This window comes from Juglans microcarpa x Juglans regia, chromosome 1S (genome assembly GCF_004785595.1).
Source record: "Juglans microcarpa x Juglans regia isolate MS1-56 chromosome 1S, Jm3101_v1.0, whole genome shotgun sequence".
Taxonomy (NCBI): Eukaryota; Viridiplantae; Streptophyta; class Magnoliopsida; order Fagales; family Juglandaceae; genus Juglans; species Juglans microcarpa x Juglans regia.
The window spans coordinates 19,267,175-19,411,021 of record NC_054595.1 but is presented as its reverse complement, the minus strand read 5'-3'; the positions used below and the strand labels follow the sequence as shown (position 1 = coordinate 19,411,021).

The 143,847-nt window shown below is 37.2% G+C and overlaps 9 protein-coding genes and 1 pseudogene across 23 annotated transcripts in view; 4 read left to right on the top strand and 6 right to left on the bottom strand.

Annotated features, from left to right (window-relative positions):
* The window catches only part of LOC121246754, a 4,956-nt gene extending 3,420 nt beyond the window's left edge, over window positions 1-1,536 (top strand). The window contains exons 6-8 of the mRNA XM_041145018.1: window positions 250-340; window positions 424-503; window positions 1,230-1,536. Of these exons, the coding sequence (XP_041000952.1) occupies window positions 250-340; window positions 424-503; window positions 1,230-1,361 (303 nt within the window). The 3' untranslated portion in view covers window positions 1,362-1,536. The remainder of the gene's footprint in view (window positions 1-249; window positions 341-423; window positions 504-1,229) is intronic.
* Window positions 1,537-2,012: 476 nt separating this feature from the next.
* On the bottom strand, window positions 2,013-8,715 carry LOC121246753. 2 transcript variants are annotated; one of them, XM_041145017.1, is made up of 10 exons: window positions 8,606-8,715; window positions 8,266-8,406; window positions 7,341-7,763; window positions 6,948-7,004; window positions 3,885-6,148; window positions 3,533-3,802; window positions 3,364-3,444; window positions 2,875-2,986; window positions 2,717-2,783; window positions 2,013-2,389 (listed from the first exon to the last, which is right to left on the bottom strand). In XM_041145017.1, exons 2-10 carry the CDS (start codon window positions 8,384-8,386, stop codon window positions 2,293-2,295), a joined length of 3,492 nt encoding a protein of 1,163 aa, XP_041000951.1. In that variant the 5' UTR covers window positions 8,387-8,406; window positions 8,606-8,715; the 3' UTR covers window positions 2,013-2,292. The 2 variants fall into 2 exon arrangements, with proteins under 2 accessions (XP_041000951.1, XP_041000950.1); XM_041145016.1 differs by having other exon boundaries at window positions 8,538-8,692.
* A 2,879-nt stretch (window positions 8,716-11,594) lies between these two features.
* LOC121246751 (bifunctional 3-dehydroquinate dehydratase/shikimate dehydrogenase, chloroplastic-like) lies at window positions 11,595-19,532 on the bottom strand. Of its 3 annotated transcripts, none has more exons than XM_041145013.1 (12): window positions 19,382-19,532; window positions 18,573-18,808; window positions 18,232-18,337; window positions 17,194-17,412; window positions 16,140-16,486; window positions 15,768-15,831; window positions 15,493-15,601; window positions 15,228-15,371; window positions 13,458-13,606; window positions 11,959-12,121; window positions 11,810-11,852; window positions 11,595-11,700 (listed from the first exon to the last, which is right to left on the bottom strand). In XM_041145013.1, exons 1-11 carry the CDS (start codon window positions 19,412-19,414, stop codon window positions 11,812-11,814), a joined length of 1,611 nt encoding a protein of 536 aa, XP_041000947.1. In that variant the 5' UTR covers window positions 19,415-19,532; the 3' UTR covers window positions 11,595-11,700; window positions 11,810-11,811. The 3 variants fall into 3 exon arrangements, with proteins under 3 accessions (XP_041000947.1, XP_041000948.1, XP_041000949.1); XM_041145014.1 differs by having other exon boundaries at window positions 19,394-19,532; XM_041145015.1 differs by lacking the exon at window positions 19,382-19,532 and adding an exon at window positions 19,259-19,379.
* A 4,991-nt stretch (window positions 19,533-24,523) lies between these two features.
* Window positions 24,524-59,030, bottom strand: LOC121246750 (chromatin structure-remodeling complex protein SYD). 6 transcript variants are annotated; one of them, XM_041145011.1, is made up of 38 exons: window positions 58,872-59,030; window positions 50,896-51,010; window positions 50,726-50,787; window positions 49,176-49,291; window positions 48,442-49,074; window positions 47,956-48,101; window positions 45,249-45,415; window positions 45,086-45,150; window positions 44,830-45,024; window positions 44,431-44,766; window positions 44,272-44,331; window positions 43,990-44,165; window positions 41,937-42,034; window positions 41,668-41,853; window positions 41,337-41,517; window positions 41,052-41,246; window positions 40,931-40,974; window positions 40,572-40,628; window positions 40,307-40,403; window positions 40,025-40,197; window positions 39,694-39,907; window positions 39,371-39,496; window positions 39,140-39,229; window positions 38,390-38,506; window positions 38,171-38,251; window positions 37,944-38,051; window positions 37,143-37,312; window positions 36,841-36,919; window positions 36,658-36,732; window positions 33,626-33,723; window positions 33,432-33,539; window positions 32,428-32,485; window positions 32,064-32,294; window positions 30,711-31,914; window positions 28,330-30,608; window positions 26,933-27,817; window positions 24,811-26,376; window positions 24,524-24,762 (listed from the first exon to the last, which is right to left on the bottom strand). In XM_041145011.1, exons 2-38 carry the CDS (start codon window positions 50,998-51,000, stop codon window positions 24,652-24,654), a joined length of 10,692 nt encoding a protein of 3,563 aa, XP_041000945.1. In that variant the 5' UTR covers window positions 51,001-51,010; window positions 58,872-59,030; the 3' UTR covers window positions 24,524-24,651. The 6 variants fall into 6 exon arrangements, with proteins under 6 accessions (XP_041000945.1, XP_041000941.1, XP_041000944.1 ...); XM_041145007.1 differs by having other exon boundaries at window positions 44,431-45,024; XM_041145010.1 differs by having other exon boundaries at window positions 24,524-24,714; window positions 44,431-45,024.
* A 9,217-nt stretch (window positions 59,031-68,247) lies between these two features.
* LOC121247379 lies at window positions 68,248-82,426 on the top strand (annotated as a pseudogene).
* A 1,034-nt stretch (window positions 82,427-83,460) lies between these two features.
* LOC121246749 (classical arabinogalactan protein 26-like) lies at window positions 83,461-84,087 on the top strand. The gene has a single exon (XM_041145006.1). It carries the CDS (start codon window positions 83,494-83,496, stop codon window positions 83,911-83,913), a length of 420 nt encoding a protein of 139 aa, XP_041000940.1. The 5' UTR covers window positions 83,461-83,493; the 3' UTR covers window positions 83,914-84,087.
* Window positions 84,088-89,407: 5,320 nt separating this feature from the next.
* LOC121246748 (acyl carrier protein 1, chloroplastic-like) lies at window positions 89,408-92,041 on the bottom strand. Of its 2 annotated transcripts, none has more exons than XM_041145005.1 (4): window positions 91,794-92,041; window positions 90,757-90,864; window positions 90,184-90,306; window positions 89,408-89,912 (listed from the first exon to the last, which is right to left on the bottom strand). In XM_041145005.1, the coding sequence occupies exons 1-4, from the start codon at window positions 91,848-91,850 to the stop codon at window positions 89,784-89,786; spliced, it is 417 nt and encodes a 138-aa protein (XP_041000939.1). In that variant the 5' UTR covers window positions 91,851-92,041; the 3' UTR covers window positions 89,408-89,783. The 2 variants fall into 2 exon arrangements, with proteins under 2 accessions (XP_041000939.1, XP_041000937.1); XM_041145003.1 differs by having other exon boundaries at window positions 90,757-90,867; window positions 91,794-92,010.
* A 14,102-nt stretch (window positions 92,042-106,143) lies between these two features.
* LOC121246746 lies at window positions 106,144-128,326 on the top strand. 6 transcript variants are annotated; one of them, XM_041144999.1, is made up of 12 exons: window positions 106,144-106,485; window positions 107,290-107,397; window positions 107,855-107,941; window positions 114,763-114,809; window positions 121,572-121,629; window positions 122,101-122,214; window positions 122,481-122,594; window positions 125,567-125,678; window positions 126,497-126,585; window positions 127,052-127,266; window positions 127,503-127,716; window positions 128,087-128,326. In XM_041144999.1, exons 2-12 carry the CDS (start codon window positions 107,316-107,318, stop codon window positions 128,140-128,142), a joined length of 1,188 nt encoding a protein of 395 aa, XP_041000933.1. In that variant the 5' UTR covers window positions 106,144-106,485; window positions 107,290-107,315; the 3' UTR covers window positions 128,143-128,326. The 6 variants fall into 6 exon arrangements, with proteins under 6 accessions (XP_041000933.1, XP_041000935.1, XP_041000936.1 ...); XM_041144997.1 differs by having other exon boundaries at window positions 106,145-106,485; window positions 107,297-107,397; XM_041145000.1 differs by having other exon boundaries at window positions 106,145-106,485; window positions 127,506-127,716.
* Window positions 128,327-129,110: 784 nt separating this feature from the next.
* On the bottom strand, window positions 129,111-131,001 carry LOC121246745 (basic proline-rich protein-like). The gene is made up of 2 exons (XM_041144996.1): window positions 130,853-131,001; window positions 129,111-129,534 (listed from the first exon to the last, which is right to left on the bottom strand). The coding sequence occupies exons 1-2, from the start codon at window positions 130,999-131,001 to the stop codon at window positions 129,285-129,287; spliced, it is 399 nt and encodes a 132-aa protein (XP_041000930.1). The 3' UTR covers window positions 129,111-129,284.
* Window positions 131,002-132,437: 1,436 nt separating this feature from the next.
* LOC121246743 (probable serine/threonine-protein kinase At1g54610) lies at window positions 132,438-138,921 on the bottom strand. The gene is made up of 7 exons (XM_041144994.1): window positions 138,042-138,921; window positions 137,459-137,743; window positions 137,006-137,323; window positions 136,597-136,824; window positions 135,388-135,488; window positions 134,656-134,773; window positions 132,438-133,026 (listed from the first exon to the last, which is right to left on the bottom strand). Exons 1-7 carry the CDS (start codon window positions 138,375-138,377, stop codon window positions 132,739-132,741), a joined length of 1,674 nt encoding a protein of 557 aa, XP_041000928.1. The 5' UTR covers window positions 138,378-138,921; the 3' UTR covers window positions 132,438-132,738.
* Window positions 138,922-143,847: the final 4,926 nt, after the last annotated feature.

Here is a 143,847-nt window from a genome sequence, read left to right as displayed (position 1 = left end):
TGAGATTTTGTTTACTTGATAAAGAAACATAATCAGCTCCAAAATTTTTCTAGCCTCTTTTTTTTTTTTTTTTTTTTTTTTTGGTGGGGGTGGCATTCAGAATTCAGACAAAATCAGATCCATGAAGATGTATACACAGATTGTAAAGAGGAATAGAAGTGGTTCTAGTCACCATTAGTATTATTTTTTTCCATGATATATTCTGTCATAATAGGCACGGTAATTTTAATCCTGTGCCTTATCTTGTAGATTCATGATTTGAAGACTGAAGCTATCGTGATTGCAGCACCATTTGCTTTTACCCTGGGCCTTTTATCGTCTATTTTTGCGGTCATCCTTGGTACAGTTCACCTCAGAAGTCATAAATTACTAGTTTCTTTTTGAGCTATGGTTTTCTTAGTATCTGCTTCTATTGACTTACAGCAATCAAGGAGTATATATGGACTTACACGGCCCTCGAGTTTGCACTTGTGGCCATCATCGTCCACCTTTTCTACACTTTGGTGAGCAACGCTTTCCAATTTAGATTTCAGCCATGATATGCGGTTACTATCTTTGTGAATGTGCTTCATGATTTTCTCCTGTATTCTTTCCTCTTCTTGGAAAGTACCAAACTTACTTGTGAATTCGCATATAAAGAAATAACTTGTGTTACCCTAATTGGAAAAACTATGAAATTGGGTGGAGTGTGGCATTGCTCTAAAATTTAGATGATGGTGGTGGTTATAGAACACCCTTGGCAAGTTATCAAATCCTCCATATAATTCTGCTTTTGAAGTTTAATCCGGTGAATTTAACGCTGGTGATCATTCTGTACAATCCCACTGCTAACTTTTCTTTATAAAATTCAGGCCGTCAATCGGGCCAAAGCAAACATATAAAATTGCCTGCTACTGCTCCAGTTATGCTACCTCTCTACTTCTAAACTTAAGGAAGGTGAAATAAACTGTTTCATATGGTTGTTGGAAAATATCTCTAAGATGCAAATGTGCTGCAAAGAAAGAATCAAAAGCTTCTTTGGGTGATCACAACATAAGAAAATGGGATTGACTCAGATGTTATATCCCTTTTCAGCGTGAATCTTTTTTTTATCCCTGAATAATTTGTCATTTTATCTTGAAATGAATACAGCCTATTACGTGCAAATAATAATAATAATAATAAATAAATAAAGAGTTAAGATAGGCCATGTTTTCTTGGTGACTAAACCTCTTAAAACTTTGTTGCAGCTCCATTTGAAGGCCATTTATGCGATCCTGGTTGCTTCAGTTTTAGGTTTTGCCATAGCCATGACTCTCAACTCCATGTATATTCACTACTTTTCTTGGCGAGCTCAGGTTGCTCCCAACACCCCAGTATGATCAGAAAAAGAGTTGGAAGACACTGCATCTTTTCTGCTGCTTGCTAGCTTCTACCAAACCATCGGTGTACGAATTTTTATTTATTTTTTGTTAAACCGTTACCCAAACACACGATTGTCTTGTTATTTTAGAATTATCCAGCACGTGCCTACGAAAATATCACATTTTCTTTTCTAGAATTCGAAAAATGCTATTTTTATTCAGAAATTGCCATCCCAACCACACTCCACGCGTTGATGAAACATATTTTAAGGGGTTACTGTTCCGATCCCACATTGACTAAGTATGAAATTGGTTGGTGATTTATAAACTTCTATGCACCATTCTCTTGCAAGCCGGTTTTCAAGGGTGAGTTCTACTTAGTGGGTTCATAACAAGTGGTATCAGAACTACCTCCCACGTATGTAGTCCATGTTGGCACAATTACAATCGTGCAGCACGGGCGGTGATGCTGGCATATCAGTGTTCGTCCGAAGTTAGAAAAGACCTAGCAAACAGCCAGCCAGTTATACAAAGCCAGTTGAAATATGCAATGAAATTACAAACCCAAACCCCCAACTCTACTGGCGTGGGACGTAGAGCATATATTGATATTTCAGCATAGAATGTTTAAAAGGAATAAGATGCTTATCGTAATTCCAATGCCCAATATTTGGTAAAACAAGCAGTAATTCCTCCAATTCCAACGGTATTATTAATTCCCATCAGAAATTCTTATACAACGAACACACCCTAAAAGAAACCAGACGAGATAAAAGACAAAATGTATAATAAATATATTACATGAGAGGCCCAGAGTTGGAACCATTCATAATACTATGTACAGATCATTGTGTGATGTAAAGATCAATCGGGCAGGCAGCTACAAAAATCGCTCAAACGCACAAGAGATCAGAAGGAAAATCATAGGAACAAATGAATAAAATGAATCTTATTTGTGTTTAGTCACAGGAAGGAACTGATTGTCGTCCTTTCTGATCCATATCGTAGAACGTGTTCTTTTAACCTTATCAGCAAAGAGGCGATGCCTGCTAACAGGAAATGAAGTGTGTTAGCCGTTAGGAAAAAAAAAAAAAAAACATTAAATAATCACATAAATATCATAATCAATGAAATAATACGATTTTATCATCCATTACTTGCATTCTTCAGCCAATAGAAAAGACATGCAGAATTTTGGTTCTTAATAGAAGATGCTAGAAATTATTTAGAAACCCCGGCATGCACCTTTTAGGCACAGACAAGTTCGTGGCTACACCATCTTTTTACCTTTGATAAAAAAAACATTCATTTATGCAGGAATCATTTACTTTATACATCATATAGGCAATGGCTTTAACAAAAATAGAACCAACCTTTCATACTCCAACCTCTGAGTGACTATACCATTCAATAACAACTCTGAACTGTAAACTGCTGCCCCTGCAAATATAAAGCAATGTCGTCCGATCTTAGTGAAGTTTGTGCATTAACTGGCTTATTTAGAGACTAATAATGCGAATTTGGTGCTTACCTTTTTCAAGGAAAGGTGCACAGATTGCATAATCTTCTTCACAAGATAGAACCAACAAATCCTCTGGAATGCAATCCTCTTTCAGAGTAGATCTGCCAGTTCTCTCCACCGCCTGAGGAGCATTTGACACAAAATCATTAACAAAACAATGATTTAAGAAAATAATATATATCTTATGCATCTGTGGACCCATTTAAAGTTGATGCAAGCACTGACAATTAGCTGCTCAAATTAAAATGGAGAAAATTGAAAAGATATACAGGATCTATATCTACGGGCAAGAGCTATTTAATTCCAGAAAAGGGAAAGAAATAAAGAGAAAGAACCCCATTTTGAAGACGAAACTATTCAATATCTTAATAATCAGCAAATGAACTAGTAGAATCTTTCCAGTCATGACCATGGAAGTGATCAAACCAAATACAACACATTACTGGTATTATGCGAAGACAAACATATGAATCATATTTAAACTGCAAAACTCCGTACCTGGCCCTGAACAGCTTTAACCAAGTTTGAAATGATTTCTTTACCAGGCTTTGTATTTGGGGTAATCAAAACTCTTCGATCCTATTGAGATGTTACCAATCAAGAATGGAGAAAAATGAATCAGTAGCCAATGCATCTTGTTAAACCAGCATAAACGGGAAAAAAATACCTTCAGAAGTGGATGCTGGGATGCACGTGCCAATGAAAGTGGCATGCTAAAGGCAAATTCCTTTTCCTTCTTGGCATCCCTCAATATGTAGTTTTTCTCATCAATGAAACAGCTAGCTTGTCCACAGCTCTCAAGCCATAAATGTGTCACTACTGGTTTTCCAGAAGCAATAGCCTCCAACATATTCCTTGTTCGCACAAATTGATCTGCTATGAAGTGTGTGGCATCTGTAATAGAAGATGCAATGGAAACTCCTAGTCGAGCCAGAATCTGTGAAACAAGGACACCGGACAATATATAGTTTAAATCAGTTTGCGTGTTGCTAAAAAAGAGTGATGAAATCACGAACTACCTTCTTCTGCTGCTTCATTATATCCTCATCCAAGTGGTGGCTGTACAAGACTCGAACAGCACTTATATCTCTCCTCTTCCTTGAATCTTTTGAGACAGCAGCAGGTTCAGGCCATGCAGCACTTAAGCTACGGATTTCTTTCAGAAGGCTAAGTCTTGATAGGTTCCCCTTGCATGACAGTTTGAAGTATTCATCACCCATACAAACAGGTGATGCAGCATTCTCAGATGTCTTACAGTTAACTGGAGTAGGAGTAGTACATGCTGAAGCAGATGGTTTACATTTCTCTCTTGGTGATTCTTCCAACCTAGCATTTGGCTTTCCAGTATATGGGGGGCAACTTGCATCAGTATTTCTGTCAAAGCGCTTATCGACCTTTGCCCCAATTAGATCTTTAGATGTAATCTTCCCATCCATATCACCAGACTTACCATAGATAGAGGCATTGCCTGATCGTGTTTTCCTCTTCATGTTTGAATTAAAAGGGCTTTTAGCATCACCCCTTGACCTTTTGTGCTTGGATACAGATTTCCCAATGTATTTTGGCCGAGCAGATGGTTGAAGTGCACCATCTAAGTTATCATATCCATTTTCCTGACCAGACAAATTTCGATGAGATCTCCTGGGATGGCTCAATGCATCAATTTTAGAATCATTGTTATTAGCTATCAACTTTGGAGCCAATTGCTTACGTTGACTTGTTTTTGTCCTGTTAACTTCTCCAGATTTATTAAAACCCATCATAGATGATTTTTCCTTCAACACTTTAGAAGACAGGATGGCTGTACTACTATTGCTTTTCTCTACTAGGGTATGTACCTCCATCAGAGAGTTCGTCTCTTCCCTATGGTTACCGGATGCATTCTCAGCCTTTTTCAATTGATTTACACTCAATGACTGTCTAGTTCGATGAGCAACAGGTGTACAAGTACCAGGGAAGCTAACTCCATTGGCTGTATGGAACTCTTCAGCAATCGAGTTTCCCCTCAATTTTGTTCTAGCTAGTTCAGTTCCACTCTGCTTCCTGACATTATCAAAATGTTTCTCCAACGAAATTGACAATTCTTTACTTAATTTGGCACTCATGCTCTTAGATTTCTTTTGTGAAGCAACCCCTATATCAGAAAGGCTTACCCTCTTACGACAAGAGGTTTCCTTTGAATGAATTACACTACCTGTTCCTACAAGAGAACCTCTGCAAGGATCCTTTGCGTCTTTCTCAATGCCTTGATGGGCATCATTAGCATCATGGTTAGCTATGCCCCCGATGCCCTCACCATGGAACAAGGCTTCCATAGCTTCAGCAGCCATTTGTGTATCAAAAGCTGCATCTAACATTTCTGGCACACCTGTCTTGGTGAAATTAGTATCCATCTGTTCTCCACAGGGATTGTCATTAGACAGTTCATCCAACTCACTAACAAGTTTTTTTTTCAATTTCATTTCTTGCACTGTATTTTCATTCACTTTTGGTCTCTGGGAGATTAATTTTGAATCCGAATGAGCTAAACCCATTCTTTTATTACTGAAATCTAAATGTTCTTCATGGCCTCTATAATCATCTAGTCTGCTTCCTTTAGGCTCCTGGGGTTGGGTAAAAGATCTTCTCCCCTGGCCTCCAGTATCAAAGAATTTTTCTTTCATTCTGCAGAAGATATCTCCCCCACCTTCATCCTCACGGCTATCATCCCAGTCAAAAATCCCTGCTTCTTCAAGCATGTTTCTATCATTGGCTTTCTTGGCAAAACTTTGTGGGCCCCTTGCAATTGGGACGGAATTTGATTTTCCCTTACTTTTCTTTCTATGGTCAGCTTGCTCAAAGTCCCTGAAATTGTCTTTCAGGAACCTGTCCACAAAATCCAGTGCATTGGCCTGCGAAAACTCTGCAGGTTCTTGAGAGTCCACATAACTTAATCCTGCCAATCCATCATCACAAGAAGGCAACTGAGGTAACCCTTCTCGTTCAACATCACTGCTGTTATGAGGAAGTCCTCTGTAATCATCATGTGAATCCTCAGTGAAAAGTTTTCTAGCGGTTCTACTACCAACCCTACACATCTTTTCATCATTTAATCCCTTTATTTTTCTGTAGCATTGTCCAACATCATGATCCTGAGCTACTTCTTCCCCAACTTCCCAAGACCGATTCTTACTCGTGACATAAAAGGATCCCTTGTTGATTCCCTCTAAAGCCGTGTGAATTTCCAGAGCAGATGCCCGCAATGACGCTACACGCACTGAAGTAAACCCCGAACGTAGAGGTCCTGAGAGAAATAGGGAAACGACTAAGAAACCAAACACTGGATTGACACTGCAGCTCGAATCAGATATCTATTTATCAGATCAAATAGCACATATTCCAAACTTCCCTCATGTGGCATGAGAAGACACACCATCTACAATTGTTGGCATAAGAAAACGATAAAAGGGTAGATTCCCTCTTTGAAAAATCAAGTTGTTTCCAGTTTTGAGAAAAGGGAGCATAGTAGTCTTAATAAATCAGCATTCATCTTCACATAACCAGTTGAAATGACGACAAAAGTAAATAAAAGTTAAAAGTAACATGAAGACCGGCAGTACATAAAACATGACAAGCAAACAATAGTAAACTAATCCGGCAACCAAAAAAATAAAACTCAGAAGCACAATTATTGTTATTGACGGCATAATGCCGATTTCTTTTGCAGAAACGCATAGCTTGATTACTTGTGAAACAAATAAGGAAATTAACATACACATAAAGATGATCATGATATTCCACTTATCCAAAAAAAAAAAGAGAGAAGATGATGACAAAATGATTGACGAGACTTGAAACAAAATTTCTTCAAAATTTGATAATCTTAATTCTTAAGGCATCAAATTCTGAGACATTGAAAGCAGTAAGAAGCACATGATGACAAAATGATTAACGAACACCAAAAACTGGCAATCCATTTGGATGTGATGAATCAATCTTGCCAGCCGTTTACTTAAAGTAGCAAAAAGTGCTATTTCTAGGAGTCTTGCATAAATATGAAAGTTTTTTAATATGCAGTGCAGTTTGCAGAAAAAAATACGTACCAGCTTTTGGTTTGTGGCTGCCTTCAACCACATGTGTTGCAGTTGGAAGATGGGTTTCTGATACACAATGAAACACAAATGTTTTTTTTATGTCACAACAAATGGCAAATATTAATTTTCAAGTCCAGTAGTAACTACATCACACAATTTGGAAGAGGCAAAGGAAAGTTTTACTTGAACTGCAGTGCTTTTGCACATTAATATGATTTGAAAACACACACACACGCAAAACATATAATCATACCAAAACTTTATTTGATGAATCTCATATAATCCTATAATCATACCAAAAGTGATCTTCAGGAAAATTATCAAAAGAAGGTATTCCAAAAATTGACTTAGAACCAGTCAAACACTCGCCCATACTTGTCAAATTTTCTAGTGAAGACTCACCTGTACTATGCTCTTTATATGGTAAAGGATCAAGTCGCTTCACGAATCCCTTATTAATATTATCGTGAAGAGAAGTGTAAATCTTCTCGCTGTCCACTGACTGACCATTGCCACTTCTTACTGATTCATCATCAGATTGCTCGTCATCGTTGCCAAGAACTTCAGTTTCTTCTGTTCCTTCACCTTCAATATCACTGGCAACTTGAGTATCGAAATCATCTAATATCTGGGTGCCCATATCTTCAATACAATCTGGATCATCCAACACTTGGGTTTCTCCACCAATATTCAATACTTGGGTTTCCCCCGCTAGATTCACTTCTTGGGTTTCGAATGCATCTTCAATGGGAACAGTATCGTCAAAAGACAAAGTGCTTTGGAGATATTTTAACTCATCAGCATCCTCAGCTTCGAACTTTTCATCTACTTTTCCATATAAAAAGGTTATCGCTAACAATGGTTTCCTTTCTAATTACAAATAATGAAGTTTTCATATTTATAAAAACAGGAATAGAGGGGGAAAAAAAAAAGACCAGGACAGGATATGATACCTCAATAGTAATCATATCATATTATAGATATGAAAACTCGAGTCTTTGAAAACTTTATAGGCATTGAATCATTATAAGAAAAATACTAAAGAAACAATGTATGTAGGTAACTTGGAAAAACAATCACCAGTAAAAAAAAGAAACCGTTGCCGTGTCACCTTGGTATTATTTTCTCTGATTAATCATAACCGGCTTGAAAATTTTCATGATAACAACTGTAGTCTGATAAGCCAATTGCTTTCCTAGATTATTCTTTCATATAATTAGATAAAATATTTCGACATCAAAATATAATTAGATAAAATATTTAAGTTTAACTCCTTATAAAAATCACCCTAACACATGTAACAGAAATAGAGATTAAAAGCCAGTACCAGAAAATGAAGGAGGTGAAAATTGGCTGTCAAGGACCTGGGTCTGGATATCGGGAGTATTGACATTTGGCTCCGTCTTGATTGGTTTAATTTCACCATCATTCTTCCCAAGCGAAACCATTTCTGAATCATTCAATTCACCTGGAAAAAAAAAAGCCAAATGTTGTTAAAACCCAAACAAAGAAACGAACCTTGTTTTTCCATAGGACGCCGTAATGCCGATAATAAAAATTAGAGACTAGAGTTGAAAAAACACAAAGTTCGGGAGTTACTGAAGATCATCGAGAACAAGGGAGATCAACGGAAAAAAGGAGAATGAAGATCGAATGGGAAAACATACTCGAGAGAGAGTTGCTAGGGTTTAGAAGTGGAGGGAAAGCAAGGGTAGTATTTTGGAGGGAAAATGGAGTCTATCTGCGCTGAGATTTCTGAGGAAATTGATAATGATACCTAAATTTCATTACGATTTATGATATATGCAGAACCAACAGCAAAGCGGCCATTTGGTATGGTGGTATGATACTTGGGAGCGAGAGGTCCGAGTTCGATTCTCGGGATGCCCCCTTTTTCTTACGTTTTATTTTAACTAATTTGTTTTCACTTTGAAACAAGATATTTGTTAGCTATTAGTTTAAAACCTTCGAAGAGATGATTGGAAAAAAAAAATTGCAAAAGAGAAATTCTATTTGCAGTCCCCACTTGGGATAAAACATCATTTCAGGAGGGATAATTTTGTAATTTTAAAAAAAATTAAAGATAAAATTACCTAAGCTTGTATTGCAGTCCTCATTTGAGGACTGCATCTAGCATTGCTCATTGCAAAATGATGAAGAGTTTGGGGGCATTCCGTGAATCGAAATCGGAACCTCTCATACCCAATGAGGGAGTGAGAAATCATACCACTACACCAAATGTCCATGATGGAACATATACATGTCTTACTTTTTTTTATACACTTGAAAATAGGATCCGAGAAGAAAATAAATTCACTAAAACTCGGACTGTTTATTAAAATTGCCAGCATGCGTTTTTTTAGATCATACCCATGAGTTCATTCTCATTAAAACCCCCTTCGAAGGTAAAGAAGAACCATCCCATAAATCCGATACATTTAATTAGGAAAATTCAGGGAATTCTCAATTATGGCTATCTAAAATTCACAAGGGAATGCTCGAGAGGAGAATATTTAAAAACCTAAGTACAAGACTACTCTTAATTAAAAGAAACCAAGCACCGTACCAATGTACCTTAAAAACTTATCCATGGTCACTTGTTTTCTATACATTTTTCATCCAAATCATCCATTCCATGTACCTCACCAGTACTCGGTGAATAAAGTCTCGGCCGGAGAGGTAGTGTATGGATTACGATTGCATAAGGTTTTAATCTTGCCGCTTCAATTTAAAGAGAAGTAATGAACTAACACGCCACATGATTGAGTTCCCAAAAGACCTTCAAATTGGCATCTCTTCTATCTCTGGAAACCCCAGAAAATATAATAAGCTTTCATATGCAATTTTTGCTGCATTTGGTCGATCTTGATTGCTATTTTAGTCTTAGGGTAAGAATGTAACAATCCCACTCTAGTCTGTTCAACTTTTCTAATTAAAAAATGTTATTTGTACTTATAATTTTTATTTACATAACAATATGTGCTGGCATGTCAGCTATTGATATGTTGAAGATTATGACATTTTTTAATTTCAAATGAAAACTGATAAAATGAATCTTATATGTAAAATTATAAATACATATAGTATTACTCTTTTTGATTAATTCCACTTGTGAAATGAGGACTCAGTTTTTGAATTCAAAATTTCCACTAGTTTTTCTATTTATAATGATAAGCAAATCCTAATCGGATCAGGTTTAGGAGAGTAAGTTGCCATGGGAGACAAAGGAAGTCCCACACCACCTAAGAGGCATTTGCATTTGGAAAATACTATAGACACATTTGGAAAATACTGTGAGTGTGCCACGTCTCTGCCCCCCACCCCCCTTTTTTCTCCCCCTCTCATGTGTCTCTCCTCTCACCTCCTCCCCCTTTCCCTCTCTATCTTTGCCCTCCACGTACCCCGCCATGGTGGTCAGGGACCAACTTAGGGCCGGCAGAAACCGTTGGTAGTCCAAACAACACTAACCGGCTAGGGCATGGGAGCTCACATCAACACCGTGAGCTTGCCGTGCACGCGACCAGGGGAGGGGAGAGGCATGGGAGAAACAAGAAAGAAAAAAAAAAGGGGGGAGGGGGGGGTGTTGGAGACATGGCATACAATGTGCCACATCAATGTGTTTGATCCTTTTGTATTTGTAGTAGCCCCCTTTGCGTTTTCAGAGTGTTTTTTTTTTTTTTGAGAGCTCAAATCTATCCCTTCTTTTTTCCTGAGCCAAATCTTATTTTTTTAAAAAAAAGAAAAAGAAAAGAAAAGGCAACGCAAAAGGTGTCTTTCTGAGTCAATCCATCCACTCTGTTGCAAACATGCTAGCTCGCTGAATGAGTTGTTAGGATGGGGTTCAAAAGCAGCAATACTCTTGCAGCAAGAACATAAATATGACTTCTGAGATTGCTGGCCTGGCGCTTTCATATATCTACAGATTCACATTTACCATGAGGACTGACTACAGCTTATGGGCAATTCCAAAAAACGGTCATTTTTCATTGAACCTTTGATAACCAGAACTCCTTATTTAGAGGAGAACAGAGTTCATTTGCAAAAACACCTTGAGATTCCTCAGGAAAGGTTATGCCATGTGTCCTTGTCATCAATATTTTTGTCAAACCTAATGACTTCCAAAAACGAATGTAACATTATGCTGGACGGCCGGATGGCTTGGAGGACAACCAGAAACATCATAAAACCAAAGCACACAAGGCATTTACCAGAGACAAGATGTCGATAAAAGTAAAAATTTTGAGGAAAAACCGTGCTTGCAGACCAATAGCTCAGTCATGAGACCAAGGAATTGCCGTGTCTATTCTAACAGAGCTTATGCTTCCACATCGACTTCCCCCATATCTAGTTTCCGGCAATAGATAATGCGTATGAGTGTGCTCCAGTTAGACTGACCATTCAACTTAGGGAGCAAGAGTGGCACAATGAGCTTAGTGCTAATGCATCAGCCTGTCAGAGAGATTTTACCGAAAGCAGATGGACAAGTGTAGGAAGATCACAATGCATAATAAACCAATGTCGATTATTTGCGAGCAGTACATGTCTGAGAGCCAATGCTACAGACCAATATTATGCGGCTTTTATATTGGAATTATAATTATATAGAATAAATGTACAACATAAATTCTTCTTAAAGAAGGTCATACACACATTTTATGATGCTTGAAGGCACACCTACCCATTAACTGGCGTGCAACAAAGCAATGCAGAATATCCTTGTTCACCGAGTTGAAGGAGAAAGCAAGCCGCACTCATGAATATCCTTGAAACATTTAACAGGCCAACATGAAGCAAAGAATCCAAGAAAAAAATGTTAGAAATGAGCAACATATGAAAATAGAATCAGCCACGTAAGAAGTAGACACACAAACCTCTAGTTATTGGCCATAACTTTTCTAAATAGCTCTTTTGGTGCTGCAAGTGAACAATTAAACAAGATGCCAAAAAGGGAAAATCAACTAAAAGGCTATAAAGTAGAGGCAGATGGAAAATTCAGGCTGAATATTTACAATCAACTTACCGGGCAACCCAGTGAACCTCTCAAACTGCTCATATGCCTGTCCTATGAACATCTCCAACCCTGTAACAATTTTGGCTCCCGATTCTTCTGCTTCCCTCAAAAGTCTAGTCATTTTGGGGGTGTAAACAGCATCAAAAACTAATGAGTATGATCTCAGAGCATGCTGCAAAGACAGAAAGCCAATTATTCTCTAGCTTCTGAATGCAATTACAAATTTATAGCATACAAAGCTTGGAATCTTTCTACAAAGTGCTAATGAACTTCTCAGATACAAAATGATATAGCATGGTGCAACTTGGTCTGGTGTATCCCACCGAATAAATCAACTCAATATCCCTTGATCCAATTTGGTTTGTTCATGAGGACATTTCAGATTGTTTCAGGCAGCTTTCTCTACCCCTAAGTGGCTGGCTGCCATTAAACTAGGGCCTTTCTTCTTTTCTTTTCTCCACTAACTAGTTCGTGAGCAGGTTACTTTCAGTTTCAATGTTACTGTTATACCTCAAAACTTCAGGACTGAACAGACCCAAGACAATCCAAATCTTTACAAGAATTGAAATTATGAATTTAGTTACAAATAGTTGACATGCTGGTTTCAAAGTAGGAAAATGAGAACCAGATAACTAAAGAATAGTCAGGGCCTTGAACCTTGAGAACATGATTAGCCAACTTCTGTGCCAGTGCATCAGATAAAACAACCTCAGCATATATCCTTACCCTAATTATGACCATAAACTCACTCAAAAAAAAAAATACGACCTTAGGCTGATTGGTGCTTTGCCTTCGTACAGTTATATGAGGAGCCTGGTCAATAATCTGGGCTTTTTTAGAATTCCCGGAAAGAAGATTTGAAAAAACAACCCCACCTGAATTCAAACCCAAAGTTTAACCTCATGTCGGGGGATTTTTTTTCTTTAAATTATTATAGTAGGAAATGTTTATATAATTGAACAATATTGCTGGCAATCCATCCCTTCTTCCAAAAACAAGGATGTTATCAACTAATATGTTTAAAGTAATTTACTTATAGAAAATATGTATAAAGTAATTCAAGCATTCATCATTATTTTTTTTCTTTCTTTTTTGTAAATATTCAAAATAACCCCAAACCACCAAGCATCAAAAGTTATTATTTTGGTTTCTCCACACCATAGTTCAGTTCTAAATTCAAATTGAAACATGTGGCCCCAGTCAGTTGCTGATTGCAAAACCAAAGTGACCCAAACCGAGTTTGACTGATGAATACAATCTTGTGCACAAAACTCCTGAAGGGTCAGGTACACCATCCCTTTTATGGTCTTCATCTCCACATGACCAAACAGATGCAGTTCTTCAGGTGAAGGGTCCAGGATATGTTACAATATAACCACAAGTGCATTCTTCTAATGAAACAGTAGATATTCTTAATATCTTTTGATAGGGTTATCAAGACAAAATCAGCATAAAAAATCTTAATGGATGATCATGCATAACAGAAACAGCATGGCAGAGAGGCAGACCTTAGGAATGGGCGTTTCATCAACTTTTGGTTGCATTCCAATGGATGTTGAGTTTGCAAGAATCATACCATCCTCCGGGTGGAAATTATCTAGATCGGCAAGAGATAAAGCATCTCCACCAATGGTATCGGCAAGTTCTCTGGCACGATCTTGAAGTCAAATAAATGGATAAATCAGAAATCACCATTGAAATCATTACACACCTCAGCAATGTTATTCTGGAGGTTGGGAGGAAAGGGTCATGTTGCTAACGTGTTATCAATCAGAAGCACAAATGTATAATGGCATGCAGGCATACTTGCTGTTTAGCATGCATTTAGGATGCCAGGGCCATAGAACGGAAGGAACATTTTAAAGCACAAATACAAGTTAATGAAAAATTATTGTACTAATAAAGCATTTCTGGTAGATAGTGACTTGTCAAAAAACATTTCTGGTAGATAGTGGAAACTTCGAACCTAAACAATTCCAAGAATTTAGCAAATACTGAAATGCTGTTAATTGAAATTCAATGCAAAGAAATCTTAAACAGATATATTCTGAAAATGCCCTATCACTGGTACTTGAGATTATGAGGCAGAATGAAACCTATAGCGGTGAGAAAAAATTAACTTACTACACAACGTCAAGAATCACAATGAAAACTTGAGAGAAAAGAACTGAGAAATAACATCTATACCAAGAATGGGATGGAATCATTTGTAAGAACAATAAAAGGGCCCCATGGGCTGAACCGATCAGGATAAACGAGAAAAGATGAAGATCAAATGTCATGAATGAGAAAGATTGCTTAGGTACAGCTTTAAGACTGGAAAAAAATATCATCAAAGGTAAACATGTAACAACCCAAGGAAAGTACGAGCCACATTTGGGCCTATACCCCAAAAGAACTAGTCAAGGTTACAGTTGGAGCTCTTAAGCATCATTATAAAGGGTTTGAGCTTCTCCCTCCAAGCAATATGAGATCTCATTCAACATCTTTTTATATCCAATCTGGGGTATTACAATCTTCCCACCCCTGTTCGGCCATAACATCATATTAGTGGCAGTGGCACAGCTCAAGTCCCACATTTCTGGTTAGGTATGGCTCTGATATACCATTTGTAACAGCCGACTGAGCTGAGGAAAGCCAAAATCACATATAGGCCTATACTCCAAAAGGTCTAGTCAAGGTTATAATTAGAACCCCTTGAAATCATAATAAAGGGCTTGAACTTCTACCTCCTAAGCAATGTGAGATCCCATTCACCACTTTCCTATATACAATCTGAGGTATTACAACACAAATCACAATACTACCAACACAGTTTTCTTTCACAACCATGAAGGAGTGCTACCCTTTTTTTAAGTAGGAAAAGATTAAAAGTATGCATTTCCTTTTTTTCATTTTTCCTGCTACAAGAAAAGTTCCAATCATTATAGTAACCTTTGCTTCCACCATGTCATCTTCACACTTCATTTGTTGTTTTATCAAGAAGGAAAAACATTGCTGTTAAATTCCTCAGTTATGTTTGAAGGCAAACCATGGTGAAAACATATAAAAGACCATGCTTTAGAAAATCATATTTGTAATGAATGCTAGACGCAGTCACAAGCCATTATAGAGAGCATGAAGGAGCTGATAGGACAGATTTTCCACCAAAAGGTTTTTGGATGGAAAAGAAACAGAGATGTGAAAGTGTTCATGACACTAATTATAGGATCAGATAACAAGGTTAATATAAAGCCATGAATATGACACTGAGCACTTAATCTAAAGCTGGACCTTACCATAAGTGCGATTGGCAATCACAACCCTGGCTCCCTTTTCTTTTGCACCATAAGCAAGCGCCTTGCCAGCACCTCCAGCACCAATGACCACAAACAGCTTACCAGCTAAGGGTGAATCAGCAGTATTGCTACTATTATGAGAACCTAAAATGAAGAGCACAGCATCCAGAGCACCTTGAAGTTAAACCAGAGGAGGATGCAGAAGAGGAGCTTATGTGACTGATAATATACACATATTCATCTGCACAAAAAACACGATAGATACCTCGCAGTCCATCTTCAATAGCAGAAATTGCACCAACATAATCAGTATTGTAACCAACTAACTTCCCATCGGTGGGTCTCCTTATAATGCAATTCACAGCTCCTATTGACTGTCAAATGTACTTAAGATGTGAACAACACATGTACTATTGCTTAAAGAAAAAAACAAACAAAAGATAAAGCTAAGGCATCCCCAAATACTCTATTAAATTCAGTGCTGCCAGAGATTGTAGGCTTGGAAGTCGGACAAGCCCTGCAGCATGAATATTTTAATACCTTCGCAACTGGATCAACCTCATCACAGCACTTTAGAGCGGCCTCCTTGTGAGGAATTGTACAACTGTGTTTAGAAAGAAGCTACATTATCTCATGCTTCAAGTATAGAATCACAATTTATTCTAAGTATTTCAGGCAGATTCATGTACCGATTTTCCAGTATATACAAACAAAACCATTGGATAAACTTCTAACCACAACAATCATACAAAATCCCAGTCACTCTAAAATGCAAACCAGCCCTCCCAAAACTCGTGGCCACCAAAACTCAAGAAATTGTGATCTTGAGGAATGCAGACCAATAACACATCATACTTAAAATGCAATAAGAAGCTACAGATCAACTCAAAGATTACTTAAAGAGGAATGAACCTAAATCCAGCAAAATCTGTGGATGAGTAAGTTTGAAGAAAATTTGCAATGTCATCCACCAAGAGAGGAATATAAACTCCATTGAAACAAACTGACTTGAATGCTTCATTGTATAAAATAGGTGATTTGCTGTGGTGAACAGGCTTCCCAATTATGCCAAACACTTTTGTATCTGGCCCTATCCGTCTGAGGTTGTATAGATGTAAAAGATCCTTCATTGTTGGTTGACCAGGGGCAGAAACTATTCCCGACTCAATGGTACCAAACGTGAGAAACCCACCAAATTTTGGGCATAGTATCCGCGACATAAAACCTCTCTCACCCATAACAATTCCTATAATTGGAACCTGAAAATTCCATAATTAAATAAATCAAAAGAGCTTTAAATATGCGAAGAATCTAGGAAGAGATAATGTTAAGAAGTTCGGCCATTTCCAGTCAAAATTAGTAGCATATGATAAGTTCAATAGAAAGAGAGAAAAAGGTCAAAAGGGGATAATTAGCTTCAATGTTTACACTAGTCATACTGACAAATGAATTACTTCCGGAGTAGGATGGAACAAGCCTTATACTATGAATCGAGATTTCCCTAATAACCAGGTCAACCAAAATAAGAGCCAATGAGTCAGTTATTGTAAACTTGTTGTAGGCTTAGACTGAAACTAGCCTAGCCCTGGTTAGGCGGAGATCAGGGATGCACGGATCACAATCCTTTTTGTTACAGTTTGGGAATCATACATCCCTTGTGTTTGGACCAGCCACTAAATAAGAAACCCAAGAATAGTGGAACTAAAACAATGGAAATATGCATGGGGAGCTTGCCTTAACCATAGATTGCCCTGTTAGTTTACGAACGTGTAGACACAAAGAATAAACAAAACCAGGTGGCTGAGATCTAAAAAGGGTTTTGTACAGGATACATATTAGTTTTTTAGTTAGGGACAGATAGTGGGACCTTTTATAGAGAGCAAAAAGAATCCAAATGAAAATGAAAAAAAATTATGGACTAAGATTATCATTTAAAAATTACTGCCATAATATATATGCTACTTACTTGAGAATGCACAGTTATTTGGAAAATGCGTGCCACATCAGCAATCTCCAATGCCGTTGTTGCAATCTTCACTATATCAGCACCAGTTGCTTGTATTATTGCCACAAGGTTGCCAAGGTCCTCCGCAGATGGAGTGTCTTGATAATTGTGAGAAGATACAATGACTTTGAAATTTTCAGGCTTCCTTCCATAAATGGAATCATTGAACTCACAGGCAACCTTCAAAAAGAAATAACGGAAGTGAAGATTATTTAAACTTTATAATCCTAGTAGAAATTCCAAAATGAAAGTAGGTTAGAGGAACTCTAATATTAAATATCTCATAAATAGCCCAGGTCATAGGTAGCCTCTTTGCAACAGAGCATCATGAGAAATTATCCGACAAGTTTATTGATAATTTGGTTCCTTACTTTGAGTTCATAACATAACATCCAGTACTCAACATAAGTTTCTCACAAAAAAATATACTAGTAGGAGTTCAAAAGCAAGACAATATCAGTTAAACCGTTCAAACTTTTTGTTCAAGATCAAAAGTTAACATGTCACCCTCATTTAGAACTCCCTAACCTTACACAATTTTTTCTTTTTGTCACTGAGCAATCCATCAAATGAAGGGTGCTAAATCTCTTATAAAGTACATTCTGTATTTAAAGAAAAAGAAATAAGAACTTAAGAAACAGACCAGTGTGTTAGAACAGTCAAATATGACAGAAGTGCAATGAAGTTTCCAGTACATAATGTAATGAAGCTCATCATACAAAATTTCATCGGAATGGAATGCAGACAGATTACTTTGGAAGTGACAAACTCATAAACATTAAAATGAAGGTAAAAAGTTTAAAGAAATCTTCAAGAAGTATCATGCTTGGGTTCTATGCAAACCATCTCAAGCCTTCAACCACCTAAGTTTTCCATACACAGCATAAAACCTTTGAATTCTGTTTTAACCAGAATAAATATTAGCTTAAATCACATACGCTAACTCCTTGCTAAAATAATCAGACCACCATTTGATTTGCATTTCAATGGGGAAGCAACCTGGAGCTCAACATCAATGTAATCAGCTCCAAACTCCATGGCTAATCGAAGGGCATCCAATCGCTTCTTTTCATCACCATCATACTGACCACCTTCCCATCTTGGTCTAGAAAAATACATAAAATCAGATAGGTCTATGCTGGAGACCGTTAAGGTTACGTAACAAGATCAAATTTATTGTCTCTGGATCATGCACAATCATTCCAACAAAATGAAAACGATCTTTTTAAAGAAAAATTGCATATCTCAGACTATCTAGACTAAGTTTATATTGTATGGATTTTGACATGCAAAAATAATGCATAAAGAGATCAATCTTAAAAGAATTCCCAGTCATAAACCTGTAAGTGAATAGAGTGGGCAACGGAGACGCTTTAATAATAGTTTTGAGATCATCAGAAGGATTGAAGCTCTTCAAACTATCCAATCGGATCTCTACAAGGTCAGCATCACCTTGTTTCGCCTTGTTCATATTAATCACCATCTTATCCACCGATTCCGCCATTATAGGAGCACATACTAGAGTTGGATTATTCCTCCCTCCACTTCCCATTTGCAGGGCAGCAGAAGAAGCAAGCTGAAATTAAATTAAATATAAACGACCAAAAGAAATTGATGAAAAATTCAGACATCAATATTAAATCGTTTTTATAAGCACATTGAAGATCATTTTGGTTACTGGGAATCGAGGGAAAGCAAAAATGCCCTCTTAAATATGAAAAGAAGTAACAAACAGGGGAAAGACCATCCAACCAATTAATTAATCGTAATCAACCAGCATTCAAAACTCAGCTCTTTGTTCAGTTGCAGAGAAAACAAGTGAAAAACTTGGAACCTCGTAACAAGTAAGAACTCCGTAGGAAGGTTCCAAATAATCCCTTTTCGTTCAGTTTCTAATAAACCAAACAGGAAAGAAAAAACTCAAAATGAACGAATCCGGAAAAAATTAAATAGTTATAAAAGATTCAATTTAGCTGCTAAGAAAAATTTACAATTGGAAATGAAAATATGCAGAGTAGTGACATGCCGGAAATGGACTGAGTTGTGAATTCGGATTTTTGTAATTTTTTTTTTCAGGCGCGTTTTCTTAGCAGCCAATCGGGAAAGGAAAAGGAAATACGGAGTGAACGAATGGAGGAGGAGGAGTTACAGTAAGTGGTACCAGAACGTTGCTAGACTCCATTGATTTTCTCGAGTTTGACTCGCCCAAAATGCACAACACTTTTCGTTCGTACGGGCGGTTTGGTTTGGTGAGTGAATCTATGTCTGTATGAGTTGAGTGGAGTTTGGTGGGAAGTTGTTTGCGTGTTAAGTTGGCATTTGAACTTGGGCTTTTGGATCGATTTGACTATCCGTGTTGCAGTTTTGGATTTCATTCTTTTCAAATCATATCATACGCGAATCAATTGTCCAAAATACTTTCAACAAACTTGTGTTAAAATTAAGGAAAATGATACCCTTGTTACGCTGTACTACCGGTCTACTGCCGGTTTATTTTTTGAATACTGCTGCGAGTTCCGAGTTCGGAATCTAAAGAGTATTCCGAATAGAATAATTTTGTTTTTTTTTTTTCTTTTTTTATGTATTTTTTTAATCATCATAAACATTTTAAAAAAATTAAAAATTTCACAACATCATTAAAAATTACTTTTTTAATCATTCGGTAAAAAAAAAAAAAAAATCCCATTCAGGATTTTTTTTTATCCGAATTCGAAATCCAAAGCATTTTTTTTTTTTTTTTTACTTTTGTGCTACATCAACACTTAAGTATAATTGGTCCTTTTTTTTTTGTTATTTTTTTTACATATGTTTTTTTACACTTTTGAATATATTTAAAAAAGATAAAAAAAAATTACAATATTATTAAAAAATACTTTATTAATAAATAAGTAAAAAAAAAAAATAGCAGTAACACCGAGTTATAAGAACTAGTGATGAGAGTATCATTTTCTTTAAATTTAGGGCGGTACTACAGCTACCGCTGATTTCTGTTAGTTATTTTGGTGTTTTTTTTCTTTTTTTTTTACATTTATTTTTTTAACACTTTAAATATATATTTTTTTAAAAAAATTCATAACATCATTAAAAAACACTTCCATAATCCTAAAGTAAAAAACAAAAAAATAAAAAAAATGCAAACGGTAGCTAGAGGACTAGTATTATCCTTTTTCTAATATAAATTTCACATTTCTAATATACGATTGAGTATGTTTACTAGTATAAATTTCACATTTTATTTTATTTTTATTTTTATTCATATTTTTAAAAAATAAAAAAATATATCAATACTCTAAAATTTATTTCCTTAATTATTAAATAAAATAAATTAATTAATTAATTAAAAATTAAAATTAAATAGATGAATGGTGAAAATAAGAGAGTAAACTCGTGGGCTACCACTTTGCTTTGAATATTGATATAAAGGAATTTTATATTATTTTTGTCAGAAACTGACACTTTCCTCTGAGTTTCGGTCAAATCTGCGTTGCCTGAGCAGTGAGCAGGATGAAATGGGCTTATGAAGTCCTGACCTGCAGAGGAAAAAAATTAAAAAAATAAATCAGTAGTAGACCGGTAGTATCGCGTGGTAAGGGTATCACTACCCTAAAATTAAAAGAGAGAATTGATCAACTTTTAATTTTGACTTTCAAGTGTAGAAGTTGTCAAAGTAATACAAAGATAAATCACAAGATCGAATTCACAAAGACAATGAGAATTTAGCAAACATTTCATTTTCCCAAGACCACATTTTACTGTTTGTAGTGACACGAGAGTTTAAAATGATAAGAAATGAGTAAACTAAATGAGCTAGCTATGAACAAAAATAATAATAAGAAAAGAAAAATAAATTGTAGAAATTAACCGCTAGCAATATTAACACCTAAATGGGACTATTTACTAAAGGAGCGTGGAATGAATTATGAGAGAAATTGTCGGGAAGCTCAAGCATAAGTAAAGCTGAAAATAAAAGTGAATCTATTTTTCTAAAATTGCTAAGAATCAAGAGATTTAAAGAAAATGTGCGGGAGTTGACTTAAACTTGTAAGAAGCAATTAAACAAACACTTGGGATGCAATTTTCGCCCACTAATTTGGTGATGGATTTACTTCTCTTTTCATTTTCTTTCAACCATTTTTTCATTCCTAGAAAATTATGGTCGGATGATATAGCAATAAACCACCATTTTTATTCTAACAAAACTACTTGACAAATTATATGACAATCATAGAAAAGTGAAAGAAAAACATCAAAGTCATGTTACTTGTTCAAGTATCAATTGTGCCTTTACGTCTACAATTGATCTAAACCAAGAACAAAGAACTCTAATCTTTTCTAGATGCACATTGAAATATAATCCATCAAGTTAATCATCAAAAGCACTAAATATTGAAGAGAATCCAACCCCAAATAGTCATGAGTTACTCATTGAATCCCAAGCTAAAAATCTAGCCTATCATCTCTAGATTAACAAAATGCTCAAGAAGATTAAAATCCAACATCACTAATTACTGCACTAAACAAAAATCGCAAAATGAAAATATTGTAATCTCCAAATGTGCTGAAAACCCAAAAGCTGAAGAAGAAGAACTAGCAGAAGGAAATAAAACCGAAAGAAAAATAATCTCAGAGTAAAAAAATTCTGAAGAAAAAACAACAGACGAAAAACGAAAATGAAAACTCCAAACGGAGAAGACGGCGCATGAAAAAATTCTTTTCTTTTTATACTCTGCGTTTTGACTCTCAGCCCGTGCGTTTCGCCCCTAAGCTTTGCGTCCCCAGCCGCATTTTACATTCCACTTCAGCCCAGTTCTGCGTTTCGCGTCTCGATTTCCTGCGTTTTGAGCGTGCGTGAGTCAGCCCAAGATCGCGTTCCAGCTCCCAGCGTTTCACGTCTGCAGTGCATGCGTTTTGCTCCAGCCTGCTGTGAGTTGCTCGATCCACTTCGTGCGTTTCTGTCCGCGTGAGTGCGTCCCTGCTGCTGTGCGTTTTGCTCAGCACCAAATTCTCTCCAGCCCTGCACCGTATGCGAGTTGCTCGCAGTGAGGCCACGATCGTGCGTTTTAAGCCAGGTCCTGTAGTGCATTTTATCTTCAGCCCAGCACCTCGCGTGAGTGGATTTGCTGTGAGGCCACACTGTGAAGCCATGATCGTGCCTCCCCTGCCCTCTTTCATTTCTTTTCTTTATTTTGTTTCTAATCCCTAGCTACTGTGCATTTCTTTTGTTGCTGCCATGCTAGTTGGGTACTTCCAATATTACCCATATAATTTTAATATCTTTCCCACAATGCCCTGCAACATAAGTAAATTATCAGAATAAAATTTGGGATATTAATCAGAATTTAACATTGAGTCAAGTATTAAAATTTACTATATAATTAAATGCTTACTTCATTTTTTTTTGTTAAACAAATCATTCATTTAGCAACTTAGTTATGTAATTTTTAACACTTTATCAATAATACAAGAGGTTACGACAGTATACTGACAAAAATTTGCTGCATACAATAAAAAATAAAAATAAATGAACAATGAGACCAATAAATTGGATCTGGCCCTTGTTCCTTAGCAAGGGGACATTATAATAGCGATTATAAAATACAACTAGTGGATTTGCTGAATGCAGTTGTGATCTACATTCATAAAAGAGGCATTGCAAATGTCTATTCTGGAGTTATTGACAAAGACATTCACACTTTTTCTTCTAGATTCTCGGTTAGGAAAAGTTAAAATATAGCATAATAGCTAGAATTGGACGGTCTGAGTCGCTAGAAGCGTATCAAAGAGACACGCGGCAAAGTAGATGTCCAAACTAAATGCACTAGCAGAGGCAGGGTAGAGGGACTAAGATCCAAAGGATCTGGAGGTGAGTCCAATTGTGTCTTGTGTATGGTGGTTAGAGGCTGAAAAATGCACCAGAGCGTAAAAAAGTCGCACGACTTGGGTGATGTGTGCAGGTCACGCGACCTGCACGCAACAATTTAGCAACTCCTCCATCGAGGTTTTAAAGATCAACAGCTGGCAAGCACAATAGCGAGGTGTGTGTGGTACTGACAGCAATCCGACGGCCGAAAAGTAATGGATCAGACATTCTCGATCTAGGGGAATAAAAGGAAAAAAAAAAAACAAATTGATGAAACAAACCAAAGAAACTAACTGGAAAAAGCTACTATGTAGCGACTAAGGAGGAGGAGAGGGAGGAGGTGCTCCTCCCTTCCCTCCAGCAAAGGTTTATGGTAGAAGTTTTGGTTATTGTTGGACAGGGCTATGGGTTATATAAGCAAAGGAAAAAGTTTGTATTCCTTTGAGTTAATAATTAACATTGTCAGATAAAAATAATTTTATGTTGAGAAGTACTACAGAGACAAAGAGATCCTACAAAAATAATCTCACAAACTAACGAGTCTACTTTACCATAAAAGTATTTTTGTTAAAAATTAAATTTAACGTATCATATCAAGACATGTTAATTTGTGGAATTACTTTTGTGGGATTTGCTTGTGATTGTAGCACTTTTTTAACTAAATAAAAATGAAGCAACTTTTATTGCATTTATGGATTCTAAATTGTTGTATGTTAAGTTTTCAGAAAGGAAAATGATTTATACACAACATTTTCTACAACACACATTTCACAACAATTTGTTAAATGTGAGATAATTTTGTAAAACACTTTATAAAAGTAACATTACTTTTACAAAAACACCATTATCTTACAACATTGTTGTGAAATGTGTTGTGTGTATATCTAGAATTGAACTCAAAAGCAATTTGAGCATGAAACTCAATAGTGACTGGTTTAAACATCATGGCTTAGAGAAAGTAAATATTGGGTGAGAAAATGTAATCATGCTTAGATCTCTTGTATTTACAAACAAATTTTTACAGTTTGCATTTCCTAATCGGATTCTTTTTGGGTTACCGTCATCTATAGTATGGATCACAGGGATTGAATTTCATAAAGATGATAACGATAATGATACAGAGGATATAATAGATAGTTAGATCGACTTCTTCCTCTTACTATGGAATTAATAAAGGATTTTTTGCTTTTGTGAGATCCTTTTTGTCGTATACTTTGACAACCTAATTAGCACAGTTCACATGGGATGGGCATGCAAACATCATTCAGAAATGAATTAGACCAACTTCAAGGCCAATTTAATGTTACATGCATGCAAATTCAGTTCCTTGCATCTGACAAAAGATAATTTTTACATACAGCGAAAACATGTAAATGCCCTGAAGAGTTTGGCTATAGATTGCTTTATATATAACAATGCTCGATCTACATATAACTGGAAAGCAGGTGATAACTTAGATATAGGGCAACAAAATTCTTAACTACGTATCGTCTAATTGAGCAGAATCAATTGATATCAGCAGGAAATGACAGCCAGAACTGTACAAGGAAATTCTACATTTATACCCCATCAGCTTTGGAAAATTTTGACTTATCCACTTCTTCTGAGCTATCGGCCGGAGCCTTCTCGGATGAGTTGAGATCCACTTCTTCTAAGCTATCGGCCGGAGCCTTCCCAGATGAGTTGAGATCCACTTCTTCTAAGCTATCGGCCAGAGCCTTCTCGGATGAGTTGAGAACCAGTTCTAAGCTATCGGCCGGAGCCTTTTCGGATGAGTTCTCAACTTTTTCACTTTCTGCAGCTGATGAACACACAGGCAAATCCATGTTCGCTGAAACATTGTCTGGCACAGTTTTATGAACCGGTGAAGCATCCATTTCATCAACTGCATCAGGTTTAGAATCATTTGTTTCCTCAGTTGCTACCAAGCTGCCAATTGGACCCTTCTCAGACAAGCCCTCGTTATTTTCACCCTCTGCTGCTGCGATACTTTGAGACAGACCCAAATTTTTTAAAACATTTCCTGACACAGTTTTATCAACCGGCGAAGCATCCATTTCATCGACCGCGTCAGGTTTAGAATCACTTGTTTCCTCAGTTGCTACCAAGCTGCCAATTGGACCCTTCTCAGACAAGCCCTCGTTATCTTCACCCTCTGCTGCTGCGATACTTTGAGACAGACCCAAATTTTTTGAAACATTTTCTGGCACAGTTTCATCAACCGGGGAAGCATCCATTTCATCGACTGCGTCAGGTTTAGAATCATTTGTTTCCTCAGTTGCTACCAAGCTGCCAATTGGACCCTTCTCAGACAAGCCCTCGTTATCTTCACCCTCTGCTGCTGCGATACTTTGAGGCAGACCCAAATTTTTTGAAACATTTTCTGGCACAGTTTCATCAACCGGTGAAGCATCCATTTCATCAACCATGTCAAGTTTAGAATCATTTTTTTCCCCAGTTGCTACTAAGCTGCCAATTGGACCCTTCTCAGATAAGTCCTCAGTATTTTCACCCTCTGCTGCTGAGATACTTTGAGGCAGATCCAAATTTCTTGAAACATTTTCTGGCACAAGCCCACAGACCACAGCCTCAGACAATTTTGATTCCTCCACTCCCACTGAGCGGGAAAATGGAGCTGTTTCTGAGTTCTCAATATTTTCTCTCTCACGCACCATGGAAGACGAAGGCAGATGAATGTCTTCTGACATATTTTCCCCTTGCACAATCTCACAAACCTGAGCTTCAGATCTGTTTGTTTCCTCCTGTGCCACTGAGCTGGCAACTGGAGCCATATCAGAGGAGTCCTCAACCTTTTCTTCCTCAGTCACTTTGGAAAATGAAGCCAGATTATTGTCTTCAGAAATATTTTCTCCATGCACAATCCCAGGAACCTGGGATACATTCATCCGGTCATTTGATTCCTCCCCTGCTACTAAGCTGCCAACTGGACCCTTCTCAGATAAGCCCTCAATATTTCCAACTTCTGTTGCAGAGGGACTATGAGGCAGATCCATGTTTTCTGAAGCTTTTCCTGGCACAATGCCACAATCCTGAGAAACCATAATTTGATCATCCATTTCGGCTTTGTATCCTTTTGATTCCTCCAGGGCTGCTGAACTACCAACTGAACACATATTGGAGTCCTCAACCTTTTTCTCCTCCAGGGCTGCTGATCTACCAACTGAACGCATATTGGAGTCCTCAACCTTTTTCTCCTCCACCATGGTTGATGAAGGCAGATCAATGTTTTCTGATATATTTTCTTGTGGCAAAGTCCCACAAACCTGACACGTACATATTAATCAGCACAAATCAGTGACAAAAAGGAACCCGAGCCTCAGCTCAAGATGTGACTGTAGTCATGGATGGGTGCAGTAACTAACAACAATAAATACCAAGATTATCAAAGAGAAGAATCATTAAAAAAAAATCACGTAGCAAAAGCCATTTTTGAAGCTAGAATACTGTAAGGCATTTTATCATAAATGGATATTTGTAGCTCAATAGATTCACTTGTAAATTTAAGAGACAGTTCGTACAAAAAAGAAATACGGTGTTGATTGTTTCTCAAAAAGGAAAATCATTACCAAATGCATAAAAACTGGAAGCAATACATAGTAAAATTACTGTAAGCATGATTTTCACACTCTAAAACGGTCTAGTCCTCCACTTTGATAAAAGTTAATGCTTTTTGTGGTCTGAGTTGGATTCCATAGAATAACTTTAATCCAGTAATTTAGACAGCCCTACTGGCTTTCAAGATCAAGGTTCGAAGTAAGGAAAATTTTTCAAGGATTTTTGGTTTTGATTTATATAAATATCTTGCAAAATCCCACAAACCTGAGATGCACCATCTCTACCACACATCTCAGCTTCAGGACAAAATGATTCTTCCAGGCTGCTAACTGGACCCTTCTCAGTCAAACCCTCAGTTTCCTCTTTCTCTGTTCTTAAAGAAGATGAAGGCAAATCCATGTTTTCTGACACAGTATTTTCTGGAACAATCAGACAAGCCTGTGATGCCTCCATTTGATCACCCATTTCAGCTTCAGAACCATCACTTTCCTCCAGTGGAACCGAGCTAGTAACTGGATCCTTGTCAAAGCTGATCTTTTTGTCCTCTTCCTCCAAGGGAACAGAAGGCAGAATCACATGTTCTGATATACTTGCAAGTAGAAGCCCACTGTGCTCAGAAACATCTATTTGTTGAGCCTCTTCAGCTTCCAACTCTTTTGATACATTCACTGTTTCTGAGCTGCCAACAGGACCCATCTCTGATAAACCATCAACATTTTCACTCTCGGCTGCTGATGGACATATAGGCAGATCCACACTTTCTAAAACGTTACCTGCCACAGGTTCATGATCCAAAAAAGCATCTGTTTGATCATCCCTTTCAGGTTTAGAAACAATTGATTCTTCCATTGCCATTATGCTACCAACTGGACCCTTCTCAGATGAGCTCTCAGTATTTTTACCCTCTGTAGCTGAGGAACATTGAGGCAGATCCATGTCTTCTAAAATGCTCACCGGTGCAGTCCCACAAACCAGAGGAACATTCATTTGATCATCCATTGTAGGTTTGGATCGTTTCGAATCCTCCACAGCAAATGAGCTGCCAAGTGGACTCATATAGGTGTCAACCTCCTTTCCCTCGGTCACCAAGAATGATGAAGGCAGATCACTGTTTCCTGATATGTTTCTTTCTGGAAAAATCTCACAAACCTGAGATGCACATATTGATCACAACAAATCTATCAAGTGGCAAAAACATACTTGAGCCTTTGCTCAGGAGGCAAGTGAGTGGATCACGGATGATATATTATTAATCTTTTTAAGTACAGTAAAGATATTGCAAGGCATATAATGTTTATTATAATCAATGTTCTTTGCTCTATTTATTCATTTGCAAATTAAATATATTTGTTAGTAAATAAGTACAAAGAGTAGCAATCATATTAGAGAAGATATTGAACTTTCTCTAACATACATACTTATGTATGTGTGGGCATAATTGTGAGTGTTGTGCGTGCGTGCATGTGTGTGTTTTGGAGGGTGTGTGGGTGTGTGCACACGCACTATCACCTATTTTCTTAAAAAACGAAAGCGTTTTGATAAATTTCTCTAATCGTAATGTCAATCCAGAAGTCCATTGGCTTTCAAAATCGACATATGATTAGACAGTTTTTTAAAGGGACTCAAACTGTTATATTGCTAAATTTGGCAGTCACACTAACCTGAGATGCGTCAGTTGCATCACTCATCTCAGCTTCAGGACATTCCGAATCCTCCGGTAGTGCTAAGGTGCTAATTGGATCCTGCTCAGACAAACCCTCAGTTAGGTCCACTTCCATATTGCAAATCCCAGCACAGTCAGCCCCAGAACTTTGAATTTCTGGCAGCAACGGAGCATCATTAGCATTAGCAGATGCAACCACTGAGTGCACAGTCTCCAACCTAACTTCCCCTTCTTCACCAACACCACATGGAACACCTGTTTGACCCTTGTCAGAGGGAGTCTGATCTGATTTTGGAGTACCATAACCTGATGCAGTGCCAACTGGTTCCTGAACATCTCCAGCATTAATATCTTTTTGGGGAAGTTCCAAGCCCTCTACAATAGCTCCACCAGAGCATTCGGTAGCTTTAGCTTCAACAGAAGGCAAGTTGAACTTATCAGAAACACTCACATTAAAATTATTAACGTCGGAATATTCTCGACTTAAAGGAAGTTGTGTGGAACCTTGAAGACTTTTAATGTCTAGAGGAGAAGATTTGGGAGACTCTTTTGGAGAAGGGTCTACATTGTTTTCAGAATTACCCTTGGTTACACCAGGATGCTCCACCACACTGGAATGATCACCAATATCATCAGCTGTTATGGGACTCGTGGTATACTCAATGCTTCTGACATCACAAGGAGAAGATTCTTCAACAGCACTCTCAGTTTTGTTCCCAGAATCAATCTCAGTCTCAACCACATCAGCAGCCACTACTAAGCCGGAGTTATCTGGAGTTTCCAAAATAGGTGAGGTGCCTCTAAGATGATCACCAACATCATCAGATTTTCCTAAAACTCCAAGACCTTCGGGGCAGTTAATATCATCAGAAGACCCTGGTTTTTCAGTAGAATCATTATCAAATGCAACAGGAGGCTCCACCTCTACTGGACATATCGAAGATGAATACACCTGATCGCTAGAGGCCCCAGTGCTAAATCCAGGAAGATCACTATCCTGAGGTGTTCTCGGGCAAGCATCAACATTCTTTTGGCCAGCATTGAGAGGAGCCGCACAAATGCTCTCTGTTTTATTTGGCGAAGTTGAGTTTTCATTAGAAAGCTGTCCTGAATCTTCCACCTCACCAATGGAGACAGAAGCATAATTGTTCTGAGGTTGGTCTCCATTGGTCATGGGAACAAGGCTCTCACTCACAACAGAAGCCTTGTCTTCGTCGACTTTCCCCTCACCTTTAGTCGCCAATTGCTCTTCAACAAAAGCTGGAGGTGTTTTTTCCATGGTTGGCAAAGCTGAACATGCTTTATCCTCCGACCTCTCAATTTTGGTTACCTCCACTGAGGTTTTACTTGATACAGCTAATTTTGGGGGATCCCTCCCTTCACTTCCAAATGACTCAACAATTCGAGTTTTTGGAGAGCAAGTTCCTGAAAAAACCTCCTTCATCACACGAGCAACATCATTCACATTAGCAGTCTGAATTCGACCTAAAGCAGACGTCTTATCTGAAGTCCCAGAACCACTGTCAAGCTTTGCTGATGAGCTGGTTGGCTGCTTATTTGGGGTAGCATTGGCTGATCGCTCTTTTCTTTTTGGATCATGAACAGTTAAACCTCCAGGTGAATGGACTTCACATGCTGGAGCTTGAATAACAACGCTTGGTTCCTGCACATCAGTTCCCTGCTTACCTCTCAGGGAAATGGCTTTAGTCCCCATCGAATCCCCAGATCTATTCTGTGATTGCAGACTTGATTTTTGATCCTGACTAAGCGAACCATCAGGAACAGCAGGTGCTGCTAGAGAATGTTTCTTTCCTCTACGCCGGGTTGCCTCTACTCTGGCTGGAGTCTTACGACCTTGCCTTTTGTTTTGCATAGGTTCAGAAGGGCAAGGAGGGATAGATTGAGAGGCTGGGGCAACATAAGCATAAGAAGCAGTTGACTCAGGATTAGGAGCAATCTTGGCAGCAACATTAGGCACTGTCATACTGAGGCCTTCCATGGAAGGAGAGCTAGAGAAGGAATCAGCTGGAAGACCAAAAACTGGAGCTGCAGCATTCGAAGCTGACACCACCGGATGGCTTTTATCCTCTGAACTATAGCTTTTTATCGTCTCAACAACAGTATTACTTGATAGAGTTACACTTGGAACAACCCCACCTGGGCTATTCCAAAGCTCACTAAGTTTCGGTTTTGACAAAACATTTTCAGACAAAACCTCAACTGGCACGGGTTGCTTCTCACACACACCAGTATTTTGAGTTTTCCCTGAGGCATTCCCTGCACAAATTTGACATCCTTCAATTTCTCTAGCCAATAAGTCATCCTTCACCATATGTGATGTAACAATTTCATCGACTTTTAAAAATGCATAGTACTTACCTGGCAATCTGGCAGCATTTTCTTGCATTGTTGATGAACCTGTTATCTGCTTGGCTTGGGCAAAATTATCCAGCTGTTCAATTAATTTTTTATCCTGACCAGAAACACCATCAGGTGGATGACATGTTTGCTCCTGGACAACAGTTGTCGTTTCATGAGCATTATTCTCTTTCTTAATAAGCTCTGAATAACCAGATTTATCCTGTGAATGTGCATTTGGTTTTGAATCCTGGCCAGCCAACACACCTGAAACTGCAGGTGAAACCATTGCCGGTTTCCTCCCCCTACGCCGAGGCACTCCTACTCCACTTGGCGTCTTTTGGCTTTGAGCTCTAATTTGCATGGGTACAGAAGGACAAGGTGGGGTGGATTGAGAAACCAAAGAAGCAGAAGGCAAAGGGGGGATTGCCTGAGAATTCAAAGCAATCCCCACATCAGAATGCTGATCAGTTCCAGCGGAACATGTTAAGGCAGCAGAACCAGGCAAAGAATCTGAAGTATGGTCAGATATATTTCCACTCATGGCAATGGCTTGACTCCCAGATGGATTTAGGGCTTGAATTTGTGATTGCTCATTTAGTCTTGGATCAGGACCAACTAAACCATCAGGCACAGCAGGTGTTACCAGCCCTGGTTTCTTTCCCCTACGCCGGGGGGTTTCGACTCCACTTTGAGTTTTCCGACCTTGTCCTTTTACTTGAATGGATACAGAAGGGGAAGCAACAGTTGGTTCAGAGCCAGGAGTAACAGGAGGTAAAACAGTGGCAGGCTGAGAGCTAGGTGTAATCCCTACACCAATATGATGCATGGTTCCACTTGTACCCTCCCCTATAGTAGAACCAGGTAACAAATCAGAACCAGATATTGTATTCGTCATTTCGACAGGCCCAGGAGGTGCTAAAGGAACCATGGCAACTGGCGACTTATCCAATGTTGCTCTTTTCGGCCTTCCTCGGCCCCGTTTTGAAGGCAGTGTTACCTCTTTGCTCTGCTGCAAAATGGGAGGCTCCCCAGATGGTGGTGGGGGGGGCAGTGGGGTTGGAGCATGAGGTTCAAAGCTAATAACAGCCCCCACAGACCTACTAGAATCTATTGCAAACTTTGTCTGCATCCCTTCTTCGTTTGGTTTGGGAGATTCAGGGGAGTCGACCTTACAAATCTTCTCAAATTCCTCTTCAGTCCATTGCTCTTCATAAGAACGCACCTACAAAAATACCAATTTCAGAAAAATGAAAATTCCCAATCCATTCAAAGGGACACAATAGTCTATATATACATGTACATACTAGCATATAGCAGGAAACTACAGAAAACGCATGCTCAAATTATGCTTATCAAACATGATCAACAAACCTCTCTAGCCCGTTTGCCCCGTCCATAATGTTGAGTATCAAGGCCTCCAAGATAACCACTCTTCCGCTTTACCCCGACGTTAGATACTACCCCAGCCTGTGGCACTTCAAATATCTTCATTGCTTCACAAAATTCTTTCAAGTCGTCATCTGTAACAAGGCGAGCAGGTGGGAGAGGTAAAGGATCAGAAGCATCCATCCCCTGTCCACATACCAATTTCTTCCATGTCGCCTGCAGAGATTTGAAGTTCTTGTAAGTCACTTCATTAAAGAAGCAGCAATTCAATTATTCACGGATATTTAAACAGCCAAAAATCAACAACAGAGACAGCCTTAGTAGTTAGTACATATGCATGCATGCATACCATCTCTTGCTCCCGCCTTTGTTTGTCAACTGATTCAAATACATCAATCTCTGATTCACTGCCAACACAAGATAGTCATGAATTGTAGGCTATAAAGTTAGGATTTCAATAATGCAGGGAAGGGGGGTTCTCAGGAAGGGAAGACATAGTGACAATTTAAACAAACCAAAATGTAAGGCCATTATAATCTCAAAAGCTGGAAAAGAAAGTCAGGGCATTATGCAAAAGCACAGCGATGGAGAACAATGACATAAATACAGCAAAACAGATTATTATTTAAGTCCATCAAATTTGAATCCAAAGCAATAATCCTTTCCAGTTGCAAAATTACCTAACCGATTTGATGTGCTACAAATTTCTATAATGGAACATGGTGGCTTGTGACTTAACAGTATATATGCCCTAACACAGTAGATGGTTAAATACCCTGGGTTATGCCAAAATCAGTGGTAGATTTACTCGCACGTTGGACTAGACTTCATTCTTGCTCTCAAGTGGCAGCTGCGTGGAAGATGATTCCTTTGTGCATTATGTGGTGCACTTGGTTGGAAAGGAATGAGAGGTGTTTTAATAATAGGGAACGCAATGTTGAAGAGCTCTGGAAATTTTGTGTTCCTTGTTTAGTTGGTTTTCAGCTATTGTACTTAATGGAGGGGCTGTCCATGAGTTTTTGTCCTCGTTTTTCTAGTATATTTAGGCGTTTCTTTTGTATACATCCTGTGTACATGGGCTTCGCCTATTGCATTTGAAGAATAAAATTTTTACTTATAAAAAAAAACCAGTCAGGAATTGTTGATAGCGTTTGTTTCTTTTATTAGGTAACCGAATAATGGGAATATGCACTCATCTATTCACATTAACTCCCTGACTGTTGTTTTTAACCATGGTGGACATGTTCCACAATAATGCTAAAACACAAATAACGGCTTCTGCAGTCTCATAAATATCCAGGCATTTGAAATGAGTGCAGATAGAACTATTGCATAACTAAAAATAAGATAAACCTGCGGGCTATGATATCATTTAGGGCATCATCATCTAGTACAGGTGCAGCTTCCTCTTTCTTACACTCCCGCAGGAGGGACTCCAAGTACTCTCTCCGATCTTCAGCACTGTGATAAAGAATTTGTCATGGAAACTACAGAACTAGTTGGAAATATATGCTGCAAACTTCAGCTAAACAAATATCCAAATTAACCTTGTATTATTGTCAAAGAAACCAGCAGTAATGCTTTGATTCGCAACTCCCAGTTTGTGCTCAGCTGCAGCTCTTACTTGTTCTTCAACGGTTTGGACCTTGTCACAAAAAAATGTGATATTTAAATATAAAACCAAAAAAAAAAAAAAAAGATTCTATTTGTAAGACTCTTTATTGATACACCCAAAACACTGCTGATGTGGAAGGCATCCACATTAGCTATCATAAAAAATATTGGCACTTTGACCTTTTTAAAATTGTAATAGGCCCCACAGCAAGTAGTGTGTTTACACACTGGCTTGTATGTAGCAAAACTCTTTAATATAATTTAGGAAAAACATAACATATACTACAAGGAACTTGAAAAACCATGGATCTAAATATTGAATAATTTAGTTAATTTAGTTCCACATTTATTAGTCCAATTATCCAAAAACCAAAACGAAAATGGAAATTATTAACACAGCAGAACAACCAGGAGAGGTGTAAAGGACCACAAACTAGAAGCCCAATTGTTAAGCAGAAAAACACCTTTTTTTTTAATCGGTAAATAAGATCTTATTCGTCATAAGAATAGGCAAGAGCCCAAGTACACGGGGACATATACACAAGCGTCGGCTATGCATGATGTTCTATTGAAAACAGAAAAACAACTCTCTCACTGATGGTTCTTCCCGGTGACTCTCACTAGCAAAACCAACTCATTCTCTAAGTCATTCTCCTTTGGTGTCATTGGCTGGGAGTTTGTATTCACATATCAAGCACTTGAAATGGGTTACCATCAAGTTGAAGGTATTCAATTATTTGGTAGGGCAAACAATTTTAGCATTGTGTATTAACGAGTGGACCATGGAGCAAATTCACTCGTTTTCAGAGCCTCGGAGGGGAATGTAGCGTTTTTGGTTACCATCAACCATGAATGCCCTTATCCTAATACAAGAGAAGAGTCTATGAAGTCTGCTAGAGTAGGAGACAGAATCTTTATTGCCCGAAGTTGTTCCAACAAATGAGGCAGGTATTTGGCTGTCACGGATTACGGAGGTGGTGGCAAGAGTGGCTTTATCGCCATACCAGATGGAAGAGATACAAGGGATGGAGAGAATTGGTGAGGCACCAAAAAAGGTAGCAGTCTTTTTCAACTTGTCCCTAGGCTCCATGTTAAGGTATTGAGTTGCCATGGAAGCTTCATGGTGGGTTGATGTGATACTCCATACTGATTACTGACTGATAAGTGTAGGTTGTGTATATCCCACATTGCTTGGGAATGAGAAGTTCTTGCTCTTTATAATGGTTACAAGAGGGCTCCAATTGTACCATCAACTAGTCCATTTGGAGTGTACGCCCATATGTGGCTCAGGCCTCCCTTGGGGTGTTACGGTTGACACTTTCAGCAGCAGAGTCTCGAAAAGGGCTGCGATAGCAACTCTATTCAGGATGGCTGGACAATAGATGTATGCCAATGCTCTGCTGGGGCACATGATGGCAACAGTCGTATGCCATGGCTGGGAAAGATTTTTAGAAGATTTCCTAGACTTGACTCAAACCACTTTCCCATCCTACTGGATAGCAAGCATTTTTAGAAGGGTAAAAGGTACTTCAAGTCTGAAAAAAGTTGACTAAAATCTTTGGGGGCTTTGTGGAGATGGCAAAAGAGGTAGCTTCATACCATGTTCAAGGTACACAAAGTTATGTCTTGAACCACCAACTCAAAGCTTTAAAAGCCGAGATTAAAGTTTGGAAAAAGCAAGTGTTAGGTAATGTGGAGACAGAAGAAGCTTTTTCTAGATGAACTTAGTACCCTTGAAGCAATTGAAGAGGGAAGGGCATTAAGGCAGGGGGCTTGCCCTTCTGGAGGACATTTGTTAGACCCGTGCCCTGTGGTTGAGGGATAGCGACAGGGGTACAAAGTTCTTGAACGCTGGCCAATTAACATAGACAAACTAAATCCATAGACATCTTGAGTGTGAATGGATAGATCTAGCCAATCACCAAGAGATAGTAATCACATAGTACAGTTCTACAAGAGATTAACCCCTAAGGGTTGGCTCAAGTGGTAAAGGCCTTAGTATGCTCCCTCCAGGTCTAAGGTTAAAAAAATCTTAGGTGCAAACAATTTCTAGTGCCATCGGACTGGAGGAACTTCCCTTGAATGACCCAAGGTGCACTTGCGGGAACTCCTAGTTGAGGGCTTGTGCACCCCTGGGATTAGTTAGGACTTTGCTCTCGGAGACCCGATGCCAATCAAAAAAAAAAGTTCAAGAGATTGCACACAAAACTAGAGACATAAGTTTTATGGCTTGGCTTCTTTTTTACCCTATCAAAAAGTTGTATGGCTTGGCTTCCAAAGCATTGGGAAGCAAGGAGGCAAGTCCGTTGGAAAGGCCCTTTAAAAAAGTAAAGCTATGGAGATAGGCAAATAAATGAATGGGGACAAAGCTCAAGGCCCATATGGCTACTCCATGTCTATTTTCCAAGCTTGTCCGGTTTTGGTGAAGAAAGACCTAACAAGGGTTTTTGTGATTTGAAGTAATCTCAAGTTTTAAGGTCGGCTTGGCTGTAAAACAAGTTTGGAATGGCTAAAGGTTTTCAAAATCAGTATCATTATCAAGATTTAAACATACTTAAGCCAATGCAATTAGTTAAGAATAGAAGTTTGGGCAATTAAGAATAGAAAGTTCATGATATTAGATAATTTGAGCAGAAAAAATGTTCAGAATTTTGGCAATGAAGCAATCAGCAAGCATACATGAGAACAAAATCGATATTTGTCAAGAAAAATTATCCACCTTGGCCAAGTTAATGCAGAGAATAAAGCAGCACAGCATTACTCATCTAGATTAGGAAAAGAGTACAACTATGTGGCATCACCAGTGTCTGAGAGAGCTCATCAACAATTTTTACAATACTATCAACGGGTTGTGCCAAATATTGTGTACTACCAATATAAAATAAACCACAAACCTCTAAAACAATGAGCAAACTTATAATCCAAAAGGTAATGTGACAACATAACCGAAAGCAAAATTACTTACAGTTTCAAATCGAAGAACAAGCACCTCTCTCTTCTGGCCAATTCTATGAGCCCTTGCCTGCGCTTGCAGATCAACCTGGTAATATGCCAAAAACACAAATAAATGAATAAATAACCAGCTTTAAATCCCCCACTATACGATCATCCAGACAAACAAATCAAGGAACAGAAATGTGTATAGTGCCTGTGGATTCCAGTCGGTGTCGAATATAATCACAGTATCAGCAGCTTGAAGATTCACTCCAACACCACCAGCTCGAATACTAAAATCCCGGATCAAAATGTCAGTTTCAGCCTAAACATGCATAAACTACTCATGCACACAGCAAGTACATCATAGCTTGTAAAATTTCTTATTTCATTTTTGGTGACAAGGTGCATCATAGCTTGTAAAACTTCTTATTTCCTACAGCCCTGCCACACACAGTAAAGAAGCACAAACTAGAACGATGAAGTGCCTAGAATTTATCGGACATAAATTACAACCTGAGCAGAAAAATAAAAAAGGGCGAATCCTGTCGGTTGAACAGATCTATAAGGGCACCGCGATCACCCCCAGATGTATGCCCATCCAATCGAAGGTACCGATATTGTTTCAAATTAAGATATTCCTCCATGACATCAAGCAGCCTAGTCATTGTGGAAAAGAAAAGAACCTGCAACATTTCGAGTTCATGTCAAAGCTATAAAAAGCATTGATTTCTAGCATGTTAACCACCTTCCTAACTAATAAACTCAGAATCATGTTAAAGAAAAGATAGGTACTTGAATTCCTATATATAAAAAGACAGTACTGGAATAGATAAATCAGCCCAAGCTTGCATATGGACTGTTTTAAGAATGCTTCACATCAGGATTGCCACCAGAAAATTTAATGGTGAAGGAAGGAGGCAAAAACTAATGGGAAATAAATATATTTTAATCAACAACTCGTTCACTGTTCTCAAATCTCATCTAATTATCAAATTGAAAAAGCAATAAGGATGGTCAACAAATATATGTAGTAGCGTACAAGTAGGAACATGAAGCATGCAAATCAACTTGTTTAAGATAATACTATAATTTAAAAGCATATGTTCCAAGTAAAAAAAATCAAATAAAAAAATCTAAGTGCCTAATGCTGAGGCAAGAAACGCAATTGACGACACGACTTAAAGGAACAAGCCACAAAACTTTTTAAAAATAAAAAATGTAAATGCTCCTGAATACTGGGATATGTGTGTTTAAAATTGGCATAGGGAACTATTATAACATATATTGTCAGAAACATATTTAAGAATACCATACCCGATGATCTGTTGCTTTAAGTTTGGGTAGTAACCGATCAAGCATCTCAAGCTTCCCACACAGTCTAATAATCGGTGGCAGATAATGCTGAGGTATTAAATTATCAACCTAAAAACCACAATCTAACATTAGGGTCAAACCAATATGGGCAAACAATAGAGACAGAAATATAAGGGCTTGAAATCTTGGGGCCTCTTAAGAGATTAATGGATATGTAAAGGGCATGCCTCCTCTGCATGAAGCTGACTGAGATATGGATGATTGCATATATTGCGGAGCTCCATAACAGAGTTGTGGACAGTTCGAGCCTGAGAAAATTGAGCCTTCAACATTAGAGTACATAATGGTAGTCATCTGAAAGAATTAATCTATAAAAGTTGCTGAGTAGAAAAAGAGAAGAAAAAGGACAGCAGTAGATAGAAAACATAATGAACTACAAAGAAAACCTTTGAAGCTCCAATAGAACCAAGATTTTCTTCGACTCTCTTCATCAAAAGCTTCTGATATGCAGAGGCCTCACATCTTATAAGTCTCTCAACCTTTTCAGGCAGCTGATTTTCAACCTACCAAAACAGAAATTCAGGACGCAAGAATACTAAGATATTAGAATCACTTCCATAACCACCATAACCAAAATGGCTGTAGATTAAAAAAGGAGGGGGGGAAGACTCTTCACACTTGGTTCATAAGCCCTGATAAGGGAAATGCTTTACATCATGCGCTAAAAATGGGTAAAATTAGTGTAATAATTCCAGTTATAAGATCACTGTCAACCAACAATATCATTGTAGGGCAGATTTGCTTCTAAGATAATCCATCGCAAGGAAAATTTATAAATCAGTTTTTAACAGTAATATCATCACAACATCAATAATTCACTATATTTACAAAAAAAAAAAAATCAGTAAAATAAGACTATCAGTATCCGGTCTGACTCTGCAATATAAGAACAGAATACACTGAACCACTAGTACCACAGCATTCTTATGGACATAAAGGATGTGTCGCAGACATGGAAAACGTTAACTTCAATATTCTATGAAATATACAACTACATCATAAATCAGGACCACTAGAGCCATCGACACAGTGCCCTGCTTCATTAACAAGAATCAACTCCAATGCATCAACATATGGTTAGAAAACCTCCCAACAACTCAATGTGATTGCTGAGCGTGCTTTATAATATTAAGTACCTTGTGTTTCAGCCTCCGAAGTACAAATGGCCGAAGTACTTGGTGAAGTCGGTTTATGATCAAAAGATTCTCCTCCTCAGACAGTAAGGCCTTGTCACATTGCATGCATCATCAACCATTAGAGTTCCAGAAGTTAATGCAATAGAATTTAAGAGAGAGAGAGAGAGAGAGAGAGAGAGAGAGAAGGGGGGAGAGAGTCAATGTCTTAAGAACAGAGGCATAATGCCTTACTTCATCAGGCGAATTATCACCATTACTCTGAAACGGTTTGTTGAACCATTGAGAAAAGTCCTCCGAAGAATTAAAAATATTAGGCAACAAGAAATTAAGTAGTGCCCACAATTCCTCAAGATTGTTCTGCAAACAGAGAGAGACAGAGACATAGAGAGAGCGATAACAAATTAGTCAACAAACCCTATAAATTATGATGTTTTAAAAAAAGCAAAAACAACAGCAGCAAAGCAAGAGACACACCGAGCTCACACACATGATATTATAATAAGTATATTTCTTATATTAAAGCAGACTAAGAATGGAAAGGAATAGCCCCTGACCTGTAGTGGAGTTCCAGTTAACAGCAATCGGTGAGAGCTCTGATAGTGCTTCAATTCAGCATTCAATTTACAAGAAGCATTCTTTATGCGGTGACCCTCATCAATTATAATATAATGCCAATCTATTTTACTTAGTTTTGGTCTATCATGCTTATTCATCAGATACTCATATGTTGTCAAAAGGACATTGAATTTCCGATGAAAAATTTTTTCCCTACAAATACAAAGGAACAGCTGAGCCCATAAACAGCACATAAATGATCAGATAAAATTTCGAAAAAAAAAAAAAACCCAAAAGGGCAAACAGTAGTCTGCATTCACAAGTCATTACTTAAATAGTCTACGCCGCTCCTCAGGAGGCCCAGCATAGACGATTTTGAGTACACCAGGGGCCCAGAAGTTGATTTCTGACTCCCATCCAGGTAGAACTGAAGAAGGAACCACCACAAGAAAAGGCCCTCTATCATTTTTGGTTTCCATGAGGTAACATATTAGAGAAATAACCTACGAACCAACAATTGAAATTGTTAATACATATACAAACATGAGGTGTAATAACTAACTAAAAAATAGACTACTGCCAGAGTATTACAGCTTCAAAACCAGAGCATACCTGAACAGTTTTACCGAGGCCCATTTCATCAGCAAGAATTCCATTCAAATGGTTGTTGTAAAGTGAAACCAACCACCTTAGTCCATTCATTTGATACCTGAAGGCAAAAAACTGAAGTCATAAAGAACTCAAACCCACAAAAAAACAATAAAGAGCAAACTTGCGTGTGCACATCAACAGCAAAGAGCCACCCCAAAAAACATCAACCAAAGAAAAGCCAAGCTAAGATACATAAATAGAATTAGAGAGTGCACATTTAACTTACTCCCTCAGTTTTCCTCCCAGAAGGGAAGATGGCTGCTCGGCAATGTTCTCTTTTATACTGCAGCGATCAACCAAGATAGTTAGATTTTTGGCAAAAGTATATTACAAATTATTAACCAAGAAAATTGATAGCTAGATAAGCGGCCTTGAGGAATCCAGATTTCACAAGGAAAGATAAAAATTCAAACTGTATGGAAAAAGAGCAAAACTTTCTGAGGACAAAAGGGAAAATGAAAAGGAGAATGAAGGCTGACTTATAGCCACTGCTGAAGGACTATTACAAGTTGAAATAATCCAATATTCAGCAGCAAGCAAAGTGACAGCAAAAGCCAAGTATAAGATAAAAAGGTAACATAATACCTATGAGCCATCAAATAGTACTTCTCATTGCTTTCCATATAATGCTGCAAAACAAATACACAATAACAACATCAGTAAAAACTGATATAAACTCTATTAAGTTCACAAAGAACAAACTTGCCTTTGCTTGATCACTTTCGTCTTCATTTTCAAAAATACTTTCACTCTTCTCAACAACACTTGCAGTTCCTATCTCATCCATATCATGCTCAAAGCGTCCTGCCACAGACTTAGCCTCCTGCAGCTTGGATCCAAGCTTTTGAAGATACTTCTCCGTCTCCTTGAGAAGTTGCTTAACACGATCTGATTTGGCATCCTAACACAAGCCTTGACAATGTTACGCAAGACGAATAAAATGATCCTGCTGCCTTAACATCCATAAAAAACCTAGCAAGAGTAATCAAACCTGCACCATTCGCAGATAACCCTCCACATCATTGATCTTCAATAAGTTAATCTTTTCACGCTGGATTCTATCAATCTTTTCCCGATGAATGCGTTCCTTTCTTTTATGGAACTCCTTCGCATACTTATTAAAACCTTTCCAACGTTCTCTCCTAATTTTGAATACATCATCGAGTCTTTCCCTAAAGTTCAGGTTATCAAGTGGGTCAACAAGTGTACACATTGTGCTAAAAAAGCACCATGATTAAGAAACACATGAAGAAACCAACAGTTGCATCATAAGATAAAATGTGCAAACCAAATAGTCTTGACTGAAGAGACAAAATGCATACTTGTGAACTTCAATCTCACTGAAGAACTCCTTTTGCCTCTCACGAATTCTCTTTTGTCGCTCTTCCTTCATTTTCTGCTCAAACTTTTCAATTTGTTTTATCCTCCTACCATGTTTATGTTTCTTACACGATTTCAAGCGATCCATTTCAGTTGTAATTGGTTTGAAGAAATCATTCAGAAAATCCCTGAATGCAGCAAAATAAATTTAGTGTCAGCATAATAAAGAAAATAAATAATTTTTGTAAGCAACTTAAGAAAGCGCCATTACCTCCTGAGACGGCGTTGAAGATCCAGCAGTTGCAGTTTTTTCAGTTCTATGACACTTTTGGTTTTTGCAGATATATCTTCAGATGAGCTCACGTTTTCCTGCACCATAAATAACATGGGCCAAATGCAAAGTCAAGTATTTTTACAAAGATTGCCCTACTAACAAAGCATATTTTCAATGCATTCTGCTTAGCAACATATATATATATATATATACATACATATGTAAATGTATATGTATGTGCATATATATGTGCATAGTACATACACATTTTTTTAATCCGCATATAAGAGAAAAATAGGCATAGCTCAAGTACACTGGACATATACAAGAGCAACACCTAAGCATGATTGTGTAGGGATACAAGAAAGTCATGAATATTCTGGTCATTAAAATCTATTGCAATTGACCAAGTATTAAAGAACAATGTTCTAAGCCCGTCCATTGACCGCCTACAATCTTCAAAACTTCTTTCATTCCTCTCCATCCAAAGGCACCACCATAGACGAGCCGGGGCCATCATCCAAATTGCTGCAATTTGTGAATTACCATGAAGCCCTCTCCAATTTGGTAGAAAATCAACCGCCCTTCTCAGCATCACCCAAGCTAACTCCACTCTAGGGAATAAGTCATTCCATAGAGTCATGGTAATTTCACAATGAACTAATAAATGGTCAACAGGCTCCCCACTCTTTTTGCGCACACAAACCAATCCATAACAATGATTTGGCATTTTTAGATTGTCCATTGCAACCTCTAGGGGTTGGCTCAAGTGGTAAAGGCCTTGGCCTTGGTGGTATGCTCCCTCCAAGGTCTAAGGTTCGAATCCCAATGGGTGCAAACAATCTCTGGGGGTCATCGGACTGGAGGATTTTTCCATTGAATTACCCGAGGTGCACTTGTGGGAAACTCTTTGCTGAGGGCCTATGCACCCCCCCCCCCCCCCCCCCCCTCTTCTCCCAAGCAAAAGACCTTCCTTTTTAGATAAGTAATAAAATTTCATTAAGAAGCGCAAAAGGCACAACCCAAGCAAGAATTAAGTATACAAGAGAGACGTCTATCTAGACTAGGAAAAAGATAAAAGAAAGTCACAAAATTCAGCCTATTAAAGTCTACAGAATCTGTGCAAAGGATAGAAGTATTGTGAAATAAAGTTTTGTATTCCTACAGTGTCAGTTCACTGTCCTCAAAATCTATATCATTGTTTCCTCCAATACACCATATGAAGCAAGCAGGAACTATATTCCACACTGCTTCAATTTGTGAGATGCCACCTAACAACCTCCAAGAGTAAGAAAGGTTCACTCTTCTTCTAGAGGTGACACAAGCCAAACCAAACCAACTGAAGAAGTCATTCCACAAAGCACTAACAACATCTCAATGGAGTAAAGATGATCAACAGACTCTTCACTCCTCTTACACGTAGAACCAATCAATCAAACAACACAGCTCTCGAAGGGACCATAGTCTGCCGCATGCTCATCAAAGGAAAGAGGTTGTTATTTTGAGGAATAAGACCATTATAGAAAGAGTGAACACTAAAAATCCCTTTCTTGGAAAATAACATATAGATCTGATGAAAAAATTAGACTAAGGACTGGCTATTCTTTCACAAAGGCTAACCCTTCGAGCCAGCAAAAGATCCTTTTAATCAGGTAGTTCAAGGCTACCATTGCATCAAACATTGCCTAAAAGCCTGAAACCCAGCAATGCCAAAATGCCTCTTCAAAGAAAAAAAGCCCAGTCCTTTAACACTATGAACCCAAGTTGATAAAATTGAAGATCTTGTTCCATTGATCTACAGATCAATTATTTGGCACTAATATCAATAAAATCTTGTTTACCAATCAAAAAAATTATCCTGCACTAATACTAATAAATAAATAATTAACAATCAATACCATTCCAAAGACGGGAAAATAACAGAGGCATCTTTAAAGAAGTAACCAGAATTCTTACTTATTAAAGAAAATGAAGTAACCAGAAAAGTTAACATCATCTTTATCCATGCTTATTGATGCACAAGCACCAATGTACAAGTTTTATAACAAACCTTTAATTTGTGAAAACAAGTGGCAATTCTTTGCTTTGCCTTTTGCTGTTTCAGTGCCCAACTTTGCTCAACTAGGAGTTTCTTTTTCTGCTGATCCATAATCCATTTTTCTGACATGGTGTACTTCGGAGAAGGTGACATATCAGCAAATACTGACTGATCTTCCTCATCTTGTTCTGCAGGGAAGAAAAAAAACCATTTTTTATAGGTAAAAAATACCAAATTTTAGCATGTCATCAATAGGAATTGTTTTGTGGACCAATTTATAGCCATGGTTCTTACTTTTTGACATCACATTGGCATCCTTCATTTGAATTGCAGTTTGATGATCGTTGTCAACTCCTGAAACAGATTTCAAATGCTCTTTTAGTGAAAAAGAAGATGAATGATTATCTGCACATCCATTACAAGTACCAAGGTTTTGAAAATGACTAGGATTACCATCTTTTCTTTCTGGCATGGATTCATACTGAGGAGAAGGGGCCAGTAAGGGACCTCTAGAAACTTCATTATGAATGCCAATTCCAGTCCAGCTACTTATCTCTGGGTTCATATGCTTATTGATGCCCATTGTAGAAGCAGCTAGGTTAGCTCTTCCAACTTGCTGATGGCCAATCTCAACATCTTCCACAGGATTACTAACAGCAAATGCCCCCCTCATATCGAAAGAATCTGGGTGCTGTGATCCCATGCTTAGATATGCCTGTGAAGCTGCTATTTCCTGACTATGTGTTACAGCCTCAGGTTTTCTCGCAACTATAACATGTTTCTTTTCCTCTGCAAGTACAGAAATGTCAGAAGTTGGACCATTTTTGTCCTCTGACACTTTTAGACTCTCACCTTCTTTTGGGAAGGAGTCAGCCTCCATGAGTCTTCCAGTAGATGAGGCAACTGGAGGGATTATATCAGTTTCCCTTGCTGTGTTGAGCCTTACAAACGGCATCATAACATCAGGATTGCTACTTGGCTCATTCAAAGACTGAGCTTTCCCTTTATGGTCAATCAGCTCCTTGCAAGGTCCATCTGTATTGCCACCTGAATTCTTCCAAGTCAATGAGTGAAGACCAATCAAGAAAAATTAATAAATATTAGTTACCTTCTTTAGGGAAGAAATTTCCAAGTGCAATTTCAAGATGCAGCTTCTTTGGCAACAAACCATTTCTGCAAATAGAAAACCACTGCTTATAACAACCTAACTTTGAAACTGGAGAGTTTCTATAAGGAAAAGCAAAAACAAATGCTAAAGAAATGCCACCAACCTGAATGCTAAAAAGACAAGGCACTGGGCTCTAAGCTGTTTCAACTGTTGTTCTCTGAAAGGCATGCCAGAGGCCATGGGAGCATGGGGAAGTGGAGCTTTCCCTGTATCTCTAGTAGCCCCACCCCTAAGCATACTCATTTCAGAAACACTGTTTTGCCTGCCACTCTATTGACAAAAACATTAAGTTATGCTGGCAAGTTGGTGCACATGCAAAGCTTTTATGGTGGAGTTAGATATGATGATACATGAGGGAAAATTTTCAAACAACATCTACATCAATAAGATCACAACACAAAAACCAAGCATAAAGAAAAGAGTGAGCCCACTAGGAATTAAAAATGACCATAAGTAAGATTGACTTGTGGGCACTAAAAATATGTTGAGCAAAAAGAAATCAACTGTAATAATCTTCTAGAAACAAGTATTATTTGAATGAGATCTCCCTTCATCTCTTTTCCTGCTCCCTCCATCCTATAATGGGAGTCTTGCTTTAAAACAGCAACAAGTTAAATAGAAAAGAGTCGGTACACTACTTTAACAAAATACCTAAAGAAGATGAAGACAATAAGGGTTTGACCTTTTTGAAGTGTGTATCTACATACACAAAAGGAAAATAAGATACATTTTAGGCTGGAGAGCATATAATCTTCTTTCTTCCTACACCATTTCTTATCACTGAAGACACTTTTTTTATCAGCAAATAAAGATTTTATTGATGAGGAATAGGCATAGCCCAAGTACACAGGAGACACTTAAAAAGAAGTACAGAAAAAATAAATTGTGCAACTTAGACTGCAGTGAAAGAGGGGGTCTAACATTATCACACATTGCAGCAAGAGGAAGCTAAAGTAGTCGCCAATCCCTAATAAATACAAAAATTAAGACCTAAAAGAGTATTATGTGGATCAATCCAATAAGTGCCTCATTCCCTCACAAACCAAAGAGCATAAAATAGGACTTATCAATATAGCTCAATTCAATTCTATGAATCGTAAGAACATAAAAGTAAACATGTATCTTGAAAATTTGCACTTCCCATTCCCAGCACCATACAAGCATATTCGTGGAAAAAGTAATTAGAAAAGAATGAAATTCTAACATAATAGTATTTGGTCATCCATTTCAAAAGCAAGCTAGAACACTAAATGCATAAAGATTGAACAAGAGAAGATGCAGATAGACAAATTTGAAATCAAATTCCACGTCAATATAAGTCTATGTGAAATTAGTGAAAAGACAAAGGGAAGGAGTAAGGCTGGGAGGCAGGTCACCCAGACCCACCCAACCTGCCCAGTGGACTGAGAGGGCAGAATATAATTTGTTATTTGGTTAAGCGGGCAGGTGGCAAGCCCACTTAACCTTCATGTAAGTTCTTAAAAAGAACTACCAGCCAGCCGACATGCATTTCTCCTCTCTTCTTCTTATTCCAGGCCGAGAGACCCATGACCATGGGTGGTCGTGAGTCTCTTGAATTCCAGCCCAAGAGACCCACAGCCATGGGTGTCATGAGTTCCAGAGTCAGAGGTTTGGATCTATGGTTGTTTGTTGTTTGGATTTTGGATGCCACGCACAGAGACAGATGGTCGCTTCGAAGGTGGTCTTGTTTGGCTGGAGTTTATTGGCGGGGTGCCAAATGGAGTTTTGAGTAATCCGCCCGCCTGTTCAGCAGGTACAGGTGGACAGGAGGTCAGCACAGGGCTGGGGTTTTCATTTTCCACCTCGTCCGGGTAGGGGAGGGTGCTAACCGCCTTTTTCTAGGAAAGAGGGGAGAAAAAATTTGAACAGGGTTTCCATCCATTTCAAACAGAATACAGCCCTACAATATAGACAAATAACTTTGAACTAGCTTTTGATAAGACCTTAGAACTAACTTCCCATCCATTTCACATTTAAAATACATATAAGACAATATAGCAATGCTATCTTCGTGACCGCAAAAACTTCCGAGGTTAGGAAAATAAAACATTCTACAGAACTAATATACAAAACATGTTAGAGAAAACTTTAGGAAGACTATATAATTCACTCAATAATCCAAATTGCTCCTACAGTCAACTTATTTCATTTTCCTTTTTTTTTTAAATTCACTGAGAACAAGAGAAAATGTGAACATAAAAGAGGAGCACCTCAAGAATTTTTTTTATAAGTTATCAATGATCTTATTAGAATTGATAAGGCATAGGAGCACCTCAAAGGGCAAAAGAGGCTCCCACAGCCAACTTTTCTAGCATTCTCATTGTGATGATTTCCCTAAATTCAAATACACCAAATTTGAGGAATACATATGGATTAACCAATATGCAAGCTTTGCATACCAGCCACCTAATATCACAGTTTCCACAACATCAACAGGCAGATTTTATCCCTTGTTTTTGTCATGCAAGAGGGCCAGTTGCTAAATGAAGAGTAAAACTATCAGTCCCAGTTCAAGAAAAAGCTCCCACCAAACAGTTTATGCCTTGTTTCAGTACTAAAAAATTCTTGACCTTCTAGGAAAATTTTTCATTTTCCATCCAAGCACTTTTGAGCACCAAAGAAGTTTTCATCTCTCAAAGAGAATTTATGTATTTGAAGTTGACATCCAAAAACTATTAGTCTTTAAGCAAAGAAACTGCCAGAGAGGACAAAAAACCATGAAAGAAAGAAATATAGATAATTCTTCTTCTACACCATAATCGTGAATAGAAAGTAGGTGCCTGAACAACCTTGTTCGCATCGACTGATATGTTAGAACTTCCTACTCCAGGCCCCAAAGAACCACTGAATTGCATTGGACTTGAGAATCCTGGGTCTACTGCCGGATAAGAGCTAGAGGCAACAGGCATCCCTCCCTGAACCTTTCCAAAAGCACCTGTGAAATTCCAGCAATACTTCATAAGAGATATCATTATTCAGTCCCAGGACAAATTTAGACCAAAATCTTCAGCTCCTAAATGGGCAATTTTCAATCCCAAATATTGGGGGTAAACCAAAAGAAACTATATTACTCCAGAATAGACTTTCTGACATAATTTAATCAAGACCAACATGAACCATCCAATATCATTAGAATTAGATTATTTAACATGCTGGTTACATGATCCTGAATAAATTTGAAACATTTCCAGATTTTCAGTTATAAAACTTAGATGTATATTTTTTCAACGAATTTAAATCCATGAAATTGACACAAGATATTTGCATCTCCTTACTTGTTCCAAGAGACGGAGCTGTTGACTGCTGTGTCGGAATCTCTGCTGTCATATTACCAGGAGCAACATTAGAAGAAAACCGCATTGAATTGCTTATATTTGCCGACTCCATCTGCTTTTCTATCATATGCTGGCCCTCTTGCTTGGCTCTAAGCGTTGGTCTCATGTTACCAGACAAAGATGCAAAATGTTCCATTTGGCCACTACTTGGAACCACATTAAAGTTGGTATTCTCACCCCCTTTAACTGAAAGACTCGCAGGTGGTTCAACCTTGTTCATCTTCCCCTTCCTTGGATTGACAACAGCATTTCGAGTATCAAGTTTGTTATCAATATTCTGTTCCACTTGTAATGATGTATCTCCCCTCTTCCTCTTTGTGGTGACTTTTTTACCATCTCTCTGCTGCCTTTCTTGTGATTTTGAGTTGGCAGACCTAGAATCCAAACTACATGGGCTTTCATGATCAAAAGACTGACTATTCCGATGAGCCACAGATCCTTGATAATAATCATGTCCTGCACTGCTTGGGCCAACAGGTGGCCTGTTTGAAGTAAATGGGTCAACTTTAGACATCTCATTTTCGGCCAAGCCCACTTTTGAATCTTTTGCAACCCCGCCTGGTTGTGATGACCCTAAATAGAATTGTTCCCATTTATAAACGGTTAATCCTAAATGATGCACCCCAGTGTAAGCAATTTTAACATCAATACCAGTTTGAATACAAGACTTTTACCAGCAAACTGAGCAGATGTTGAATCACCCATTTGATTACCACTGGTCAAAGGAAGGCGTGATAGCTTCAAAGCTTCAATGTCAAGGCCATGTTGATCAATAACAGTCTCCATGGCCCTAAAAAAAAAAAAAGTGTTGGAAGAAAGAAAATGAACCGCATCGAATCAATCAAGATTAAGCACTTGGGTTAACAAGTTGCAATCTCCACCTGCTACTATACAAATGCCAAAAACAACGATGATAACAAAGTTAACAGGGACTATCACACGTTAAATTAAACACAAGATCAACTAAGACAGCAAAGACTGGGGGGAAACTCTCATCAAGTAGCACGTTCCATGCTAGATGTTTTTTCTTTGATGGAGTTCTATGTTAGATTACAAGCCCCATGTGTGCAATTATTGGTGGAGAAATTCTATCTCTACATATACATTTACAAAAGCATTCCCACACACTAATGTAGCACTGACATATGCTATTTTTATTAGAAAAAAAAAAAAAACAAAGCGCCTCTATTTTCAGCTCAAAATTTCTGTGCCTTAAGAACTCCTCATCCATGCCCATCCCTCTCTATTTTCCATCTACCCACAGCCCCAGTCCATGTCTCTGGTAAGCATTCCCCTTCATTTTTCTCAATCATTTGCCATCTCTTTTCTTGCTTTCGCTCACCATATCTATGCTATGCCATGACAAAGTTATGGGTATGCTCTGTTCTTGTTTTCTTGTTTTAAAATGGGTCCTAGAACTCCTCATTGCATGTTCGTAGTTGCTTTGTTCTAGTTGGGATAACTCAGCCAGGTATAATAAAGGGATATTGCAACTTGATCCTCCTGGATTGGTTACTATTGTGATTATATTTATCAGTTTTTTACAAGCCATTTATTGTAACATCAGATTTATGTTTGTTTCTCAAAGTAGAAACTACTTCAAAAAAGAGTTGCAAAGTTAACTAACTACTTTTTATCAGAGCTCATATGTAGTTGCATATCTGAAAAACTTAGTCTATATAATTTGATTTAAATATTTGGTTGTCTACCATGTTCAGGGGGATCTTAATTTCTTAGAGCCTCAAGAAACTAGCTTAACAGAATCTCAAGTGATGTCCACAACACAAACTTTTTAAAAGATCTGAAAATATACGGTCAGAGCAGTAGTGCTAGGGAAAATTATTCTCGTGAGCTAGTTGCTAGTTTTGCAGCAGTCAATAATTCCATAGCAGATCAAAATAGATCATTTTTTGTTAGCACTCTTTTTCTTTGGGCCACAGCTGTAGATTGTCGTGGCCTCGATTTCCATGATTTTCTTGTTTCCATTACTTCTCTCTAACTAGGTGTGACCTTTTGTATACCATCTTGTTTACTTGGGCTATGCCTATTCATATCAATATAATCATTTACTTATAAAAAAAAGTAGTTTTTTCTGCTCCTTCTTCTTTACTTCTTTCTTAGCAGGAATAGATTGGTCCATCTTTTACAATTTTTTGCAGTTCCAAAAAGACAACTCGAGGCAGAAGAAATAAAACAAAATTATGAATGGATTCAAACTCTTTACCTTGATATTACTTGATATGGCATTGAATGTTCCTTGCCACTAGATTTCATATGTTGCAATATCTGAAAGGCTCAATGATAGCAAATATAGACGCCCATAAAATTATGGCATTACACAGCAAAAGTAATGAAAGCCATTGAGAAAGTTTATTTAAGAAAAACCTAACGCACCACATAAAGTTTTGTAGCCAATTTTGCAGGTTCATCTTTAGATTCTTGAATAAGTTTCTGAAGAAACTTGGCAGCCTCCATCTCGACATTATGTGAAGCTGCCATCTCACTTGAACTACAATGCAACAGCAACTAATCAAACAAAATATTAAATTAAAACAATAACCAGGCTGGTTTATGATGTGAAATTCGAAGCACCCTGTAACATGATTATTTAGGATGCCATCTATTATGATAAGCTGTAACATGCCAAAACAATGCAGAATATTATATGTTGAAACAATTAAGACTATTTCAGTGTATTAGTTTTGCATAAACAGTTAGACAAGCCTAAAACAGGCAACATTATCACAAACTCATGTGTTTCATATAAAAGGATGTGTGTTAGCATGCTAAGTAATACATTCTGGTAAAGTGAATGAAATTACTTCTTAACCACGTGCAACAAAAAACTGAATATATATATATATATTCATTTTTTATAAGTAATACGAGAATTTTATTGACAAGTAAATAGGCATAGCCCAAGTACACAAGAAGTATACAAGAGAAAACACATAAATACAAGTTAGGTACTAGAATAGGCTAAAAGCAAATCATGAAGATTATCTCCATTCAATACAATAACCTTTGCCCAAATACACAAAGTACTAAAGAAAAACTCTCTAAGTTCTCCCATCGAGCATTCTCTATCTTCAAAGCACCGACCATTCCTTTCCAACCATAAGCACCATTCAAACATGAAGGGATCATCTTCCATATGTCAACAATGCAATGACTCCCCTTAAAACCATGCCAACATGCAAAAAGATCCACCACTTGCTTAGGCATCACCCAAGCAATACCCGTCCTACCAAAAATCTCATCCCACAAAGTCTTAGCCACCTCACAATGAAGAAATAGATGGTCAATAGATTCACCATCTTTCTTACACATGAAGCACCAATCCAAAACAAATAATCCACACTTTTTCAAGTTATCCGTGTTCAAAATTTTTCCAAGGGCTGCTAACCAGCAGAAAAATGCAACCTTAATAGACACCTTAGATCTCCAAATGCACTTCCAAGAGAATTTATTGACACAATGACAAGTTAATGCCTTATAAAAGGAGCTACTCGAAAATCTGGAATTTCCTACATGAATCCACAGCAACCTATCCTCCCTTCTCTGAACAATCTTCATATCATATAATCTTCCAAAAAAATAGAGACAACATTCACTTCCCAATCATGCACATCTCTAATAAAATTGGCATTCCATTGGAGATTATTGTTTAAAGAAATAAAGGAATCAGCCACTGCAGCATTTTGATCCCTAACAATCCTAAAGAGGGAGGGATAAACATTCTTAAGAGCCGAAACCCCATACCAAATATCATGACAAAAATTAATCCTTATCCCATGATCCATCACCCACCTTGTATTTAAAATGATTGACATTTTCCCCCCAACCCATCCAAATAGACATCCATAAACCCACCCCATACACTCCTCTAACTTCATTAGAACACCAACTCCCTCACATCCTCCCATATTTAACATCAAAAATATTTCTCCATAACGCATCCCTCTCAAGGTGATACCTCCATAGCCATTTCCCAAGAAAAACTTTCTTGAAAAGCCTCAAATTTCAAACCCCAATCATCCACAAGAAACCAATGAGCAAAAATTGTTCCAACTAACCAAGTGAAACTTTCTTTCCCTGCATTACCTCCCCACAAAAAATTCCGGAAAATCCACAATTTTATTGGCACCCCACAGGCAAAGGAAAAATAGAAAGGAAATACGTTGGAAGATTAGACAACGCACTCCTTATCAAAATCTTCCCCCTTTAGACAAATATATCCTTTTCCACCAACCTCATCTCAATCTTCTCAATCATACCATCCCAAATCATCAAAGATTTGTGAGAAGTGCCCAAAGGAAGACCAAGATATCTCAAAGGTAACGTACCTTACAACCCAATATATTAGCCAAATCCAAAATATTCAATACAGAACCCACTGGAACTATTTCAGACTTACATAACTTAATTCTAAACTCCCATCCATCGCCACTTCAATCATTCTGCTCAAAGCATCCATAACAATAACAAAAAGAAAATGAGACCCTTTGTCTTAAGCCACATGAACTATTGAAGAAACCAACCGGGGAACCATTCACCAAAATTGAGAATCTAACCGTCGAAATACAATGCTTAATCCATCAACACTTCTCTCCAAAATCATATTTCCCAAGAAGTACAAGAGAAACTCCCAGTTAACATGATCATATGCCTTTTCCATCACCACTTTTCTTGAAAACCGAATCAAGAATTTGTCTTCCCTTCACAAATGCATTCTAAGATTTCAAAATAATATTTTCCATCACCACACTCATGTAGTTAGCTAACACCTTGGAAATGATCTTGTACACCCCCATTGACCAAACTAATAGGCCGAAAATCCCTCATTTCCACAGCCCCCATTTTTTTAGGAATAAGTGCAATAAATGTAGCATTAAGACTTTCTTAAATTTCATAAATAAATGAAATTCAAGAAAAACCTTCATAACATCCTCTCGCACAATATCCCAACAAGCTTAAAAAAAGCCATAGAAAAACCATCCAGGCCCGGAGCTTTATCCCTCGTCATTCCTCTAACCACATCAAGTGCTTTCTCTTCTTCAAAAGCTCTCTCCAACCACTTTGCACCAAACTGGTCAATGGACTCAAAAACCAGCCCATCCAACTTAGGTCTCTAAGAGTATTCCTCCTGAAAAAGTTTCTCATAAAAATTCACAATATGTTCCTTAATAGTCAAATGATCCGAAAGAATACAATCACCTACATGAAGAACCTCAATGGCATTATTTCTTCTATGAAAGTTCGCCATTTGGTAAAAAAAACTTTGTACACTTGTCGCCTTCCTTCAACCAAAGAGCCCGGGATTTCTACCTCCAAGAAATTTCCTCCATATGAGTGATCTTCTCTAAATCAGCAACCACCCCTCTTTTTCACTCCATATCCTCACCTGAAATTTCCCCCAACAACTCCTTATCCTCCAAAAACTGCAGCAGCTGTTCCAAGAGATGCTTCCTCTGATTTTCCAAATTCTATTTCTTCAAGTCTTGTTTTAAAGTTTTTATTTTCCAGCCAAAACAAAACTCAAGTACCAGAAAAATGGTACAAAGACCACCCTATCCACAAAGTCGTCATCCTCCAGCCACGTATTTTCAAATATAAAGTACCTACGCGCTCCATTAATGCCCCCACAGTCCAAAATAATGGAATAATGATCAGAACAAATCCTTGGAAGCCTCTTCTGATATAAATCAGGAAAATGTGCTTACCAAGAAAGAAGAAACCAAAAACTGTCCAGCCTAGACCATGCCCTCCCATTAGACCACGTAAAATCCTCACCCGCCATAGGTAAATCAATAAGATCCAGCTCAAAAATGAGATCTGAAAAGACATCATTGCAGGATAAATGTGAGAATCCCCCACTCGATCACTAGGAAACCGAGTAATGTTGAAATCCCCACCAAAACACCAAGGAAGATCCCACCAACAGCAAAGACCCGCCATTTCATCCCACACCAGGGCCATAACCACCCGCAAAAGCCCATTCAAAACCGTCATCCACATTCTTAAAACGACAAGCCACCACATATTCTCCCACATAAAGTTCTATCGATTCCACAACCCCCCCTATCCCACATAACAATGATGCCTCCCAAAGCCCCATTTAAAACTATCGCAACCCACTCAACATAATGACAGCTCCACAAACGATTGACAATAGTTTGATTAATAAACTTCAATTTGGTTTCCTGAAAGCAAATTACATCAGCCCTCCACTTACGTATTAAATTCTTCACCCGGAGACATTTTCGAAAATCATTTAGCCCCCAAACATTCCAAGAAATGATCTTTGGTTTCATAGATGATAGTTGGCATCCCTCTCCTTACCTTTACCTCTATGCGCACTCCCTTCCCTTACATTATAGTTGATGGAACACAATAATCTCTTCAATTCCCTCTCCTTTTTTGAAGAAGACCATGCCAATGATGGTTGACTAGCTTCAATAGCTATAAGGAGAGCTCTAAATTGTTCCTCAAATCCATCACAGGAGATCCCCACACAATCCTTAATTTCATCCACCTTTCTCAGCACTCAATCAGAGGAAAAATTAGTCCATTCAATGCCTAGAGCAATTGAACATAAAAGGTCAGTAACAGAATCCTCCTGAGATTCAATTATCTCACCAGATTCTCGAACTCATATCCTTCCCCTCCACTAAGACAAGCCACCACATATTCTCCCACATAAAGTTCTATCGATTCCACAACCCCCCCTATCCCACATAACAATGATGCCTCCCAAAGCCCCATTTAAAACTATCGCAACCCACTCAACATAATGACAGCTCCACAAACGATTAACAATAGTTTGATTAATAAACTTCAATTTGGTTTCCTGAAAGCAAATTACATCAGCCCTCCACTTACGTATTAAATTCTTCACCCGGAGACATTTTCGAAAATCATTTAGCCCCCAAACATTCCAAGAAATGATCTTTGGTTTCATAGATGATAGTTGGCATCCCTCTCCTTACCTTTACCTCTATGCGCACTCCCTTCCCTTACATTATAGTTGATGGAACACAATAATCTCTTCAATTCCCTCTCCTTTTTTGAAGAAGACCATGCCAATGATGGTTGACTAGCTTCAATAGCTATAAGAAGAGCTCTAAATTGTTCCTCAAATCCATCAGAGGAGATCCCCACACAATCCTTAATTTCATCCACCTTTCTCAGCACTCAATCAGAGGAAAAATTAGTCCATTCAATGCCTAGAGCAATTGAACATAAAAGGTCAGTAACAGAATCCTCTTGAGATTCAATTATCTCACCAGATTCTCGAACTCATATCCTTCCCCTCCACTAAGAACCATATGCAAATTTGAGTTGTTAAACTGGGTACAAAGTACCCCAGAAAAATTCTTCTTGACAAACCCAGGGGTAGACACCCTCAACCCCTCACTACGATCACCTTCTTCCACTACCTGCCCCTTACAACTTGCCCTATATCACCATAACACTGTTGTGACGAAGAAAAAGAGGGAATCAACCCCTCTCTGCTCTCCTTACAATGAGATGCATCCTTCCTAGCGAAGGAAACTAGAGAAGGTGTTGGCAACCCTATCACCAGAGAAGACCTTGACGTTGGAGTACCCCCAGAAGAGTTGCCTGCCGTCGTCGACCCTTTTTGTGTCGATGACACGGCCATTGGAGCCGTCGTTTGTTTGGGCTAAGCCACCACGCTTTTTGAGCACTTGGGTCTCGGCAGCCCTTGTTGATTCTTAACCCACCACTTCACAGGCCTATTGATGTTGCCTTTGTCCAGCTCATATCCGTCCTAATCGTTAAAAACCTTAAGCCCAATAGACTCCCCCGTCACCTTATTAGGCTCCTTATGACCCAAAGACTCGTAACCCAAGCCCAAAACCCCCCATCTACCTTCTTCAACAAAGCTTCAAACATGTCCTTCCAGCCAATAATCTTTGCTTGAATATACCATAATGACCCCTCTACTTCTCCGAACTTCTGCATTGCCTCGAAAGGCCAACCATCGACACTACCATCTTTACAATTATGTCGGGACACACCTTTCAAGTTGTCCTTACTATTTCTTCCTTACAGCACAAGACCATCCTTCCAATAATCGCCATTATCACCATTCTAGGGTGAACCAGTCAACCCTGTCACCGGCTTCATCAACACCGACAAGAACGAAACTTCACGAGAAGAAGAAGCCCTATGCTTGAAGTGCCCCTGATCAATTCTTTCCCACTGTAGTCCTATGTAGCACCACCACTATTAATCGCAGCTCTATTCTCAAGAACAAAAACAAAGGGTTGAAAACCAACCATCTCTCTCATTTTCCTCACAAAACCAGACCATCCACTCCCTTTCCAACCTTCTGGGATCACAAAAATGCCCTTCCAAATTCCAGTACCATACTCAACCAATTTCACAAAAGCTCCATACGAGTTGTGGCAGCATTGAACCAAGAGAACTCTAACCCCTCCCTTCTAGTCTAACAAGATCCCATGTTGCAAGAAGACCTCAAACACTCCACCACCATAGCCATCCAATTCACCATCCCTCCACTAAGATAAAGAGACTTCGTTGTCTTCCTACTTTTCTCAAAAATACAAAAAGATTGCCACTTTTTTTTTTTTTGATAAGTAATAATCTTTATTGATGTTAATGAAACTAGGCGATGCCCAAGTACACAGGAAGTATACAAAGTGAGACACCTAATTACATTCTAGTAGGCTAGAAAGAAGATAAAAACTCATGAACATTCCCTCCCTTCAATACAATAGCAGAAAACCACTGGAAAAGAGAGAATACAAAAAAAGTTCTGGATTTCCCCCGCTGCAAAAAGATTGCCACCTTTCCTAAGAAAAACAAACATCTTTGCTTCTATCCATAGTCTACGCTCCATCTTCAACTTGCTAAGAATTAGCACCAAGCCCCGAAGAGAAAATTTTAACTTGGAAGAAAAGAAGGAAAACAAACAAAGACTTGTAAGATTAAGGATTATTCCCGGTAAGAAGCACCGGAAATAGGAAGACGAAGAGTCATGAGAGAAGAGAGAGAAGCTGATAAATTGAAAGGAGTAAAATGAATATGCTTATAAAAACTGAATATGTAAATATATGAAAGTGCAGTAAATCAAAAAAAACTTAACGGTAGATAAAGGATATAATACATCCTTTGTTTTATAAGTAATAAGAGATTTGATTAAAGCAAGAAAATAGGCATAGTCCAAGTACATAGAGAGTAATAAGCAAAAACACCTAAAGGCTAAATACAAGCTAGAGACTAGGAGCTAGGAAATGCTAAAAGAAAATCATTAAGATTATCCCCATTCAATACAAGAACTTTCGTCCAAAGACAGATTTTGAAAGAAAAACTCTCTAAATTTCCCCAACGAGCGTTCTCTATTATCAAAACACCGCTCATTCCTTTCTAGCTATAGGCACCACATCAAACATAAAGGAATCATCTTCCAAATATCAGCAATGCGATGACTACCCATAAATCATTTCCAACAAGCCAAGAGATCCACCGCAATCTTGGGCATCACCAAAGCAATAGCGAACTGCTGAAAATCTCGTCCCAAAAAGTCTTTGCAACCTCACAATGCAAAAACAAGTGATCAACCGATTCACCATCTTTCTTGCACAAATAAAACAGTCTAAGCAGATTATACCGCACTGTCTCAAAAATAACAAGCAAGGGACCCAAAATTCACTCCATAAACCAAATAAGCAAAGAAAATCACCGAATTCACCGTCAGAAAACAGCATTGCTAATAAGGCAATTGTGTACGGTGCAATAGGGCCAACACTTCTCTCTCAGTGACTGCTCAAACTTAAGGCTTTTTATGTTTTGATGGTTTCCAAAATAGTTTTTGGTTTAATTTATTTTCATTAGGTGATAGATTACATATAAATTCATTCATTTTCTTTTCTGTACTCTCAAAATCATCTCCATACTATACTTCACCGTCAACACCCTAAACACTAAAAACATATGGCATACCGATTCTTTTTTTCATGCCTATCCTGAAAACACTATTCTATGCAACATTGTATCCATTACATAGAAAACATAGATATCAATATTTACACAGACTAACGATACATATTACATACAAATATGCACATATTTAGGGGTGTGTGCGTCTAGTGTCGGGAGAGACAGAGAGAGAGAGAGAGATTTTCAATAACTGAACCAATTCTTCGAAATTCAGCCATAAATCTGAGTATTTTTAAACCACTAACAACCAAAAACTACTGAGCGTTTCATACGGAGAAAAATTGTTGGATAATTTCCTCATTTGGAAAAATCTTTTTCCGGGAAAACGTTTTGAGGTGAAACAGACGGAACCTATGGATGTAAGATCATCTGGAGGAACATACATGGTCACCTGACCGGAGATCCAACCCGGAATCCGCCGGAAATCGTAACGGGATAGACGCAAGAGCAGGTCAGCTACATAGAGTGCTTCTGCCCAATTGTAAACCCTCGCCAAGAAATGGGGCTTCTAATCGCATCGGAGTGACCGACTGATTGCAAAAAAGAAAAAGAGGCCGACACCAAACACGATTCAATGGCTCACACGTGCATACGTCATACTTGTTTTACTTTAAAATCCTGTATAGAATATCATCGCATCTAAATATTATTTAAATATAAATATGTTTTAATTTTAAAATTTTATTTTTTTATTTTTTATTTCATCATTATTTAATTATTACAATTTTTTTAAATTTTAAAATAAAAATAATATTATAAACTTATATTATAAATATTTTAATTTTATAATATTTTTTATTCAATTTTTTCTCTCTTTCTTTTTCAAAATCTCATAAAATATCTGAACTTTAACCATTTTATTACTATTCACAAATAATTTCAATATTATTTGCAAATATTTTATCACATCTTGCCTCAATATTCAAACAATAAAAGTCACTTTGCTACACACTCTTGGGAGATTTGGTTGGGATTTTTTGAGAATTTTATGATTAAAAAAAAGGATTAAAGATGATTTTATGGGATTTTATAAAAAGTAATTAGATCTATTAAAAATATATGTAGATCGCTTGGATACGGGAGTGAGATAAAATCATTTTGTCTCATCTTATATTCACATATCATCTTATCTAATTTTAACTATTAATTTCATTATTATTCATAAATAATCTCAATTCTTTTCATCTCATTTTACTATCTAAACAAACAACAAATTTCGTTGATAGATATTTTATTATGATTTAAGAGCATACAAGTAGAATAATCAGATCAAATTCTTACAGCATTCTTAATAAATTTTGTATCTTTTATTTATAATATATTATAAAAATTAACTTTTACTTAATGATTGTTACTTTCATATATCACGTTTTATTTATTTTCTATATATCATTTAAATAACTTCGGTTTGTTATAGGCATAAGTCATTATTTTACACTATCCAAAAAAAATTATAACTTTGTTTGGATACAGAAACGGTTTCATATCATATCATGACATCTTATCTCATCATTACAACTTTCTCAGATTCTCACACAAAATATAATAAACAATTCAACTTTTTCAAATTCTAAAACAATAATAATAATAATAAATAATATTCTAATAATATTTTATTCAACTTTTATCTAAAATTATCTCATCTCATCTCACTATCCAAACGGGGCTAAGTCGTGTGAGCTTCTTGTGTTTTTTCTTAGGCCCCATTTGGATTGAGAAATAAACTCAACTCGTCTCGTCTCGTCTCGTCTCATGTCATCATTACAACTTTCACAAATTCTCACACAAAATATAATAAACAATTCAAATTTTTTTAAATCTCAAAACAATAATAATATTAAAAAATAATATTATAACAATATTTTATTCAACTCATCTAAAATCATCTCATCTCATCTCACTTTCCAAATTGAATCTAAAAAGAATTATGCATCTAATAATTCTCCTTTCACGAGAGATAAAACTTTTATTTAGTCTTCTCACATTTTCATTTATGAGTTTTGCTACTCATCATCCATATACCACGCGTATTATTCTTTTATTCTTCTTGAAGTAATTGAGTTATTTTACTCATCATCCATACAACACACATTTGGTAAGAGAAAAAAAATTAAAAATTAAAAAATTATGTGTAATGTGAGGATAATGAGTATAATTTTTCTTTCATTTATCTATATCATATAGTCGCGCTTGCTTCACTACTACAAGTTAAAGTCCAAGGCCAAGTTGTTTTTCAGTAACATAAATTATATTTGCAGTCATAGAGTACGTAAATGTCGTGCACTCTTTTTTAAAAAAAAAGTAAGTAAATAACTCACTTGAAAAAAAAATATTTTTTTAATAGTATATCCTTCTTTTTTTTAAAATAAGTACGCAACGTTTGCATAACCTATGACTATATTTATCATTACTCTTTTTAGCAATGCTACAATGATGTATTGTGAATGAGTTTTACCATCAACAATCATTTAGGGCTAGTTTGGGAATATAAGTATTCTCAAATATTTTCAAATACTTCATTCTCAAACACAAAACACTTTTTAATTTTTTATCTAATCATTATATAATCACTACAATATAAAACACAAAAAATAATACAACTTTTTTAAATTTCAAAATAAAAATTATATTAAAAAATTATATTCAAACAACTTTTTTAATTTTATAATATTTTTATTCAACTTTTTATCTTTTATTTCTCAAAACCTAATAAAACATATTTTACTCAAATAATTTCATTACTATTTACATATATTATGAGATATTAGTGTCCAAACGAGCCCTTCCACCATGTTTGGTAATTGAGATGGGTTGATAACATCCTATCTCATTTCAAAATTTTTCATAATTTCATTCTCAAATATCACTCAAACACAAAACACGTATCAATTTTAAATTTTTAACATTTTTATATAATCATTACCTAATCATTACAACTTTTTCAGATTTATAATCAAAATACAAAAAATAATACAAGTTTTTCAAATTTAAAAAAAAAGTTATATTCAACAGTTTTTTAAGTTTATAATATTTTTTTCAACTTTTTATCTATTCTTTTTTAAAACCCAATAAAACATTTTAACTCAAATTATATCATTATTATTTACAAACTATATTTGCAGTTATAAAGTGTGTAAACGTCGCACTCCTTTTAAAAATGAGTGTGATATGTAGTTAAAAAAATTAATTTTTCATATAGATCTCATATTTACTTTTTTTTTTAAATTAAGTGCGACATATGCACATTCTATGACTGTAAATATGATTTCTCAATGAGAAGAGAAAACGTGAAAAATTGTCTACAAGTTAAACATATACTTTAAATTATTTATAAGTCTAGCTTTCGACGTTTTTAAGAATGGATTTTATGTTCATCATTCGGCTCGTTCAGATTTTGGTATTCAACTTTTGCCTTTGTTGATTCCTCTCCCCTGAATCAATATTTGGACCAATGACATTTTCCATAAATTTTACACCTTTCGTGAATTATTTTATGTATTTTATTTTGGAGCATTGCTACGTTCACCGAAAATGGATCCCGAATAACGATCCTGAACAATCTATTTCATTTTTCTATTTTTTTATATTTTTTTTAATCATCATAAACATTTTCTAAAAAAAAAATTAAAAATTCACAACATCATAAAAAAATATTTTCTTAATCACTAAGTATAAAAAAAATCATTCGGGACACAAATTCGGGACCCATTTCCGGGACAAAAAGTATCTCTTTATTTTGCCCTAAACTCCATGTGAATTTTACACCTGTGACTATTTTTTGCATTCCCTTGTGCTTAAGCTTTCTCCATTCGACACTGTGATTGACGCTAGTAGTTGCCTTATACAAGCAAGTTAGGTGTCGAATGTGGTGAGCTTGCTATTTTCACAAGCCTTTTGGTCGATAGAGGCCAACTTCGCACACGTCGATGGCCATACAAACCAACAGACAGGTTCCATGCTTGCTAGTGAACTTCCATCATCTGTTAACGAGTGAGCGCGCACTATGTGCTCGCCCTCGGTTTGTTGTTGCTCCTCCTGTTGTCTTGCCGCTTCACACCTATCATGGATGAATTAGTTAATCACCTCTGGTGGGGGAAAAGATTTACGTGCGGTTCGCTTGGCCCTCATCATGATGACTGCAATTTTTCAATGGCGTTGCCACTCAGAATGCATAAATAGGTATATCACAAAAATAGACAGTTTAATCATAAACAAAAAAACGCATTCACCCAATAATTAAAGTTGTAATAATAATTCCATTTATAACGTACAATTGTTGATCTCTTGGGTTTCTGGATTTCCCCACAATGCCTTTACCAAAGGTATACTGTTTTGGATCTTAATATTTGATCTTTCAAGTCTAGAATTTGTACTGGCGTTTCTTCATGGGTAGATTTGGTTGAAGTTGGAGATGTGCATAGCATTACCACTCAGAATGCTTAAATAGGTATACCACATAAATAGACATTTTCATTAGGGTTAGGCTCCAACTCAAACGAAGTTGGAATGCCCAACTCCGACCAAAGTCGAAGGTCAAATTGAGTTCCGACTTTGAATCGAAGCGGATTCTAACTCCAATCGGAGTTGCCGAATTCAAAGTCGAAACCACTAAGAGAGAGAGAGAGAGAGAGAGAGTTAAATTCCACCAAATATTCATCCAAAATCCCAAACAAAGCAACCAAACCCACAATCTTAACAAAAAAAGTGAAAAAAAAATTGTAGTTATATTACTTATCAAAGCTCGCATTAGTGCAATAGAGCACAAGATTGTGGTGTTTTGTGCTCGATGGAATGGTCGAAAAGTGTAGCCATGACAGTATAGATAGACGCTTTAAGATTGGGGGCAAAGAAAAATGGGTTTTTCTGAGAATGAGAGTCTAGTTGAGGGTTGAGAAATTGAGACTGTGATACAAAGCCATGGAGGAGTGAGTGGTGGAGGAAGTGGAGAGAGAGGATAGTCACAGTCGAAATAAGAGACCATTTTAGGGTTTTGAAATTGGTTTTCTCTGGTTGAAGGGGAAAAGATGAATATATATGGGGTAGAAAATGGCGTTGTTTTATAAAAATAAAAAGTTTAATGAAATCGGTTTATATAGGAGCTCGAACGCGAGATTGGTTGTTTGCAAAACACTCTCAACCGTTAAGTCACTCGGATGGATAACACTTACATTACAATTTTAAATATGTTTAGTTTACATATTGGAGTTAGAGTTCGGAGGTCGGCGCCAATGTCGGCTCTAACTCTGACTCCAAACTCCGATTTTTCCAACTTCGTCGGAGCCAGAGCAAAAGTTGGGTGAAGTTAAAGCCGACGGAGGTTTTGCACACCCCTAAGTTTTGTCATAAACATAAAACCACATTCACCCAATAATTAAAGTTGTATTAATGACTCCATTTGTAACATACGACCATTGATCTTTTGGGTTTTTGGATTTCCCCACAACATCTTCACCAAATGTATTGTCTTGGATCTTAACATTTGATCCTTCCAATCTAGAATTTGTACTGACATTTCTTTATACGTAGATTTGGTTGAAGTTGAATCTCGCCAAGGTTAACCATTTGGGGTTCCTGCTTTTTGAAACTCTTCCTTAGGGTAGAGAAGTTATAAGTATAATATGTCCTGCACATCTCCAGATTTAGCTGGCAATGCAACTCTATAGGCCCACCAGACCTATCTTTTCCACCACTTAGTAAGGTCTGACATACCTTAGACTCAACTTCTCATTCTTACCAAATCATCTTATGCTCTTCATGATTGATATCTTGATGTACACCCAATATCATTCCTTAAAGTTCAAGTCTCTTCTTTGCGTGTCAGTAACTCTTATATCGACTTTGTGTTGCCACCATCTTTTCTCGTATGATCCTGTCTCGGTCTTTCATTTCTTAGATTAGCTCTCACTCAATGAGCTTACTTTCTCCAACTTCATTCCAACATAAGGGCAACATATACTCACTTTCTCTCGTAAAGGGCTTCATGTGGTGCCATTTGTATAGTCATGTGGTAACTATTGTTGTAGGGAACTCAATGAGAGGTATATGATTCTCCCAAGTACCCCTGAATTCCATAGCACACGCTCTCAACATATCCTTTAGAGTTTGGATGGTATGCTTCGATTGGTCATCACTCTATAAGTAATAGGCACTACTAAATTTCAATCTGGTGCACATAGCTGCTTGTTAGACTCTTCCAGAAATGGGAAGTGAAGCTTGGATCCCGATCCGACACTATAATGTTAGGCACCCTGTGGAATCTTACTATCGTTCTAACACATAATTGGGTCAACTTCCCTAGAGTATCCGTGTTGGTAACAGGAAGGAAATGGGCACTAACCTAGTCACGATCACCCACACCGAGTCCTTTCCACTTGGAGTCATTGGCAACCCAACAACAAAGTCCATTGCTATATCATCTCATTTCCATTTTAGGATGGGTAGGAGTTGCAGATTCTCGGCGGCTCTTTGGTGCAACTCAGAGGCTAACTTACAAACTTCATGTTTATCAATTACTGCAATAGAGTGATAACTCAAATTGAGAATATATCTACATACTAATCCACGTGCTGCACTAGTTCCTCTTCCTCATAACCCACCTCGTTTCTTATATCTACATTAAAACCTGTGATTTCGAAGAGCCAAATCGTAGTGGGAATACCACAGTGAGATTTCGAGAAAATCACAATAAATTATAGCTCAAGTCAGCAACTAATAATGCAAGTAATGACAATGAATATAATAAAATGAACTTAAATATAAAAGTAAATAGAACGAAGAGCATACATACTAAGATGTTCGCCTCTGGGCAAATAAAGTATTCATAAATCATTGAAAAGTTATTGAGCATCAAATACCCAAATCATCACATAATAAATCAATATTGGACTCAAGATCCACGACATGCTCATAGTCATTATCCAACATTGTTAATGTTGTTGTAGAAAAGAACCTACCTTAACTGTGAGTTTTCATTGAGTCGATCGTTGATGGTCTTAGCTTCCCCTGGTTCGATGAAGACTCCAACGTTCGAGTGCGTAAATGTGTGAGTTCAGTTGAGAAGTTAGGACTTCGTTTTTTTTTTTTTTTTTGGTGATCAAAACGAGAGGGAGAGAGAGAGAGAGAGAGAGAGAGAGAGAGAGATTATGGATTTTTAAAGATCTCAAGGTGAGATGAAGATTGAAGACAAGGTGCTTTTTATACGAAAATATTTGCCTCTCACAAGCTGCACAATTCTCGACGTAGGTTGTCTGGTAAATGGGCAAAAATCCACTTTCTAGGTGTATGTCGAATGAAAGGGGTGTCAACACTGTCAAGGATGGAAATGATGTGTTTTGCACATCTCAAATGTTCGACCAAGAGAATGAGGAGTTCAGTCTGCCACTTGTGAATGTCACCCATGTGCAGGGGCGGAACTATGTTGTAGATTGGGGGGGCGGTAGCCCCCTAAGGATTTTAAAAATTAGTCTTATATATTATATAATTTTAATTTTAAATGTAAATATTCTTAAAATATTTAAGATTGCCCCCAACACTCAAACACAAAGTATATCACTCAAATTTCTTTAAGTCCATTAACATAATAATCTTGATTTGACATTTCTATCTCTCTTTATTTGCCTTTGGTGTACATTGTGCAATTTGTTTAGTTTCATATCAATGATAGTATATAAGTTTTTATTGTCTTTTTGAGCATACATATATAGTAACACGATTTTTTTATTTTTTATTTTTCATTTGGGTCATTCTTGACTTCATTAAATTTATTGTCTATCACTTGTACATAATCTTCCTTTACAACCTTTGAGATAGTTTTAACCACATATTAATCAGTTAACTAGCTAGAAGTTTTAAGAGAGTTTATATAATAGTTAAAACAAATCTAGAAGATTCTTGCATACGAGAGGTAGCAAATTTATCTAGCTAGATGATTGATGTGACGTTTCTAGAGAAATAGAGAGTATGTAAAGAATTTATTTTCTTTTGCAAAGAATTTATTAGTTATTCACATGCTTGTTTTTATTCATTTATTAATAGTAATACAATTATACAATAAAAAATCTAATGACTTTTATATTATTAGATAATTTTTCAGGTTTATTCTTAATCTATAAATTTTTCTTAAAGTTTAGAAAAATATGAATAAATCGAAAAAAATTGTATAATTTTATGACGTATGATTATTTTTTAATATAGTCAGTCACGTGTAAAAAGTACATATTACTTATGCTTACACATACCGCACACTTTGCCGATCGCCCCCTAGACACCAAATCCTAGTTCCGACCCTGCCCACGTGGTGGAAAATGCATGTATATGGTCAGACATATTCGAGTCTATGATCCTCCTTTCCCACATGTGTTTCTTGTAGAAACGTTACCGTTTGAGTCTGGTCTTTTGTTAGGTTACCCGTTGGTCTTTGAGAACTCCTGAATCTATGTCAATCACGCTTTACTCATTTTGAACTTCGCATCTTAACCCAGACCTTTCTTTTTTTTTTTGGGGGGGGGGGGGAGGGACACGTCCTAGTGTCTTGAGTTATATTTTTTCTCGCTCGTAGTACACGTTTCGAACTCCAAGTCACTTACCCTTTGCTCGCCCAATAGTCTTTGCTTACTTCCGGACTTGCGCCTTGCATATCACCATTCCAAGGCCCTTAAACTTGCTCGCTTGTTACTCATTTCAAGGCCCATTGCCTGTCCAAGGTTGTGCTTGCTCAATTTTGGTTCGCCTGAAGCTTTGCTTGCTCACTTTTGGTTCGTTTAAAGCTTTGCTTGTGTCGATTGTCTGACAGGGCCTTCCCTTAGTGCTAAGGTTACGAATCTGAACTCAGTCAAGTGGACCTGTTCGCATGTTGTTCTTACCTTTCAAAAGCATAGTCCTCAGATATTTTCCTTAAATTAAAATTTTAGGACGATACAAAAATGAGTTGAGATGATTTTAGATGAATTGAATAAAATATTATTAAAATATTATTTTAATATTAATATTATTTTGAGATTTAAAAAAATTAAATTATTTATTATATTTTATATAAAAATTTAAAAAAATTATAATAATAAAATGAGATGAATTAAAGTGAATTTTGAATCTAATCAAAGGCTTAGTCAATTCTTATTCTTATGGGTCTGCTCATATCTTAACCTTACCAATTGGCAAACTTTTGTCTCTATAAGAAGTCTTCTCAATTGGTCGACTTTTGTCTCTTTCCTTCCTCTATCTTTACCTGTGAGTTTTAGATATTAATAAATTGGGTTTACGGTAGGAGTAATGCTAAGTATAAAATTTAGATATATCATACCATTTATGTAAAAAAAAAAAAAAAATTATACATTTTCATAATAAAATCTACTTTTATTTGTGCGATACTTGTATATTTGGAGCAAATTATTACTCTTAACCTTGTTTATTTTTACAGTTTATCTCAATTCATCTCATCCAATCATTATAACTTTTTTAAATTTCTACATAAATAAAATAAATAATTCAATTTTTTTAAATTACAAAATAAAAATAAAACTAAAATTTATATTTAATTAATATTTTTTTAAAATTTTTAATTTTAATCTCAACTCATCTTATTTTAACAATAAAAACAAAAGGGTCCTTAACTCTTATTATACATATGGCTTATTATATTTTACGCCCAACAACAAATAAGTATAACATTGGGACATTACAAAGCAAAAGAAATGAAAGTAATCAAGAATGTTCAAATTTTTTCAGATTTAAATCATTCGTCTTAAGTACTTCGCGATTAAGGCCATATACAAAGCCTTTTGCACTCTCCATTTTTTCAAACTCCGTCTCTACCTCTCTCTTCGATCTCTCTTCCACTCTCCTCTCTCAAACTCTCCCCCAAATCGAAACCCCAGGTCCCCAGTGAAGCCTTCCCGCCACAATGAACCACTTCCACGTATACCATGACATTGGCCACGGCAAATACTCGGTAACTTTGCTCGAATTAGTTCCGTGTTTCAAATCTTAGAACAGACTCAATTCGGTTTCCTTTCCATCAACTGATGAGATTTTCAATTTCGATAGTTCGATTTACTTAGATAAGAAACGAATTTCGCATTTGTTTTGACTCGGAGACCGTGTACAAAGGGAGGAAGAAGCGGACCATCGAGTACTTCGCGATTAAGAGCATTGATAAGTCGCAGAAGACCAAGGTTCTTCAAGAAGTAAGTCAGCCAATGAAATTCTCGTCGTTTCGTTCTTTTCCTGTTGCGGGTTACTTTATTCCACAGTTTGTTTGAATTTGCTGATATAACGGAAATACATAAATGTAGCAAGTGCCTTAAAATAGGTCAATGCTGTGTGGTGGTAGTTGGATGCTTTATTGTACTAGCTTTGAAATCTTTTCATATAGGCTCTTGCGGATTCAAGTTACCTCGGTCTTCATTTTAGCTCTAAGAACTTTGAACTTCGAGTTTCCTATGGGCCTATTTGACTCGCAAATCATTATTAACTATCACGACAAAAATAGCGAATAATGCTATATTTTAAATAAGTTTAATTGGGGTGTTTTGTTAGGGTTAATTATTCAGAGTGCCGTCCATATATATATTTTTTCCTTTCATGTGGCACGGAATGCAGGTTAGGATTCTCCACTCTATGGATCACCCAAATGTGCTCAAGTTTTATTCCTGGTAAGACTTGTTTGAATATGGAAACCCATAATGTATCAGCCACTTGGACTAGATGGACTAGATGATTGCCTTCTTAAATTTCAGTTTTGTTCTTCTTTTTGGAATTGAAATATGAATTATCCTATCTAAATTTGTAACACCCCCAACAACCCCCCGGGGGTACAAAGCTTCTGCTCACTTGTGGTTGGTTTTGGAGTACTGTGTTGGAGGAGATCTGATGGCCTTATTACGGCAGGTAATGCATTTCTTTGATGAACATGTTTGGTACATTTTCTGAGCAGGAACGGACTTGGAAGTTTTATGGTCTAATTTTATTGATAAAATTGTGGATGATCCAACTGTTTACAACTGTTTAAATAGGCAGTATGTACAAGGACATGACCTTGGATGTCGGCCAAATGCAGATACAGCAATTGAGCATAACAATTTACCTATTTAAGTGATAAAAATATGTAGGTCTGTTCATCTGGGCCGGGTTTTTTCCCGGCCCGGTACCTGCATAGAAAAACCTGGTACCTGGGTTCTCTCTCTGTGTTTGAATGTTTTGATGCTACTGATTTTAAATTAAATTCAGACGATCTCATTATCAACAAATAAGCGAAAGGATATACAAGGAATATACATGAAAAACTATAAATAACACTTTATTTTCCTAATTGATTGATCCAACACTTTATTGCAATAAAAGTTCTAAATTTGATATATTTTCAAGAGTTCTTAGGATGAGAAAAATATAGATAATAATTATTTGAATGAGATTTTTCCTATAGACCACTTCATGTCATGTCTGACTTTAAGCCTTACGTTAAAGAATCTCTATTCAAACCTGGCACGGTAACTATAGAGTATTAATTAATTAATAAGATGTCAATAAATCTTTAATGAGTCCATTGAATCAATGGACCACAATTTTTCAATTTTTTTGGAAATTGCAATTATTTGGGTCCCTGTAAATGGATTATCATGTTCTAGCTATTTGTTTTTCTACTCCATCGTGTTGTTTGCTTCTCTGGAAAAAATTCTTCTATAGAAAGGAACATTAATTTAGTCCATAAAACTACAAAATTTTCACCTATTTCTCTAATTTAGAAATGTATCTTATTTGTGATAAGATACATTTCTAATTTGAAAGCAAAATTTGAATTTCTGTAATACCAACTAAGTTGAATTTTTGTAAAAAAGAAAAAAAAGGTACAGCCCGGAACCCATATTTACGGGTTTTGACCTGGGTCATAACGGGGATAACCCGGACCGGAACCTGGCCCGGGCATGAAACCACGGTTCCGGGCTGGGTATATTAAGGAAGGTTCCATAGATCAAGCCAAGACACAAGATCAGATTTCCAGCTCATGTTTTCTGACTGTTACAATCTGTCCATTTATTGTAAATTCATCATTCCTTGTATAGCACAAACTGTGCAATAGTCTAAGCATAGTTTCTATATTAGAATACTTGCCTTAAATACTTCTCTGTAACTAGTGTATATAATCGATTGTATACATCAATGAGAATCAAGGTGTTTTTTACATTGAAACATTGTGCAGTTTATTTCTCTATATGGTATCAGACAGCCCTTCCTCTAACGAGCAAATCGATCCAACTCTGGCTATGTCTTCCTCCTCAGACTTAAACCCCCCCGTACCCATAACCAACCCATTTCTTCCACTGAAAATGCACTCATTGCTCTTAACATCACTGCCCAAATAAATGAAAAGCTCACACCTTCCACGTTTCCGCAATGGCGAGCTCAGTTTGAAGCTCTGCTTATAGGTTATGATCTCCTAGACTACGTCAATGGCGTTCTTCCGTGTCCTTCCCTTGCAGGCACATCTTCCTCGGATCTAAACAAAACTCATTGGGTTCGTCAAGATAAACTCATTTTGAGTGCTATTTTGGCCTCTACGTCCACTACCATTACTCCTCTCATTGCTATCTCCAAAACCTCTCATGAGGCTTGGAAGAAACTCAACCATATGTATGCTAGTAAATCACGAACCCGTGCTATGCAACTCAAGGAAGAGCTTACCTTAATCCAGCAAGGGAATCGCACCATTCCCGATTACTTGCACGCTGTGAAAGCTCTTGCCGACGAGATCGCTCTAATCGATCATCCCATCTCCGATGATGATCTCACCTTGTATGTCCTCAATGGACTCGGTCCCGACTTTAGAGAAATCGCAGCCCCAATTCGAGCCAGGGAAACCTCCTTGGTGTTCAAAGAGCTTCATGATCTCCTCGTAAGTCATGAGAACTACCTGCGGCAGCTGGAGAGTGCAACTCAACAACTAGTTGCCACTGCAAATTACTCTCATCGGCAGAGGAACACGATGAACTCTCCAAATGGGTCTCAATTCAAGGGCTCCTCTAAAACAAATGGGCCTCAGCGCTCCCAGGGGCAATCTCGCCCATCCACTGGCTATTCCTAGGAGTTCCACAAGCCCAATAATAATTCGGGCAAATCCACTCAGAGGCGCTATCAACCAAAATTTTAGCTTTGCGATCAAATGGGTCATATCGCAAAAAATTGTCCCCGGTTGCATCCCTCTGAAGTCACTGTCAACTGTGCTTCTGCTACAAATCAACATGACAAAAAATGGCTTCTTGACTCTACCGCCTCTCACAACATTACGGACGATCTCGGAAATTTATCCATTCATACCGAGTATGATGGAACTGATGAAGTTGTTATTGGTGATGGGTCATGTTTGACTGTTTCACATATTGGTTCCTTGGCTTTACCCTCACCCAGACGGACTTTTATTTTACGTGATACACTTTGTGTGCTTCATATAAAAAAAAAAATCTAATTTCTGATCACCATTTCACCACTCAAAATCATGTTTTTATTGAGTTTCACCTGTCTTTTTTTCTTGTGAAGGATCAGATCACGGGGGCAACCCTACTAAGAGGTGCATGTGAAAATGGCGTTTACAATTTTCCGGACTCACTGGTGGATTCTCCTTAAAAAATGGTGGCATGTGTGCATGAACGGACGTCGATTGATGGATGACACAAGCGTCTTGGACACCCTTCTCTTAAAATTGTCCAAAATCTTGTTAATTGTTTTTCACTTCCTGTTCACAAAAATAATAAAATGTCATCCTTGTGTGACTCGTGTTCTATTAATAAAGCACATCAACAATCTTTTCGATCCACCACTCTACCCAGCCATGCTCCTCTGGATCTTGTTTTCACTGATGTTTGGGGTCCCGCACATTGTCTTGGTCTTGATGGATCTCGTTACTATTTACTTTTTGTTGACCATTACACAAAATATATGTGGTTTTACCCCATGCCTGCAAAGTCGTGTGTTCGAAATATTTTTCCTCAATTTAAGGAATTGGTTGAAAAAAGATTTTGCACTAAAATCAAAAGTCTTTATTCTGATAATGGTGGAGAATTCACAAGTCTAAAATCTTTTCTCTCTCTCCATGGCATTAGTCACTACACGACGGCCCCTCACACACCTCAACAAAATGGAGTCTCCGAAAGGCGACATCGTCACCTTGTCGAAACGGGCCTAACTTTACTTCATGATGCCTCTCTTCATCTTTCCTATTGGCCTCATGCTTTTCAAACCGCTACCTATCTCATAAATCACCAGCCCACCTCTCTCCTTCAAAATAAATCACCTTTTGAGGCCCTGTTTGGACAAAAGCCCAATTACCTCAAGCTGAAGAAATTTGGTTGCATCTGCTACCCTCTCACCCGGCCCTATAACACCAACAAAATGCAGCCCAAGTCAATACCTTGTGTTTTTGTTGGTTACTCCCAGACCCAGAACGCGTATAGGTGCCTTGATCGACAAGCCCAAAGGCTTTATGTCTCACGGCATGTTCTTTTTGCTGAAGATCAAACCATTGCATCCCTCGGGTCTCTCTCTTCTTCCTCGCACACGCACCTCTCAGTCCCTTTTCACGCTCCAACTCCGCCTGCTCGCCCGCCGACGTTCATGCTCTTGCCTGCACCAGTGTTTTCGGAAGGTGTCTCCGCCGTGGCCACTGCACCCCCAGGTAATCCCCATATCTCTTCCTCTCCTGTTTTTGGGTTTTCTCCTAATAATGTTGAATCTCCATTGTCGGTCCCATGTGAATCTCCACAACCGTTGCCGTGTGTCTCTCCTCCTGCAGATTTATCATCTCCCTCTCCCCATGCTCCCACAATACCACCCATTGCCGAAAACCCTTTTCCAAACCCTAGGTCACACCGAATGGTCGCTAGGTCCATGAATAATATATTCAAGCCTAAACAACTCAATCTTGTCACCAAACACTCCCTTCCCGAAAGCCTGGAACCAACATGTGTGACACAAGCTGTCTCCAACCCTCATTGGTGCAGTGCCATGTCTGATGAACTCACTGCCCTTATGCGGCACGGGACTTGGGACTTAGTTCCCCCCCCCCCCCCCACCCCACCAAAGTGTAACCCAGTCTGTTGTAAGTGGGTATTTCGGGTCAAGCGAAAACCGGATGGCTCTATTGATCATTTTAAAGCCCGCTTAGTTGCCAAAGGGTATAATCAACGACCCGGGATAGATTATAAGGAGACTTTCAGTCTCGTGGTCAAACCCGCTACCATTCGCTCTGTGTTAACTGTTGCTACTAAGAAAGGGTGGATTTTAAGGCAAATGGATTTTAATAATGCGTTTTTGCATGGTGAACTCAACTACTTACTGGACAGCTGCAAAAAGACTTCTTCGGTATCTCAAGCAAACCATCTTTCATGGCATTCATCTCAAGAAGTCCACCTCTTGGCTTCTCACCACTTTTTCCGATGCTGATTGGGCCGGCAACGTTGATGATCGCACCTCAACTTCAGCCTGTATCAGTTTTCTTGGCTCCACTCCCATCTCGTGGAGTTCCAAAAAACAGCGTGCTGTTGCTAGATACTCTACGGAAGCGGAATACCGGTCACTTGCCAATGCTGCCTCAGAAACCATGTGGTTACTTGCCTTGTTTAAAGAACTCGGAGTGTCCCTTCAATCAGCGTCATCTCTTCTCTGTGACAACCTTGGCGCTACACATCTCAGCTTCAACCCGGTTCAACACTCACGCATGAAACATATTCAGATTGATCTCCACTTTGTTCGTGATCTAGTTCAGCATGGAGCTCTTCAGGTGCGGCATGTGCATACTCAGGATCAGTTTGCAGACTTAATGACAAAACCTTTGTCCAGACAACGCAGTGAAATACTTTGTCACAAGATTGGGCTTGCCGATGGCACCACAATCTTGCGGGGGCGTATTAAGGAAGGTTCCAAGCCAAGACACAAGATCAGATTCCATAGATCAAGCCAAGACACAAGATTAGATTTCCAGCTCATATTTTCTTACTGTTACAATCTGTCCATTTATTGTAAATTCATCATTCCTTGTATAGCACAAACTGTGCAATAGTCTAAGCATAGTTTCTATATTAGAATACTTGCCTTAAATACTTCTCTGTAACTAGTGTATATAATCGATTGTATACATCAATGAGAATCAAGGTGTTTTTTACATTGAAACATTGTGCAGTGTATTTCTCTATAGGGTATACCTGGGTACCCGGTCTGGAACTCGAGTGAACAGTGCTAAAAATATGGACGCAAACTTTGGATACAGTTGTTGTTACCTAACAAGCTTAACCAGTATAATTACAAGCGTCCAAATTATCCTTGTGGATGTGTACCGGCTGCAAATTTTTGTATTGTAGTGTTATATCAACTCCTTTGGTAGTTATCCTTGTTATATTAATTACTTTGCAATCAGACAATATTCGTTACCTGAATATTATCTTAAAAAAATATTAGATATTTGTCAGAAAGACTACAAATCAGGCTACTTACCACTTTCTGTGCTTTACAAATCTGTAGGACATTGGGTGTTGATATATATCTTTTTTCACTGAAAACCTTTTCAACCTCAACAACTTGAAGTGCTTAATGTTGCACCCTGTCACTGCCTCAACGTTTCTTGGTCTTTATTTGACTTTACCACCTTCAAGTTAATTCAGAGGCCATATATCGTTACTCTCTGGTTGTAAAGTATGAGAAATTGAAAGTTATGCCTTGGCCACAAGACTTGAATTTCAATTATATACGTACCATTTCATACTACCGTTTGATAAATTTCATAGTAATGGATTAATATGGTAACATGGAATTAAGAATAAGCAACCAGGAAATGTATTATCTGAATTGTGCGTATAATTACATCTCTATTTTGACTGAGCTGTAGGATAGTCAACTACCTGAAGATTCAATTCATGATCTTGCCCGCGACCTTGTCAAAGCCTTGCAGTATGCTCATTAGCCTTGATTTTCCTTTTCCTTGGTAAAGATAGTACTTGCTGAATTATTGAATAATGATCTGTAAATGATATCTGTTAGGTTTTACATTCCAAGGGAATTATTTATTGTGATTTGAAGCCGTCAAACATCCTATTGGATGAAAATGGACGTACAAAGGTGCTATTGCATTTTTTCCCTTGTATGGATAGACTATTGCAACTAGTTATGATCTATGAAATGAATATTTACTATTTTATCCTTATGCAATGCAGCTGTGTGATTTCGGGTTGGCTAGAAAATTGAGTGATATATCAAAAACTCCTTTGTCCTCAGTATGTTTATTCCAACCATTCCAGTAATTGATCTTATACATATTTTAGTTGAATGGATTTGTTAATCACTTTTTGAAGTTGTTCATTTACTTTTCCCCCCTTAAACACGAGTTACTAATGCAGTTTTACTTTTATGTACTTGTTTAGCTGCCCCAAGCAAAACGCGGAACACCATTCTACATGGCTCCTGAGCTATTTGATGATGAGGGTGTCCATTCTTATGCATCTGATTTCTGGGCCCTTGGTTGTGTACTATATGAGTGTTACACAGGAAGGCCTCCCTTTGTGGAAAAGGAATTTACTCAACTGGTAAAATCCATCCTCTCAGACCCAACTCCGCCTCTCCCTGGTAATCCAAGCCATTGTTTTGTCATTCTACTCAATTCGTCGCTTGTAAAAGATCCAGCTGAAAGAATTCAATGGACCAAGCTTTGTGGACATGCTTTTTGGAGAACTAAAATTACTCCAGTGCCTCTACCTCCTCAGCTTGCTTTTGACAATGTGATAGAACAATCTACCAAACCATGTCTTTTAGAACCTAATGGTGATAAATCTCTTCAAAACAAAATCCCTTCTAAGCATCATGTAAAAGATGTGAAAGGGTCTCTGAAGCAGGATAATAATTCCATTTTAGAATCAAGAGGGTGTGAGACACCAGTCAAGGGTATGTCAAGTGGAGGCAGAACTCAAATCAAGGTTTCTGGCAGAGTAGTTGATGAGAAGCAGAAAGATCCTCCTAAGACTACTAGAGGTTTGAATCTTTTAAGACTTTCAAGAATTGCAAAGTCAAACTTACAGAGAGAGAATGAAAAGGAAAATTATAGAAGGCCCTTGCCTAATAGCTCTGAGAATGACACAGAAATCAAAATTGAGAACACTGACATGGAACTTGATTTTAATGAGAACACTGAAGATGAGGCACAGGATGAATCTGATAGTAATTCTTGTACACCTGAGGACAAGTTTTCAAGTCAAGATCACTATCAGGGAAAAGTGGAGGAGATTGAGAATAAAACACCCCGTTTGATTCTCCATTTGTTGTTAATACGCCTGCTGCAGATGAGCCAAAAACATTGGATCGGGACTCATCTGCAGGGCATATTGAAGAGGATGTTCCTCCTCCTAGTGTCAGTCCTCAACTTAAACTTAAGAGAGTTGGGGAAGGGTCAGGTTCAGTCCTTGACTCTGATTCTACAAAAGCATCTAATAATATTTCCTAGGTTCTTGGCATCCTTCTGATATCTCAGTTAGACCAGTAATGCCAAGCAGAAAAGATAATAAACTAACAGAGGTGATTCCTTCACTTCCCTTTGAGGCCCTTCAAGCATCTGATTTTGCGAGGATGCCTAAAGAAAAGGTGAATGCCCTGAACAACAGGATTATAGCCATTGTTAGCGGGAACACTAGTGTTGGGGAGAAGCAAAATGTCATTAGATATCTCGAGACGTTGAGCAGTAATGCTGATGCGGCCAATATCTTGACCAATTGGCCAATAATGCTCCTTCTTGTTAAAATGCTCCTGACAATCCAAGGCTTCTGCTTTGCGTGTTCAACTTGCTTCACTAATAGGCTTGCTGATACGGCATTCAACTTTTATTGAAGATGATTTGGCGAACTCTGGAATTTTAGGTTCGCTTGCTGATGGCCTTAGAGACAAGCAGGAAAAAGTGAGGAAGCTTTCTATGGCTGCTTTAGGTGAGTTGCTGTTCTATATATCAACATGAAATGATTATTCTAGAAATAACAATCCACCAGAATCTCCATCGAAGGACACCAAGTCTACATCTGGCTGGCAGGTTAGCTTCCTACTTTCTTCCTAACCTTCATGTTTGGGTGACTAGCTGGGTTAATTCAACTTTTCCGTTCTTCAAGTAAAAAATTATTAAAATATTAGCCAATGATCCACAACTAATTTACTCAGAGAACATTTATTATATAGGATTGCATTGAGTCCTTGGTGCACTCTTACTATACTCTTCTACATCATCTTCCACATCATCTCATTATAGATATTTACTTAGAAGATCATCTCGAAGTCTCAAAATGTTTTCATGAAGGGAAGGCAAATACTAGATTTGGTCCTCATTGCCAACGAATGCCTGGAGAGTAGAGTTAGAACTGGCATTCCTGGTATATTGTGTAAATTGGATATGGAAAAGACATTTGATCATGTGAACTGGGATTTCTTGTTGTATATTCTTGGTAGGTACGGCTTCGGGGAAAGATGGTGTCAGTGGATAAATCATTGTATTACAACCTTCAGATTCTCTATCTTGGTTAATGGCACTCCTGAAGGCTTCTTCAATAGCTCTCGGGATTGCGACAAGGGGATCCACTATCCCCATTATTATTTATCCTAGTTATGGATGTGTTGAGCAGAATGTTGGAAGGGGCGGTGGATGGGGGCTTCATCTCGGGGTTCTTGATGGGCGGTTCTACGCATGGAAGATTGACAATCTTCCATCTTCTCTTCGCCGATGATACTTTGATCTTTTGCGACCCGGATCTGGATCAAATTTGCTCTCTAAGGGCACTTCTAATTTGCTTTGAAGCTGTATCTGACCTTAAGGTGAATTTATCTAAGTCGGAAGTAGTCCTTATTGGCTTGGTTAACAACTTAAATGAGGTAACTGCCTTATTGGGATGCAAAGTCTCATCATTACCTATGAAGTACCTCGGACTCCCTTTGGGGGCCCCGCACAAATCTAAGGTAATGTGGGAAGGATTATTGAGAAAATCGAAGGCAAACTGGCGGGATGGAAGAGGCTTTACTTGACTAAGGGCGGGAAAATCATTTTGATTAAGAGTACGTTATCCAATCTTCCAACGTGCTTTCTTTCATTATTCCCTATTCCTGCAGGGGTGGTGAATAGATTGGAGAAGATTTTCCGTATTTTTTATGGGAAGGGTTAGAGGATGCAAAGAAATTTCATCTGATCAAATGGGATAAAGTTTGCACCCCGCTGTCTTGTGGTGGGCTGGGTTTAAGAAATTTGAGAACCTTTAACAAGGCACTTCTCGGGAAATGGCTATGGCGTTACCATCATGAGGGGGACGCTCTTTGGAGGAATATTTTAGATGTTAAATATGGGAGCATCTGGGGAGGGTGGAGCTCTAAGGAAGTCAGAGGGGCATATGGAGTGGGAGTTTGGAAACTGATTTGGAATAGTTGGGATGATTTTCTCGTTAACTACAGGTTTATGGTGGGAAGGGGCACGCGAATCAAGTTTTGGCATGATATATGGTGCGGGCATGTTGCTTTGAAAACCGCTTTCCCCTCGCTGTATAGGATTGCATCTGACCAGGGCTCCTCAGTGGCTGATAATATGTGTAGAACCGTTGATTCCATTCATTGGTCTGTGAGATTCACCAGAGCTGTGTAGGATTGGGAGGTGGGTGCCATCACTGATTTCTACAGAATCTTATATGCGTTGAAGACTAGGGCAAGAGGGGAGGATAGCTTACTTTGGGCATGCACCGGGAGCAAGAAGTTTTCAGTTCGTTCATACTACAAGGCCTTGGCGAACCATTCCCCTAATGCTTTCCCGTGGAAGAGCATTTGGAAGAGTAATGCTCCACTCAAGGTTGCTTTCTTTGGTTGGTTGGCCTCCCATGGTAAAATCTTAACAATCGACAAATTAAGATAGCGTGGACTTTACATAATGGATTGGTGCTACATGTGCAAACGTAACGGCGAATCAGCGGATCACCTCCTTCTTCATTGCGAAGCAGTTAAGGTATTGTGGGATGCAATCTTCTTGAGGCTCGGCATCGCATGGGTCATGCCTAAGAGGGTGATAGATCTATTGTCTTGTTGGCGAGGGATTAGGGGCAATCGCTAAATCACTACTGTATGGAAGATGGTTCCTTTATGTGTAATGTGGTGTACATGGAATGAAAGAAATGGTCGCTGCTTTGAAGATAAGGAACGCTCTCCGGACAGTTTTATGGATTTCTTCTTTCATACTTTGTTGCTCTGGGCCTCTTCTATTGTATGGGATGGAACGAGCCTTAATGTTTTGTACGCTACTATCAGTAGCACGTAGTTTGTAATTAGGTTCTTTCTTGTATACTTCCTGTGTACTTGGGCTTTGCCTATTTACGTGGATCAATAAAACTTCTTTTTACCTATAAAAAAAAAAAGGTATTTCACATCCCTTTGATCAGGTTTCGAATTCATTGATTTCATTGGTGTCATCAATTTTATGAAAAAGGTGAGGATGATGTGACTCAACTGTATGCATTGTGAGGACAATCGAGAACATTTCCAGTCAGGGAGGGCAATGGGCAGCTCGTTTCACCAGCCAGGATGTGATCAGTAATCTGAGCTATATATATCGGGCTGCAGGGAAACAGGAGAGCATTAGACTGTCAGCAGGATCATGTTTGGTCCATTTCAGTCCTCCTAACATTCAGTTAGTTACAGAGAGACTATCCTTTAAGGACATCGTGTCTGGCCTTCTTAAGGACAGTCCACGTGAGCAGCAAATCAGCTTAAACCTTTTAAACATGGCCATGCTGGGAAGCCATATGTACACTAACGTTGGCCGGTATCTTCTACCACTCGTGGAAGATAGGAACCTTGTTCCAGGCCTTGTGTCTCTCATTGAGCAGGGAAGCGAAGTTTTGAAGGGAAAGACACTTGTATTTGTGGCTTTCCTCTGTAAGAATGGTAGGAGATGGCTGCCACATTTCCTGTGTAATGCTAAGTTACTTTCTGCTGTCGACAGGCTAGCAAAAGAGAAGGGAAACTTTGTGCGTCAGTGTTTAGATGCATTTGTTAATGTTGTGGCAGCCGCTATACCAGGTTTACCGGATACCATAACTGGAGATATTCAGCAAATGATGGGTGGAAGGCGCCATGGGCATTTCTCTGCCCTTAGCAGTCGAGCTGCTCCAAAGACTAATGTTCATATATTTCCTATTGTTCTTCATCTACTTGGGAGCTCGTCTTTTAAGTGCAAAGTGGCAGACCATCAGCTGCTGCAGCAGTTGACAAATTTAAGTAGACTTGTGGAGACCCCATTTCAGGTATGTGGGTGCAGCCAATACTTTGTGATTGTTATCTTTTTTATTATGTCTATTTTTAATGTTTTGACAACATAGCCTCATTGCTCAGTTGAATTGAGCTGCATGTCTGTTGAAATTTACAGAAGTACCAATGTTATAATATGTACAGCTGGCTAGATCTCTCAATAGCCGATGTCTGAAAACTTGGAAAATGTGCAAATGGCTAGATGCTTGAATACTTTGTCTTGGTATGGGGAAATAACGTTGGATATGGCTGGCAAATGAGATTTTTGACAAAATGATTTAGATTATGTGATGGGCGTAATTATCTCGGTTATATGATGAACTCCTAACCTTGGCAAAGTGGTTTGAATCGAGACCAAATGGGGGACAAAACAAGAAAACAAAATGATGCAGATGACATTGATCCACTAATATGTGGCCTTTCTACTTGTTTCTAGGGCAGGGATGACTTCCAAATAACTCTTCTTCGAGTGCTTGAGTCTGTGACAGAAGAGCCCCCCACAATTCTTGAAAACCCTATAATTTTTTTCGAGAAATTCTCCCCATCTTGATTGTTCTCTATAAGGGAAACGAGGATGTCAATGCCAGATTTTTGTGCCTGAAACTCTTGTTTGATGTAATGGTCATCTTTCTGAATAACCATTTGATGATGAGCAAAGATCAGAGGATTTGATGTCCATATCTAATGCACATTTCCTCCTGCTCTACCCCACCTTGATTGAAGATGAAGATCCCATTCCAATGTATGCGCAGAAGCTTCTTGTGATGTCCATTGAGTTCAACTACATTAAAATTTTAGACATTCTGCACGAAAAGACAATCTCGCAATGCTTTCATTTTTGCTCGGTGATCTCTCCTTTGCAAATGTGAACAATGTTAAGTTGTGTCTGGCTCTCACATCTGCTCCTGAAATGGAATCCAAGTTACTTTCTCGATTAAATGTAGTCAGGAGGATTGGAAACCTCTTGGAATTTGTATGTGCAAAGAATATGGAAGATTTTCTGGAACCAACTCTTGGCCTGTGTAGGGCTTTTCTTCTGCGTTCCATCAGCAGTAGAAAAGGGTTCTACTACTCTAAAGAACCAGATCTTTTAAGTGATGGTTATGCTGAGACAAAAGGTGCAATTGATCAGCAGCAATCCATAAGAGACATAATGGACTTTGGTAGCAAAGTTGGTGTCTTGCTGGAGCTAAGTGGATACCATGAAACAAATGTTGCAGATATAGCTTCTGAATGTACAGTATTGTTGCTTAAGGCAGCTCCCAGGGAAGGCACTACAAATCTTCTGACTAATCTCTCAAAGGTCGGCGTGATTCTCGAGTCCTCACGCAGGGGAATCTCTCACTTACTTGTGCTGCGGATACTGCATGCTCTTAGTTACTCTTGTAGGCAATATTTGTCACAGGCAATGATATTATCCATATCTATTCCTGAGATTTCAAGGACTGAAGCTATTGTTTCCGAGCTTAAAAGCTCAGGTATGCCTGATTTAGCTAATGCTGCTTCGATTATTGCATTGGAGTTGCAGCGCGGCTTCCTCGGTGCATTTGATGTCCTGGAGGTAGCACGGTCTGTCATCAATCTCATCTCGATTCATAAAGTTCATGGTTTCTCAATTTCGTTGATTGCTCCTTGTTTGCAAGTACAGTAGTAAAAAAGGTTCATATGGTTTTCAGGAAGTTAAAAGACATTTTTTCCTGAATCCAGACGAGTCAATGGCCCTTGTGTTCAGTGAGGTAAATTTTTTCTGCATATACAGGCTCTCTTATTTTGGCCTGTCATTGTATGATTTATGTCTATTATTAATTCCTTAACATGTTAAATTTATTTATTTTTTAGATTCAATCAGATTTCTACCATCTCTGCTTCTTTTTTTCCCTTGTGTTCCAAGATACTTTGTTTAGGCTTAAAATGGAATAATAAATACATAGATTAAGTTGTTAATTTTTTTTGGAAGAAACGTGTTCAATTCCATTGGATGAGCAATTAAAAAAGGCATTGGGAGAATGTCTGTAACTGATGTAAATATTTTATTTTGTTGGAACAACTCTCCTCGAGTATTTAGACTTACCTTACTCTGAATTTCTTTTGTGGTTTTTTATTTTTTATTTTTTTATTTTTAAATTCAAAATTTGCTGTCTTCTCTCATAAAAACCCAACAAACAACAGATCTTAAAAACTCTTCAAAATATTAAAACCTCAAAATTGTCTAAAAAATTCGAAAACCTAACCGTCATGTCTAAACTCGATAGGTTCCGGACCATTATCATAAAATCAGGGAGTCCCATCATCACGGGCCGAAAGGAAAAAGGGAATTTTAGCTAATGAACAAATCACTACGCAAACTATCCGTGGCACTTGACCCCACCTCATCGCCTTCCCTCGAAACCGACGAACTTTCATTCGGGTCTGGAATGTATTGATTCAAACCTTGTATATTATGGTCAGTCATTATTTATTCTTATATTTTATATTTATAATTTTTTATAAAGTGAGATAATTTTTATAAAATATAAAATATTTTTCATAAGATGTAAAGTTTGTAGTAATGAATAATAGTTGATGAAAAAATTTTTTCTCTACGAAAATAATTTATTATGCACCAATCACTATTTACTTTCATACCTCATAACTTTTTAAGATATAGGATATTTTTCTCATTAGTCGTTACCCGGCTATATTTACATTCTCAAGAGAGTGATTTTGTGCATCATTAGAATGGCCTCCTTTTCGTTTCACTTATTGCCGATAATCATGGGATTCATGGCCTCCCCTTTGCTTTCTTTATCTTCTCATCTTGATTCTAAAGCCTCCACTATCTCTGCTATGCCGCCGTTTCTGAAAAACCCTCTTCCACCCCTATCTCCTTTCCAAGAATTGTCCCCAGACATTACTCCACCTTTGCCTTCTCCCGGTGGTGTAGTGCCTGCTTCATCTGAGTCGTCTGTCCCCACCATTCCATCGACCCTGAGCCCTCCGAATCCCGACGAGTTGGCTGCATCTGGACCTGATTCTGCGTTTTTGCCGTTGCTGGCTTCCTCCGTAGCTTCTACCACCTTGGTTTCGTACTTAAATGTGGCTGTTTATGCAGGTTTAGCTGCATATTGGTCTATGCTGCTGCTTAGGATAATGCATTGATAGACGAGTACCCCATTATCATTGTGTTTTCTTCACTCTACTTCCTTTCTTCCGTCGATGCTAATTTTTCGTTATTTGCATGATATAATGCAGCGCATGTAGATATTCTCTCCGAAAGGATGTATGTATATGATATTGGCTGAATTAGTCCATCGTTGCTAGTTTAGATTGTTATCAGAGTATTGGGTTTATGCAAAATTTTATTCAAAACTTGGTAACTACGTCACTTTGGCTTTTTACTACCTACTCAAAACTTAAATCCTTGCGTTGGATTAACTATCTCACTCTGTAATAATAAAGTGTTTTTATTTTTGATCTATTTTTTAATGCATATTTTTTTATTTGTTATTTAAATACTTTTTTATATTATTTTCATAATTTCTAATAGAGAAATATTTTAGTCACAAATAAATTTTATAAAAGTAAATCTATAAATTGATGTGGTTTGATATGGTACATCAAATTATAAAACTAGTTTTATTATAAAATAAATCTAACGTATTATATGAAGTCATGTCAGTTTGTGAGTTTACTTTTGTAGAATCTCTTTGTGCCCGTAGTAATTCTCTTTAGTTATTTAAATGAATCGAATCATTTTTCCCTAATTTCATAGGTCCTTGAACAAACTGATCATATCTTATTGATCCGAATCAATCCATATGCTCCCATTTTTAATGATATTCAAGCTAGAAGAAACAAGTACTGTACTGTGCCTCTCCATGGGTGTCTGGTAACCATGTATGTAAATGTATAATTGGTGACAAAAACGGAGAACAAATCCCCAAACTATCTCCACCATAGCAAAGCAAAGGTATTTGGCTAAGTTACTGTTCATATTTAGGTTTGTTGAATGACTGCAACTCATAATCAAAATGAGATGACTATGCTGAATCCAATGAATAGAGATTTTTAAGTCCAATTAGCTAGCATATGGTTAAGCCAATATTAATGTTGTCATGTGTCAATTTTCTTACCTTTACTTACTTTGGAGACTCTTTATATTTCTTTTTAACAGCTTTTGTTAAACTAACAAAATATTCCGTTACAATCAATGCAAAACATAAAAGTAAATAATAATAATAATAATAAACGGAGTCAAGACTCAACATTTACTTGAACCCATGTTTACCAAGCAGAGAATTGTAAAATTAGTTTTCATGAGAAATGATTTGTACAAGTTTTAAATAGACAAGTTTTATGCAAATTCTTGTAAAAAAATAGACCCTACCTTAAAAAAATGTAAAAAAAAAAAACTATTCTTTATTAGTGGGATTTATTTTTTTACAAAAGGCTTGAATAGAACTTATCTATTTGGGGTTTGTATCTAGCATTACTCGATTGATATATGGCTTAGAGCATTAGCATTGGATTATGCATATGTAAATGTAAAATTTGCATAATATGACATGATTTTACACTTGGCTATTCCACTCAAAACTTATTTCCACATTAAATTATCCATCTATTAGTTAAAATAATAATAAAATATTCTAAATTTAATAAAAAAAATTTCTCAATTTTTTTTTGTTCTATTAATTTTTTTTCTAAATTAAGAACTACATGAAAATATTAATGTTTTACAATATTAATTTTTTTGTTCTGTGTCAATACTTGTTCATTTATTGGGTTTGATGCACTTTGTATAGAGGCTGGACTGGAAAAGCAACTAATTCACATTGGAAAAATGAGGGAAGAGAGAGAGGAAGAAAATAATAAACAAATATTTGGTTGAGCTACAGTATCAAGTCAAATATGATCAAAGGAGTTGAACCACTGTAGCTAAAAGCCATTTGATTTTACACTTGCATAATCCAATGCAGCCGCTTTTCATGTTTTATTAGCCATTTGAGCTTTTATATTTGCATTTAGATATTCCAATGTGAATGCTCTATTATTGCAATAGATAATGATGTGTCGTACTTGACTTCTTCAAGATGCTTGGGAGTCGGTACAACTTCTTACGCTATCTCATCTAGATATTTGGACGGTGAGATAAGATAAGAAATTTATAATAAGAAAATTATTTATAAATAGTAGTTAAATAATTTATAAATAATAGTACAATAGTTTAAGTTATAATGTTTTATGGAGTTTTAAGAAATGATAGAAAAAAATTAAATAAAAATATTATAAAGTTAGAATATATTTTTTTAATATTATTTTTATTTTGAGATTTGAAAAGGTTGAACTGCTTTTTGTGTTTTCTTTGAAAATTTAAAAAAATTGTAATAATTAAGTATTAGATGAAAAAATTAAAATTAAAAAGTGTATATTTGAGTAGTATTTAGATGTTGAGATGAGATGAAAACATCCCAACATCCAAACAATCCCTTAGATCTCTTGGAAGGGAATTAAAAATTAGCATCTTCTTTTAGAGGACAAAGGACTCGTCAATATAAAATAAAAATTGTAAAGTGTTGGTAGGCGGAGTGGCGAATGGACCCTATTTCGGTTGTGGTGGCACATAGGCCCCCATGCCAATCAAAATGCTGGAGGGAAAGGGAGGATTGATGGTGGATGATGAGGATTTAACTTTTGACCAATATTGAAGGATAATAAGAGAGAATAAAGGAAAAGAACTCGAAAAAAAAAAAAAAAACCATGTAGGCTATCGAGCAAAAGAGGTTGGAAACGTGAAAATCAGTTAAGAGGATGAAATGTCGAGCCGCTTGGAATCCGTTGAGTAAACTCTACTCTGACTTATTCATTGATTAGTTGAATCATTTGTAAATGAGTTTTGTTATGTACAAACAAGTTTACAAACCTATCTGTATATTAATGTTGTTGTCTTTATATTCTAAATTCAAATTAGTATTATTTTCAATAAAATCTACTTTCTGACCAATCATATTGAATGTGTGCACGTATTAGTGCGTAGAATCGCTTATAATTAGATTTTTCTTTTGTGATCGATGCACAATTAGACTTATCAATATTATATTACAATTTATAATGATAACGCCTTAAATATATTAAAAAAATGTGTTATTATCATGTAATTATATAGTACGGACACATGGTGTTCTCATTTTACAAAATGCCATATCACTAAAAATTTGTTCTTATGTAAGTAGTTTTAGTTAAATAATATTTTAGTAATACGATGAGAATATCACGTCATCAATATTTGAAAAATATCTAATATTTTTCCTTTCAAGAGATAGAGGAAATTATGTTCCTAATATGATATATTTTTAAAATAGAATATAATCATTTATATATACATATATATTTATAACCATGCAAATATATTTAAGCAAACAAAAATCTAGTTTATCAAAATTTGCAAACACATCTATTATCTTTAGTATAGATGATCTATTTATGTCAAGATTAAGTAATTTTTGAAAAACTCAAATTCAATAACTGTTTATGAATATAATGTAAGATTTGGGAGAAAATCTAATAATAAAGAATCATTAGAATACTAACCTCTAGTCATCGTTGATCAAGTATTTGCAAGAACCAATTGTTTCTAAATTATGAACCCTCACAATTTTTATATGGAGAGTATTAGGTAAGGGTTTTCAACCTATCTTTTTACGTTAATAAAAATGACTGGTGGAGAATCACGTGTCTTTATATATAGATAGGCCAAGACCCTTATCCACTGGTTTCTAAGTGTTGTTTCCTTCAATAAATGAATGTAATTGTTGATTTTTAATGAGTAGTATCTTTATTTTTAATTACCCAAAATTTTTAATATAATTATAAAACTATTAAAATAAATATATATAATATATTTGAAAGGGTGTGGCACGTAAGCCACCTTTAAGTCTCCCACAAAGAGACGTGTTCTTTCATATAAAATATAATTCGAGGAAAAACTCGAGCTTAACTCGCATTTAAATAAAAAGTAAATGCAGAAAGTTTGATAACCTATTTGTTGGACCAAGGTTTCAACTATCATAAAATTCTATATCTATTTATGAATTTTAATAATAACTATTAGTATATTTAGGAATATTTCCCTTTGTATCTCAGAATATTTTCATGATTTGGTGTCTTTTAGAATATTACCATATTATGGAATATTCTTAGGTCAGAATATTTTGACATTAAAGTTTTGATTGTATTTGTATGTATGTTCTGCTTGCATATCTTTATTTACCACATGCCTATTCAACTATAAATAAGCATTCCTCGTACATTGAATAGACGCTTGAATATACAATTTTCTACATTATATCAGAGCATACCCGATCTTAATATCTCTCATAGAATCGTTTGATTCGTTCTCCATCTTTCTATTAGTAGGCGTGACCCTTCATTTCGCTATTTACATAGCATTTCATGTCTGATTTACCAGTCTTTTAGCAAGAGGTATTATTCTTTGAATAATGATATTATACCGTCTCATTTTATCTTTTTATTTTGACTGTTTATAGATTTATTTTTATTTTTACATTTTTTCTTTACTTGCTAATTAAGAAAATGATTATTAGTGTATTGGTATTTTTTTATATTTTTTAAAAATATTAAAAAATATGAAAAAAAATTTACTTAGGGGCACACCCAGCCGTGGCGGCACCCCCAGCGCTGTTATTATTTACACGCCAGTTATGCTTCTTTTTCATTCTGGTTTCTCTCGTATAGGCCCACAAATCAACTGTGAAAATTGTTGTCGGTGTTTCAGTACAAACGCCACCAAATTCCTACCTCTCACATGCCCCCATGCACGGTCCCTATTCTCTGCGCATCTAAGCACGCGCCTCTCTCCTTGGATGTCCTCCAACATGGTCTAGCCCACCTTCAGCCTAGCCCATAAGCCTCTCTTCCTCTCTTTTTTTCCTCTATTCCTTTTTACTATTGAAAGCCCATTCACCCTTCTTAAGCCTACACCACTTAGGCTCACCCAACCCAACCCAACCCAACCCTCAAACTAGTACATAAGGAGTTTCAAGTTGTCAACATAAGAAAGTCTTTGAAGAGTAAGGATTTCAACAATTCAAGTATGAACAAGAAAGATAACAAGTTTACAAATTCTCTGAAGCGATATTGCTTAAATGTATAATAGGCTTTTATTTCCACCCGAAAGAGATTAAATAGTGAATTTAAAAATCCTCAATGGATAGCTTGAAGTGAGGAATTAGATAGTAGAAATTGGAATTGAATCTCGTTATAATATTAAATTTACATATCTCTTACCCTTACTCTTTACTGCTACTTAATATGCTGTTCACATTTTATATTAAATACTATGTATTTAATATATGATTGTTAATTTTTTAAAACAAACCCAATGCACCCACCTCTAGTCATCTGGGCAAGACTATTATTTTAACCTGTCACATGCTAACGAGAAAGGGGAGCACGACTCTCTGGTTTGCCTGCTCTTTCCCCCACCTAAATTTAATTTCCTTTTTCTTTTGACTGAAAGCACCTTTTAATTAAAACCAAAATGAGAGACAAGCTGTGAACCACATGCGGGTGGGGAAAAACTATTTCTATTTCCTTCTGGAGTGCATAAGAGTGAGCACGGATCAGTTGAAGAAACAGTCACAAGATGGCTCTTCGAATTCAATTATGAGGATATAATGTTATGCACTTTTTCTTCTACGTGCAGCTGCCACTAATGCAACGATTTTAATTTGCATATCACATGTCGAGTCGGAAATTAATACAATAAATTGCAGCAACTAAGTTTAAAACCCATGGGCAAGACTATTATTTGTTCGAACAAAACATATAAACTGGAGGCATACAAGTTCTAGATTTTCCTTTTTTCTCGGGAAAAAAAAGGTTAAGTTCACTAAGAACGCCACAAGTTCTTTGAGCAACAAACAAACTGAAAGTACTAAGATTTGCCTGAAACAGAGAACTCTAAAGAAAGACTAAAATAGCAATATCTGACATTCTCCCAAACTGTTTCAAGCGCCTTTGTTCTCGATGAGCTTCTCAATTAGATCAGCTGCATCTTGTACAGTAGCAATGCTCTGAGCACTTTCTTCTTCCACGCTGATCCCAAATTCCTCCTCAAGTCCCATCACGATTTCAACCTGTACAGAAAAAAAGGTATTTATCGGTTATAATGAAGACATGAAAGTCACAATATGCTTATAAGCAACGATGGGTGCATGGTCAAATTCCGATTTTATTCAGTAACACAGCCTCCTCACCATTCCTTCTTTCTATTTGTCAATTCTAATGTGGTGTTACATTTCAATCACTCTCCCGAGATACCCATCTATAGTTCCGATTTATTATTATTTGTCAATTCCGATTTTAGTAAGTAACACATCTACAGTTCATGAGGAGATATCGGGGTACCGTGTCGAGAGAATCAGCTCCAAGGGCAGAAAACTTTGACTCTCCAGTGACTGCAGAATCATCAGGTAGAGCCAGCTGCTTCTTCACTATTTGGCATACCTTCGTCACTGTCTCTGGTTTGGCCTGCCCAGGAGCATTAGCATTCTTATTGTCAGTTCATCATATGGACACTAAGCTTGAAAAATATATTTATACCCATATATGCATGCATGCATACACATATATTTATAGATATGCACGTGTACTGACTTAATAATTTTAAAGCAAAAAGGATTTCTTAATAAACAAAAGTTTGCATAGATAACCCAAGACAAAGCAGCATGTCAAATGACCAAGAGAGCAAACCAGCCACTTTGGACTAGTATTCAATGAACTTATCTCTGTTCCAAGAAGTGGAGTGGAAGTTATAAATGAAAATTGTGTGAAGCACAAAGTTTACAACATATTTTACTTGTCTAGGAAAACATTCTTACGATGCCATGGCCGTAAAATTGTCTAAAACACTGATAATAATGGGATTGTTCAAAGGTCAGATTATTGGTAGGATGTAATTTTAAAAGTTGAAGAAATTACCGCACAAGAAATATGAAAGTGCAATGGCTGCAACCTAAGAGGTGTGAAGCTTTTCCTATTAACAGGAAAAGAAACTGATTTCAGATTACAGATCCTGCTGCTGGGTGCCTGCTAAGACATTCAACCACAGAAAAACTAAATCAATTACCAGAAATGAAAATATTTTTTTAAAGAAATATAAGAGGCTTACCAACATGCATATCCCTGATTTTATTCCCTCACCAATTCAAATCCATAATCCATTCATCGGCTCCGGACACTAAACAATTTTTATTTACATCAAAGTGACCAAATTGACTTAATGTCTATCTTCAGATAACAACCATCAGTTGCTCTACTAATCCCATATCCACCAACCACAAGGTCGGATAAAAATAGTATTGCTAGAAGTATCAAATCGGCTGATCACCAAATTAGGCCAATTTTTGCAGAGGCCTTTGATTACATGGTTATTTTTCGGAACCAAATAATTCCAGTCCAAAATGTGAATGACATCCAATTTATAATAAGTCGGAAAGAATGGTCATTACTATCGATTATAGCACAAAGTAACAATATGCGTTTCATAAATAAGTGAAACTTTTGACTTATTTACAATATATCAGAATCTTATAGTCACAAAAAATAGATAATAGCATGCATGCAATAATTTGAACCTTCTAAATCCCTTAGTCACGAGATGCATAACAAGTACCAAAAACTCTTATTTCTAAGAAAATTCGCATCAATTTAATGTAGAAACCGATCCAGAAAAACATAGTCCGCTCCCAATCAGAACCCCAACTTCTGTAATACTGCTACCAACAAAACCTAAAGATATATATATATATATATGCAGACATATTTGTCAAAATTTGTAGACAATTATTTATTTAGTTATTTATGAAGCTCATAAACTGAAGATCTGAGCCACTAAGCAATGCTACAGAAATATCAGATAAAAAAAAATTAAAATATCGATTCAGGAATCGGATGATAATAAAGTGGTTGAATTATAATGGAGAAAGGAGAGAAAACTAAGATCGAGATTTCATTACCAGGCTCGCCGCCTTGAACGAGGTCATGGAAATCGAAGTTCCCGTAACGGAGGCCATTGAGAGACGGGGGGAGGGGGGAGAGACAGATATAGATCTGAGATTTTAGAGAGATGGAAATCAACTCAGAGAGACGGAGAGCACGAAGAGTGTGTATGGGAGTGTTGAGAGAGACCACGACAACGTTTTATAGATGTTATTTTCTCGCTTTCGTCTCTTTCTTTCGTTGTTTGTTGGGATTTGTTGTGCATTGTTTGTATCGAACTCTCAATTGGGGGGTGTTTGGCTTCTTCGTTTTTTCTGCTCCAGTTTTGCCTATTTTCCTTGTTTGGTTGATCCTCAAATATATATATATATATAATAATAATTCTATTTATCATCCATACACACCACACACCACACCTATTTTATTTTATTTTATTTTTATTTTTTCTATAACAAACAAATATGTTATGAAGTTTATATGTTTGGAAATATAATCAAATAGTGATGTGGAGTGGTTCTGAAGGCTGTTGTGCTGTTTTATGAATGAAATTGATATGCTTGTAGCTTGTGCTTGTGCTTGTGCTTGTGCAACAGATAGACTTCATTTTCGTCTCAACATGATGTTCTTGTGCACTACATGTTTGAAGTTTATATGTTTGGATTGATTGATGGTGTACGTAATCATGTAAGAGGCTTGTTCAATCCAATGGTGCAATAGCATTGTAGTATATCTAGTAGTTGTTGCAAAAAAGAATGATGTCATTGTGATCAAATGTGTTTGGGTGTAGTAATATTTGTAGGAATATTAATGTAATCATGTAAGGTTGAAAAGTAAGAGTTATTCGTAAGTACAAAGTGCAATAACATGTACTGCAGTATATCATGTATATATGCATATGAAATAATCCTAAAAAAAAGTAGTGGAATTAATAGCATAACGAGCAATGATACCCACATAACACATTTTACAACACATGTTTTAAAATGAGTATTTTTGTAAAGTGATGTTACTTTTATAAAATATTTTACTAAATTACCATTCATTTTAAAACATAGTTGTGTAATGTGTTGTAAAAAATGATGTATGTTTATCATTTTTCTTAACATAATTAATATCTTATAGTATGGCAACAAAGCTCATTTAAAATCATTTATATTGTTTGCTACAACCCAGAACTTTTGCATTTGAAGCCAAAAATATATTTGCAGCGAGTTAACTTTGGTTGCAATTAGTAATGTTGCTATATTTGCAACGCTGGCATTTTGTAGCAAATATATATTTATAAAGCTACTGTCTCGTTGCCAAAAACTATTTGCAATATTGCTAGGCCGTTATCACGAAAATATATTTGCAACTAACCATTCCCTTGCAAAAAACTATTTGCGAAGCTACCTTTTCGTAGCAAAAAATAATTCGTAGCGTTGGAATTTTGTTGTAAAAAAACATTTGCAACCCTGATTTTACGTTGCAAAAATATAATTGCAATTTGCAAGGGTATCATTTAGTTAAAAAAATTACAATTTTCCAAAAATAAAATTTCCGCGGCATGCTTTCCCAACTGGATATCATCATTATATGTATAATAGCAGCGGCCACGCATATCACTTAAAAAGATTGTTAACGGATAAAAATATTTATCATTTATTTAAATTTTTAAAAATTATGATCATATCCTTAAAAATTTTAAAATTATAATTATTTAAAAATTGTATGAGTATTTTTGTCAATCGACAATTTTTTAAAATTTAAATTACATTCTGCATTAAATATGGTTACCAAGCAGTAAATAATTTTTTAATAATAAAATTTATTACTTAAGTTATAAGCTATAAGTTCTAAATCTATACAATCCCAAACATGCATTATATATATTCCTTATAAAAAGTCTTTTCTGTTGTAATATGGGTAAATGACCAAAATTTTTAAATTTTTATAAAATAGTTATAAATTGCGAAAAACCTCCATATTTTTATTCAATTAAATTCAATAAAAATATATGTGATTTTTCTGATTGCTTATAAATTGCAGACCTATGAAGGGGGGGATAGTTTGAAAAAAAATATTTATATATTAATTTTTTATGATTTAATAGAATTATATTAATCTCATCTTGTGTTGACCCCCTTTTTAAAAAATTATCTTGACCCTTTTTACAAAATTATTTTGATATAAAAATAAAATAAAAAATATTTTATTATAATTTAAGCTTTGCTCGGCCTATAACAAATTCCTGATTCCACGCAAGTCTCATGGCATTAGAAGTTAAAAGCAAAACGTACGTAGATATATCTGATAATGTCATTGCCCACCCAATGATTATGGTGCCGACATAGTAATTAACAAATCAATCAAATATATATATATATAATATGGGAAATATTAATACCACTAATTAATTTACACAAACTATTGTCAAATCACAATTTCTAGAGAAATTCAACCTATTTGCTTTTAATTAATAACCTATAAAAGATTAGACGACTTCATGTCCATGCTAATAAATATGGTATTGATTTGTATTGTCAGCTAATAGACGATGGTCATGCAGCAATATCTTTGGCTAGCTAGGGCTAGGGTTTGGCACGCCGCGAAATGGCCTTAATTAGGGTTTGGTGTGTGCATGCATGTCCAACCATATATACATATATATATATATATATTAAGTTATTTTATTTTTAAGTCGATGTGTATAGCACACAATTCATATCAGTTAAATGATCAAATTTAATTTGTAAGATTTAAATTTTAAAATTTATCTTTCAAATCAAATTATTTCATATAAGCACTTTATTAAATGTGTGACCTACACTGGCTTATAAATCAAAATTTTCATATATATTCTCATGGTACTATTGTGTGCTCATGCCCATGTTAAGGCATTTGCCTAATTCCCCCCCCCCCCCCAAAACCTCTTTTTTTTTTTAATTTTCTATAATTTAAGTTTGACCTTTGATACATGTTTACCCATGTATAATGTACGTCTGATGATCATGAATATAATGAAGCATTTCCAAGGCTTTTAAAATGTTGGTAACCAAGAGTTTCAACTATGTATTTAGCTAGCTAGTGATAAGACGTGTGTAATTAGGACGATGAACAGAAAGTACCCCACCAAGGACGATCTTTTGAATTGTGATTCTTGAAGTCTAATGTTATATGTACACCATATTCTCATCTTATTTTCATCTCACTCTGTAAAATGTGTCATATTTATCACCGATTGATGATAAAGAATCATCCAATAGTGATAAATATGTCACGTCTTATATAGTAGAATGAAAGTGAGATGATAGTGTGATGTATAGAATTCTTCTAATGCATATAATAGCCTTTTGAGGCATTGCACCTATACGCTGATAAAGAAAGTGAAGAGATCAAACTACCATCGATGGTTCTCTCTCTCTCTCTCTCTCTCTCTCTCTCTCTCTCTCTCTCTCTCTCTCTCTCTCTCTCTCTCTCTCTCTCTCTCTCTCTCTCTCTCTCTCTCTCTCTCTCTCTCTCTCGTATATTTTTGTCAACTTTGTGTGGTTGTTCTTATCTTTTTTTAATGGTCAAGTGTTGCTCTAGAAATAATCTAGCTATGGCTCGCTCAACCAATACCATGATGAGGAAGATCAAGTGGAGGAGGCAGCGGACAACTTGGAAAAGTTTGTGGAATAATTAGTCTTATTGCATTTGAGGTATTTATGCCTAATTCATACTCTGTTTGTGATATTTAGGTTAGTTCTAAAACGAAATTTTGGGTGTAGAGCATAAGAGAGATATGAAGTGCCTGAAGTCGGTCTTTCTATATGGATCACACAGACGACACCACTGTTAAAGTCATGTTTTACATCTTTGGGCAGGGTTCCAACAACTCGGGTCTAGACCTCTCTACCTGCACACATTTGGGTGTACATGCAATGCTTACCACTTCGGCCAAAAAATAACTAGGCAAGTTATTCTAATTGAGTATTGTTCTTAACATCTTTGAATTCTCTTGCATAGCTTGGTAAAGACATTACGTGCTTTATCTTTATGAGCAAAAAAGATGACCAAAGTATATCTAGAGAAATCATCAACAATAACAAATGCATAATATTTTTCTCTTAGACTTGCAACTCAGTTTGGTCCAAAAAGATCCATGTATATTAGTTGCAGTGGTTTAGTAGTGAAAATATGTTTCTTGGTTTGAAAATAAGTTTTTGTTTGTTTACCAAATTGGCATGCATCACAAATTTTGTCTTTAAGAAAATTTGTCTTTGGTAAACCTCTCACAAGATCATTTTTTGAAAGTTTGAAAATAAGTTCCATGTTGGCATGACCTAGTCTTCTATGCCATAGCCAACTAGTTTCATTTTGAGCTGAAAAACAAATAGTATCTTGTGAGACGATTTCTTCGAATTTGATTGTATAAACATTGTTGCTGCTAAAAGTAATAAAACAAACATTGTAATCACGATCATTTAAAATAATGCACTTATTCCTTTTGAAAGTAACTGTAAATCCTTTATCATATAATTGACTTATACTTAAAAAATTATGCTTTAGACCTTCAACAAGTAGAACATCTTTAATTATGAGAGAAGACTCATTACCAATTTTACCTATTCCCACGATTTTCTCTTTCGAGTTGTCTCCAAATGTTACGTGTCTTTCTTCTTTAGATGTAAGATCAATGAATTTAGTCTTGTTTCCCGTCATGTGTCTTTAACATCCATTATCTAAAAACCTTTTATTTTTTCTTATGGAAGATTTCATGCATACCTATCAAAATAATTAAAATATTTTTTCTTGGTATCCAAATTCTTTGGATCCTTCATTTATTAGTATTAGAAGAAACAAGATTTTTAAGTACCCATATGACCCTAATAGTCATTGTATATTTTCTTCTAATAGGAGAAATATGATAATTATGATCATTTTTATTAAAAAAAATTGTAGATAACATGTGACATATATGAAAAACTTAAGTGATTGTAATAGTATCTTTCTTTGAAAAAGTAATTTTTATGAAAAGAATTTTGAATACTAGATTTTGATTTAGAAGTATTATCAAGGAAGTTTGTATAAGGTTTGTATTTTTGTTTTGGCATGTGTCTCAAGCCTGCCTTGTCAAAAACACATTTCTGACTATCAAGAATATTTTCAAAATTTTTTTTCCGTTTGTAAAGTTTTCAACAATTTTTTCTAAATAAGTCACTTTGTTTTTCAACTCATAATTTTCATCTTTCGAAACGATGTTTTCTTTTCTTAAAACATCAATTTCGTTTATTAAAGAAGAATTTTTCTTTTTCAAAATAGTATATTTGATACCCAATTTCTCAAGTTCCTTATATACTTCTTCAAAAATATTTTGTAGTTTCTCATATGAAGGATTTTCAATATTGCCAATAATTGTTACCTCTAGGTCATATTTAGCCATAAGACAAAAATTTGTTGATTCTCCATTGATTGCTTCACTGTATAAGCTACTTGAATCATCATCCCTTGTAGCTTTCATTGCTTTCTTTCCCTTGTTTCGCGATCTTTCTTTAGTTGAGGGCAATCTGCCTTGATATGTTAAGGTTTATTACATTTGTAACAAGTTAAAGAGTCATTTTTACCTGTATCTTTATTGGAAAACTTTTTGAAGGATTTCCTTGAATGAACTTTACTTCTCTTTAAGAATCTCTTAATTCTCCTTTTTATCATCGTAACTTCTTCATCTTTGTCATCAATTTCTTCATCTTCATCACTTTTGCTTTCATGTAGAACAATTTTAAGTGTCAAACTCTTCTTTAGCTTTCATTTTTCTTCTCCTATTTTCAATATGTACTCATGGGTGGTAAGTGACCCAGTGAGTTTATTTACTTAGAGTTTCTTAAGGTCTCTAACTTCAAGAATCGCCATCACTTTTGATTTCCCGCATTTTAACAGAGTTGATAATTTTTCTTAATATCTCCACGTTGGAATAGACTTTGCTGAGAGCTGTCAAGATGTTTATAATTTTAGTAAAGTGAGTGTACATACTAGAAAAAGATTCATCATCATTCATTTTAAACATTTCATATTCATAAGTAAGAATATAAATTTTTTGTTCTTTGACATGCAAAGTTGCTTCATAAGTAACTTCCAAGTTATCTTAAATTTCATTTGCCGTCTTGCAAGTTAATATTTTATTGAACGCATTCCTGTTGGGAGCATTATATAAGAAATTTATAGCCATTGAGTTCAATGTTAGAGATCTCTCATCTTCAGGATCCAACTCTTCTTCTTCATTTTTGACATTTACTCCATCAACAACTTTTGTTGGGTTATAAGGTCGGTTTACAACGCATTTCCAAATTTCTCTACCTTGAGCCTAAAGAAAAATTTTTATTCTAACTTTCCAGAATGTGTAATTGTCTCCACAAAATTGTGGAAGCCGATTGCTAGATTGATCTTTACCAAATGTAGCTGCAATGTTAGCCATAAGATATTAACTTAAAAGATAGTTAATCTTACAAAAGAGCCTTTACTCTGATACCAATTGTTGCCCAGATGATTAACACAAGAGGGGGATGAATTGACTTGTATTTAAAAATTAACAATTATAAACCAAATACACAATATAAAATATGAACGAGATATGAAGTAGAAGTAAATATAAATAGTAAGGGTAAAAGAAAAGCAAACTTAGGCTGTGTTTGGTTGTCCGACTACTCTGAGGTATTCTGAGAAACTCTCGTACGGATGGAAAAAGTCTTCCATCCAAATGAGTTTGAGTTTGAAGTAGTTTTCAAACATCTCTTGCCACTGTGTTTCACTATGAGCCGATAGTCTGTGTTGGGTGCGAATGCCAGTGTGCGACGGAGAGGGAGGCTCGTGGTAGCTAGGTCTACGAGAGGTGGTTGCCAGTGTGAAGTGGTGGAGGTGCGGTGGCCGCGTACGGCGGCACAAGTGGACAGAAATGGGTGAAACCCATTTCGGTTGGGTTACCGCAGGGGAGAGAGAGCTGCGCGTGGGGGAGATCGGTGGCGGTTGGCTTGGTCGCTGGCATGAGGAGAAGTCGCCGGTGGTGGCGGTGAGGCTGGGTGGCCGTGTACGGCGGCGCAAGTAGAGAGAAAATGGGTGAAACCCATTTCGGTTGGGTTATCGCAGGGGAGAGAGAGAGAGCTGCGCGTGGGGAAATCGATGGTGGTTGGCTTGGTCGCCGGTGTAAGGGGGAGTCGCCGGTAGTGGCAGTGAGGTTGGGCGGTGCACGGCTGCGCCAGGCTGGGCTGAAGGAGAATCGGGCTAGAGGAGAGAGAGAGAGAGGAAAGAAAAAAATAATAATAAAATCACTATAATATTTATCACTATTATATATAAATAAAAAATAAAATCACTAGAATATTTATCACTATTATATATAAACAAAAAATAAAATCAATATAATATTTATCATTATTATATGTAAAAAATAAATGAAATCACTAAAATATTTATCACTATTATATATAAAAAAATAAATAAAATCACTAAAATATTTATTGCTATTATATATAAATAAAATTATCATTTCATCATCATTAAAAAAAAATCTATCATTGATGGAACCCACACATTTTTCAACTATCTATATAAAAATCAACAACTCAATATACTTCATACATCCAAACAACTCAAAATATTCTTAATGGGACCCACAAACCCACTCCAATCTCTACTCATAACTATTCACAAACATTCTCAACACTTCTCATGTATTCTCACTACCCAAAGGTAGCTATAGTATTTTAACGAGATTCAGCCCCACTGCCTACGTCCTTACCTCAAGCTACTTTTTGAGTATTCTCAAATTCACTATTTAACCTCTTTCAGATGGAGATAGAAACCTATTATACCTTTGAGCAGTACCGCTACAAAGAATTTGTATAGAACACCCTCTACACTTACAATCACCTTACACGTGATGATTCAACTTTTTTCTGTGTAAAACACATTCTACACGCACAAGGGTTATACACACCCTTTTATTGATACAAAAGCTGATAGTAAGTAAATTATCAGATAATACTCCTCAATGAGTGAAATGAAAACAATACAACACGAACTATCTCTCTCTCAAAATAAATAAGGGTTAAGGCTTAATGTGTAGAAAATAGATATTAAAAGTTTTGAATGAATCTTGTAAAACTTACAATTGATGTGTGTATGTTATTGTTGTGAAATTGAAGATCTTAATTGAGCTATTTATAGGCATATGAGACTTCATTTTCAAATTTAAAAGGATTCGCATATCAAAAATAAGCACTATTCATTTTTCAAAATTTTTTCCTTTTTGCAATTTTCAAAAACAACATTATTCATTTTTCAATTTTTTCAAACCAAATCTTCTAATTTTCATATATGATAAAATGAGCATTATTTACTTTTTAAAATTTTGAAACAAAATCATCTACTTTTTGCATATGTCAAAAAAGTATTAATCACTTTTCAAAATTTTCAAATCAAACATGTACATGTGAAAGATAATATTTAATCATATTTCAAAATTCAAATTTTTAATCATGTCATGCACACGTAAAAGATAACAATCAATCATCTTTCAAAAACTCAAATTTTTAATTTTTAATTTTCAAATATATCATGTACATGTAGAAAATGCAATTTGATGCTTTATGAGAAAATATTAATTGCCTTAATCCAATTTCAAATTTTTTGAAAATATGTACATAATTACTGTAAGAGCTTTATTTGTGAGCATGTTCCGTTTCTTGCTCATGCTTGGTTCGTTGATGTGCTTGTCTATATTGTGTAGACAATTTGAGTTTGAGACTCCTTTATACTTGAATTTATTTTTTATCATCAAAATTCATATATAGATATATAGTTATATGAAACTTGAAACTTTGGGTTCAATAAGGGCGAGACACAATTCATTCTTGAAAAAATCACACTTTCATTAATAACTTTTTGACCATGGCAATACAACTTACACATTTTACAAAATTTTTTCAACAATCAAATTTCCACAAAGGCTCGGCGTTCTAAGGGTGTGGTAGCTCCTTCTATTCGAAGTCTTGAAGCCGGTAGGAGCTCGGCGGTTGTTGGCGGTAACCATGTAGGGGCCCTCCCATCAGGGGCCCAACTTTCTTTCATCTCGGGTGGTCATTCTTTTTTGTTTTAACATCATGTCGCCTATCTTGAATGTCCTCGATCATACCAGTTTGTTGAAACATCGTTCTACCTTCTTCTTATTGACAGCCGTCCTCACTTATGCTTCTAGCTTGACCTCATATAGCAAGTTGAGTTGTTCTTTTAGTTGCTTGATGTTGGAGTTTTGCTCGAAGTGTTGTACCTTATAGGTAGGAATCCCAACCTCGACTAGAGGCATTGCTTCGTGTCCATAGGTGAGGGTGAAGTGAGTTTCTCCTGTTGGGATCCTTACTGTGATTCGATATGCCCATAATACATCGGGGAGTTCTTCCGCCCAAACGTCTTTCTTGTCGCTAAGTTTCTTCTTGAGAATCCTCATAATTTGATTCCTAGGTCCTGTCACTAGTTCCGATAGTAGTCAGAGTCAAACTGTCTCCCGTTATCCTATATGATGAAGCGAGGGAAGCCGAATCTACAGACAATGTTTTTCCACAAGAGGTAGGTGATATTGCTCATCGTGATTATTGTAAACGTTTCAGCCTCCACCCATTTGGTGAAGCAGTCCACTGCTACCACCACGAGTTTTACTCCCCCTTTGCTTGAAGGGAGGGGGCCCACCAAGTCAACCCCCAATTAAGTGAATGGGCATGGTGAGGTGATTGTCGTCAGTTCCTCGGACGGACAATGGGGTACCAGGGAGTATTCTTGACACTTTCTACACTTCCGAACATATTCCTTTGCGTCCTGGAAGGCACGAGGCCACCAGTACCCTGCCCTCATCACTTTGCCTGCCAATGCCTTTCCTTCAGAGTGATCGCCATAGATTCCTTCATTCACCTTGCCAGCACGTACTGGACTTCAAATGAGACGCATCTCAGGAGAGGCATAGAGTAACCTCGCTTGAAAACTCCATCAAGTAGGGTGTAGCGTGCTACTCTATTCCTGATCTTCCTAGCTTCCCACCTATTATTGGGTAGCTCGTTGGCGTATATATGCTTGATTATGTTCAACATCCACTCCGGGGCTCCCGGTTATACCTTCATGACTTCAATTCCTACAACGGGCACTTCAACAGTCCTGATCATCGTTTGTTCTAGCAGAGGAGAATCTTCCTGCCCAGATGCCACTCGTGCCAACTTATCCGCCTTTTGGTTATCAATTTGTTGGATCTGAAAGTATTTGAAGTGGGTGCGCTCGCCTTCTATTAGTGTTAAGTACTTCTTCAGTTTTTTGCTCTTTGTAGCAAACTCCCCTTGCACTTGGTTGACTACCACTCGAGAATCGGCCCGTACCTCTACTTCTTCAGCACCCAATGACCTGGTGAACGCCAACTTAATAGCGTAATCGTGCTCCTCGCCTGTATCTGTAACAATATGCACCCCCCACTCCTCTTCTAGCCCAGCAGGACGAGTCGTCAATGTAGACCTGCTAGGACTTCACGAGAGGTGTATGTTCAACTCCTTCGGGAAAGCCGATGACCACAAAATCTACCAACACCTGTCATTTGATAGCATTTTTGGGTATATATTCAATGTTGAACTACGTGAATTCATCGGATGGTAATCACTTGGATGGTCGACTACATGAACCCCTCTGCCCTTAGGCTTCAATTCTTGGACGTACACGCGCCGGGACTTGCTCTCCTTGGACCTCACCCACTCCTAAGGGGGTCGAGAACTTCATCTTCAGGTGGTGCGTCGACGTTACTGCCCTCAAGTTGTTGAGGGTAGGCCTGCCAAGTATGGCATTGTACCAAGAGGGGTTTTTTACCACTAGTCGGCCTTGGCTAAGGCTGTATAAAGAGCCTTGCCCATTAAGATAACTAGGGTGATGATGCCTACCAGTTGGACCATATCCCTTGAGAAGTCTTTCAATGGCATGGGGCGGGCAGGATCAATCCCTCCATCTGGGTGAAAGCTTTCCAAAAAAGGATGTCAGCGGAGCTGCCATTGTCAACGAGGATCTTTCGGGTGGTGAAGTTGGCAACCAACATAGTTACTACCAGAGCATCATCGTGAAGGTAAATGGCCCTTTCTTCGTTGTCCTCTTTGAAAGAGATGATGGGTGCAGGCTCACCTGTCCTATGCTTGGTGGGACGGTATTCAGCCAAGCACACCTTTTGGTATCGTGCTCACCTGGTGTGTGCCTTCCTGCCGGATGAGATAGCGCTCCCGCCGACGAACCCTCCCACAATGGTTCTGATCTTGCCCAGTGGGAGGCCTTCTTGGGGTGGCATTCGAGGGTAACCATGCGATGGCCTCCGTTCGGCTATTCTTTGTCTTGGGCTTCCTCCTTGACCTTTCGGACCTTTCTACACTTCTCTCTCGTGAGCGTCTTCTCTGCTCCTACTATGATCTCTGGCCAGGAGGGTATCGGGGTCTTGATCGCTCAATCTCCTCTCTCTCCTCCTTCAAGAAAATGCAATCTTCCATGTCGTGGGTGTTGGATTGATAGTAGGTGCAGTAACGACAATTATTGCTCCTATAGCCTACTTTTCGGGTGGTGGGCCGGTCTTCTTTTTGGATAGTGAGTGTTGCCTGGTCGAATCGAAACCCCAGGCCTCTCGTGGAGGCTTCTTCCCTCTTGTTTTCGTGTAGCTTCTTCTTCGTCTTCTCGTGGGCCTGACTCTTGCCCGATGCCTTCCCTTTTCTATCTGCTTACCCCAGTTCTTTCTTCCTAGGCCAGGTCAAGGCGCAGAGTGTGTCCTTGACATTGATGAAGTTGTCAATCTGATCCATAAACTTTAGTAGCATGGCGGGAGTTCTCTTTGCTAATTCTGCCATGAACTGGGATCGAGGCCATATTCCCCCTAAAAGTGCTGCCAAAGTTATTTTCTCATCTTGGTCATCTGTTGTCATGTGTTCCTTGTTGAACCTAGACATGTACGCCTTTAGGCCTTCATCTTCCCCCTACTTGATGGTTAGGAGATACGTCGCAGGGTGCCTCCTCCTTCTGCTTACCATAAATTATGTGAGAAATAGGTAGGCCAACTCTTTGAAGTTGTCTATGGATTCGACATTAGAGACCCAAACCATACTTTTGCTGGTCCCTCAAAGTTAGCGGGAAAGCCTTACATGCTACATCTTCTAGGAAATCGTGCAGAGTCATATGAGTTTTAAAGGTCTCCAGGTGTTCAAGGGGGTCCCTAGTCCCATTGTACATGTCCATGAAGGGAACTCGGAACGTGGGTGGTAGCAGCACGACTATCACCTTCGTGTTGTAGGGCAGGGCAATGTTGGTGAGCAGCTGGTCTATTGATGATGACGTACCCATCTATTTCTTCGTATTTCCATTTGAAGTTACGCAACTCATTCTGCATATTCCTCATTTCTTCTTTGGCGTCACCTCCTCCTCTTGCATTTCTAGATTCCACATGCTCATTGTTGTTTGGTTTCACGTTGTTTTCTAGTCCGTTGGTGCCTACTCTGAGTGTCTCATTTTCCTTTCGGAGGGTCTTTACTTTGGTAGTTAGCTTTTCCACCAGTTGCTCCATCGCCGCGAGCATTGCCTCCATATTTGTCGATGTCGCTTCTTCTTGTCTCCGAGTTGTCTGAGAATGGGTTGTTGCAGGCATACAAAGGACACTTGAAGTCTATATGGATCTTAGAGACGGCGCTACTATTAAAGTCATGTTTTTACACCTTTGGGCTAGGTTCCAACAACTTTGGTCTAGGCCTTTTGTATGGTTTGAAACTCGGGAAATCATGGTTGTTTGGACGGATATTCGGGGTATGTGGATTTTGTACCCGCTCTTATTTGGATTTCATAACTGGGTTTCGTATTAATTAAAAAAAAAAAAAAACCTTATAGATGAAATGATATCATTTTAAATCTTAATCTTCAAAAAATGACGTTTCATCTTCAAAATAGTTTTGAAATAAAATCCAGGTATCTTGTTATAACCTAGATGACTAGATATCCAGATTTTTATAACTGAGTATCCACTAGGATTATAACTGGGTTAACCCGGGTGGATACCTAGATCGTTTTATAAACTCAAATGCAAATCCGAATATAGTAGTGTACTTTAGATCTGCATCTAGGTTTACGCCCTTAGTTTGGGTTGTGCCACCCATGAAGCATTAATGGCTCGTTTAGATATTAAAAATATCTCAGAATACCTGTGAATAGGTCTTGGGAAAGGAGAGAAAAAAAATTGAATATAAATATTATAAAGTTAAGAAATGGTTGAATATAATTTCTTAATATAATTTTTGTTTTAAAATTTGAAAAAAATGTATTTTTTTGTGTTTTATTTAAAAGTTTGAAAAAATTGTAATGATTAGATAATAATTAGATGAAAAAGTTGAATATTTGAAATTGAAAAATATTTTGTGTTTGAGTGTGTTTGTAAATGAAATGTTTGAGAATATTTGAGAACAATTTTGCTCCCAAATGAGCCCTAAGTTGGGTCACGCTTATGATAGGTATTCTTTTTTTTTTTTTTTTAAATTTATTTGTGATATTTTATTTTATTTTGTTTTTTTGATAATTTTTTTTTTTTATATCATTTAGTATAAAAAGGGTATCTTACAATGTATTGTTAATTTGAGATAAAATTTAGCGATAGTTTTCAAAAACTATACAAAAAAAAAAAAAAAAAAAAAAGAAGAAGAAGAAGAGAAGATTAGATGATAGTTTAAATACAAGATAAGTGCTATAACCACAAATAAATCGTAAACGTATTATTGACATATTTTGATATGGTTTGATATAATATGTTAAATTTAATTTATAATAAAAGTAGTTTTACAATCTAATATACCATATTAAGTTATGTTAATTTATGGATTTATATGCATTTTTTTTAGTTTTTTTAGACAAGTCTTTTTTTTTTTTGTTGGCTTTTTAGACAAGTCTTATATGGTTTGAGAAAATTATTTTGATTATTTTATTTTAGCTTTTGTCAAAAAAAAAAAAAAAAACCCAATACTAAATGAGTAGATTATTTATTTTTAGAGTTTTAAAAAAAATTAGATTGGAACGATATATTTAAAAAAAAAAATTATACTTATTATTATTTTCTTTTATTATCATTATAATATATTTATTTTTATTTTTATTTTATTTTTCTATTAAATATGTGATATAAGGATAATGAATATCTAATTTTAAAAGTCTTTTAAACCAATCGTACTCTCCACGGTGGAAGAGTGAAAAGCCTTGCGTTTACGAAATTTGGGCCGTTGGGGAAAACGACGACGATTCATTATTATATATATATATATATGTATGTAAATATATAAAATAAATAATGAAAATGAAGCGCATATAAAATTTGTTGTACTGTGCAGTTGGCAATGCAGTTTTGCACGAATCAGAAAAGCGTCTCATTTTTTTAGCTTTCCCCGCTCTTCCTCTTCTCCTCGCGGAGGAGAGAGAGAGAGAGAGCAGAGTAGAGCTTTCGTGTTGAACCAAAAGCAAATTCTCTCTCTGTGCCTAGGGTTTCCGCTCACACCATTGCCACGCTTCCTCGCTTCTCCCTCGCCTCCGGTTCTACCGACATCAGGCGGAGATCGACGTCTTCTCGCGGATTGATTCGAATTCTCCGAATACTCCAGCTTATTTATGTAATCTGGGGCTTTTTTTTATAGGTCTTTCGTGGATAGAATCTTTGCACAGATTGAGGTGAGATTCTTGTATTTATTTTGGTGTTTGTTTTTTAAATTCTGATTAATTATGATAGGTACATTATCTTAAGTACATATAATATGATTCTTTTAGTAGGCTAGGTTCTACGAGTCTATTTCGTTTGGCATTTTATAAAAGATTTGGGTTTTTCGTCTCTCTCGGTTGTTATAATGGTTTAGCGTGCCAAAGAATTCGTCTGAATTGCATGTGCAGTTTTGTTTCTTATTAGATTATACAGTCAATTTCGGTGTCGTGGGCTTTCCAACGGTTGATCTTCCTTGCATTTTTTAAATGTGTTTTGTTCTTACAATGTACAGTTTAAGTCAACAACTCTTGTTTTTTTAGACAAAAAAATTAATATTTTTCACATAATCAGGATGAATTTTATTAAGAGGATCTGTTATGAACCTGCTGGGTAACTCCAGTAAAAATGGAACAATAAAGTGGAAATGGATGAACCTGCGGGTAGTGTTGCGTGCATGCATATGTGATATTTATTGTTTTGCTAGATGTGGGCTTTGCCTATTATTATGAATAAAACTTCTTGTTTACCGATAAAAAAATTGTTTTGCTAGATGTAGTTAATTTGAGATCATAGCGAAGTTATACTGTTGGGATTGGGGCATAGCATTACTCTGGATTTAATATTGGGCCCTTCTTGCTGCAAGGGGTAGCACAATTGGCTGGCACCATGCATCATAAAGTGGGGTTATTGGTTGGAATCTTCCCCTGCCCATCCCCATGTGCCCAATATCACTCAATAAAGTTACAAACCATATATAGTGACTTTTCTAATTCTAGTGTAGAGATACGGATTACTTCTCTCAATGGTATGCTCTCTCGGAAGTGGGAGGATGGCAGCCATGGAAAGGCTTCTTGTGGCTGGGAGCTTCTCACAAACCATGGCAGGTACAATTAGTATGAGGTTCATAGTTATATTGTCTTACTATAGTCTCACCTATTAGGCCGCCGTGTAAAAGATGGTATAGTACTAACAAACATATTAAGTCTCGTGTATATGAATTTTCACCTGACTCTCTCCATCCATGGGCAGGTGTGTGTGTTTATACACTTGGGGGAATATGAAGTAAGCATGTTTGAAATTTTACATGTAAGAAGTGTGGGTTAAGATGAATGCTTCCAATAGTATTAAATCATCTAGTTTATTTTCAAGTTAACCAGATTAAACTCAATTTATATATACTACTTAGTTGGAGGGAAAGTTTCAGTGACCAAGGTTTAGCTATGCAAGCTACAACTGATTCAAGTGGTTGTGCTTTATTTGCTATGTAATGTTGCATGAATCTAGGTATATATACTTCAAACCTCAATTATTATAACCATTGTCCTCCTATGGGGTTGGCAGATGAAGTTGGGCACCGGAAATTATCTGCTCAATACATATGTAGAGAACTATGCGAGGCAGACGAAGCAAATTTACTTGATGAAGAAGGTATATTTTTTGCAACTTTCTTTCTTCAACAGCTATTTCCAGCTTTATTCATTTGTTAGTTTAATGACTATCTTCCTTTTACACGAAAGTCATATAGCATGGCAGTGTTTAGTATAAAAGGTGATTTTAGAGTGTTTTGTGGCATATCTTCTAATTTACCAGTCGGTGTTGCAAAGAAATATCTCATATACCACTGTAGCATCATGGGGATTCTGTCTAAAGAGCAGTGGATATATAGTCCTTCAGGAAATAATTTTTTTTGCTAAGTGTAAGTATATTAATAAAAGAATAGGCAAAAGCCATGTTCAGTACAAAGAATGTCCTAGCTAAGTAGGAACATTAGAAACAAGGAAAGCGTGAAAATCTTGGCCATTAAAGATAACGGCAGTGGCCCAAGTACAAAGAGTTCTATAAAAGAAAGCAATTAGTTCCTGCATTGATCTTTCTTTGTCTTCAAACGTCCGTTCATTACGCTCTTGCCATAAACACCACATGACACAAATAGGCAACATCTTCCATACAGCCTTGATCTGTTGGTTACCTCTTAGATTTGTCCAACTAGCCAACATCTCCACTACAGACTCGGGCATAACCCACCCCAAACCCAGTCTTCTAAAGACTTCATTCCAAATCCCTCGAGCTATATCACAATGTAGTAGAAGATGGTCCACAGATTCACCCTCGTTCCTGCACATGCAGCACCAATCTGCGATGATCACCCCTCGTCTTCTCAAATTATCCGTTGTGAGGATCTTACCCAAAGAAGCGGTCCACACAAAAAACCCTGCTTTGAGGGGCGCCTTGTGTCTCCAAATCCTTTTCCAAGGGAACTGAGTTGGAGGTTCTTGTAACAAAGATTTATAATATGAGCGAACCGAAAATAAACCTTTTCCCGAATGTATCCACCACAACCTATCAGCTTGATGGTTACTCCGTTTGAGTGAATATAAGACGCTGAAAAGGGCTGCATAACTGTCAACTTCCCAATCATGTGCTGCCCGACTAAAATTAATGTTCCATTGAATTTGTTCCCCCACTATCACCATAACTTACGCCACAGAGACATCATTGTCACTTGCCACCCTAAAAAGAACAGGAAATAGATCCTTTAAAGCCCCATTACCACTCCAAGTATCATACCAAAATTTGATCCTAGTCCCATCTCCAAGACAAAGTCTTGTGTGCCTGGCAAAGACCCCCCAACCTCTTCTTATATGTTTCCACAAAGCCACACCATATGCCCCACTCACTTCATTGGTACACCATCCCCCCCATAAATCTCCATATTTACTCTCAATCACCAGTTTCCATAAAGCCTCAGGTTCTTTATGGTATCTCCACAACCATTTCCCAAGTAGCGCTCAATTAAAGATTCTCAAATTTCTAATCCCCAAGCCACCAGAAGAGATAGGTCTGCATACTTTTTCCCACCTAACTAGGTGGAATTTAAACTCTTCACCCAATCCTCCCCACAGGAAATCTCGTTGTAGTTTCTCAATGCGAACTGCCACACTTGCAGGGATAGGGAACAAGGACAAAAAATAGGTCGGTAAGTTAGATAACGTACTCTTTACCAAGGTAATCCTACCACCTTTTGACAAATACATTCTCTTCCATCCTGCTAATCGACGCTCTACTTTCTCAATCACTATATCCCATATAGAAGCTGCTCGTGAGGCGGCCCCCAATGGAAGACCAAGGTATGTCATAGGGAGTGAAGCAATCTTACACCCCAGAGTATTAGCCAACTGTCTTAGACGTTGCACACTTTCAATAGGCACTATCTCTGATTTATCCAAGTTCACTTTCAACCCTGAAACTGCTTCAAAACAAAGAAGAAGGGCCTTTAAAACACGGATCCGATTGTTATCTGCCTCACAGAAAATTAGAGTATCATCTGCAAACAATAAATGCGAAATATTAATAAATCCCCCACCCGGGGATCTTATTGAAAAACCATTCACACGCCCATTTGCAACTAGGGCTGAGGTCATTCTGCTCAAAGCCTCCATTACAATAACAAATAGTAATGGTGATAGCGGATCTCCTTGTCTAGGCCTCGTGTGCTATTAAAAAAACCTGTTGGAATTCCATTTATCAGAACTGAAAATTTTGCCGTAGATATACACCAACGGATCCATGATCTCCATCTTTCCCCAAAACCACACCTCCTTAGGAGATCTAGCAAAAATTCCCAATTAACATGGTCATAAGCTATTTCCATGTCTAGTTTGCATATAACCCCAGTACTACCAGTTTTCAGTCTGTTGTCCAGACATTCATTTGCAATAAGGACTGCATCTAGGATCTGTCTATCCTTTACAAAAGCATTTTGAGGCTTTGAGATTATCTTTCCCACTACCTCACTAAGGCGATTCACAAATACCTTAGAGAGGATCTTGTAAACCCCATTTAATAAGCTAATGGGTCGGAACTCCCTGATTTCTTCAGCCCCAACCCTCTTCGGTATCAAAGCAAGAAAAGTGGCGTTAAGGCTTTTCTCGAACTGTCCAGTCGAATGAAACTCCTGGAACACCTTCATGAGATCATCCTTTACTACCTCCCAGCAAGTTTGAAAAAAACCCATAGAAAACCCGTTAGGACCCGGAGCCTTGTTTTTGGCCATCTTCCTCACCACTTCAAAAACATCAACCTCCTCAAACGGCCTCTCCAAGCGAATACCATCCATAGGCCCAATAGAGTCGAAAGCTAACCCATCAGGCTTCGGTCGCCAACCCTCCTGCTCAGTAAGTAGTTGTTCAAAGAACCCAACTACATGATCATTAATTCTCTGCTCATCCTTACAATCTGCCCTATCTATCTTCAGCATCTCAATATTATTAGATCTTCTATGAGAATTGGCCATCCTATGAAAAAACTTAGTACATCTATCTCCTTCCTTCAACCATAACGCTCTTGACTTTTGCCGCCACGATATCTCTTTTAAAAGAATGATCCTCTCAAGATCTGCAACCAGCTCTAGTTTTTTAGTTATTTCCTCCTGTGATAAGGACCTGGACTCTTGTATCCTTTCCATTTTAGCAATCTCCCTTGTCTTGGTTTTCTTTTGTTCCCCAATGTCCCTAAAAGATAGACTATTCCACAATTTTAAATCTTGTTTCAAAGCTTTCAATTTACCCCCCAACATAAAACTTGGGGTGCCCCGAAAATGATAAGATGACCACCACTGATTGACCCTATCAACAAAACCTTTCGTTTCTAGCCACATGTTTTCAAACTTAAAATACCGACGTCTTCTTTGAATCCCACCAGAATCCAGCATTATTGGCCAATGATCCGAACATAACCTAGGCAATCTTTTTTGCCAAACCTCAGGGAAGTGACTTTCCCACTCAGGGGAAATTAAGAATCTATCTAGTCGAGACCATGTCTGATTATTGGCCCACGTACATAAACCCCCCGCCATAGGTAGATCCACTAAATTCAACTCAAAAATACATTCCGAAAAATCAGACATAGCTGGGCGCAATCTTCTATTACCGAAGCTCTCACTAGAGAATCTTGTAACATTGAAATCTCCACCAATACACCATGGAAGATCCCACCAACTGTATACACTGGCTAGTTCATCCCACAAAAGTCTACGATCATTGTCTGAATTTGGACCATAAACCCCTGCCAATGCCCACAAAAAACCATCCGAGACGCTCTTAAACGAGCATGCTACCGAAAATAACCCAATAAACTCCTCATTTTTCTCCACCACCCTTTGATCCCACATCACCAAAACACCTCCTGAGGCCCCATTAGCTGCCAAGTATACCCACTCCACGTGTGTGCAGCTCCATAAACTTCTTAGAATTCTTGTGGTGATAACTTTCAACTTCATCTCCTGTAAGCAAACAATGTTCGCCTTCCACCCTCGCAACAAGTTTCTTACTTGAAGCCGCTTACTCGGCACATTTAGACCGCGGACATTCCATGAAACTATTTTTGGTTTCATTTGGGGCCAGCCCCTTTCCTTTAGTCCTTTCCCTGCTAGAGCTACCTTCAGAGTTCATTGACCAAGTCAACCTCCTGAGCTCATGCTGTTTCTTAGATCTAATTTTCTTTTGTTGTTGATGACTTGCTTCGATGGCTGTTAGTAATGCCATGAACTGCTCCTCGTAACCTTCACACTTCAAACCCACCATTTCCTGAATATCTTTTACTGTGTTAAATACCCAATCTGAAGCACTCGTTTGATTTGGATACAAACACTTCAATGGGATAGGATTTTGCATTTGAAATTCCGGTAGTTCCTCCATATGCTCTTCTCCTAATACCAAACCCACTTCCCCAATAGAGTTGTTTGACACCTGAATAAGCCTCTGGGAATTCTCCTCATCAGAAAGGAATAAGTCTTCACTGGCCGAGTCCCCTGTTTCACTGTCCTCCATAATAACGACTTCGTTAAAAGGCTCAGGGACGCTCGCCACCTCCCCCACACACCGTCGGCAGTTTCTGTGCACTCCCCGGAGGAGGAAGTGCACTCGGTGGTGGTGGAAGGTCCACTTCTGGGACTGTCGCGATCTGCTTCGTCGCTTGCGTGTGAGTTCCACCCTCCTGATGAACCACCACCTTCGTCGGCGACTTCTAAGGTCGTCGCGACGAAGATTCCGGCAAGTCCACCGCCTGATTGTGTCGCCGCGACATCTCCCTCGGTGGCGGCTACCTTTCTCCCTTCGCAAAGACTGCCCTAGGCCTCCACATGTTACGGGCCCTAGGATTGGGCCTCCATCTTTGTCCATGAGGGTCACGGGCCTGTCTATGACTTGGCCTATACTGGTCCATTCGATAAGACGAGCCCTTAGTCTGCCTCTCCGCCTTTCCTCCCTTAAACGCCTCGTTTCATCTAACACCAAACCATCCCCGACAATACTCAACAACTTAGCCACTCCCCTCTGCAAATTCCCCAACTGCCACTGCACATCCCTCACCATGCAGTGTACCTCCCGCACGTCTCTTTCACACTCTCTTTCCCGAAAGAAGCCTTGAGGCACTCGAGGCTCTTCACCATCGTGTTCTCCCCTGCTGGCTCCATATCTTGAAGCAACGAAGGTCGCCGTCGGCGTTAATGCTTCTTTATAGGATTTTGAATGAGTCACCTCCCCCCACTGCCTCCTCTGAACATCATCTCCTGACCCAGCTCTCTTTCTAACCACCTGGGTAACCTCCCTCAGCACCTCCCTCATTCTTCTCTATCCCCTTCCCCCCTCTCCTTCAGGAATAAAGATAAAGCTACGGCGGCCCCCTTCAGCATACACCGCAACCTCCAAGAATTTGCCACGTTTATTGGAGCCTCTCTGCGCAATGAAACTCCGGTAACCCTCCCTTATTGACGAGTAGTAATCCTTTCTAACACCCATCTCACTCTCCTCCAAAACTCTCTCCAGCCACTGCGCAGTGCTCAATCCCATCAATAACTCCTGCTTAAACATCCTACCACTCTCAGTGATACGTACCAGACCTCCTTCTCTCACGACGGAGAAAATCTTTGATTCAATGACAAGCTCCCAAGAGCTTCCCATTCTAGCCATCGACGACGGAGTTAATAAAAACTAACCACCATCCTCAACGGCAACCACCACAGAATTATTTAATTGCAATAACAGTTCAAGACGCATGAGTAAGCCAAATAAAAATGAAAACCAGTATAAGAAACCAAAAAAAATATATGTAACCTCGACCTTCATACACCCAAGACATAAATCTTCGGGGCCACTTTTTCTTTCAAATAATGAAACTGGTATATAGAGGCAACCCTGATACATGTAAGAAGCATCACATCAGTTATGGCTAAAGGTAGGTGGAATTGCCTTTGGAGAGCTACCAGATATAAACAAAAGAGAAAGGATGCAAATTTTATGGATATGGGCCAAGTTAGATACGATGTGATCTTTAGATGGAGCATTAAACTGCTGGTTTCAGAATGCCTAAACCTGATGACTTAAACTTTTTGAGGGATGGTTTTCCCTTTTTGTTGTCCATGTATTGGTAAAAGTTTCAGCTGGCTTCCACTGGCGGAACTTGAGGTTAAGGATATTACTAGTAAGACTTGAGTGGGAAAAGTTTTCCTTGTCACATTAAGGGTATTGAAGTAAAGTTCCCTTAGCAAAATATCGGAATCTTTAATGACATCCTATGCTTTAGAGTTATGCTACAAGCACGGGACAATTTATGGACCATTCATGGAAATAGGCAAACTTTTCCACTGTTCACATGAACTGTGAAAATTTTGCCTGCGTCTGTGAATGGCCCACAAATTGTCCCATTCGCCTATCATTTCTGTTCACTTTATTACCTATCATTTTTCTCTATATGACCAAATAGGTGGCAAAGTTTGAGCGCCTCTGTAGCTTTGGCTTTCCTGAAGTATATTAAGCGAACTATGTGTACATTCCTTCTCCCAGGTGGTTGGTAGTTTTTTGGAAACATTGCTTAGGGAGTATTCTACTAACATCTATGTATTTGTTATTTGACATGCATTGACCTGAGGTGTTTTCTAATTTAAAAGTGTCCATGTAACATGAAAATATGCAGTCAGTGATTTTTAGATGTTTCTTGAGAATATATCATGCATATATGGGTTCAAAGTGACGGATTAATGAAGTTTTATTTGATAAGTAGTTAATGAAATTTTATAACTTATTAAAAAGAAGACCTTGTGGGCAAAGTTTGTTTATGCTATGCTTACATAATAGGATATGTAAGAGTCTTGCAAAGCTGCTTTACTTCAGCTCATGTCAACAGTGTGACATATCTTTGCACTTTCCAGTTTGTTGGTTTAACTTCCAAGTGTTTGTGATTTCCTTACGCAGATATGCATGTCTTTGGTTTGAAGCCTATGGCTGAGCCTTTGCAATTGGTAAGGTTCGGCATCACTATAAATTATTTCATACTAGAAATTGTTTCTTTGTGACATGGTGGTATAGATGCTAGCCTGCTAGAGATCTTCTTTTCTAAATAATTGGTAGTTCTTTAACTTTTCCTTGTTCTATATTTCTCCCACAAGGCTCTACAAGTGTTTTTCACCCCCGTCTTTTTGTTCCCCAAAGTTGGTTTAGGGTGATGTTTGAAAAATTTAAAGGAGAATCTCCTTTAAATTTGACTTCAATATGGATATTTTGCATGTAAAAGGATGGGAAATGCTTGCAAGATATGTAATTTGATCCTATGGAAGTGTGCCATAATTGATGCTAGTCCATTGATTCTTTCCTCACATGTAACATACAATTTCTGGCACATTTGCTGCTATATGTTGCCATGATTCAGTAAGCTTCTAAATGGGAATTTCTAGAAGAGACTATTGACAACCTGGATACCATATGAACCCTCTTTGTAAAGAAGTTTGCATGCAGCTGTGATTAGTTGGAGTCAACAGTTATTTTCATAACCTTTGTTCTTTTTTATGCTATTAATATGGGATGTACTTTGATAGAAGAAGCAAATAGAGTGAAGGATGCCAGTGTGTGTAGCAGTAATTCTACCTAGGGTATCACTCAGATCTTTGTAACACATCTCTAGGATGTACATTTTTTGCTTTTTAGAGGCCTAGTAAGATCTCTTTTAAAAGCATTTTCACTAAATTTATGTTATTTGTTCAAAAAACTGTAGCTCTTTGCCCTTGCTTCTAGAATATTTTGGGAAAAAAAGATGACCGTGTGATTATCTAATTTACCTACCTATTATTATTATTATTATTTTTATCTCTTTTCCCTATCCTAGCAAGTGTGGCAGTTTGAATTGAGAAACTTCAAAGTGACTTCTTGTGGAGTGGTGTGGGGGAGGAGTTCAAATTCCACCTCGTCAAGTGGGAGAAGGTGTGTCGCCCTATCTCCAATGGTGGATTGGGTATTAGAAATATGATAATTTTTAATCGGGCGCTACTTGGCAAATGGTTGTGGAGATACCATAAGGAACCAGAAGCCCTATGGAAGCTGGTGGTTGAGAGCAAATATGGAGGATTATGGGGAGCATGCTGTACTAAAGAAGTTACAGGTGTTTACGGATTGGAGTTGTGGAAACATATAAGAAGAGGATGGGATGTATTTACTAGACACTAGATTTATTGTGGGTGAGGGGTCTAGGATTAAATTCTGGAGTGATATCTGGTGTGGTAACAGTCCTCTACAAGATGTATTTCCTTCACTTATCCGGTTTGCAAGTGCCAAAGATGCCTCAATGGCTGAAGTCATGGTGATAGTGGGGGAGCAAATCCAGTGGAATATCAATTTTAGTCGAGTGGCACAAGACTGGGAAATGAGCAGTTTTGAAGAATTTTTCAACCTCTTATACTCTTTAAAACTGAGCAACCAGCAAGAAGATATGTTGTGGTGGACACAAGCAGGTAAAGGCGCTTTCTTGGTTTGCTCTTACTACAAGTCCCTTACACGAGCCCAATATTCAGTTTCCATGGAGAAGGCTATGGAGACATAAGGCACTGCCCAAAGCAGCCTTCTTCGTGTGGACAACTTCATTAGGCCTCACAATTGACAATTTGAGGAAACGGAGGGTGATGATCGCATATTGGTGTTGTATGTGTAGGAAAGGGGGTGAGTCAATGGACCATCTTCTTTCACATTGTGAGACAACTAGGGTGTTATGGAATGAAGTGTTTAGTGGACTAGACTTGGCTTGGGTTATGCTCGAGACAGTGATAGTAGTTCTGGCCAGCTGGACAAATCTAAGAGGCATTCAACAGATTAAAGTTGTGTGGCAGATGGTCCCCATATGCGTCATGTGGTGTTTGGGGCAGGAGCACAATGAACGGACTTTTGAAGACAAGGAGAGATCGCTAGAGGAACTAAAAGCTTTTTTTAGTAGAACTCTATGTATTTGGGCCATTGCTATTGATTTTAATGGCATGGATCTACATGATTTTCTTGTCTCTATTGCACCTACTTAGATAGGGCATACTTGTTGTATTTGTACTATTTGTTGATTACTAATACTTATTCACTTATCAAAAAAAAAAAAAAAAGACGACTGTGTGATTTTGTGAAAAGAGAGGGGACCCTATCTCCCCTCTACCTTTTGTTGTGTTAATGGATTCAATGAGTAGATTGCTCTTGTCAGGTTTCTCAATGGTCTCTAGAAATAATGAGGAGCTTATTTTGTCACACCCATTATTTGTTGATCTACTCATATTTTGTGAGGCTTTCCAGAAACATATAATTCATTTCGTTGTTTATTCCCATGTTTCAAAGCTGTCTCAGGATTGAAAATAAACTTGGCAAAGTTAGAATCAGTGAGGTTGGGGTGGTGGAGCAAAATGGTGGTTTGGCACGCATCCTTGGCTGTTGGGTGTCATCTTTACACATGAAGTATCTAGATCTTCTGTTGGGGGTGCTATTCACAGCAAAATCCATTTGTGTTAACATTATGGAAAAGACGGAACACCACTTAGATGGGTGGAAGCAGCTATACTTGTCTAAATGCAGGTGTGGTGCTTTGATCAAAAGTTCTCTGATCTACCAACCTATTTGTTATCTCTACCTCTATCCTTGTTGGTGGAGCCCAACATCTCAAAAGGCTTTAAAGGGACTTCTTGTGGGGAGGCATTGGCAATGAGTTCAAGTTGCACCTAGTTAAGTGGTCAAAGACTTGTATCCTATCTCTTCTAGTGGCATTGGCATTAGAAACTTGTTCTTTTTTTTTCCCAACATATCTCTTTTTTTGAGGGAATGATTATGGCAGTATGCCATTGAGAAGGAAGTTTTATGGTGGTCGTTGGTTAAAGCCAATATGGTAGCCTGTGGGGAGGTTGGTATTTAAATGAGGTTAGTGAACCTTTTGGAGTTGGGTTGTAGAAAAACATTAGGAGAGGGTGGGGGATTTCTCTTGTTTTATTAGATTTGAGGTGGGTGACAAATCTAAAAGTGGATGTTGGTACAAAGTCTTTTTTTTTTTTTTTTTTTTAAATTTTTTTTATGAAGGGGGATCCATTCCACGGCAGAGCCCTTAGGACTCACCAATGGAACCTAAACCCCCAAGGAGACTAGCACATCAACCCACCACCATGGCCTCCCACTTAAATCGCAGTTTGATCCCAGGGGGAATCGAACCTATGACATGGGGCACATGCACACAAGTTCGCCTTACCACTTGGGCTACCCACGGGTGGGTTGGTACAAAGTCTTCTTAAGGAGGCTTCAGTTGCAGAACACATGCAAATCTCAGATAATATACCCTAATGGAATGTTTCTTTTATTGTATCAGCTCATGATTGAGATTTACCACTTTTCTCTTTGTTCTTTGCCCAATTGTAATGAGATCCACCTATCGCCAAAGCCACACCTCCCTAGCAAATATAATAGAAACTCCCAATTCACATGATAATAAGTCTTTTCCATGTCAAGCTTGCAAAAGATGCCTGGAACTCCCTCCCGCATTCTGTGATCCAAGCACTCATTTGCAATAAGAACCGAGTCAAGGATTTGTCTCTCATGAATAAATGCATTTTGAGGCTTGGAAATAATTTGTTCTAACACTGGACTTAATTGACTAGCAAGAACCTTCGAGATGATCTTGTATACCCCACTCACCAGGCTTATAGGACGAAAATCCTCAATTGTTGTAGCCCCATGTTTCTTTGGAATGAGAGCAATGAACGTCGCATTAAGGCATTTTTCAAACTTTTTAAAAGAGTGAAATTCATGGAAAACCTGCAACATATCCCCTTTCACAATGTCCCAACATTTTTGAAAGAATCCCATCGAAAAACCATCCGGACCCGGCGCTTTTTCCTTGGACATACTGATAATGACCTTATAAATTTCATCTTCGTCAAAAGGTCTCTCCACTGCCCGCTTCTCGGTACTAGTCAATGACACTCCTACTGTTTTTTTTTTTTTTTACAGTTCTCGTGGTTTGAGGCAAGGAGATCTCATATCTCCTCTTCTGTTTGTTAGAGTTATGGAGGCACTTGGTCAGATAGTGAAGGTCGCAGTTGGAGGAGGGTTCCTATCTAGGTTCCAGGTGGGCAATGACACTAATGACTCTATTATGATCTCACATCTTCTATTTGCAGATGATACATTACATTTTTGTGAAGCGAACCATAGTCAGATTCAATCGCTTCGAGCACTACTCTTATGTTTTGAAGCAGTGTCGGGGCTTAAGGTGAATCTTGGTAAGTTTGAGATGGTTGTGTTGGGCGTGGTGCCCAACATCAATAGCTTAGCAAGCCTTTTGGATTGTAAGGTGTCTTTGTTGCCTATGAAATATTTGGGCCTTCCGTTGGGTGCAAAGTTTAGTAGTAATACCTGCACATCCGCCACTAAAGCATCCCTATTGGTAGCAATACAATAGAGGGCTGGGAAAACTCTATCTAGAGCGCAATCTCCGCACCACACATCCTGCCAAAACCTGATTCTAGTACCCTCTTCGGGCACAAAACGTATATGTTTTTAAAAGCATGGCCATCCCTTCCTTATAAATTTCCATAATCTCCCCCCCCCCCCCCCCCCCCCCCCCCCCCCCCCCCCCCCCCCCAAAAGCACTTCCTTGTCCAGCATCAATAATCTCCTTCCACAATAACTCCCCCTCCAAGTGGTATCTCTGTAACCATTTCCCCAATAAAGTTGTATTGAATGTTCTCAAATTGCATACTCCCAAGCCCCCATTCGAGACTAGGGAGCATACGGTAGGCCAATTAACCAGATGGTATTTCTTTTCCTCCCCCATAAGAACGCCCGGAAGAATTTCTCAATCCTATTCGCTACCCCTGCCGACAAAGGAAACAAAGATAAGAAATAGGTGGGGAGATTAGTTAGGGTACTCTTTATTAAAGTGAGACGACCCCTTCCAATACATACACCCTTTTCCAACCTGCCAACCTCTTCTCTACCTTCTCCACTATCCCATCCCAAATAGCTCTAGCCTTAAACTTTGCACCTAACGAAAGGTCCAAATATTTCATAGGCAACAAAGACACCTTACAATCCAGAAGGCTTGCTAAGCTATTGATGTTGGGCACCACGCCCACCGCAACCATCTTAGACTTACCAAAATTCACCTTAAGCCCCGACACTGCTTCAAAACATGATAACAATGCTCAAAGTGATTGAATCTGACTATGGTTCGCTTCACAAAAAAGTAATGTATTATCTGCAAATAGAAGATGCGAGATGATAATAGTCATTAGTGCCATTACTCACCTGGAACCCAGATAGGAACCCTCCTCCAACTGCGGCCTTCACCATCTGGTCAAGTGCCTCCATAACTATAACAAACAGAAGAGGAGATAAGGGATCTCCTTGCCCCAAACCACGAGAACTGTAAAAAAAACCAGCAGGAGTGCTGTTGAGTAGTGCCGAGAAGCGGGCAGTGGAGACACAAATTAGGCATAGCCTGTGTACATAGGAAATATACAAAAGAACACCTAAATACATTCTATGAACGGTAAATTAAAGACAAAAAGTCATGCACATTGTTCCCATTTAGTACAATAGCTGAAAACCAAAGCAGTAAAGTGTGTACAAAAAAATTCTGCAGCTCTGCCATTGTGCACTCATTGTCTTCAAAACATCATTCATTCCTTTCCGACCAAAGACACCACATGATGCACATCATCTTTAAAATTTATCTATTACTTGTCAAAAATAAAAAAATGTATTCTTTTAGGTGGAGAAGTGGCAATGATGATCAATATGTTGGATCCCATCCAAAAGCACTTATCCCTGTCTCGTCATTTCCTTGGAAGTACATTTGGAGAAATAAGGGGCTTTTGAGGGTAGCTTTCTTTGTTTGGAGGGCTGCCTTAGGAAAAACTTTAACAATATAGGATTTGCATAAAAAGGCATATTGTAGTATTGGGGTGGTGTTGGATGTACGAGCAAAATGGTAAGAATGTTGATCATCTTCTTCTACAATGTGAGTTGGCTTGAAGTTTACGAGCATTGATGATCAACACATTTGGGTTGATTGGGTTATGCCCTAGAGGGTGGTGGAGTCGTTGACATGTTGGAATCCTTATGGTGGTGACAACAACTCGGATGTTTGAAGGATGATCTCTTTGTGATTAATGTGGTGCATTTGGCAAAAATGCTATATTCGAACCTTTGAAGACTGTGAGAGGATGGTGTCGGAATTAACAGCCATAGTATTCAACAATCTCTTTGCTTGGATGTCTGCTCACAATAGCTTCCGATTCTCCAGCCTATTAGTCTTTCTCTTCTCCTTGGTAGCTAGGTGTATCTCTTTGCATATTTCTTTTGTACATGGGTTGTGCCTTTCTATGCTTGTAATAAAACATGCATTACTCCTATAAAAGGAAGTGATCTTGTGAAAACATTTTAAAATTTTAAAATTATTGCTGCAATTGATTGAGCAGTCTCTAAATTGCATCTTCTTTTTTGTGTGACGTAGGTATTGTAACTTATCCAGGGCACGATATACTTTCTGTTTGCTTTATACTGAAGGTCACGTAAAAAGAAAGTAGCTTGTTTGGTGCTTTTTTTAAATTTGGAACTGCATGTTACTTCAACTCATTCCAATATGTGTTTGTTTATGATTGTGTTTGTTTATGCGGCAGATTGGCTTTTCTATAAGTTTTCATTCTTAATTTTTTTAACGTGTAAACTTTTCATTCGCTATGTTTATTTGATTTTTTTAAATAAACATGAAGGTATGTTGCAATGCTTGCAAGAAGCCCATCAAGGCCAGTCAATATGCGGCTCATGCAGGTTTGGAGCCCCCTCCCCCCTTCAGAATTGCAGGAGTTTCCATTTTCCGAAAAATAAACTTGTTAAAGATTGAATTTTAGAATGTTGATAAGAAATGAACATTAAAAAAAAATGCAAGTGTCAGGCGGAATACATCTTCAAAGTAAAAACAGCAATTGTCAGCCGGAAAACATCTTCAAAATAAAAAAGGGACAAGTTTCACTTGTACAGGACCTAAGCTTTCACTGGCTTTGCCTCTCATTATCACTGCCATTGTAAGGAGAGTCTCCAGTGATAACAGACTGCAAATAATTGGAGAAACAGGAGAATTTTCTGTTGTCATCTGAGAACCTTGCTTTTGTTAGTTTACCTTCATGTGTTGTTTTCCCAGTAGTCACCAAATGTTAATAGTTGGGATTGTAGCTGTAATTTCTCAGAAGATGCTGTTCTGGTGCTGAAGTGGTTTTCTTCTTTTTTCTGATTTTTTTTCAGAACTCTGTAGGTCACTAAATTCTATAGAAGAAACTATTTTGGAGTTTGATGGCAGTGCTGTGAACAGGAAACTTCCAAAGAAGGAGAGAAAGAAGTTGTTAACTGCTTATTCTAGTATCCTTTACAAAGAGTTATGATGGCCAAGTTTAAATGTTCAGTTTGTTAGTCTTTTGGACTTTCCCTCTTCTGATTTTTTTTTTTTTTTTTTTGTGAACTTTGTTTCGCCTTGAATTGAAGAATATGACAAGTATCTGGAATGAGTTAGTACATATAATCTTTTTTTTTTTTTTGGGAAACATTTTCTGAACGGTTGAATCTTGGGTTTTAGTTTGTATTATGTTGCTGGATGCATTTTTTTGATAATTCTTAAGCTCTCTTAGACCAAGCTACTCCTGTTGGGGGGAAAGATAAGTCTGAATCCGTGGATGCTGATAACTCTGCTGTATCAGAATCCCAGTTGGACAATCAAGCTGGAATAGCTTCCCGTGCAAAAAGTAACTTCATTTGCTCTGATTTGCTTATGTGTGGGTGTGGGTGGGGGTTTGTATGTCTAGCCAGTTACTTTGACAACAGAATATCGAAAAAAGGATCCCACTATTAGCCACCTTTTGGTGGGGGAGGGATGGGGGTATGTTTTCTGTACTGCTCAAAGGAGTTATATTGAGAATTTTATTTTGTTTACAGTCCTGTAGTTTTTACTTTTTATTCTCATTTTCTAGAGGCTATGAGTGTAATAGATACATCTAGTACAAAAGGATCTGTTTCTCAGACTTTTTAACTTGCTACTAATGAACTGAGGTTAAAAGGTTTGAAGAAAAAATCACTCCTTGGGGTAGGGCTGTCAATTTTTGACACGACATATGAATTGGCACGTAAAAATAGGGTTAGGGTTGGGCATCAATGGGTTTGGGTCAACCCAAATGTGACCTGAATAATAATCTAGTTGTGTTGGGTTAACCTGCAGGTTCATGGATTGACCTGATTAGGGAATAAGAATATTATCATTAGGGTTATTCAGGTAACCGTGACTCGATTGACCTGCCACATAATACAAAGATAGAATATGTAGGGAGCTTAGAGAGCGTACTCTTGATTAAAGTGATTCTGCCCCCTTTTGACAAGTATATCCATTTCCAACCTGCCAACGTTCGCTCCATCTTCTCAATTACGTCATCCCAAATAGACTTTGCGTTATAAGCATCCCCAAGGGAAAGACCAAGGTATTTCATGGGCAAAGATGATACCTAACATCCCAAAATTCTCTCCAAGCTTTGAATATGAGCCGGATGGATGACCATTAACATTTGGATTTCCTTCCTTCGGTCGCTATCTAGGCGATAGATGCTAGCTAGAGATAGCTATGTTAGAGCGACTGTCCATCCGAGAAAAGGAACTATAGATAGGGCTGGTTGGATGTGGATTGAGCATTTTGTTGAGTATTGTTTTTGCGCTGGTTAACCTCTATTTGACCGGACAAATGGATGTGCGAATCTTGCTCTACCACCCCTTTCTTTAAAAAACTCTAGTGAATGAGAGGAAGTGCCTCTGGTATTTGAGTTTTTACGAACATTGCCCACCGGGACCAAGTTGGACTTCCCAAGACTCACTTGTAAGCCAGAAACAACTTCAAAGTAAAGTGTCATCTGCAAAAAAGTAAGTGAGAAATGTTAATGTGATACCCATTGATGATGATGAGTGTAGGTGGTGTATGAGATTCCACATTGCTCGGGAAGGAGAGGTTCTTGTTCTTTATAATGGTTCCAATGGTGCTCTAATTGTACTATTGACTAGTCTTTTTGGAGTAGGGCCCAGATGTGGCTTGGGTCTCTCATGAGGCGTTACAGTTAATAGTACTATGATTAGTGCTTTCCACTGGGGATCTTGAGATAAACCTGATTCAAACCACGAGTGACATCCAACATCCTACTAAGAACCTCCAAGATGATGACAAATCAAAATGGAGACAACGGATCCCAATCCTCGAAAACTCTTAAAAAGCCCACTGGAGAACCGTTCACTAGGACTGAGAAACAAGTTGTGGAAACACAATGCTTAATTCATGAACACCATCTATCCCCGAATCCACATCTCTACAGTAACTAGAACAGAAATTCCCAATTTACATGGTCATAGGCCTTCTCCGTATCCGATTTGCATACAATATCCAACACTCTAGATTTAATCCTACTCTCTGAGATTCATTAGCAATGAGTACTAAATCCAATATTTGTAGTCCCCTGACAAAAGTATTTTGGGCTTCGAAATAATTTTCTCCATTTTCGAATTCATTCGATTGGCCAGAATTTTGGATATGATCTTATACACCCAATTGACTAGACTAACGGGGCAATAATCCTTCACATCCATAGACCTTGGGCTCTTGGGAATGAGTGCAATGAAAGTTGCATTAAGGCTCTTCTCAAACTTTCCAAGTGTATAAAACTCTTGGAAGTACCTACAACCCTCGTGAATACTGCTGCAATCCAACAAAATGGGAAATGATCGGAGCATACCCAAGTAGTGTCTTTTTGCAACACTTAGGGAAGTGTGCCTCCTCCCAGGAAGGAGAAACCAAAAATATGTCCAAACGAGACCACACCCGGTTGTTGGACCATGTATACACACCACCAAAAAGAGGTAGATCCAAGGGTCAAGATAAAAAATAAACTTAGAAAACTCCTCAATAGCCAAACTAGTTTGAGACTCCCCCGTTCTCTCACTCGAAAAACAAGTGACATTGAAATCTTCACCAATGCTTCAAGGCATATTTCACAAACAATACAAACCATTAATCTCATCCCTTGAGTCTCCTATTGCTCTCTAAATTTGCCCCATATATACCCTGGAAAGCCCTCTCAAAACTGTCCTCAACATTCTTGAAAGAACAAGCAACCAAATAATCCCCAATACACTCCTCAAGATTTTCCACAACGCTCTTATTCCACTTTACAAGAACTCCACCCGAAGGCAATATAGGCCCATCCCACATACGAACACCCCCACGAACTTCAAATAATGATTCTATTGATGAACTTCAACTTAGTTTCTTGTAATCAAACGATATCCACCTGTCTTTCTTTTACTTGTAAAAAAAACAAATGATATCCACCTTCAAAGATCACAATAAATACGGAAGCGCTTATCAAAGTTATTGAGCCCCCAAACATTCCAAAATAGAATCTTGGGCTTCAAAGGGAAAGATTAATCCCCCTCCCCCTATTCCTACCACGGCATTCACTCCCTTCGCATCATAATTTATAGAGCAAGTGAGTCTCTGCGATTCTCAATCTCTCTTAGATGCTGATTTTGGAAGATGAGAATTTCCCTTCTGATTGTTTGTCAAAGGACAAAAATGTTTGATTAGATGTATTTGTAAAATACAATTATTATTTGCTTTCTGTATAAAAGTTCTATTTGGTTTGGGTCTTGAGTTTAGCTTGCTTCATTGCTTTCCTATTTTCTTTAGGAAATTCAGCCTGTATGAATGTGGCATCTATGATGGATGTTTCAGGAGTTAGTCCCGGAAATAAGGACCACCCAGCTTGTCTAATGCCGCCTCCAGCAAAACGTTCTAAACCGTATGCTTTCTTTGTTCCTATGGTGCCACTTTGCTCTGAATGATGATCTTTGAATATCTTCAAGTACTTGAAAAAAGTTCAATCTGAATCTTGGACATATAGAGTGCATTAGACTACTTATGTGTTTCTTCTTGTCCTCTACTTCATAGATTTCTGCTGGACTCATGCCCAGCCAGATAATAATTGTGGTTGTATGTTGAAGAAACCCTTTTAGTCCAGAAGTCGAAGTAAAGAACTTTTACAGGGGTTCTTAAAGCTAATTACAAAAGAATTATTATTTCTGTTTTAGTATATGGTATATATTAACTACAAGACTTATAAAAAAATATATATGTATATTAACTACAAGCAAATGGGACTCCAAATTAGATACAATGTCTAAGTGAAGAGTGATTTGAAATATGCCACTTCTTAAGGCCAAAAGAAAGAAGAATATGGCAGAATGATGGAGTGAATAGGCATTTTCACTTTGGGCAACTAATTCTCTTTTATCCCCAAAAACTGGCAACTTTAGATTCTTGTGGGGAAGAGGGGTCAGTCTCCTCCTTTATAAATGACACGATTTGCAATATAGGATGAAAGTAACAATCTGGGACCTTTATTCTTGCGATGAGTTGTAGTTCAAATGACATATCTTCCTCCTATCAGAATGGGGGCAAGGGTGAGCTCATGGGTTTAACATCCGTTGGGCACGTGTGCTACTTAAAAATAAAATAATGATAAAAACCCATTCTTTATTTAAGCCAATTCTAAGAACCCTCCTCAAACTTAATTGTGGATTTTCAATATGCAATTCATTTGCTTTATTGTTTTTGTAGGATTGCAGCTGGTTGTCTACTTCTATCAAATGATTCAGAAGCGGTATCTGGTGTCAAAAAAATCACAAGCACTGCAGATGCATTTCCCTGTAAGGCTGAATTTTTATTTGTTGAGGCTATTCTGATTCCGTGGAATTTTCTGAGCAGAATATATCCTAGTCGCATTTAGTGGATGGATAGACAGTCAATGAATGAATCGTCAATCTTGAAGGCATAAGAAACCGTATCTTATGGTTTCTAATAATGTCTTGCATTATTATAGTCTAATGTAAAGTTGTAAAGAATTAGCTTCTGCTTCCAGTCATGATACTAATCCCAAGGGTGGGGGGTATTATCTTCTCAGTTTCTTCACTGGATCGTATTGAAATGTATAAGTTGCGATATTGTGTAGCAAAATTGTCATATTATTTTCTTTTGGGTTGAAGTGGTCATAAAAATTCTTGACGTAATAGTTTTGAAACTTTTCCTTTTTCATTCTCCTTCTCTACTTGACTTCAGAAGTGTTTTCTGGATTCACAGTATTGACAATGAATCTTGTGGCGTAATTCTAATCAGATGCTCCAGTTCCTCTAGCTACAAAAATATACTACTCACAAAGAACTTATCGTCACCGAACAGAACTTACTCATCTTTATTGTGAGGCATCAACCAAGGAACTTTGCAGTGATATGGTGAGTTCAAAGAATTTACGGGAGAACATGATTCCATTGCAAGTTTCAACTCCAAGGGAGTCTTCAGGTGAACCAATGGAGGACACGCTCACCAGGAAGGTTTGCCCCTGTTATTTCTTACTTTTCAAGGCCGCTTGCATCCACCTACGCTGGTTGCGGAGTCGTGGGTTTTTAATAAATCATAGGAGTATATGAAAGAGGCATCATTCAAAATCTTGAGTCTTCATGTATCATTCGAGTCATTGCTTTTTAATTGTTGAAACTTTCATTGCTCTGGTTTTAATTTAATTTAGAACAACTGACTTAATGCTGTCATTATTTTATTCTTTAAAAAGCAGAGACATACATACACCTTGTCTTCTGTGCGAAGCCCTGATCAAATACTTGCACAAAGTTCAGAAGTATGCTTGGGTAAAAGTGGAGGATTCCTCTCAACTAGTGACTTCCCCAATCAGTTTCCTGTGGATAATGTTTTGAGGCCCGAGGCCACTCCTGTTGGATTGAGAAGCAAATATATTTCGAAGCCTTATTCTTTTGCAGGCAATTCAGGTAGTCCAAGTTTTACAACATCTGCATTTATGAAATCTTTTTGTATTGCCTGCTAATGCTGAGTATGAGTTTGAGCAAACAAATTAGAAGGTTTGGGGGAAGCATCGATGCTAATCCTAACTACAACCCAAGCCTAAAAGCTAGTTGAGTGAGGGCCATGTGCTAGTGAATGAATTCACTTCTTTTTGGCAGTAACCGCAACTTCGTCCCTCTTACGACAATACAACACCACTCACTGGAAAATTCCACAAAGCTCGTCCACCTGCATCTTCCTCTTTCCCCATGTTCTCTCTTTTCATATGATTTATGGTGTAAAATACTTTGAAGCTGGGAAATAAGTTGCGGTTGGGTCCTGTCTTTCGTTTTGTAGGAAAACCACTGGGGACCATGCAGCAGCAGCCAAATGGAGGTGTTCCTGTTTTATAGGGGTCCTGGTGGGGATTTTTGCTCGCAAAGTTGTAATTAACCCAATACGTGAGGTTAGGAATTAGAATATTTTTTTGAAATTGGTAAAGGAAATCATTCCAATTGTTTATTCCAGCCTTCTGCATTATACTTGATCTCAGACCTATGTTTATAATCAATGAAAATGAAGGAAATTTTATTTCTATCTTTTGGCCTCATTAAGATTGTAGTAAGAAAGAGGGGTCGCTGTTCGCATTGCTGCTTGTAAGTTCTCTTTTCATTGTATGGATTTCAAGATCCTGCTGGAATTTCCAGTCACTGAAGAACTCATTTGAAATGAGATCTTTTATCGGGTTTTGCTACTTACAAATTAGCATCAACACAATATTTGTTGTGCGATATTTTATAGTTATAAAATTAAAAATATTAATATTTTTCGTCGCTTTGAGATATACTCTAATGATGTGTTAGCTATATCAAAAAGAAAACTTGCAAATACACACACACATTTATATATTTTATATATTTAGATAAACTCTATCCTTGGGAGATACTAATAAAGCCAATGGTTTTTTACGTGACATTAACCATGAATTCGAAAAAGAAATAGACCAGATGAATTAGTAGAAGCATCATCATCATGTACATGCATGCATGCATGTGACTCAAACATTGATCATCAAAGCAAATTCAATTTGGATGGGGTTGCAATATGTCATACCCTTTTCTGTTTTGAAAAGGACTCAACGTGATTAGTTGGTAGGGTAAGTATGTTTTTCTTTTTCTCAACAAAATAGGATGTGGCCTCATCTGATGAGTGAATTATTTATGCTATGATCATATGGTTAAATGTGATTGTGACATGGCAAAGGAAGAGCTTTTGGCAGACACTTGTTACGGCTTTAGCCAAAATGACATTACAAGTAATTCACAACTACCATTGCATATATATATGTATGTGTTCCAAAAAGACCAAAATGGACTTTTAGTTGGATTAACGATGCATTTTTATCTATAGAATACATTGTCTGATAAATTTTACGATTACATGCCATGAGTGAACATCTATCGCGCTTAACAAAAGTGAATGAAAAACGAATAGTTCAATAACTACATATTTGGATACATATGCATAGAAAATATCATACACGAAATTTATAACGTTAAGGAGGTGGTGGTTCGCGAGGTCCGGGTGGACCAAGTGGGGCACCAAAAGGATCAGGAGGCCCAAGCGGTGTAGGTGGACCAAGTGGTGCCAAAGGAGGCCCAGGAGGCGGAGGTGGAGGCGGTCCGGGGGGACCAAGTGGAGGAGGTGGCCCAGCAAGATCGGGAGGAGCTAGTGGGCCAGCCGGAGGCCAAGGTGGACCACCAAAGCAATCTTGTAACAACCAACAACAGCATATAAAGTAGACACTGCGAAACAAAAAAGAAGTGCTAATATTATTCATCTTAAGTTTCATCATTCCCAGCCATACTAGTTTGCATGTCACATTTTAAGCCGCTTTCATCTAAAGGCACTTAAAATATGCCACATCAATTTGTATAGCTTAAAATTATGTATAGGGGCTGGGTACCCATACTTGGCCTACTCGACCCCCTCGCCTGGGACAAGCAAGTTGCACCCCGTATTAAGGGGGCAGATGGGTGAGCACCCGCCCATGCACAAAGGTGGGGGAGGGTGCCGGGCTAGGCCTTGGTTTCGTCCAGGTTTTACTTGTTTGCCCCGCCCATATACATATATATATATATATATATATATAATGTTTTTTTTTAAAAAAAAAAAACCCCTTAATATAAATACGTAATTTTTTTCTTTCCTCTCATTTCACTTTCCCCATCGTCCTCCCTTCCTTTCCTCTTATCTTCTCTCCTCCCCATTCCTTTCACGCCTCAATGGCTATTCATCGTCCTCTCTTTGCTCTCATTTCTAATTTCCTCCTCCTCCTCCTCTAAGCCAGCTTCTCTCTTTGTTGTCATGGGTCATAAGTTATGAGTCACGGCCAAGCCGTAGTCTACAATGATAAGACTACAGCCTGTCGTGTGTCTTTACGACCTAAGACCACGATCGCCGCCATGTATCTATAAATTAAACCCCGGCTATGGCCATGGCCTGTCGATTTGTGCACAAATCTAAAGATTTATGAAGATTTGTGGGATTTGTAATTTTGGTGAGACTTTTTGTTGGATTTGTACAGTTTTTCTTATGTATATGCAATTTTGTTGTTTTTTTTTTTGTGAAAAATGTGTTGTTAGACAGGGTAGCCGGATGGTGCTGGGGTCAATCTGCCTGCCTAGTAGGTGGATGCGGACAGTCACCCCGGCTAGGTGGGGACGGGTTGCTACCGCCTATATAGGACGGGTAGCACCCCTACTTAGAATAATAAAATCCAAGATGAACAATATTGGTAATTGTTATGGTTAAACATATTGGTAATTGTTATGGCTAAAAACCCAATCTACTTGCATTGCTAAACGTGCATGTTGAAAGAAGCTTGAAAACATGGCCTCTCAACTATATTTTCTCGTACGTGTTTGTTTGTTCATAGTTTTCTCTATGACAGAAAGGAGAACAATCAGAGTAACATTGACATAAGCAATCTAGTGCTGCTCGGCCAACTCGGAGAAAAGGTGGGAAACAACGTTAAAAAAAGTCGAAAAGTTCCGTCGAAACATATTCAATTGTTGTTTGCTATTGACATCAGAGTACATATGGAATAGAATTGTGACATACCAAGAAGATATGGTGCTGCATAATCCACTGAACAAGCCCGGCGGTCCAGGCAATGGAGCCGGAGGGCCGGCAGGTCCAGGTCCAGGAGGACCCCCTCCAGGTGGAGGCCCACCTGGACCACCCGGTCCACCAGGACGCGGTGGTCTCATTCAAGTCCTGAAAGTCTAACACCCCAGTACAGCCGCTGCAGTAGAAAACAAAACAAAGTTTTTTAGTGTTTTTGTATGTTAACTTAGGGGACAGCAATGTAGGGAAGCAAGAAACAAAGCATCAGAGGTAAGGAGTTCATGGTGTTTGAGTTTGTAGCTTGGCCTCTCGAAATATACAGAGGCTCTCAAATTAATGCATATTATATTGATAAACTTGAATGATGGTTAGCGCAAGACACGTGCGAGTAATGCGATTCTACAAGGTTCTTGGCTTCCCAATCTGCCTGTCAAACCCAGCCCCTGCTCCCTCTTGCACCTACCCTTCTTTGAGGACTACACTTTCGTAGAGAAGAAGTCAGAAGGATAATAAGGTAAAGAGGCAAAGAAAATTTCCAATGCGATTTTTAAAATTGGCTAAAATTCCCGTCTCTCTTCTTTCAAAATTTCCAATGGGACCGATCGGTTGTTTTGCTACCATTTCTCTACAAGTCTCAAATAGATAAATATCGCGTGAAAGAATTCTATATATCAATTACTGTTCACTCTCACTCCACATTTATAGTTTTTTTTTTTTTTTTTAAAGAATGTGTGGGTGTTTTTCATAGATTATGGGATAATGAATAGTGCTGATGAAAAGAATTTTTTATATCGTGCATACATTTTGTAAAAAAATGGATCACACTTAAAAAGGAGTAGATTTCTTTACACTTTTTGAGGTAAGGTCCACTTTGCAAAACTTATCTATTCGAAACTTGTACAAATCATTTCTCTTTCCGCTGTGGTCAAGTGCTCCGATTTGATAAATTGTACATGAATAACGCTAAATATAGGTTAGAGTGTACAAATTCTACACATTCCTTTTGAAAAAAAGTAATGTTCATTATTTACAAAAAAAAAAAAAAAAAAAATCACTGAGTTAAATTTATCCATTTTTTCAAAAGAATTGCCGAGCTTACACGCCCAGGATTGCCAATATTATTTATCATGTGAATATTTCAGCATCATTCATAGTTAGTTGACACCAAATATTCTAGAAAATTGCGTACCTAAAAATTGTCACCAAATATTTCAGCATCATTGTAAGGACTTTAGCACCCACCATTGTGCTAAGTCGAGTACATATGATGATATAATTGGTATGGTTTCATTGAATGTGTAGCGTTATGCAAATAAATGGACGGGATCGATTGAGGTAAATAAATGAGTAAATCTTGGGTGGGCAATCATGTGATCATTCAAAGTCCAATTTCACCCCTAAAAAGAGAGAGAACAGTTCGAAAAAAGGATTAACTGATATATTTGTTATATGAACAATCTGAAAGCAAGATCGCATTAAGGAATGACAATTAAAAAAAAAAAATTACTTGCACATTGGAAAATATAGTTCAATCTTGACAAGTAACCAAGGTATAAAGAAAAATCAAACACCATTAAAGGTTCCCAAAGCAAATTTATTAGAATTTTAACTGACCTAATAGAGTATTTCAGCTCAAAGAGGGAACTAATATAAAACATATACAACTTTGAGAAGCCTCTCACAATACAAAAAATTGAACAAGAAATGTGAAAACTGGATGACGGTATATATAATATTACCTCTGTGTTCAATTTAATCGGCTTTCCCGGCTCAGAATTTATGGACTGAATCAGCAGCATTTGCAGCCTCATGAATATTCTCACAAATACATAAAGTTTATATTACATGCCTGTGTGACGTCCCTTTGATCCGAGCAGAACTTATCTTTTTTTTGATGATCTTGACTGTGCCCGACCATCACCAGCTGTATGTTTCTTTCTTCTCGGAGCACCACCAGCAGCAGTGTCCACCAATGGGCCAGACCAAGTTTGGATAGATGATTTTGAATACGAGAAGTGTGTAGAACTGAATGGAATTTCAGAAGTATCAAAAACAGGATCGATATGATGTGAAGAACCCAAAGGATAGCCAAGTGTTCCATCTTGGTGCGGAGGAGGAAATTTTTCACTCTTGCTCTTTGCATTTGCATGTGTTATTAGACGCCTCCTCTGGAATAAGAAGTACCATAAAAATAGTTTTACAATACTATTCAATTGGAAGTAAACACCAATGGCTTTAGTTGTGAAGTTTGATAATAAGGGCCTGAAAGCGGACTAAAAACTGCAGGGTGAGAAGCATTTATAACTTACATATTCTGAATTGTGTGTGTGTGTGTGTGAGAGAGAGAGAGAGAGAGAGAGAGGAACCATGTACACAAGGGTCAAATCAGCAAGAACGGCTGAAAACAAAGTTGTTCTAATCTACATCCCAGAACTTAAGGATGCGTTTGGCAAGTGGGATGAGACACAAAATTCCCATCTCATCTCATGTATTTAGTGTATGTTGCTGACTAGTTAATTTGATAATTACTCAACGCCTACCCAGGCACATCCTTTATTTGTTTCATATTCTTGCCTTTAATTTATTTACCAATCAAAAAGTTTAATCTGATAATTAAATGCTTACTAATAAAAAAATATAATTAAATCCTTGGTTCGGATGCTATAATGTTAGATATGATGTATCTTGATCCCAGCATAAAGTTATGTCCTGCAATCCATTGTTAGTAGGTCAAATACTAGTCAATTGCCACATAAGTCCATACACATCAAACCTAGGTGGGTCAACGACAGTTTATCCACTTTATTTACCAATGATATGTGAGACATTCGAATGTTGGCAAGGATGGTGTTTCCTATAAAAACATATTCCTTATTTCCCTGATCTGCCATTGACTGATATTGAAAAAAACTCTCGTATTGTTTCTAACTGTTTGTTTACGTATTTATTTATGCATCTCAAATTGTTCGCTTATATAGATGCTCGTATGCACTTCACCAGTTAAAATTTGGGGCATCATTACTTATAGCGAAAAATGACAACAAGAGTTTGTTCATAAAATAAACTTAGACTGAAAATAATTTCCCCTTGTTTTGGAGGCTTCCCCATTTCGCATCATTCCACCCCACAAAGACTGTAAGATGCAGTAAGTGGTATGCAACTTCGTCTTTGTGAACCAGGTCAGCCATTCCAGACATCTAGCAAGCTCATATTATGAGTTCCCAAAGGTTCAAATTTATTTCCTTGCTTCAAACAACAGCATGGTTCAGCCCACACCAACTTCCTCCTCATTGGTATGGAAGTCAGTTGCTCCTTTTTCACTTATATTATGCTAGGTAATGACCATAATAGGCACCCGTATTGGTGTTGGTGGACAATACGCTAACAACAGGCTCTTTTGTTTTCAAGGGATCTGCGAGTGTTTGAAATTGCTTTCCCTGAGAAGCACAGGGGAAAAGAGGAAGGAGGGAAAAGGAAGACATAGTGTCAACCATGGAGATCCACAGGTTTCTCCACATGCATCTACCTAATCGACCAATAATCAAAGAAATCTGAAAATGTTCCTTAGTTTTGAAGGTAACATTTTCTTTGCCAAGCAACCTAATCCATTAAATATCATGGAAAGTTATCTGGCCAGAAAACTTATTCTATCTGTAAATATGACTGGGCCTCAGCAACAATGTATTGTTGACTTACAGACAAAAAAAAAAAAAAAAAAAGCTAGAAAGATACATACATACATATACATATAAAAAATATATATATATTTGCCAAAAGAGGAAACTTATCTGACATACATCAAGATTGGCTTGAAGCTCAGCATTTGCTTCTGGAGCAGGAATTCCCCTTGCAGCTCGATCACGTTGACGAGATCTTCTCACACCATCTGCATTAACTTTACCAGCAGCTCTCAATCTATATACACGAAACTCATTTAAGGTTAGAATTGGGGAGTTTTGGGGGCACACCGGGGTTGTAGGTGAAGAAAATAGAATATGTCATTACTATATATTTAGACAATCATACACTCGTGTTTGCTAAAAAATAGGAGTGCAGATGAAGAGAATAAATTTTCAAATGATCTAGAAACTAATACAAAGAATTTACTTTGCATATCGAATTATTAGCTCTTTTGCAATGTGTACCCAAAACTATGAATAAATGGTGGAGGTAGTTCAGGGTGAGAAATGTATTATTCCCAATCAATAAACTGATACGAGAAGAAATGGCTAATAATTGAGGCATTATCAGAACAAAAAAATAAAATCTTTCATCAGATTAGGAAATCTCGATGAAAAAACCATGGTGCCTTAGAACTTACTATAGAGGTACCAAAATTGATTTACATATGAAAATTGTTGCAGAATTTTGCAATGCTTGTACTTTGTTCAATTCCTCACACACATTGCCTGATGGTTTTTCAGAAAGTTGGACAGCACTTCATAAAGAACACAAACAACATTATAAAAGCTTAACAACCATGCACTTCGAGAATTCAACCGAAATTAAAATTGATTGAAGTTATCTACCTTCTAGCTTCTTCATCTCGTAGCTTAGCATCCATCTCCTTGCTGGGAGGATATTTGGGAAGGCTAGAAGGCTCACATGCATATGGTTTGGTTGTGAAAAACTACCCCAAAAAAGAAAACACGCTGTCACATATACAATAATAAATAGAGGATCTCTATGTATCTTTACAGGTAAAAGTATCGAATACTATTTAAAAAAAACAAATACTATTCTAGAAAAGAACAAATTATTGCTTCAGCTAAAGAAAATGCCCATTTAGGCATGTGAATAAGCTCAAGTCAACCAAACTCAAATCAAGAATGAATGGCCAAATACTCTCTTTTTTTTATAAGTAAACAAGAATTTATTTGATGAAATAAATAGGCACGGCCAAATACTTGTCTTGGCTAGGCTTGGATCAGCTCATTTGCATCCAGCCATTGATCCATGACCTTTTTTTTTTTTTTTTTACCTGTGTTGACTTAAAGAAGAAAACAAATTGAGAATGGAGAAAAGACTTGATGCAACTAGATTACTCCAGGGCACACACTACAAATATAATCTTGATGCCAGGAAAATCAGATTACGTTCAAGTAGCCAAAATAGTTTTTAGACCCTTAAGTTCATCTATCCAATACCAAAGCTTAGCAGTCATTATTGAAAGCATTTTGTAGTTCATAGTATTTTAGATTTTCTCAATAGATAATAAGTGTAGAGCTTTTAGTTGTCATTACTCATTACAAATTAATAATTGAAACAAACCTCGAACAGAAGATGGTTAAATTAAAAAGAACGTCAAAAGGAAGTTAATTATGAAAAAAAGTGTATGTTTCCCCCAGAGATTCACATTTTCCAACTACCACCTCTAATAATGGATGTCGCAACAGTCACAGGAAAAAGGTGAGAACATTTTTAATGCATTCCATATATATATATATATATATTATCACGCTTATCATTATGTCAATCAGATGTTATACCTCATCTTATGCATTATTTTTAGGCATGTACATGATGAAGCTTTTTTTTAATAAGTAATCAAAGATATCTTGAAACATTGATATTCTTGAGCAAACCCGCCATAGAAAAGCCAACATTGAAAAGAAAATAGTAGTTAAAAAAGGCAAATAAGAATATTAAATATAGTTAAATGTAAAATCTCACTTCACCGCATTGATAAAAGGCTGATTAAGAAAGATTAAATATATTAGTTGAATGTAAAATCTCACTTCACTCCTCAATGCAGCAGTAGCAGTCTGACGTTCAGCTGGGTCAATTGCAAGGAGGGTCTCAATTAGTGGTAAAGATGATGGTGAAAAATCTTTGAATGTCTCTGCTATGCATCGCTTGTACGATTGTTGCGGCTTAAATATGGTTGCATGCGGCAACTTTGACTTTTTCCAATACCCTTCAGATGGAGAACCACAGAGTTTAAATATCTTGTGAAGCTGCTCCACCTGAGTAACATATGCAACAGCATAAGCAAGTGTTGGTTACGCAAGAAACTTCAAGCAACGCCAAGAATGCAACAAATCTACCAACCCCCAATATATTAATGAGCCCAACAAAAGCATCATAAAGCTATTGAAGGAAGCAATAAAAGAATTTATAAAATGTATTCCAACATCAAGTGGTTACCTCTGTGCGACCAGGCATGATAGGCTTCCCAGCCAACAACTCTGCTAAAATGCAACCAGCACTCCAGAGGTCCACACCTACACCATAATCAGTAGCTCCAAGAAGAAGTTCTGGAGGTCGGTACCATAAGGTAACCACCCTACTGGTCATAGGCTGCTTGTGATTAGGATTGAAGATGGAAGCCAATCCAAAATCAGCAATTTTAAGTACTCCTTCATTGTCAAGTAAAAGATTTGACCCCTTTATATCACGATGCAGGACATGGCGTTTGTGACAGTGTTCAAGCCCAGATAATAGCTGATGCATGTAACATTTGACCTGCCATATCAATAATATAATTGAGATAAGAAAACAACCTCTTCAGGATAACTGGCCAACTGACTAACAGTTATTCGAGGCAAATATATCTTCAACTAGTCCTAGCAAAAACTGGCAAAATAAGATTGCTAATACCTGAGATTCTGTGAACTTAATTCCAGGGCTTGCAGCAAGGCCAGCCAAATCATGCTCCATATATTCAAATACAAGGTACAAACTACAGGACATCCTCGACGTCACAAGACCTTCCAATTTTACTACATTGGGATGATCTAAACGGCGCAGGATGAGAATCTCTCTGGCCATGAACTTTACACTCTCCGGCTCCAAATTGTCAAACCGTACCTTCTTCAATGCAACAATCTTCCCCGTCAAAGCATCCCTGGCTTTGTAAACATTACTGTATGTGCCTTGCCCGATCTAATAGTCATGATAGATACGAGCACGACTTTAACGACTGAGACATCCATACCTTCTTACTTTATCAGAATAAAAAGATTCCTAAATTAACCATCTGGCATTAAATTATTCGAGTAAAGCACATTCCTAATTTTTTTTAGGACAGAGTTTATTTAACGAAATCCAAACGACGTGAATGAAACAAAAGACCAATAATTTTGCTGCCTTCTTTCCACACATTTTCTCGCCAAAAAAAAAAAACCACTTCAACTTATACATCAGACAAAAGAACCCAAGTACTAGCAATCGAAGGGATTACCTTGTCGAGCTTCTCGAAGGTGTCGGCCCGCCGGGGCGTCCAGCCATTGATAGCTTCTCCAGCGACCGCGGAGAGCCAAGATGGCCAGCCAGCGGCAACCTGCTCGCCTTGCAAGTGCTTCGGCGGATTACTCAGCCGCGGATTTGGCCTCGGCCTCGAAGACCTTTTCCGCGGGCGCGCACTCTTATCCTCCTCGTCATTGTCCTTCCGATTGCCACCATTCTGAGCCTCCCCAACCTCAAACTCAGTTTTCTCAGCCCTGACCTCCTCCTGCTTTCTCTCCTTTTCTACAGAGATCGGCTTCGCGGACACCTGTCTCCCAAAGACGCACCCCATTCCCCCTCTCTCATCGACTCATCCTCTTACCACATTCCTCCCCTCACTTTCTCTCCATCCAAACAGAACCTCTCTAACCAAAGAATCACATACACGCGCACACAGAGAAACCCTAATGGGAGAAAAAAGGGAGCTAGATTCGATCAAAGAATGTGCATACGCTAATTGAAGAGACCGAAGCTTTTTCGAGACAAAAGGAACGGAAAGCAATGATTCGGAGTTGCCCACAAACAGTGGCACAGTCAAACAAATCAAGCTATAATCACACAACAACAACAACAAACACTCCCTTTGGTAAAGCAGAGAGGAACAGCAAAATAAAATAAAACTAGCTTTTTGTGCATCCCTCTGTGTGTTTTTCTTCTATCTGTTTTGGGACGGAGGATCTCAGTTAGCACAGTGGGCTAGCGCCCAGTTGGACTTTCCTCGGATTCAAACATCCCTGTAGTAGTAAGAGGATGTTTGGAGAGAGAGAAAATAAAAAAGGAGGAATATTTATGGAGATCTCCCACTCTCTCTCTCTTTCTGGTCTTTGTATATTTTGACTGATGTGACCAAGAAGCTATACGTATTACGTAGGACGCGCGAGTGAAGTTGTCTTCCTCATGTTGGGATAGCGAAGGTGGGGGTTGGGATTGAGTGGTATTTTGTAGGGGAAGCTTCCATGCGTGTTCTGTCAAAGTCCAATAAATTGTCGCCACGTCGAAGAAAGCACGCGACACTGTACGGTGTGTCGTAGTTCCGTTTTCTTGTTTTAATGTGGCGAAATGTAATTGGCTGTTGCGTGTGGAAGTTGCCGTGGGTTCCACACTCAAGTCTCCAAACCAAAAAACAAGAGAAATATAATAATACCAATGGCAATGGCGTCCAGTTTTGCTTTGCAGTTTATCTTCAATTTCTGCATTTCCTTTTTTAAAAAGTTATGTTTTTTGTCATTATTTTCACAATTATTTTCGTCAATTTATCTAATTATTATAATTTTTTAAAATTTTTATACAAAATAAAATATATAATTCAACTTTATCAGATTTTATAACAAAAATAATATTAAAAAAATATATTCTAACGATATTTTATTCATCTTTCAATTTTTATTTCAACTCATCTCATCTCATCTGTAAAAACAAACGAGCCATAACCTTTGATTTTGAAATTTGACCCACTTCATACTTACTATAATTAAGACATTCTATTTTTTAATTATATTATATCAATTATTGATACCATACATAAGAGATAACAAAATAATAATAATAATGATAGAGAAATATTTTAATTATAAATAAATACTGCAAAAACTAACTTATAAACTAGCATAGTTTGATCTGATATGCTAGATTATAAAGTTATTTTTACTGTAAAGCATATCTAAAATATCATATTAAGCTATCAATTTATGAATTTATTTTTATATAATTTCTTTACAGCTGGAACACTTCTCATATTATTAATAATGGCATGATTTTACTTTTTTATTTTTTTAAAAAAGAAAAAAAAAAGAAAATTTCCCAAGTTTGTTTTGATTTTTAACCTTCTCTTACCTAACTTCCATTAAACCTAACTTCCATTAAACCTAACTTCTGATTAATAGTACAATGGTTTTAAAAAAAAAACCAAAAGGGAGAGGAAAAGGGAGAGATATATTGAAAAGTTACCAAATACAATGATGGATATATTCTATCTTTAACAAAGAAGAAATTATTGTTAAAAAATAATAATTTTTTAAAAAATGAAGAATAATGTAGCTAAAGACTTTTGAAACCTCATTAAGGTGAAGCATATATTATGGAGTAGCAAATGTGGGTGCTGACATGGCAATTAATGGAAATAATTTGACTTGCTTTTTGAAGGAATTAGCAAAATAAGTGAGATTTTGTAGCATCATTAACCCACTACCCATCTATAATTAATAAAGATTTTTGAGTTATTGAAATGACAGACAGACAGAGACTTCAGAAACAAGGTTGTTATGGTAGGTGAGCTTCTGTTGACAAGTGGGATGAGACACAAGCCGTAATGTGTTAGTTTAGATGTTAATGTCTGAATTTGCATAAGAAGTCAGAATGGAGGAAAAAACTATCTCGAGTTCCCGTTGATGATTCGGATTTTATTACAATGGTCTTTACGTTCATCTATTAAATAAATATTAAATAAGTAAATATAAATAAATAAATAAAAATATAGAGATTTACGTGATTCAATATAAAGCATACATCTACGAGTTGTTTGAGAGTAAAATCTACTATAATAGATGTTTTTACAATCTCTTATGGCCTTATATATCACACAATACAATAGAAGAATTTAGAAAAGATCTTTCGAAATTGTTGGGTGCGGTGGAGTTTGAGTTTAGGGAGTTTTTGTATAGAAAGCTTGTGGAGAGTTCCTCTGTTTTATGGAAGATTTTCTCATATATATAGAAGTCTATTTCTTTGGAGTGATTGTCTTGTGAAGTCTTTTCTTTTTAACAGTCTGAGTTCATTTCTTTTTAAGAGTTTGAATCCACTTGTCTTATCTCTAATTGACTTTATCTCTTCACTTGATTTTCGACCTTATTTTGAGACTAAATTATAAGTTACTAATTTGACTACAGTGAATTTGATGAAAATTTACAAAGAAAACATTGGAATGACAATTTAGAAGTTTAAGTAGCGGCGATTAGTACAGAAAGATGGATAATGAGTATCTTGTTAAAACAAAATATACTTCAATATGTAACTTTATGGGACCTCCAAAACGGTCCTAACACGTTACAAAGTTATAAAATTTACAAGTTTTGAAAATTTCTAATTACTTTGGAGACGATCTTACAATCAATCCCGTATAGTTTAAAGAACCTATGATTAAATAATTATTAGATAATTCTGAAATACGGACATGTATCGCCAAAGAATAATATTTATGTAAAAAATTTAATTACATGTCGTCACGTGATTGGACGGAGTACCACATTATCTGTACTCTTGAAGTATTTAATAATTTTTTTACACGAATTATTACCATATTACTTGACTAAACGAATATTTCTCTCTCTCTCATTCTCTCTCACGCAATTTTGATGTTAAGATTTCTGAGCATGGCATAATAGAATTATTCCATTTAAGTTGAAATAAATAGTATTCGTTTAGTCAAAAGATCTCATATTTTATATTATACTAATTGAATATTACCTATTTTCAACTGAATGGAAAACAACCTTCTTGATTATGAGAAGAATAGGATCTTGAATATGTTGAAGCTTTTACTTTTCCTTATAAATTTCGTAGGGGATGGAAGGTGGGAAGTTAATTCAAAGAAGTAGTAGTAATAAAAAATAATGAAAGAAAGGGGAAAATGAAAAAAAATGAGGGTCGAAATGCGAAAGCACGTGCGTCCGACCAATTCCCACCATACATATGCATAATTTTGTTATACATATTAGATTAGATGAGATGAGATGTGATGAAAAATATATGAATAATAATAAGATAATTTGTGAATAGTATTAAAATGATTTGAATTAAAATATTTTATGACATTTTGAAAAAGTTGAGAGAAAAAAAATTAAATAAAAATATTATTTCGTTTTAAGACTTAAAAAGTTGATTTTTTTTTTTTTTTTTTTGTGTTTTGTTTAGAAAAATTGTAATGATTAAATGAAAAAGTTGAAATTTTGAAATTAAAAACTATTTATATTTAAATGGTATTTAGATGTTGAGATTAGTTAAAACGGGATGAGATGGCCTGTAAAACCAAACGAGGTCATAGCTGATTGCGTTTGTAATTAATGGTATAATATATAAAAGAAAATGATACTTAGTCCCATAGATTTGCCCTCTCAAAATTACTGTTCAAATATTTTAATTTTTTTAATAGTTAAAGAAGTGAGTGAATAGTAGTGAAGTTGTATTTTTTTTCTTGATGATTAAGAATGTTTGAAAAATGTTTGAAAGAAAATGTAAAAAAAAAAAAAAAAAAAACAATTTACACTGATGGTAACTTTGAAGGAATAAATCCACGAGGTTGAGAGCAGCCAATATATAAAATGCAATGGCTGTTTGAATCTTCGAATGCAAATTAATAGGTAAAGACTAAACTATATATGTAAGGTAGGAGTTCATGTAGTAGAGGATGGCTCCACAATGGAGTACAATCAGCACCCCTAATGGTCTCCTGATCCCCCCATGTATGTTCTCAGTTTGACAAGTCCATAAACTTGCCACGCGAGGCTACACATCTGCCCTACTAATAAGATCTTATCATGTTGCAGTGTAAAAAGAGTATACTCCACGTTTATAAATAAAAGAATCTATGTAAAGAGAAAATTTCCATTCAAATCACTTAGAAGGCGAGCCTATGGCTTATAAACTCATCCAAATTTCATCAAACTAACATGAAAAATGATATTTACAATAGATTAGATATGAAGGTTGCAACCCGACTAGCCCAAGTCAGATTTGGACTCGACGAAATCGGATCAGGTCAAGATCTGGGTCCTTTTTTTTAATTATTTAAAAAAAAAATTGAATAGAGGAAATGTATTTTTTTGTCTATTTTTCATTTTTTGGTTGGCGTATATTACTTGTCTGTGTTTAAGAAAAAGCCACTAAATGGCTATATGGTAGAAAACGATTGTTAACCCAAGAAAAATCCCTTTAAAGGAACCATTATAGTTTATCAACGTGTGTGATCCACTTCCATAGTATTGAATGTTTCAAAACAAAGACTTGTTGATAAATTTTGTTTTTCTTTGCCACTTATGTTCTCAACCTAGTTGTATTTGTAAAATGAATAATGCTAGATATAATTATAGGATATGTAAGTTCTGTATATTTATTTAAAAAAAACTAAAATTTATTTTAAATAATAATATGCAAAACATGCTTAACTTAAAATTATAAATATTATTTTTATTTACACAATGGCGTAGGCACCTCTGAATTAGGCTTTGTTTGGGTTGACAAAATATCGCAACTAATATCATCTCATCTTATCATATCTAATCATTACAACTTTATCAAATTCTCACACAAAATATAATAATTAATTTAACCTTTTTAAATTTTAAATTTTAAAATAAAAATAAAAATAAAATAATAATATTTTAATAAAACTTTATTCAAATTTAATTTGATCTCAATTTACTGTACAAATCTCAACGCATTATTATAGTCCCTCAAATTGCCTAGCAAGCAAAACATTGCGTGCTTACTGCTTAAGCTATAATAATGTGAGAGTGATTGATAATGAAAGGGAAATGCTGTGTACATCAATTAATCTGTCACCAATCTAGGCCCTAGGGATGCGAACTGATCAAGACATCTTTACCTTCTAAAGTGAACCATATTTATTAATAAATTCTAAATATAAAGAAATATAAATACTATTTTTTTTTTAAATGTAATTATATAGTTACGGGAAAGTTTCTACGGACAGCACACCAAACATACCAAAATTTATACCATTTATATACGGTAGATTAGCATATTTT

What these genes read in the sequence shown, in the direction of transcription:
- LOC121246743 (XM_041144994.1), bottom strand. Translation starts at nt 138,377, where the DNA reads ATGGGGTGCGTCTTTGGGAGACAGGTGTCCGCGAAGCCGATCTCTGTA. An exon ending in CCTTCGAGAAGCTCGACAAG is followed by an intron (nt 137,744 to 138,041) that starts GTAATCCCTTCG and finishes CATGACTATTAG; the next exon opens with ATCGGGCAAGGCACATACAG. An exon ending in AGCTTCAAGCCAATCTTGAT is followed by an intron (nt 133,027 to 134,655) that starts GTATGTCAGATA and finishes TTCTTATTCCAG; the next exon opens with AGGAGGCGTCTAATAACACA.
- LOC121246753 (XM_041145016.1), bottom strand. An exon ending in CCCAGCATCCACTTCTGAAG is followed by an intron (nt 3,445 to 3,532) that starts GTATTTTTTTCC and finishes ACATCTCAATAG; the next exon opens with GATCGAAGAGTTTTGATTAC. An exon ending in CAGAGGTTGGAGTATGAAAG is followed by an intron (nt 2,390 to 2,716) that starts GTTGGTTCTATT and finishes TCCTGTTAGCAG; the next exon opens with GCATCGCCTCTTTGCTGATA.
- LOC121246751 (XM_041145013.1), bottom strand. Translation starts at nt 19,414, where the DNA reads ATGGAGTCTAGCAACGTTCTGGTACCACTTACT. An exon ending in GATTGCCAATCGCACTTATG is followed by an intron (nt 13,607 to 15,227) that starts GTAAGGTCCAGC and finishes TTTGACTTCAAG; the next exon opens with ATCGTGCCAGAGAACTTGCC. An exon ending in GAGGTTCACTGGGTTGCCCG is followed by an intron (nt 11,853 to 11,958) that starts GTAAGTTGATTG and finishes GTTCACTTGCAG; the next exon opens with CACCAAAAGAGCTATTTAGA.
- LOC121246749 (XM_041145006.1), top strand. Translation starts at nt 83,494, where the DNA reads ATGGCCTCCTTTTCGTTTCACTTATTGCCGATAATCATGGGATTCATG.
- LOC121246746 (XM_041144999.1), top strand. Translation starts at nt 107,316, where the DNA reads ATGGTATGCTCTCTCGGAAGTGGGAGGATGGCAGCCATGGAAAGGCTT. An exon ending in AAATTTACTTGATGAAGAAG is followed by an intron (nt 107,942 to 114,762) that starts GTATATTTTTTG and finishes TTCCTTACGCAG; the next exon opens with ATATGCATGTCTTTGGTTTG. An exon ending in CCAGCAAAACGTTCTAAACC is followed by an intron (nt 125,679 to 126,496) that starts GTATGCTTTCTT and finishes TTGTTTTTGTAG; the next exon opens with GATTGCAGCTGGTTGTCTAC.
- LOC121246748 (XM_041145003.1), bottom strand. Translation starts at nt 91,850, where the DNA reads ATGGCCTCCGTTACGGGAACTTCGATTTCCATGACCTCGTTCAAGGCG. An exon ending in CGTTCAAGGCGGCGAGCCTG is followed by an intron (nt 90,868 to 91,793) that starts GTAATGAAATCT and finishes TGAATGTCTTAG; the next exon opens with CAGGCACCCAGCAGCAGGAT. An exon ending in ACTTTCATATTTCTTGTGCG is followed by an intron (nt 90,307 to 90,756) that starts GTAATTTCTTCA and finishes GCTCCTGGGCAG; the next exon opens with GCCAAACCAGAGACAGTGAC.
- LOC121246745 (XM_041144996.1), bottom strand. Translation starts at nt 131,001, where the DNA reads ATGAGACCACCGCGTCCTGGTGGACCGGGTGGTCCAGGTGGGCCTCCA. An exon ending in TGCAGCACCATATCTTCTTG is followed by an intron (nt 129,535 to 130,852) that starts GTATGTCACAAT and finishes TTTGTTTCGCAG; the next exon opens with TGTCTACTTTATATGCTGTT.
- LOC121246750 (XM_041145007.1), bottom strand. Translation starts at nt 51,000, where the DNA reads ATGGCAGCTTCACATAATGTCGAGATGGAGGCTGCCAAGTTTCTTCAG. An exon ending in TTCGGAGGCTGAAACACAAG is followed by an intron (nt 38,507 to 39,139) that starts GTACTTAATATT and finishes CTGTTTTGGTAG; the next exon opens with GTTGAAAATCAGCTGCCTGA. An exon ending in GTAGAGATGGTGCATCTCAG is followed by an intron (nt 26,377 to 26,932) that starts GTTTGTGGGATT and finishes TGTACGTGTCAG; the next exon opens with GTTTGTGGGACTTTGCCACA.